At 47.0% G+C, this 106321-nt stretch overlaps 1 protein-coding gene across 3 annotated transcripts; it reads right to left on the reverse strand.

The window, feature by feature from the left end:
* Nucleotides 1-2446: 2446 nt before the first annotated feature.
* sema6a (sema domain, transmembrane domain (TM), and cytoplasmic domain, (semaphorin) 6A) lies at nucleotides 2447-98261 on the reverse strand. Of its 3 annotated transcripts, XM_040195441.2 has the most exons (20): nucleotides 97831-98261; nucleotides 55718-55880; nucleotides 54830-54947; nucleotides 45301-45361; nucleotides 43995-44057; nucleotides 43367-43468; nucleotides 37969-38059; nucleotides 36694-36813; nucleotides 36103-36191; nucleotides 33125-33342; nucleotides 31610-31741; nucleotides 29722-29877; nucleotides 27387-27560; nucleotides 25815-25955; nucleotides 25650-25727; nucleotides 21670-21728; nucleotides 20880-20900; nucleotides 20646-20666; nucleotides 17568-17747; nucleotides 2447-7059 (listed from the first exon to the last, which is right to left on the reverse strand). In XM_040195441.2, exons 2-20 carry the CDS (start codon nucleotides 55815-55817, stop codon nucleotides 5891-5893), a joined length of 3093 nt encoding a protein of 1030 aa, XP_040051375.2. In that variant the 5' UTR covers nucleotides 55818-55880; nucleotides 97831-98261; the 3' UTR covers nucleotides 2447-5890. The 3 variants fall into 3 exon arrangements, with proteins under 3 accessions (XP_040051375.2, XP_040051376.2, XP_040051377.2); XM_040195442.2 differs by lacking the exon at nucleotides 20646-20666; XM_040195443.2 differs by lacking the exons at nucleotides 17568-17747; nucleotides 20646-20666.
* Nucleotides 98262-106321: the final 8060 nt, after the last annotated feature.

Here is a 106321-nt window from a genome sequence, read left to right on the forward strand (position 1 = left end):
TGGAGGGATTTGCAGCGTACGGTGTTCCTACAGCAACTGCTAATCAAAGAGCAACTCTCCTCTAGCTTACTGGATGCATTAAGGTATTAGTGCATGAAGCCAGAAAAGCACAGCAGCAATGCAGCTGTCCCTTTTGGACAGTTGGCATCAGGCACTCCTTCACTGGCAGGTTTCTCTCTCCGGCACTCAGTTTGGACTGAGACGCTTTGCTGAATAGATATACTGCTGATCGATTCCAATACAATCCAGTTTTTGCAATGGTTATAGTTACCAGGTACGTTTAGACGTGTTGATTTCCCTTTCATGGTCATGTTAGAAGCTGTAGTTCCTGCTGCCAGATTGCATAGCGTTGTACTGTGAGGGGTTTCTCCTATTTAGTCTCACCTCATTGATATATTCAGGACATAACAATGCAACACAATGTCCTTTGGTTGTGCAACCAGGCTACACAGGATCATTTATCCCTATCAACTACGTATTTAATATACAATGGGAAACTCACATAAACGCCGGCTAAAGCAACATAAACTACATTTATGTATCCCATGATGACTGGAAACTTATTCAGTAGTGGACGTACTGAGAGTAACCTGTATTTAAATAACATAATAGTGTTCTGTACCCACACACCAAGGTTGTTCAGTACTTAAAGCAAAATGTAGAATATTAATACATTTTACTCTGTATACTAACAACTGTAAATACTTTAGAGAAACATGATATCTAGTGTCTAACTAAAGCTGAAACAATGAAACCACTCAGTTACATTACGTGAGTTTTGTGATTGGATTAGCATTGATTCGGATTAAGTTTCATGCTCTGGATAACTTGCATGTGTTTCTGCCCTGAGTGCCACGTTACCTTTATCTCTGGATCGCCCCCCCACCCTGCATGCACACAAAGAATTAAGGTTCTGATGCTTTGACCCTTAAACACCGGCGTTTGAAGCTGCACTCTGACTGACTCTGTGATTAAAACCGCCGGATAGCATTGTTCACTCGTCATGTCGGGAAAGATTTAGTGGTGAATATCTGAATCCTGATCTGTGAGTAGTACAACAACACACGGGTGCCTGAATGGAGACCGAACAATGCGGCATTGTGGGGGCAGCGACAGGCCTCGTTAGCTGCACCACATCCTGGTTATCTGATCTCCACGCGCCGTCTGACTTGTACCAACGCAACGTCTGACTCACCTCGGGGCTCAAAGGGTTGAGCTGTCAACCTACACGTCGGTGATACCAAGGCTGTGCTAACCTGTGAAACTAAAGACGTTTATTTGACCTCGGAGCTGTTCCGGTCAGGAGCGCGGATGGTGGTGTTTTTTTTAAGATCTTTATCCAGTCGTAGCGTAGCAATGTGGGACAAACAGGGATTCTTTGACATGGTCATTGTTATCACTCGCTCTGCATACCTCACTTTTAGTTTTTAGTTTTTTTTGTCATATCCCTGTTCAGTTCATGGGGGACAAATCTGATTTAAATTGGTTCAGTGACTTGAAATTGAGGTGACTGTCGGCTCAAGCGACACATGACACAGTGACGCCGGACTGAGACCTGAAAACCAGGAAATGAGTTGGCAACAAGTGCGATGTGAACTTCGCCGGCGGGGTTTGGCTTACAAAAATACTCCTGGCGACCTGTAATGATCCCTTTGCCAGAATCTCTGTGGCCGTTTAGGTGTTATAGTTTCAAAATGTTAATTGAAAGGAACTTAAGCCGGTTAAAAAGAAGTTCTACAAACAGAATTGGCATATTTTCATCCGGTAAGGAGTTAAATGTGTTGCTTGTTCACTATAAACAAACTGAAAAAAAGAACGATCAGTCATATTTTTGGAACTCTTCCTTTCATTACAATCGTCTTCACAATAGTTTATTGATTTCCTCAATGGGGTTAAATGGATTAGCTCAAACGTTCACTACACTTCTCTTAATGCCTCTGGGGAGTGTTGCGTTATAAGAGGTGATTTAGAAGGCCTCTCGTACCAGACCCCCAACAGAAAGATCTCCATCAAACTGTTTGCTCCAATTAACTGACTGGATGAGTCGTACACTGGAGGCCTCTCCTCTCCCCTCTGCTCGTATTTTCACATATTTGATGTAAAGATAAAGAAAGAATTTTCCCTTCAGTTTAAACCACTTCAATCCACTCGGACGTGGTTTTTATCAGAAGTAGAACTCCATTCTGAGGAAAAGTTTCTTGCATCTCGAGGGGTTTGCGAAGGTTCTAAAAACAAAAGAAAAGTGAACTTGAGGTAAAACATAAAGTAAAATACTTCCCGTAAATCAGCTTCTCAATTGAAAGAACCTTTCATGTCCTGTGCATAACTCAAAGTCAGTTTTCCCTAAATAGTATTGCGCAAAATTCAACAATTAAAGATGTTCCAAGTACAAAGATAACCCACCTGAGGCGGAGAAACCAGTGGAAAAAGTCAAGGACATATTACATCACGTCATGACAAGAATTTTATTTCCTTTTTTTTTTTTTTATTACATTTTGCATTAAATTAAAGAGTTTTTTTTCTTTACAACATACATTAAGCTGTGAATCAGATGTTAAGGAAGTGGAGAGAGTAGGGCAAAAAACTTTGTGACGTCACAATATCTTACAAGTTTACAAAGTTCAAAAAGGTTGAGAAAGAGAGTTGATTCGCATCTAATAGCAGTGTATTATAACAAGGGTGAAAGACAAAAAAGGCACACACCAAAGAACCTCACTGTCCACAGCAGCCGTCACACCTCGAAACCCCGATCCACTCGTAAAAAAAACGCTCCAATCCCGAACCGACGTCAAACATCCGACGATGCAGAAACTCTACCCGCAGCAGCGCGGCGCCTCGTGACCCGTCTGCGGCATGCTGGAGTGACCGTAGGGGCGGGACAGCTGTCTGAAGGGGACACCCGCCTCTCGCTTTGTCCCAAGCTGTTGCCCCCCCCCCTCGCTTTGCAACGTCAGCCGGCTCACACGTTCCCTCTCACGATCGCTGTGGATTGAGACATAGTTGGCTTTCCTCCATCGTGAAACAGAAACATCGCTTGACATCAAGAATACGGTTACCTATCTACACATACAACACTAAGGGAGTGCTCTGTTGATTTTAGAGGCGGGGGGGGGTGATGAATGAAAATCCTCAAGTAAACACAATAGGACGAGATTAGTCCGATTCTCGGGCCGTTCCAGGAGAGTCAGTGGAGCGAAATGAGAACTAAGCTTTCTTAAACTCGTCTTACAAAAAAGGGGGTTCAGAAATGGTGCGTTTCCACCGAGCGGTACGGTACGGGTCGGGTCGGTACCCTTTTATTTGTGTCTCCACTGCCGTACCATACCACTTTTTGGGTACCCTTCCGTTTGGGTACCTGGCACAGTTGTTTGGTACTAAAGGGTGGAGCTAGACTCACTGCAGAACGTTGGTTGGTTGAAAGAGTGTTGTCATTTGCGCGTGCCGCAAGTGTGTTTTTCCTTGCAGCATGTAGCCGTTGCTCAAACAAAGATTGTCGTCTCCTTGTGACAAACAGCCACATATGGAGAAGCAAGAACAGGATCGGCTGTATGTCCTCCGTTGTTTGCGGTTAGCTTTCAGTTTTCGCGCGATCGAATGACGTCAATCTACTTTCCGTCATATACCACGCCTATCAAGTGAGGTTATCACTACTTTCTGGAATACGCCACGCCTATCAAGTAAGGGTACTGTTGGCGGTGGAAACGCTCGCCAAATCATGGTTAACGGACCCAACCCGACCGCTCGGTGGAAACGCGCCATAAGGTACAATTCTTTTTAAATTGTTGATTTTGAAACGTCAACGTTCTCCACAGGAACCAGCCTGTTTGTGTGACGGCCTACAAGCGGGTGTGACGATGCACACAACCAAGCTAGTGGTGTGTTAGTCGTCCACCGGGTGCCTGTGTGTATCCCACGCGGTGTGTTTTCCTAGTGTTGCATTATGATCGCAGTGTACCAGAACTGGCCTCCTCGAGTAACATATGTTAATTGTTTGGTTAATCAGTCAATGGACCATCACTTCAAACCAACAGACAGCAAATAAAAAACTAAACAAAAATACCAGGACTTTAAAATCGTATAAAAAAAAATCAACAACACTCACAACGTCTTCATCGACACTGCCAGCACAACATAAAGGGCTGCTTTAAGCACATTAATGGCACAATCAGTAATGAACCACAAAGTTGTATGTGTGTGCGTGTGTGTTTGCGAGTGGTGTTTTGTGTGTGTGTGTGTGTGTGTGTGTGTGTGTGTTTGCGAGTGGTGTTTTGTGTGTGTGTGTGTGTTAGAGAGAGACAGAAAGAAGGAATTGAAGTCCTCCTTCCTCTCCTCCCTCCAGACTGTAAGCGTGTTATGTCTAGGGACCAGAAGTACAACAATAACACCTACATTCTTTAATTTGAAATTTGATCAAACCAGGGGAATATCGTGATGTAAGAAAAATAAAAAATAAGGGATTCTACGAGGAGACAAAGTCAACAGCTATTAAAGAAAACGTTGTCACTACTTTAGGGTGTAAGGCACAAATTTACATGTGGAAAAAGAAGCAGGCCAGTTGTTTTGTACTCTTCCTTTTCCCGCCTGCCCGTCGGCGTGGCATCGCCGAAGAAGAGGCGGCGGCGCCGACTTTCTGTACGCGTGGACACGCAGGCGCAGTTGCCGCATCTGCTTCTCTCTCGTTTAGCATCATGCGACAGCGAGCTTTAGACGGCACCGGTAAGCCAGTGACCAATCAGGACACACGTCACCGACTCACTCAAAAAACCACAGTGCTGATTAGGGGGGGGTTGCTCATTGGAGTCGTGAAAGGGTGAGATTGGGGAAGTCTTGCTATGTATTTTTTGTTCATGATTGGTCTAATACCTCTGGGATTCCGTTCCACGAAGGTAGAAGTCTGGCACAGTAAATAAATATCTCCTCCTCGTAGCAGAGGTCACATACATGTCGATCTGCAGGCCTCACTGAGCGCACAGTACGACCTAGCGGACCTTCAATCATCAACAAAGTTCTACGGGCTCCAGTTTAATGACTTTAAATACGTTGGTTGTTTTTTTCCTTTTCCATACACATGATTCATTAATATTAAAAGATCTCTTCTGTGTTCTCCCTTTCCTCTCTCGCTGAGCCTAGAAAGTTTAGTTTTTTCAAAAGCACTTAATAAAAATAAATACAACAAGCTATTAGTATTAACAGTCATGTTATTCAGTAACCAGAACAATAGACGGTCTCCCCCGGCCAAAGTGTTCATTCGAAAAACCCGGGCAGGACTTGATTGCTGTAACACTGAGAGGCTTCTTCACAGTTTGTGACACAACTCGGCAGAGACGTCTGTCCTTTTCAGTCCCAGCTCAGAGTGCTCGCTCGCTCACATTTGCCAGTCCTCAAGGTACTGTACAACTCTCCGGACCCCCCCCTCCTGCCCCAGTGCTGTCTGCTTGTGTGCTTTTTTTTTTTTTTTTTAATGTTATTTTTTTTACCATCGTGGAAGTCAAGTCCCGGCGGCCACAGACACGACAAACGAGAGAGCCACCGTCTGGGATGCTACAGGGCGCCGTCGCATGACGGGTCGTCTTCTGCTTCGGCAGCACGCACACACACACACGCGTGTGTGCTCACACAGTCAGCCAGAGCATGAGCTCTGTGATGGGAAACAAATGACGACAACCAGTTGTATAATATTTACATATTTATATAAAAAGAAAGTGTTTTTGTAAAAAAAAAGAAGAAAAAAATAACTGTGTCGCACTGTACTGTACACCAAAAACAAACAGACCAAAAGAACACTAAAAAGAGATGCAAGTTGTACAGTATTCCCTGTTTTTTTCCTCCCTCTCGTTCGAAAAAAACCTTTCCCTGCTGTTCACATTGGACCGACCAGAAGAGTGACTGACTATGTGCAGGAGTCACTGGACTTGACTTTTGTTGACAGTGAGACCGCGGAGGGTTTCGGGGGGACGTCGGGCTTGAGATATTTGAGGCCCGTTCGAGGCAGTGACCCGTAGGAGCTCATTCCGGGCTGCCGTGACAGAGACACGCCCTGTGCTGTCATTTGTATCGAGTCCACCCTCTGAGGCGCAGGGGGCGGCGTCTCCACGCGGTTGAAGCTGTGGTGCCTCGCCAAATGGGAGGAGTTGGACGAGTTGGTGTTGTGCCTCTTGAGGGCGGACGATCCGGACGATCCGGACGCGCCGGACGCCGATCCCTTCCGCAGCCCGTACACCGATGAGTGGACCTCCAGGCGCTTGCCCATCTGCGGGACGGCCGGGGGGACGGTGAGCGAGGCCTCTCGTTGGGGCACGCGCGGCGGCATCACCCCGTCCGGATCCACCATGCTGAGGCCGTGACAGGGGCCCTTGACCGTCTTGTACTCCAGGGTGGCCCCCTGGTCGTCCATGACGCCGTGGCCCATGCCGAGGTCGCTGTGGTGGGGCTGCTCCACGTACTCATGCTGGTAGGACTGCTGGTGCTGCTGCAGGTGAGGCTGGAGCTGGTGCTGATGCTGCGGCAGAGGCAGGACCACCACGCTGGGGATGTGGCCCGGCGAGGCCCTCAGGGGCAGGTCCGTGGAGATGACGGGCGAACCCATGGGCGGCATGTCCTTGGTGCAGGCGTTGATGAGGTTCTGGTTCCTTTCCCACTCGCGGCTGCCCCTGCTGGGTTTGCGACGCGGCTGCATGGGGGTGGACTCGGGCGTCGGCAGGGCAGTGAGGTCCAGGTGGTGCTGGTCGGCTTTTATCAGCATCTTCCCGTTGGCCGTCAGCCTCCCGTTGTGCATCAGAGGGGTGAGGATGGCCTCGGGGCGTCCGTCTTTGGCCTGCGTCTCGAACAGGCCCGTCAGCTTGGTCACGCTGTTCATGGAGCCCCGGCGGAGGTGGTGGTGCGTGTCCTTTGCCTTGCGGCCCGTCAGGTCGACGTCCCGCCGCCGGTGGTCGCAGACGCAGTAGACTATGATGCCGGAGAAGATGGCGCCCATGACAAAGGCGAGGATGACGGCGATGGCCAGCAAGGTCACGGGAACGAGCTGGTCACGACCCTTCTGGTAGCTCTCACGGATCACACCTGCAGAGAGACGCGGAGACGACATTGTGACTGGCGGAGATTACACTGCTGCAGTGCGTTGTGGGAAAGGATCTCTTGGAGCTGTTGGGAGAGACGCTTATTTTTAGACTAACAAAATAACATGAAACAATATTTAATTACTGTAATAAAAAATAAAAAAAGATTAGAGGTTTGAGTAATTTCATCAAAAACATGCAAATGCAGATGAGTGTATCCCATCATAAGGAATACCTTCTCAAACATTCAATATTTTGCGGAAAATCCAATTTTAGACTGAAAATGCGTTTTGGAGGGGTGATTATGTTTTACATTTTAAATCCTAGATAAAACCCTCTGCTGAAATGAAAAAAAGATGTGAGCGCTGATAAAGGGCGTCTGAAATACCCAAACCCCCTTTTCTCCTCACGGATGCAAATGGGAGACTTTTCATACATCTTGGATCCAATCTCATGAACCACAGAGAACGCATTAAAAAGCTTCTGATTAGGCATTAAATCCAATGAGCTGTATCATCAGTGTCTTGTTAAAGCGCCGCTGTCAAAAGGCACGCTGTGCTGCCGCCATATAAAAGTTAATTCAATAAATGCAGCTGCAAAGCATAGTGCTGGTGGGGGGGTCAGCATGGGGCGGGTAATAAAATGGGGTCAACAACAATCCACACACACGCGCTCACAGATGATATCGTCCACCCTGATGAATGTGGACATCTAACGCAGCACTCTGCTTGGGTTAAAGACACCGGTCCACAGCAGAGAGATCTGCAGCGTGTTCACACATGACCCGTGGTCGGCACGGATCAGTCACCGCAGACAGGGGATTAGGCAGGTGGGTTCTGTCACGTTGAAAAGCTCCCACAATGCACCGGTGTTCTCTGTGAGGTCGCTCGATTACACGTGTCTGCTCGTATGATAGCATGTATTATTCACACTACATGTGGAAGACTCCCTGGATGTGTAGAACTAAGAGCAATAATGTAGTATTCATGTGCATCAATGGTATCCAGCTTCACATACGTAGTTGTGTTGCAGTGCGTAGAATAAGCGCTGTGTGAGCGATATGAACTGTTTAACAGCTTTCAGCAATCCTTTGTATTTACCAACAGTATATCAAGCTGTCAAGGACGTATAGAACAAGAAGTATGTAGTTGTTTCACTTCATTCATGAAATTGCGTTTTAATGTCAGATTTTCACTCAAGTCACTTTTAAAAGTGAAACGGAAAAATAAATTGACCTACTGCATTGTGTAGAATATTGTTAGCTATGCAAACACAACTGCCACATGAACATTCATTGAGTTTGTTTTGTTCGCTTTTCTGACAAAAAACATGTAGCTACTCAAATCGAAACAAGCAATTGTCAACAAGGATATTGTTGCATCGGTTCTGCTTATATTAATTAATTCACTATCGTAATTCTTTTCCCAGAGAGTCAAAGAAGTGTTCCAATTTGTTCTGGAACTCCAAAAAGAAGAGGGCACAAACAAAGCGTTAGCTGCAATAAATCAGTAAAATCCTGAAGGGGAGTAATCGTGTTTAGCATTTTCATCTTCTCCGAGGACGCACTGCGATAATATCTCCTTTCTGCGTCTCCTCGGCGAGACACAACACAGACTCAGAGACAACGTGCTAATCTGTTCTCATGGAAGCAAAACCCAGACTGTCTTAAACCAACATCCATAATCCTTGCTCGCTGCAGTCATACTTCATTATGACCTAAATCGCGTAAAGCACTGAGCAATATGCCTGAGTCTCTGCTTCGACTCTGAAGCTCAACCTGGATTTAAAAAGAGAAAGAAAACTGTAACACTTCGTGTTAGTCGCTCCTCATTTATTGTTAAATACAAGCAAAACGTTCCTCTCTAGCGGAGTGCTGACAAAACGCAGCCGTAGCTCATTAAGTGTTAAACAAAAGGTTTGGGGAAAAATGTCTTTCCCGTGGCCAAATGTTCTCTTATCAAGGACGGGCCCTGCTGTGCAGATAGCGTGAGACGAGCTTTCTGCAGTGAAGCATTAAGGGTCAACCCAAACAGCCGGGCCTGTCCTGCTCCCAATCTCAAGCCTCCTGACAACCACAGAGGTACTTCTCCCGGCTGCCATCTTTCATTTTCTCTTTTCCTTTCCTTTCCTCCCGCATCTCTTCTTTGTAGAAACAACAAATCACTTCTCAGACTTTCTCCGTGTTTCTTTCTTCGCGCTGTTCGGGGCCTCCCGAGCGGCGAGCGTTCCATTCAGCGCCCAAAGGGCTTAAATTAGAACCTGGCGCCCTTTGTGAGTCGTCGTCCTTTCGCTGTGACCACACAACGCTGGCGTAGCAGCTGAGTCGGAACTGTTCGAATGTATCGCCGCTGAATGTCAGAGCTCGTCGACCGGGGATTCGTGTTTTTCATTGAATGTCGACGACGGAGGGCAGCGAGGCCGAGCGCTCGTCCGTTCCGGTGCAAAGACCGCGGCGCCACGTCTTTGTCTCGGACTACGTGTGCGGGAGCCGACGCCAAAGCCCCTTTTTTACCTGCACCGCATGGCTCTTCCTGTCTGCTTCTTAAAAAAAAACCCTCTTCCTTTCTTTTTTTTCCTCCCCTTCCATCCATCACTCACGTGCTTCTCGCTCACACACACACACACACACACTTCCGGATGGTACTTAGCCAGAGGCCTTTGGGTAAAGCGCATAAGAAAGAAAAAGAGGAAACGTTTCGTGTGTGGAGTTGTTTCTCGCATCACATCGGAGAGAATGAACGCAGCCACGGAGGACGCCTTGTTGAACCACAGCACTTCAGGCTGACACGCCGAGCTCGCGATGTTCCTGCTTTTTTCTCCGGCCCCGTCGTTGCGACCCAGGCAAAACCTCTCAACAGCGTGACCTTGGGAAGTATCAGTGTTGCTTTGACCCGCGGCCCCTCCTGCTCGGGTCCCGTCTCAGCGAGGTCCTGCAACTCTCGCCTTCAGCCCCAGAACGAATATAAATATCCCAACGCCTCGGGCCTCAGCATTCAGATACTAAACACATATCTCAGACACGCTGATTCTCCGTGTCAAAACAGTTGATTGTGAAACGGGGACATTGTAATTGCTGTGGCTGGTCTCTCTCTCTCCCCCCATACACTCGTTTTAATCTCCTCAGAAGCACCAACTGACTCGAGCCCACAGGGCCCGTCTTTGTGCTGGTGTTGGGGAATCTTCAAAGGTAGTTAAACATCACAGAGAGGTCACGGCGAGGCCCATGACCTCTGACTACAGGCCCCTGACACAAAGACACTGTCTGCGGAGCGATAGGAATCTTAATCAGACTTAACTGCGCTCACTGATGTGCCACTTGTGGAGAGTTGGAACCCTGGACCTCGACAAAGAGAGATGAAGACGTATGTGTGGCTATAGAGAGCTCTTATTTGCCTTGTTGTCATCTTTTTAAAAAAAAGGACAATTCTGTTCATTATGTTGTGTATAATCCCCGGTTGGGATATTATCCCATTAAGTCTTGTGTATGTTTACGTGTTGGGAGGCGCTCGATGTAATGGTGCTATTCAATATTAAAGCTCCTACTGATGAGCCAGTTCATTTATAATTAAAGCGCTAATTATATCATTCTGCGCCTCAGGTATTAACACCAGTGAACTAACCTATCCACCTCTCTGCATACAAACTGTAGTATTTAATGCTCAGAGGAAATAACGCTGAATTACTTGGAGCTTAATCATCAGCTGTTTGATGACCGAAGTTGACACCAGCATGGGTTTTTATTAATGGCTGATGTGAAAATTCACTGACCAGCATGAACCGCACGGCCAGAACAATTCATGCCATTATATCTGAATTCCATCCATCACGTGTCGCTGTCTCCAGCAGCTCCATGACAGCGCCGCTTTACTGCAGGCGGTCAAATCCAGACAGAAAAAAAATGTTTGTATACTTGTTCTCCTCCCTATAAAGCCCGATCCACTGTCTATGACCTATCGATGTGCACTCCATCATGCCATGACTGCTGAAAATGTGTGACAAGATTCTGCCTTCTCTGTACGACTAAAGTGAAAGGTTTTAGAATTCATCCAGTGAGAATAGATAATCACTGGTGAATGTTTTCTTATAGAAGGGGCCCTTTGTAGTCGCCCCGGAGGACAGAGGCTGCGCTGGTATCTACTTGATGAGTAGCTCACGCGCGGACGGCCGAGGACGTGACCATTTAAATTCAGTTCAAAGCAGAATAATGACAGCTGGATGTTGGTTCGACAAGCTGCAAAGGCACAAGAGGATGAGCGGTCGTGATACGAGATTCACGCAGGCCGAAGAAGACAAAGCAAAGCTTTTGTATGAACCGGCGCGAGGCGGGACGTCTTACTGAAAAGCATCATCAAAACATTCAAATGGAAAAGTGAGCAGCAAATGTGCGTGGAAAACAAAGAAAGCGGCCTGCGAGAACAATAAGCTAATCAACGGAGGAAATTATGGCTCGGAGCTTGACGTCAGTCGGGGAAGTGCGTAACGCCGGGAAAACATCCAGTCCAATGTTTCTGTAATGATTAACAATGAGCTGCAAATAATTCCTCTGCCTCACAGAGATCCATCACAATCTCTGGCCGGCATACAACAAAATCCTGCTGTTAAAACACTAATGAAGGTGTCCTACTGCCAGGATTATTTAACAAGAACACCCTGTTATTCGTTTGCTACAGTGCAGTCGTCCTACCTCACCAACTCTAGACCTAAAGCCTATCATCCTTCTTTTATGGGATTAACCTAAATCCTATCATTCTACTGCAAGGACATACGAAACTACCAACATTAAATTAACCAATGTGCCCAATCGCCCTCATAGGCCCCTAAAAAAGTGTCACCAGCCAAATGCTTCATCTGACAGTTTGTGTTAAACTAAAGCGTCTAATCTCGTCGGCTCGGTTCCATGGACGGGTAGTTTTAAAGGAGAGAAGTCTCTAATCAGACAAGCAAGAAATCCTTCCTGCAGCCTTTTTTACTCTCTAGCAGAGGAGAGAAATAAAGCTGAAAGGTAATGTATGGTATTTATATAATGACCATATTGAAGAAAAATGGCTACTAAACCAGGCGGCAACTTGCGTTTTTAAAAGTGAAGCCAAAAATAAGTGTCTCAAATTCCTGATGGGGGCGTCTCTTCTGTCTGATTGTATGTCTACGTTTAAGAGAAAATGAGCCCGCTTTCTTACTTAATTTATTACCTTAGTCAACATTATAAACATTTTTACTCGTCTCAATCTATAGTTTGAAGTCTTCAATAAGTCATGATGTACTTTTAGTAAATGATGCTCCGTTTAGACTGCTGTCAAAAGGCCGGGTTTAGGGCGTTGTCAGGTGTGGCAGTGGTCTTCGTCATTGTCTTTAACGTTAATATCAACTCCTTCGCAGTGTATTATCATGAAAGTAACTCGTGACTTTAAGTCCCCTAAAAATGTCTTATTCAGTGTTTGGTTGTACTTGGCTCCTTGTGTCACTTCTGGTAGATGGTAGAAAACAGAAAATGTCCCCAAAACTAATGATGTGACAGAAAATGGCACTGGTGTTTGCAGAGGGAAACTGGTGATTCTACAGTGGTTAGGGAGCCTAACAAACTGCCAAAGTTGACTTTTTTTAAGTGTTTGTATAATACTGGAATTATTGTCTTTGCTATTTTTCCAGTGCTAAAAGCACACTCGTTTAGGGGCATGTAGTCATGGCAACGGAGGACGAATTTCTTGCATGCGTCATATTTATACACAAGTTTGAAAGCAGAATATCAGGGCAGAAAAGGGATATTTTCTCTGCTAGTACGGGACGTATTTGACTGCCCCATAACTACAGCCAACATTCAAGATTGACATGGAGCCCCCCGATACCGATGGTGCGATGTTTCTACAATTGCCTTCCAGAAAGTGAGGTGAATCAGCATGCTGAAGCTATTACACTTTTTGGTATGAAAAAAAGAATTGCGCCGCAGCCCCGTGTGAGCGAGGTCATTCTGCCCCCCTATCACGAAAATAACCCTCGCGGAGCAGCTGGCAGAGCAGAAGCAGCAGTTGGTATTACCATGAAATCCCTGAAGAAATTCATATCTGTCAATAAACCTCAGAAGCCCTCTTCTAATGGCAAAGAAACACCATCACGACACCGTCATGTTCTGGAAACATGATGTTGGAAAAAATGGTGTTTGCCCCGATTTTCAATCAGAACTCATCAAGAGGTAAACTGCATCGTCTTCAGCTGATTGACGCTTGTCCCCCTGTGAATCCCAGTGAGCATGCCCCCAAACACAGGCCTGGACGTTTGTGTAATCCTAACGCCCCTCCACAAGTACGTTCACCTGGATTAAATCACAGGCAATGTTTCGTTAGGTTTGAGGGTTGACCGTGCATCTACAGTGCAGAGCCAACGCCTCTAAACGGCCGTCAGCACGCCACTAGCTCGCCGCTAACCGTGCTATCAGTGTTGACAGCGCTAACAGTGGTAAAAGGAAAGTTGGCGCTAAACTGACGCAAAGCGCGGTGTGGAGCCGCCGCCACGTCACAACGTCCACCAGGACCGCGCACGGACGGCCACGGCTGCTCGACAATAACTTTACTCGGCTCATAGCCGTTTGCTCAAATGTTCAGTATACATATCGTCACCCAAGATTAGTTGAGTTAGTTGACAAATGTAGTTGACAGCTGAGGGTTAAGTATGAGGACACGTGACTGAGCGGGATGATATATGATATATCTCATATTCTCTCTCATTCCCCTTTCTTCCATCTTGGTTTTTTCAATTCTGTCCTTCAGCCAGTTTGTCCACATCCTATCTCTGCACTCGCACCCTTATAACCTTCACCGCTACATTATTGTCCTGTTATGTTTAATAAATCTTTATCATGTGTGTCTCCCCTACCCTCATTTCCCGTGTCCCTTCCCCTGTTGTCTCTGGCCATCCCTCTTCTCTTTCACCTCTACCCTTTTCCTTCTTCCCTGCATTGCTGCTGTAATGAACCCATAAATTGGAGAAACACAGCGGTGGCTACAGGTCGGGTTGGGGGGGGGAGTTAAAGGGATGGGGGAGTTGATCCTGAGAGAGAGAGAGAGAGAGAGGTAGAACGAAGGGGGGGGGGGGGGGGGGGGGGTTGAGGAAGCAGAGCTAGGATTCATTCCTGCAGACAGGGGAAGATATATGACTCCAGTTGGAGAAGAGACAGACTACAAGGGGAGAGACGTAGTAGGAGGTGCAAAGATGGAGGAGGAGGAGGGAGACAGAGAGAGGAAGGGGGAAAGGGGGAGAGGCGATGGGGGAGGCTCCATGAATTGGTCTCAGGAATCAATCTGCACTAGGTAAGGTGTAGCCTTGGAACATGCCATCCCAGTCCAATGAGAGGTCCTGTGGAGGGGAGACTGATCACAATGGCGGCAGATGGTGGTAAAGTGGCAGTTCTGGGCGATGGTAGGAAAGGGGAGAGGTGTATGGTCGGGTGACACGGGTGGAGGGAAATATAACAGAGACAGATGAGGCCCAGACAGACAAACACCAAGCTCAAATGTACTGTGAAACACAAGCGGCCACCTGGCAACCACGATGGTCCCACTGAAATGTCAGATAATGATGCTGTCGGGTGCTAAATATCCTCCGCGTGTGAAGACTCATCACTTTGCAGCATTTCTAATTACTAGGGTGGTGTCGGGCTAATACATATTGGCAGCACTGTAATATTCATTAGCAGATAAGATTCCACAATGTCTCAACTGCAAATGAAAACATTTGGGGAGTCATTTTAGTTTCTTTTTTAAATCGTAAACTTGTTTGTAAATGACTGTGGATATGAGCTAATACGTTTTCACTCAAGCATACAGTTTTTTAAACTTAATTTGAAAGATTGATGGCATGGTTAAAAATGTATTCTTCTTTGCTCCTATAAAATGTGTTGCATGGATTTATCTCCATGATATTAAAATTAAGGATAAAAAACATAGCTTCTGACCCTATTATCATTTCTCATATATTGATTCCTTTTCCACTTTCACGCACGCACTTTGCTAAGTTTTCACAGTACAGTTGACACCTGAAGCCATAGAAACGGAGGCCGACAGGAAGGAAGAGGAGGCAGGATGGGTGGAGCGGGAAATGAACACTGTTCACTGTGGTGCTCGATTTGCCATGCGGAAAAGTATTAAGCTGCAGGGAGGCAAAACGGTGCTTAATACCATCAAAGCAATCAGAGGGGAGGAAAAAGGCAAATATATAAATAGCAACAAAAAAAAAGACCTCAGACCAAGCCATGCAAAATATCAAGAAACCAACACAAGAAAGAAAGGAAATCAGACAAATGTCATCACAGCTGACTTATATAATAAAGAAAGAAAAGACAGTTAAGCTGGAATTGAAATATAACTGATAAATAATAAAACAAGCTGCAAAGGTGTCGTAAAAATCATAATAATAAGCAGGAAGCATTGTTTTGAAATGTGAAGCCCTGTTGCAGTTACCTGAGCGTCCCCTGCCCCCCCCCCCCCCCCCAAAAAGAAATAAATGTAAAACCATACTGGCGTTAAATGTGAAGCTTGAGTAGTATTACACCTGCTCAGGTAAAGGCAACAAGGGCAGCGGCAGCATGTTGTGATGCTGGCTGCAGGCATGCTGTCTCTCTGCCACCATTGTGCTTTTCGTTCTTTTAGTTCTACCCAGCGGTGCCCTTCTGCTTCCAGCTCACTGACAAAAAATGGGGAAATGTTTTTGACGTTGTGCAAAGCAGTCGGCAGAATGAATGTCTGCGTGATTTAAAAGTAACGACGTAGCGCGCCCGGGCAACGTAGCAACGAGTGCACTTTATTAATTCACACTACGCCTCAAGTGTCCCCTTTGTTTGCCTGTATTCTGCCACATAACCAGTGTTGGGAGTAACGCTTTACTGTAATTAGAGTAACGCATTACTGTAATTCCACTACTTTTAGCGGTAACGAGCATGTAACAAAGTATTTTTAAAAATAAAATAACGCAGTTACAATTACTGAAATTGAAATGAGTTCGTTACTCGCGTTACTCAGAATAGTCGCCGTACGCGCACGGAAACAGCATCGCGTCGCTCATGACGAAAGAGCGCAGCCCCGCGGATGCTGCAGGCGCCGCTCCACGCAAACAACCACGGCTCCACTTTACACGGACCGCAGTGCAGCCGATAAACCGGGCAGAGCTGAGTAGATTGATTGCTCGCTATGTTGAAGATGAGATGCATCCTGTCAACTGTCGAGTCAGTTGCCTTCAGGCAAATGCCTGAAACAGTTATTTTGTATTAAGTTAAGTATTAAAAAGCACTTTTGTACTATTGCTTGATTTGAAGGGCTGTTGCCCTGTTGATTACCATTTATAGGTCTAAAAAATATGTTTATTGTGTTTGACAGTGTCAGTACTATTTATATTCATTACATTTAAAAAGCTTTCCAGAGTAACTAATTACTTTTTGATACACAGTAACTGGTAAGTAATTCAATTACCTTTAAAAGAAGTAACTAAATACTCATTTTCAGTAACTTGCCCAACACTGCACACAACCCTCTGTAACGGTCGCTTGATACACTACGTCTCTGCGTCACATGACCTGACCGATTGCTAAAACGAACCCTTGCAACAGCATCCGTGCGTCGCACAAGTGTGTGAATTCTATGTAATGTTAATAAAGGCAGAGAACGCGCAGACGGAGGCTAGTTTTGACCATGAAAAGACACATTTTACGGACATCTCTGCTCTGGTTTTTCTTTCAATGTCTTTCTTTATAGACGGTCAATAGAAAGCCGCGACTGTGAACAAATGACAATTAATAACAATTAAGAAATATCTCCTCAAGGCAACGCTGGAGCTGCCTCTAATAACGGGTTTTGTGTCTTGTGGCAGGGACGTTCTATTAAGGGACGAAACATGCTACAGTGACCTTTTTATTCCTTTTTCTCCTCCGCCCTTCAACATGTGTCGTCTCCTTGCTTCCTCTCCTTTTCCCTCTGTCTCATTTATCCCGGCGAGCCGTCCTTGCGGCGGTGCGGCACCGGGCAGGTTGTTAACGGAGGAGGAAAAGGGCGTTCAATGTCATGTCATTGTGTCGCGGAGCATGACAGAGCCGGCGGCCGGGCCGTCTTCTCGGGGAAATGAATACATCTCTGTTTTTGTCCTATTGAGAGCGTAATGGTGTGGATATTACGTCTCCTGTGGGGCATTACGGCGCCTTGATAATAAATCCATCCTGCTGAGTGCGCCTGTTTGTCCGCGTGCATGTGTCGTAATGGGTGCATATTATGTATGCGTCTGAATGGGCCACGTAGGTGGGTTTGCATACGTTTCTTTCGGGGGGGGGGCTTACGTGCACAGTGAGGCAATTTGTACCCTGGGGAGAACGCGATCCACCATTTCTAAACCTTGTCAGCTGGAAGCAGCCAGGCAGCCGTATATCTCAATTACGCAACCCCCCCACCCCTCCCCTCTCCCCACCAACCCCCCCCTTCCTTGCCACAGGTGACAATGGACCAGATTGACTGCTCGCTGTTGTGTTCCAAGGCTTACCATTGGCTTCGGGCTGGGTCTGAGAGGGCACGGCTACGTAGGGGTCCTCCCCTTTGTCTGAGCTCATTGGGGGGTCCTTCCGCTCCACCATGCGGCCCCGCCCCAGGGGGCCCTCGGCCGCCTCGGGCAGGGCCGAGGTGGGGAGGGAGAGGGTGCGGTGATGGTGGCGGTGATGGTGGCCTGCCGGACACAACACAGGTTATCCGGCGCTCGAGGCAGGCCTCAGTGCATGTGAGCACCGGCCAGCTGGGGTGCCGACACGCACTCACACACACGCAGGCGTTTCTTCCTCCTTCTAAGCGCACACACACACACACATACACAGGCGCACGCAACATCTGCTCGACTGTGCGATGCAACAAAGTGTTTCATCCCGGTGACCTCGGGGAAACTCATTAGCAAATGTGTGTGTGTGTGTGTTTCTCAGCAGAGACGTTCTTTCCCTTTCTCCTGTCACTCTCTGCCCTTCTCGCTCTCTTCCCTCCTGTTCTGACTGACGCGTCGGAGCGGCTTTGGGCCTGTCAGAGCAGAGCGGAGAGTACAATCGCGTTGCTCCACAATCACCATAGGGGGCCAATCTTTGATATGAAGGACGAGAGACAAAGTTTCTTTCCATCGCTCCTGTTGAGAAGTCTGCCTTTAACTTTTTCTTCAGCTGCGGAGCGCTTGCTCCTCCTCTTGTTAAGCGTTGCATCCTAATTATTTCAAACTTATTTAATCTAGCATGACGTCTGTTACAATTGGTTACTCTCTGATCTGAGATCTGCCGCTCCACCTCTTCTCATGTGGCAACTAAATACCATTTTGTTTTGGACTACAACCTTGCACTCTTAATAATAAGTGCCAATGAACTAAATCATTAATTGAAAAAATAATTGGCAGATTTATCTGCATCAAGAATAAATTGTAAAATGTCTCTCTCGTTCCTCCTTTTATTATGTCCTAGTTTTCCTCGTCTGTATTCTCCCCACGCTTCCCCACTTACACCCAATTTTCTTTCTATTTAAACCAAATATCCGCCCAAAAGTTTTGCATCTGCACGCCTGGTAATCTGTATTTAGCGCGGCCTTTCTGCACCAAGTCTAGATCAATCACGGGAGAAATGAGTTGTTTACAGTTAGTGAATTTCCTCTGATTGGGATCCTCCCAGTAACTACATTCCTTAGTGACTGAACCCACTGCTGGCCAACAGCGGAAGAGGGAATCACAACGCAGCCAGATAATGAGACTGTAACGAGAACATCACGCATGCAGGACGTTTCTCGACGTGCTCTAACCTCTGAGGGTGACAATTGCTCTTTTATCTGTGGGTGACGGATCATACCTTCCTCCTCCTCCTCCTCTACCTCACAATGTGTGCTTTCCTGCCTCCACCCGTCCTCCACGCTTTGTCTGACTGATTATTTCTGAACCATGCTAATCACGTTACCCTCCCACATGCTAATGCCACCCTACACAGGTTTGCACAAGCTACATATTGTATTAAACATAAGGTAAAAGAAAGCATCCCACCCTAGATGAAGACTGACAACACTTTTATCAGCAGCCTCTGTGGAGCTCTCCCTATGGAGGAGGTGACAGCAACGCGTGTGTGTGCAGATGTGCGAGCGCCTTTTCAATATGTGTTTATGCTCTTTGAAGAGGGTGGGGAGCATTTCATGGGGGCTAACGTCGGTAATGCTGCTGGTAGACTACGCACAACACCACCCGGAGCCTCTTCCTCCGTGTGCCACGGCAATCATTAAAATGATTTATTTAACTATTGGCCCAAGGCTGAGAGATTAGTGTGACAGGCCTATTTTATAATTCATTCCCCCACCGCCAGGGGAAGTGCTATTCAGGCAGATGACACACATAGAGTGAGAGCTCGGAGCCTTAAAGCTCCTCCGCGTATCAGGGAGGGTAAAAAAATAAAAGAATCCTGCCGACGGATGCACATCCTTCTCTTTCTGCAGATTAAAAGAGCGGCGAGGGCGTCTAGTCGGGGAGTGGAGGAGAAGAGGATGGAGAGGGGGCATGTATTTATCTTGAAATCCATATCAACCTCCAACAGATAGACGGAGGGGCTCGGGTAATGGCAAAGACTTTGTTTGGGGGGTTGTAAACTGCTTGGTGTGTGTGTGTGTGTGTGTGTGTGTGTGTGTGTGTGTGAGAGAGATTGCCTGGAAACACACACACACAGCCAAGCCTATGGGAGCGTGTTCAGCACTGTAGGGGTGCAGACCAACACAGAGGCCTGTTTTTTAACATGGGTTTCCAAAAGGAAGGAGGTGCACAGTGGGGGGTACAGAGAGAGAGAGAGCGAGAGATGGTCTGGGCTATGGAACGACTTTAAAATATCTATTCTTGTCCTTCTGTATGGATCTGACTGTTTGAACTGACAGCTGCAAGGGTTTGTGTGTGTGTGTGTGTGAGAGAGAGAGAGAGATTTACTGAAAACCATAAAGTAAGGTGGATGTGTGGCTCCTCCGGATAAGACCGACCTTTTCCGCTGCAGGCTAATCACGTCTGTTTATTATTCTTCAAATCGACTCGAGCTATAAGCGTCATCGCTCTGATTGTGATATTGCTGTGTGCGATTATGAGAGCAATTTGCGGGAGCAGAAAAATGGGTCTCTGCTCATTTTTGCATTAGCCTTTTTTTTCTTCTTTTTTTTTTTTAAAGCATAGAGTGGATGCCAACTACACATGCACGGTGGCAGTTGGCAGAAACGCATCAAATCTCGCCCGACTCTAAACAGGCCAGTCTAATCTACCTCTCCCTCTGTTCACACATGTCCTGCTTAATGTGCACACTGAGGCATTTGTGCACCATCAAAGCCTTAAAGCACCAACAACCAGATCCATCCAATTAGAAGCAAAGGTCAGAGCTAATCGATGATGTTGCACAGGGGGGTAAAGAGTAGTTGGAACAATTAAGGAGGGAGACGAGGTGCACTAGAATCACAATGTGAATAGAAAGGATTCTTGGATTTCTAATTCTACGTCCTTTATTCTAAACTACAAAAGGGGAATGGCGGAGGGGGGGGGGGGGCACCACGAGAAGTAAATTGCACAGACCGTGCATCGTTTCATTACCTTCGTCACCGGAAGGAACCTCTATGAAAAAGAAGGAACGAAATGAATTCCGTTAAAAGCATGAGTCATTAATAACCTGCCTTTAGGTGTGTGGGAGGAGTTTTCATTTCGTTGAGAGGGGATGATTGATTGATTAGATGAAGGGGTGTGGCCAGAGCTAAAGAGTCAGGGGACATGAAACGCAGCTCCTGTCTTTTATTTAATTGCCTCTACAGTAAAATGTGGGATACTTACCGTTCAGCGCCACAAAGGTGTCTGGAAGAAGCAGAAAGGAAACGAGGGGAAACGTGTTATTATTGGCGGCAGTAAAGGGAGCTCATGCTTTAACATGATCAAAAGGCATGACTTCTAAAGTGATTCAGAATCGACTGGCTGCTCGATACTCTCCTAACTTTAAATCAGAGTTGATGTGTTGCCTATACAGTTAATGAAGGTTCAACTTCACGGCTTCCCTTCACTGAACACGCTGGTGAATTCGAGTAAACAGATTGAGATGAAGATGATTCGTCAAAATGTTCAGAAGTTTCTCCTGAAAACTGGCTGAGTATAAATCCAAGAGAGTATCACATTCAACAAATCCAAACAGCTATTCTAGACATGAAATCCAATATACCATAAGCCTCTTTTACAATATACATTGTAAAAGCGGCTTTTCAAGACTTCGGAGGCTGACTTGTGTTTCAAACCACAAGACTCACAAGTCAGACCCCGTTGCCCCGAGCGCTTGTGTTGTGTATTTTGTAGCCAATCTTAAACAGGCGATACAGTCTTGCCCAAGTGGACACAACACTCCGTTGACCGGGAGACCAGAGAGACGGCGGGGGGGGACAGAAGAGGACGAGAGCTGAAAAGGGACAGATGGATGGAAGAGGCTGAAAGAGAGGATTGTGAGGGCGGAACAGACGGGGGAGAACAAGGTGACAGCAGCAAAGAAGGAAAGGAAAGAGGGACACTCGGTTAGCAGGGAGGAGAGGAATGGTGTAGAATGGAGGAGGAAAGATACGAGTGAAGAGGGCCTGCTTACTTTGGCAGTCTCCCAGGCCATCTGTGTTACCATGCTCCACGTCCTGCTCAAAGGCCGATCTGCGGGGAACAGAGACGTCATGGTCAGCGGCGAAAAAAAACAGGCCAGGCCACGCAGGCTCGCCGCCCCTAAAGTAACAGAGCTATAGGGCAGCGCGCTGATAGCCGCCCCGAGCACAGCGCAGCCTGGGCCTGCACACAGTGTGGGCTGCAGAAAGCGCTGTACTGGAACACAATCAAAGAAAAAGACTTGCAGGTGCCCCGAAGGCCTAAAATCAGTGGTTATGAGGAATGCTGACAGGCTGGTAAATCCATACCTGGCACAAGACTCATTGCCAGAAGTGGCGATAGAAATAGATCTGTATGTTGTTTGACTGAAGACCTGTCGTTGTGTGTTGTGTGGTCTTCAAGAAATGGAGTTTGGGGTAACGTGGCGCTTCACGTTTCTGTGTCGGTGTGATGAATCTGAAACTTAGCTTAGCTTAGCTTAGCACGAGGACTGGAAAACAGCTAGCCTGGCTGTGTCCAAAGGAAAACACAATCCACTGACTCCGCCTCGAAGATCATCAATTAAGACATTTTTATCTTGTTTCTTTAAACCAAACAAAAAATAAAAGTGTTAAAAGCAATTATGGGCTGTTTTTTCAGAGAGGTTGCCAGGCAACCAGCGGAGACGCAAACAAAGTCTCTCCTAGACAAGCTAGCTGTTGCCCCTGTTTCCAATCTTCATATCTACCATACGGACATGGAAGTAGTCTTGTGGAAATGTAAAGATAGAGAGCTACTGTTTTCATGACAATGTATTCGCTCTCCTTCTTCTCAGCAGCGGACATTATGTGTTTTGAGTAGAGATACCAGGCTCTAGTCCCAATCACATGGGCAAAGAGCAGGGCAGCGAGGGGTAACCATGCTTGGGGGGGCCATCATATGACACGCAGGGAGAGAAAGAGCGGGCAGAGCGAGAAATATTTTCTGATGCAATCTGCGCGGAGACCTGTTTTCCCCCTGAAAGACCACCAAGCAGGCAGTAAGGAGATATGTGAAACAGAGCGGACCAACTGTCAACCAGGATCGCAGTCACGCATGGCAGCTCTCCCCCTTCCTCCCACGCCTCCCGCTCCCAAGTCCAGCTCCTCCTGCCAGTCAGCCGGCCTCTCATCTTCCTCACCCTCCACTGGTCACAATTATAGCATGAAGAAGAAGCATTTTTTTTCCAAAACAGCATCACCCCCTTACCCCCCGGTCAGACTTGAAAGTTTGAATTTGACAACAACGGCATGGAGGGTTTAAGAATACACCGTTTCTATTGTTCTGTTCTGAAACCCTTCGTGTATATCCATGGTAGAGATGATTGTAAAAAGCAATCTGCTGTTCATCTTTCCCTTCAGTTTCACTGAAGCTTAATCGGGCCAGAGAAGGTACATTTTGATAACTTATAGGTCTTCAAAGGCAGCCACAATAACAGCTACACAAACAACAACAATATTTTTTCTTTTGATTCATGGGCGTACTTTAATCTGCTTATCTGTCTGTCACATAACCATCACGCTTCAGTGAAACGAAAAGAAGATCTAATATGTTTATCATCATGATCGCAGCGCAGAGTTGCACAATGAAACGTGTCTTAAGCTCAAACGTGGCCCAAAAACTCTTTCTCGTTCATGAAATGTGTAGCCTCTCTGACGGCAGCATAAAACTGGCGACCTCATGGTCATGGTTTGAATTGTTGTTACAATAACAATACAGACCGTGTTGGGATGAAGACTGCAGGGTTTCTAACTCCCATCGGCCTCGAGATGAATTAACAATGAGTCGTCGCACTGCGGATGCTGTGCACGAGCCCCACGTAACGCGTGGGAAAGTGAGTATGAACTGTAGTATGAACTCTTAGCTAAACGGTCGACGTCCCGTCGCGGCTGCATCATAGCAACAGCAATTCAGTTTGTTCAAACGTGAAACTGCAGACGGTTCAGCTCGGGGTTAACGTCCTGCTGCAACCGCACCATGCATATTTTAATCGGATTCAAGCGCCACCGTACATAACTGTAGGCGTTTTACATCGTCTTGCCTCTGATGGCATTATTATGTGAGGTTGCAACGAGGCCACAACGTGCAGGTCAGGTGTAATATCGTTGATTATTCACATCAGAAGTGAGTGGGGCACGAGGGACCTAATACATTGTACATTTACAGTGAGAAGAACGGCAAATGCCTCATCAAAGGGGCCTGTTCATTTGGATTAAAGAAAGACTATTCGCAGAGAACTCATACTAACTCATCAGGGTTTCAGTGGGTTATGTGTGCAGATTTAATTAGTGTAAGAGACCTCAGCCCTGATTCAGAGAACATTTAGTGCCGGTGGCCGTGACAATGGCTCAAATAATAAACTTGTGATTTTTAATATGCTATATGATCTGTTGTCGGTGAAACCCACTCGTACACCCGGTTTACATAGTGTTAGCCATATGGAATAATATGCTCTATATGGACAGCAGGATTGAGAGGCATAACTCCACGTGAGAACGCTGGCACACTCTGGCCGAGGCCAGATGGAAGAATAGAAGAGGGACGGAGTGCAGGGGGGAAAGAATATGTCAGAGGAAAAATGGAAGAAGAAGGACGGATAAAAATAGACGCCCGGACAGGGACAGGCAGCTTAGAGGATAGATAGACTTCTGCTTGGGCGGACAAATAGAGGAACGTTCAAGGTAACAGGACGAGGCGGTGGTTTTAGTGAGGAAAAGAAAAAGTAAGGCGGATCTCTGTTTGTGTTAGAAAAGCTTGTTATTTAACACCAAAATGCCTCTGACTTGCCTCCTTCTATCCCCCCTGTGCAGCCTGGCAAAAGAATTGCTCACCACGGACCGACAGACCCTCTCGGGCCTAATCCCCCCTTCACCGCCCCTCACTTAGAAATATTGTACAGTACAGGAGGACGGTCATTTGCCCTTTTAATGCCTCTGTGTCGGCTTGAGCTCCAAAGTGGAAACTCAATCAGGGCGCTGCAGCTTTACGGAATAATAATAGGATAGCTCTCTGTGCGTTTTGTTATGACTTCATCAGTAAAATGTTTTTCCCCCCACCACAAAACTCCGTATGCTGTTTCTTCATAATCTGCTTCTGTGTCATAACTACAGCCACAAATTATAGTCACCGAGGCTTTCCAAAACCCTGCGTACCCCTGGCCTGTGGCAAACAACACTTTCCTTCCATTCATCCTTCCAATGGCCCTTTCAGCTGGGGGGAAATTGCACTTACACACCATGAAATCAAATAGATCACAGACACGACCAATTGACAAGAGGAATGCCTCCGTGCGTGACAGAAAAGGCGCTGTACTGTTTTATAAAAGTTGCTTGCAAAAACACATGTGTGTCAGGCCGCCACAAAATCACAAGCATCACAGAGGCTGAAGCCTCCACTGCTGCTCAGAGCCCCCATGGAGCCCCCCATGGAGCCCCCCATGGAGCCCACACTGTCACTCCCCGAATGTATATTATAACATTTCAGATAGAAGAGGTCTACAATATGATTTTGACGGATAGATGCAGTATGTCAAACTCATTCGACGTTTAAGAATAGAAGCTGAAGCCTACAGATGTAAAACTACAACACGACCGGACCGGTGGAGACCGAAGGAACAACACGGTTCCTGTAAAGCGGGCAGGTCTTTATTGACTTCATTGTTTGGCTAGTCTGTGCCTGAGGGCTGCCACTACTTTTCCGATTGGTAAACAATGGCATCTTTATTGTCCCTGTGAATTCCCATGTAAACTCTCATTATTAAATACCAAATGTTAAATTGGTAAATATATAATCAATAGAGTCTACTCTGCAATTAAAACAACACTAGCTGAATGATTGAACTCAGTTTTGATTATCATTCATTTTTTTTGTTCACACCTGCACGTGCTTCAGAACGTGTCTCTGTCCGTTAAAGAAAGTCTACAGTGGAAGTGCATCAACTGACGTGTTACTTACTTTGTGTTACCAACCACCTGTCTGCAGGCTCCCTCCGACACCCAACCACAGTACGGGTCTCTGGCGGCTATGCAGGACCTTTGTAAAACAAACACACACAATCAGCCCGCCATCACATTGTTAACCAGTTAAAAGAACGCTTCGATGAGCAAACATCACACGCACTTCTTGCATCTCCCGTGTCTTTCACAGCGAGACAGCGGCACTTTCACCACGCAGGAGGTGAAGGCGACCCACAAAGCGTGACTCTTGCTGTCGATCTGCATGCCGACGATGCGCTTGTCCTCCACGCCGTCTATGCTGCACCTACGAGACGGAAGAGAGAATGGAACGTGGGTCATTGAGACTTTGCTTCACCTGTCTGGTTACCAACGAGGTAGAGGAGGAGAGGTGTGAGAGGCCAGAGCATCGGACCATTTAGAGAGATAAAAACGAGGAAGATTAGGATGCGGCAGAGAGACAAACTGTGAGGTCAGGGAGAACAGAGATACAGCTGGACCCCAGAACAACGGAGGTCAGCAGCAGAGTGGGAGATAAAGAAAGGGGGGATACAGATACAACAGCTAAACAGACAGATGGCCACTGTGAGCAGTCAGCAATAACACTGCACTTAACTGTAAACCCCCCCACACTCCACCCTTCTTCTGTCCCGGCCAGTCTTCTTTTGTCTGCTCGCCCCATCAGGGGCACAAACTCTAATCCCTCTGGGCGTGTCACGCTTTCCATCCCTTCTCTACACCCATCCCCTCGCTCCATCCCCCCCCGTCCAGCTCCTGGGATTTAATCCCCCCTCCCGCCTTTGCCGCGCTCTCGTCCCGCTATAACGCTCTCAATTGGAGGCTTTGGAGTCCACCTACACCGGGTAATGCACGACAATCGGGCAAAGTCACTTACTGTATGCGACTAAAGCCAGATGGCCGAGGAGCGCTCGGCCACAGGGACAGAAGAGGGGACACAGGGACAGAAGAGGGGACACGGGAGCTGTAGGCAGCAACGAGACAAGAGCTGTGGGAGGGGAGAGAGGGCAGGGCCCGCCCTTCATGACCTCCGTAGCGCTCGTCACACGGCCGTGGCATGTCGCGTAACGAACTGTGGCAACCTTGAAAGCTCTCTCCTGTCAAGTCCTCCTGCTCCTCGGCTGTCTCAACACAACAACGCACCGTCCGTCCGCCGCGCTTCTTTCCATCTCCCCTGTCCACCGCGGGCCTCCATCGCCTCTGTTCTCCCCTCCTCCGTCGTTCGTTCCCCCTTCATCCATTACCCCATAACTAAATATTTGTTTCGGCCAGACCCACCGTGCCCAGCTCTCTCCTTGAACAGCCGCGTAACGTATTAGCGAGAGATTCAAGGCTGCCGCTGAAGACAAACACAGGCCTCGGTGTGCGTGTGTGTGCGTTTTCTCAGACGGTTTTGAGGAGCTGGGCTCCGCTGAGGTCGGGAACCACAGCGCTGGGTTATCCAGGGTCTACGTCTTTAATTTAGTCGATGCGGTTGGGCAGAGCGTAACCTGATAAAACTCTTTTAAATGATAGAGTAGCCATCTGGCTGGCTGGCCTCACTACACAGCTCGGGTCGGGGGAGCTGACTGGTACTGATGGAGCTCGTGGGTTTGGCCAAGTCTGGTGATGGTTGGAAACAAAATCTCACACACATATGCAATAGTTGACCGTCCTTTGTATTGAGCAACAGTATCCATGTGTTCCCTCTATTTATATCCACACACACACACATACGTACTTGTCCGGGTTGTAGACGTTAAGCTCCTCCAGAAACACACTATCGTTTAGGAAGCCGCTGTTCATGTTGGCCAGGAACTTGACGATGATGCCTTTCTCTGATCCCAGGAAGACCACCGTCTGGTTACTATGGGGACCCGCTTTATTGTCCACCACGATGCGGGTCAGACGATACCTGGAAGAAACAACGCCGAGCAATCAGTCAATTGAGAAGGAACACCAGCCGGGTTTCAATGATTTGAACTCCACCAGCAGCCTGGTGCTGTTTCTTCTGGACCTCATTTGACCACTTGTGACATCAAGTCTGCGTCACTAAAAACATACTTGAGACTAAAAAAATCTTTCAGTCATTCACATCAGATGTTTTAAAGAAAATAAGGAACATCGTCTCAATATCATTGATTTTTTTTTTTATAGAAACTCAATCAAGTTGCATTTGGCACGTGAGGTCGTTCCTACAACACAAACATTACAAAAGCAACAGACGCTTTGAGCTCCATTTCCATTTTTTTTGTAAGTGACAGCTGGTGATCCAAACCAGGTGGATACAACTCAATTTTCATTTCATCATTTGTGAAAAAAAAATACAATCATAACACAGCAAGCCGATTCAAGTTAGCAAATTAGACACCTGCCAGTCAGCATGCTCTGGATCGGAGCCCTGCTGCGCTCGTGGGCGTTTTTGTGATCAGATAACAAGAACAGGGTTTGAGAAACACCTCTGGAGGCTTTTTCCTTTTTAGCTCTGATTTCATTACAACCCAGATGCCAGCATCTATTCCTCAACTAGTTTGTAGTATCTGCACATAAGTGTGTTTTATATGCAAATGCGTGTGTTGTTGATTTTGTCTTTGTTACTGAAGGAGATGCGATTTAAAGATTAAAGATGAGAGCTTATCTGAAAATCTAGAAAGGAACAATTTCAATCCCCTTAAAATAACAAGGTGAAAGAGTCCAAACTGTATTTAGAACGTGATTAGTTTAAATCAAACCTACAACAGAGCAGAACCTCTTATCCCTTCTCCCCGTCGTTTTTTTAACTTAAAATACCCGTTAAAACGGCCTTATCCAATCAGAAATAACAGCAATCTGAAGGTCTGTTGTGGTCTGGATCTATTCACCCGTAACAGAAGCTCCAAGGACTGTGCCAATGGGATTTGAGCTCAGCAAAATAATACAATCTCAAGGACTAAGCTGTCACTGACGTTCCTATTGTGGATAATAAAAATCTCAAGTGCCCCCCCTCGCCCGTTGATTCACTGTGCCCAGCCAGCTGAGGCCTTCACCGCAGCTGCAGCCAGTCTCACGACAGAGAAGCTTTTTCAAAATTGCAGCGAGGGCTCCTGGCCAGATATGGGGGTGTCCTCTTCAGGGCGTAGCAAAGATCAAACCATTTTACTGATTGTGTTTTCAGTGGACTTCAACTCAAGAATGCAAGTACGGTAGCCAGAGGCCACGACAGAGAAATATCCTCCTCCACCGCGTGTGCCTTCATAATGCTCATTGAGCTTACATAATGCTTTTAACGGCTGCCTCAGACTAGCAGGCACGGCTCTGCTCGGTCTCATCGCAAATCAAATGGAGTCGTCTAACTGTTGATTATGTAAAGACGGATACAACGTGTTATTCATAATAAGGTGGTATGGTACGGTGCACTAATGAACAGCGAGAGTTGGAGGGGATAACCTTGATGAAAGCTGTTCCTATTCTGACTACCGCCGGCGTGGTATGTAGGTCAGACCTCAGCAAACCAGCAAGCAGGATGTGATACGATGCAAATCATTTGTAAAAACCTGTGGAGAATTTCTCATGCGGCTCGTGACGCTGCAGCCGCTGAGGCCGGCAAGCAGTGCTGACCTTAAATCTGCACGCAGGTCCAAATGAAAAGCGAGATTTTTCTTTTTCTTCTTTTCACCAGTCGGCTAGTTACGCCTTGCCGATGGGATCGAGGGGGGGGCTGATGTGCCCCCTCCCACCCCTCTCCCAACAGGCTGGCTGAAATGTCTCAGCGTAGCGAGCTGTAGAAGCCAGACGGACCTTTGTGATCAAAAGGCATCAGCCGCAGTGCACTGGCTTTCCGGGAAATGGGCTCAACTCAAAAGAAAAACACAAGGAAAAAAAGTTTTCATCCTCAGAGGACTCAAGCAGGCAATTTGGAGGAAAGATTGAACAAAGCTGAAATCATCCTCCTAATAAGGGCTCACAACAGACCCGAAAACATGAGACGAACATTGATGAGAACTCAAATTGTTTACTCGGAGGGAAGGAAATAGATGAGCAGCTGGTGTGTGTTGTGGCAGTGCCAGGCCGGAGCCTTCGGGGCGCGTGAGACCTACCGGACCATGGTCTTGAGGAACCAGGGCCTGTTGGCGATGGAGGGTACTGCCTCGTCCATCAGCGGATGCATCTTGATGAAGTTGAGCGTGTCGTCTGGGAACTCGTTGGATACCTTGTACCTCTCCATGGATGCAGTGCCGGCACAGTTGCCAGGCCTACGGATGGAGAGGAGGAAGAGCAGGAGAGAGGAAGTAAGCAGCTGGAGGCAAAAGTACAACAGGAGAGACAAAACGCCGCTGTGGTGCCGTTATTGGCCGTTTATTTCTGTCTCCTCCCTTCCCGCTACCTCCACTCGCTTTTGCGAAGGTCCCGTGCTCAACGCCGACCACGACAACTATGAAATACCGAAGAGGGATTATAATGTGTGGAGCCAGGCCTTTCTTTAACGTTACATTGAATCTTTTGATTGAGCAATTTTTCAAGGCCAGATCTCATATAGAAGACAGAAAGTTCTACTTTAAAATAAAATCGCTGCCCTAAATGACTACATTTCCTCTGGACGTGCGTTAAAGCAACGAGATGTTCTATCTATCTGATCATTTCACAGGGAGTTGCTTGTAAAAGAGAAGCAGCTTTTGATAGCATATCCCCTTTGCGAGCATCTCACCTCTTGAGAGCTTGTAAAACCCCTTTACTGCGTGGTCTTTGATACCCGGCCACACCGCGTAATATCAGCCAGCTGGCCCCCGAATGTCTCACGCTGTCAACATTTCAAGGGCCGGACCTAAAATATGTAAGTGTGTGGACTCAAATGAAATATATGTTCATCATCCAATGGAAATCTTTTTCTTTTTAAGTCCTCGGGAGTAAACATGAGTATGAAGGGTATCCGGCAGTTCCTATGTCCCTCTTATGTATATAGAGGGAAAGGACAGAATCAAGCAATAAGAAGGGATTTAATTTAATTATTCAAGCTGCACTTTTATGTCCTCAAACTTTTAATTAGTGCAAGCCAGCTGATGCTGATGTTAAATCAACCACTGAATTGAATATTTTGTTTAATTAATGACAAGCAGAACCATTTATCCCTGTAAGAAAATGCTGATAATAGTACAAACTTGCTGTTGCGACAGCTACATTTATGTCAGCGTCTGTATGGAAAGCCGAATGGAAACAGACGTCTCTTAAATACAGAAAAAATCTGTAAACCATTCAGCACGAGGGTGTTACACATGGCAGACCTAGGTGGCATTGTCACAGCGCTCTGAAAGTCTGTTTACCTGCAGATAAAAAGGTCTGGACACACCAGCGGACAAGAGATGGAAATCTATCTCATCAATCGGTGGCGACATCATCGCTTCCACGCAAAGTTGACCTTGTTCAACGTGAACAGCTAATTACATGTGCGAGAGTACAGCTTGGGCTTTCTTCTGGTGGGGAACCGCCTCCTCAGCCATATGGGAACACACACACACGCGGTACCAACAATTACCGCGGCCCAGATCTTTGTAGTAAATCAGTTTTCTTTCTAGAGGATAGAAGAGCAGCTCTTAGCGCGCTAATTAGCAAGCAATAGATGGGAGATTGATCAGGCTGGTGCATTTGTGGAATTAGCCAGCCATCTGTAAAATGATCTCATGCTTCATTTGTTCATAGTGAGCCCTTCTTTGATGCCGCTGCATGTGGGGGGGGGGGATGTGAGGTAATGGGTTGTGTGTGTGTGTGAGCGTGGGGGGGAAGAGGTGATATCTGTGTGCATACGGTGTGTGACACAGGAGATGTAATCCCTCACTGAAAAAGGGATGTATTGAAAAATGACGCAACGCATGCTAAAAGTGCGGAGACATTAAGACATAATTCAACTAGCTATGCAATGATAAGGCGCCATGTAGCTCCCCAGGGGGACTTGTGTGTGTGTGTGTGTGTGTTAATTAACTGCTGTTGTACCTTGGCTTGGGAACCTTGTCTTCAGGAAACGGCGTCCAGGTGGAGTCTTGGGACTTCTGCTCTTTGAAACGCCCTGTGAACGTGTTGGCCACCTCTGCCATGTCATAGGCGCACACCGCCGAGCCTGGGATACTGCCACAACACACACACACACACACACAGAGACACACAAAAGCTCACATAAACGCTCCTCGCATCTGAACCTATCAAAGAAACACCTGGCCCAGTTTGGACCATCACCAAGTGACAGAAACGGGGATTTACGAGCCGTCTCAGAGGGTTAGATTCCCCAAGGACGGCTCGTTATAGCTGCTGTTTGTTCACGCCAGGTGATACGGCCGAGTTTGCCGTGTTGAGGTAAGCAAAAGTCCTTTATCTTCATTCCCCCCAATCATTGACAAAGCAATGCAGTTTCCTCCATTTCTTTTACCAGCATCGATTCATAGCGCTAAATATAGTAGAAGTTAGTTCCATTGATTACAGTGTCAAGGCCATTACATCATAGCTCACACTGTAGCGTTGTTGCACAGTCTATGAGCTGCAGTGTCTCTGCCCGCCAGCCTCACGAGGACACACATTCCCTAACCCGTCCCCCGAAGAATGGGTTTCCCCAAAAGCCTCCATGTATCAGAGTTCATCGTAACTCCGCTGTTGGGCAACAACTACAGACAACGGATTTTTTCATTGCTTTTCACTGCAGGGGGAAAAACGGCCAACTTGTTGGGGCAGCGTCTCCTTTCCGTCCGAGTGGAATCAATGCATAGCAGACTGCTGAGTCACTTCTCTACGTTCTATAATAATAAATCCAATTAGAATTGGAAGTAGGGAATTGTTTATTCTTTTACAAATAGCAATCTCTCCCAGTTGGCTGAACTTTTCTGGCTGTTGCATCAATGGATAAACTCGTGAAGACGTCAGGGAGGTGGAGCAGAATTATAGAGAGTAAGGTCAGCTTTTGGTTCTCGGCGTATCGGCTAAAGGACAGTGATTGTTGCAACGGGCTGCTAACGAGGCAGATGGATGGTCAGCGCAGACACTATGCAACGACTCAAACCGTGACACGTTGCCCCCAGTTCTGAATGCGCGCCCGCTAATTTCGCCCCCTGACTATGAAATGGAAAATTAACACCCACATCAAAACTGGCGCTTATAGAAATTTTCAGAGGCACTGCTTCATTGGGTTTTGATGTCCATTAACCACGCTAAATTGCATCGTCACAAGCAATTGTCTTATCGGCTAAATACCAGCCATAAAATGGGAAAATTACAATATGTGCAAGCTATCAGCCTGGCTCGGTGCCTTTGTGGTAATTTTCAATTTAGATAACAACTCCCCCTGCCTATGCATATGAAAGCAGCTCTGCATGTGGACTGTCAAAAGGGCAAAGTAAGATCTGCCTGTCAAAAAAGGGCCGATCGGGCTAACAAATGGGACGTGCAAAACAGTTGATGACAACTGTTTTAAACTCTTGTAAGACGGGAGAAAAGGAGGATAACTCGTCTGTTTCAGGGTACCTGTTGTAAGGTGTGGAGAAGGTCGCCATCACTACGTCCCTCCCATTGATGTGGATGACATCTGTCACGGCCTGCAGGATGTTAAAGTAGAAGTGCGAGTCGCCGGGGATGGAGCAGTTCAGGCGAGACTTGAGAAACGAGGTCCACTGCTTCTCCAGGACACGGGGCGAGCCGCCTCGGTCGTTCATACACACCCTGGCCACTCGGGGAAACACCACCTGACGGAGACACACATACACAGCTGAGCTCATTGCCAACCAACATTGCCTGAAGTGAGATTGACTTTTTTCGACTAGTGACAGACTCTGGTTTTATGTAATGACTTGTAAGCCTGTTAGGAACATAATTTCTCGTATTGAAAGCTTGTCACATGCACTTTAAACAGCATGTGGCTTTTGGGGGGGATTTATTTATTTGCATTCCAAACTAAGGTTTTCATTACCTTTATAGTCACCTGAAACTACCAATCGTAAGGTACTGGTTATCTTGGATTGAGCCATTTCTATCATAACAGGATGCGGTTCCTCTCTCCATGTTACACTGCCATACAGCGAGCCTGTGATTTTTAATGGCCACTGTAATTCTCCAACACAAAAGGGAAACTGCGGCGCCGTGAGCAGCAGACGGCAAACCAATGCAAACCAGGGGCATGGTTGGGCCTAATTCAGGGTGGCTAAGCCGCCCCTTTCTTTGAATCGTCGGCCATTAAAGTAGTGTACCTACTCTTTTAGAGTAAATGGAGCAGCGAGCACAGAGCTTTTCAGTCGCTTGTTATCTGCGATCTCAACACCACTGTCCTTTGACCTTTTACATCTTTCAACAACATTCCCGATATGATCAAACGCTGAATAACAGCCAACAAAACCTTTCTTCTCAACTGCCTTTATCAAAGTTAAGAATGGGCTCTGAACATCAGAGGATAAGAAACATCATTTTATTCCCAGCTTAAAACAAATCACGCCCTCTCGTCGGTTGCTTGAGTGACAGAACTCCTTGGGAGACACCGCAGTGTCTTAATCCAACATTTCATCACTTTATGGCAAATTAAAGACACGGTGGAGTAAATTGGTGTGTTTGATACGCTGTTAAAGAGTCGGCACCTGGCAACAGAAAATGTAAAATACACGGCTTCAAATAGGAGCCCGTGCTGTAATTACATATCTGTCATGAGATCACAGAGTCAGTATTGTAATTAGTTGTTGTCACACTATAATTAACAGCAATAAATCTAACTCTGAACTCAAATAGTGCGCTAGAGTAAACAGTTTGAATGGGAGCGAACATGCATTTAAACCAGATCTCTATACACACACACACACACACACACATACAGGCGACGGGTGACGACCACAAATAAACACACTCTCACCCTTGCGTGCATTACAACCAATGCAGGAGTGCATGCATAAAAAGCACAGAAAACACACACGCTCATTCATGCAAGCTGCACCCACATGGGTCCGTTCACTGGGAGACTATGGAGCTTTTAGAATAACAGAAATAGTTTGAGATAGAAAAGGAATTGTCAGTCACAAAGGTTATCAGTTAATACCATTAACTGAAACACTGAAATACTCCTTCAGCACTGTTTGTATATTAGTTTTTTCGTAGAGCACCACATAGGTTATTCCTGTAACCACAGCAATATTTTGATTAAATTTAAAAATTAATAAAAACGTCCAATATAAAACCAAAAGCCAGGGCATTAACATTTTAGTGAGAGGCACTTGGAGGAGAACGGCATGGCTGGGTCACCCGAGTAAAGGTTTACAATTAGGAGCAGTTTGTTCTTACGCCTTGTCAGTATTTAAAACACGACAGCGGTGGATAGATTGCGGTAGATTGGGTCCATTTTTCCACCAGGTTGTTTATTTTTTGGGTTCATCTGAGCAGCTGCAGCAGTCTTAGGCCCGCCCCCAATGCTCCCATTGGTTGAGACGCGTAATGATGCCCCTTCCAAGCCAATGCTGATCGCACCCTCACTGCGACCTGGCCCTATACTCAGAACCAGTGAGCATGAATGAAAAATGCACTTCCCATTAAGGCAAGCTGCTAGCTGCAGAGTAGCTAGCAAGTAGCGCCAAACGGCGTTTTCCAGAAAACAGTTTAACTATTCAACGTAGAAACTAAAGCAAACACAAACCCACCGAAGCAGATTGATCAATTTGCCGTAAAGCACAAACGACGGCTCGCTTTGTCTATTTTGCAATAATGAAGAGATATCATTCAGCGAATGTTAAATTGCTCTCTGCACCATCAGCTCTAGCAACACACGCGTAATTATACTGACACTGCTTTTCAAAACACCCAGCAGATTGAGAAGCCTGATCTGTATTCATGCACTGTATAACACATGCCTGTCACTTCTGGCGGCGAAGCCATTATTTCTCTGTTTCTCGTTACCTCCGCTGCGTTCCCTCTCTTTCTCACCCGGTCTTGTGTGTGTCCTTTAATTTATTCGAAAGAATACGTATCAAGTGATTCATTTCCATTACAAATTATCTCCTACCAGCCATCCAATTAAACTGGTTCGGGGCAAGGTCCAAAACTGAATTGAGAAGATTAATAGAAAAATGTCTGACTGCTACTGTAACACCTGAGGAAAGGCTGCCTCTTCTTCCACCTCTACGTCTCGTTTCTCAGGAGAACAATCGAGACAATGGGTCAAACGGGCGCACTGCCGGAAGGGACGTGCAATTCAAGCGGTATATTTAGACTTCAAAATAGGATCTCCAGACGTCCACGGAATTTTGTTTTTGGATCTATTTTAGGTCCTGTGTCCCGCCCAGTGTTCATACGTTTCTGCAAAAAAAAAATATTTGGCCACTTTACAGCTCCTAAAAGCATTCTTCCAGTTCCAGCTTCCAGTGTGATACAAGCATATCCTGTTTGTTTTCACAGGAACTTCTCCCGGTAAATAGGAAGTCACCTCTAATTACGGCTCAAACAATAGCGGGAGAACAGGGCAGGGATCTTACCTTCCCCATTGTGTTGTACTCCATAGCAATTTCCCGGAAGAAGAAGTAGATGAAGTCCCCGTAATTGACTGCCTGGACAAAGTAGGGCTCTGCAGGAGGAGGGGGACAGAAGATATGAGTCAAAGTGACGTTTTTACCGTGACAAAACAGTTCTGACACCATATTTCACAGTAAACAGCCAGAATATCTGTCATATTATGCAGAAAGGCACCAACTGTGAGCCTCAATCTATCATCCATCATATCGGGAAAACAATTTGCATGCAGGGAGAGAAGTATCTCTCTATTATGCTCTGACAGGCTGGACTTGTGCTCTTTCCTCCCCTGGGCAGAGCAATTTAGCGCGCTACATCAACTCTACCGAGCCAGTTTGGCAAAATGACTGCGCCAAACAGAGCATGTAGCATTAGCATAAGTTCTGCTGCTCTTCATACCTAGATTCACACACTAATCATAAATCACCAACACACAGTCAATCACGCAAACACAACTTTGTTTTCACCAGCTTTTAAAGTCGACCCGGGGCTCTCCAGCCTCAGAGACTTGTTTGTTTGTTTGTTTGCATGTATGCCTGTGTGTGTGTGTCTCTCACCTTTCAGCCACTTGGAGTCGTGCTTGACGGTGCGCAGAGTCGGGCTGTCTCCCAGGCTACGATAGATGACCGAATCGATCGCTAGGAAGTCTGTCACGGTGGCCGAGTACAGCTTGCCATCTGGAACGAGAGGCCAGAACAATGAAGAGACAACCATAAAGGACAAAAACACATGAAGCCACCCAGGACATTCCTGCTCTCTGCGGCTGGATACACAAACACGTTTCAGATGGTTTCGGACCGACAGAATGACAGAAGAGGCCCTCTGACGGACAACAAACACACACACACCGAAATGTGTGGCGCATTTGCAATCGCTCGCTCTCGCAAACGCACTTTCAAAGCTCAGACAAACACTGCCCAGCGCTCACACGCTAACAGAAACACACCCGCGTGTTGGAGCTCGCCACATGCTCCACAAACACAATCCGCCACCAGCGTGACCTCGGCCTGCCTCGGCGGTAACCGCAGTGGAAACTCAAACTACATAATTGAAAGGACGGCAGTCAGAGAAACCCTCTTGATTACTCAGTGCTTCCAGCACCCTGCGAGCGGCTCTGCCACACATTAACTGGTCAAGCTGGGCGTCGTCATTCCTCCCCGCCTTCAAACCAGGCGAGGCGACGCCTCATCAATGCCGCCACAAATCGGCTCGCGGCAAAGGCGTGCGGGGACTGGACTGGACGTCTTCAGCGGCCCGCGGGTCCTTGTTGACTCGGAACAATCCTACCCGAGCCAACGGAAAGCTGACTCATTCTGATCCCAGCGGCTCCCCACTTGGTTTTGATCGGGTGAATTTTGAGAGAAAACTAAACGGGAGGCGGAGAGGACGACAGAAACGGCGAGCTAAAGACGTCGCCACAGCACGTTCCGACAGAGAAGGAGAAATCCCTGAACGCGGCCTCCAGTTTGGCGATTTGCTCCGCTGAATGCAACGCTTTAGTTCCTGACATGTTGTCAAGAGTATTGGAAAGAACCGCAGGGTATTAGGAACAATATTAAACACAACCGCATCTAATCCACCCGCTCAAATAGACTCAATTTCCCCATCTAGCTCAAACATGTTCCAATGTTTAATACAAGCAGATAGGAGAAAATTAGGATTAATGGCTTTGCCTCATGGCAGTCATAGAGTACTATCACACACATTTCATCTATCATCACCTCGCGGAAACTTGTTTCTCATGTAGAGCCAGAGGAAAGGACTTGAGTAACATTACCGCTTCCTTGATGAATAGGTAAATCGTTAATTTGAAAGACAGTTTTTAATCTTACCAGCGAAGAGCGCCACGTTAGCGTGCTTGGCGTCATACGGGCAGCGTGCCATCCCGCTGATCTCCTCGCCCAGAGCCTCCAGGGTGTCCATCTGCAGGGGGACAAGCGAGTCGAGAGGTCAACAGTAAGTCACAGGAAACTGTGACTCCTGGGAGAAAAATAAGAACTTAAATGATGATCCATAGGACCATAATACTTAAAGTGAAAGGGAATGGTGAGTCCCAAAAAGCCTGACCTGAACTCAAACCCCTTTGATGCCACTTTGGCGTCGTCCTGAGAGCTGTCAAAGCCCTTCTGGGATTATTGGGAAAACTGTCGTGGAGGGAGATTAACAAAAAGCTGACGGATTGAACTGACTGAACAGTAATGTTGGACGTGGTTTTCTTCTGCCAATCCATTATCCTTGAACCTCTACCAGTGTTACAGAAGAACTTTGTGAGATCTTTGACCCGTACGCTGCTGTGCCCTGATTTATAAAGTTGGTGCTTTCGCTGTGAGGAGGAAATAAATGGGCAGAGGAGCTGGGTGAGAATATGGCCCTGAGCGTGTGAAATGGGAGGAATTCTTTCCAAACCACAGTGGTTTTTAAATAGCACTTCATACACTAGTCATTATTATGGTTTTCACAGCCTCAACTTTTTCTTGTGCTGAAAGCTTTTCCTTCGGCAAGGCTTGTTCCCTGACTTGTTTATTTCTAGTTTTAATTCTGCACCTCGACAATGGAAAAGCGCATTTGGCCACACTTACAATTCGCTAATTCACTCAGTTGTCCCATTTCTGTGAGCTATTCTGAGGGGCTGTCCATTGTTTAAGAGGCACCGCTGGATCGGGGCTCAGCTGAATGATCTCTGTCCATTGGAATTTAAACCAGTTTTTGTGGTTTTGCGCCAATTTTGGTTCCACTGGGCTGTCAGTGAATGGCGGAGGATCAGATGTGGGTGAAAGGTCACCAATCGTCCCTCCGTGGGGTCACGGTCCTCCCGCTCTCGCCCCGGCCAAAGAGCCGAGATGCACACAGGAGAGGAGGGAAGGAAAGCCACACTGCGCTGGTCCAGGGGCCGAGGGCAAGAAACACTACTGCCAACGGATCGTTTCCTCCATCTCTGTTTCTATCTGTCAACACCCCCTCCCACCCTCCAGCCCAGGCCCCTCCCTCTCTCCCTCTCTCTCCCTCTCGACAAAGGGGAGAGCCACGGCGGCAGACTGCTTACGCCGCCCTTTCTGCTCTCTAAACAGGTCATTTTGTTTTCTATTCCTGTCTCGGCAGTAACGGTTATCATCTGCCCACTGAAAAAAGGTCACACACACTCCGGCGCAATGCCGGAAAAGCCTGCCAGAGAAATAGTTGATGCTGATTTGGCAGGGAAAGATACAAGTGACCTTTAACAACAAACACAACACAACCACCGGCAGCGGCGCATTTCTCGATTTCTCATTCCGTCTGTTTCTTCAGAAATTACTGGAGGATAATAGACAGCGACGCGTCGGTTCGAAGATATGTATTTTATTAGACAGGGCAGACTGTAATTATAGATTAGGTTGAGTCAACCATAAGGGACGCGAGTTGTGAGGTAAATCCACTCAATCAGAGCGGCTGACTGCAGCTTGACACCGTCAGCAGCTTCTGCTTCAGCTACCTTCTCAAACAGTTCCTCCTCCTGCGACACACCCCAGACTGTGGCGTATCTCCTATCCCCCCCCCCCCGTTTCCTCAGTTGAGGCAGTGACCTCTGTCTGTTGGGCTCGGCCAGCTGTCACTGATCTATTCCTGCCTGTTTGAACAGAGGAAGACACTCCCAGCCCGGCCGCAGATACACCCACAACCCCTGTCGTCGGAACAAAACACCCCAAATCAAATCACACTTTCCTGCTGTTAGCCTCGTGCAAAGCAATATCCAATGTGAATTCAGTCTGGGTTTGAAAAAGGAAAGAAGTGCTTCGGATTTGCAGAAGCAATATTCAAAGTAATGGGGAAGGGAAGCTAGCACAGCTCTGCACACATTGTACAGTAACCTTGGCTCGGGGTGCAGTAATAGTAGATGCGTTAATTACTACGGCGGCTCAATCGTGTTTTCCATAGGCTATATGCTAATTAATTAGACAAACACAAGTAGATCCCAAACATGGCCATCAGGAGTGTTATAATTGGAACAGCACTCAGGGTGAAGGACACGTTCTGCCTCCGTGTCCCTATTGTTTTTACTCTTATACAGGCTTTATTTATTTATTTGTCATTGCTGAGGGATTTGTGAAATCTTACCGAGGACAAACTCAGCGTATCCATTGTCCCACTTGATAACTGTTGGCTTGAATGTGCTTCCTTGTTTATCGCTTTAAAAAGTGTCAATTTTCTCCGTGGGGCAAATCTCCAGTGAAATAACGGGTTTACTTGATGTTTTTTCCCCCTAATTGGTGGCGTCAGTAAAGGGAGCAGCTGACAGGTTAATCATAACGTGGATCCTGAACGGTGTCCTGGGGCTTGCAGCTCAGTTGAATCCCCGAACATTTCTTTGCCGCGCAGCCGTCTTCCCCTATTGTTTAGAAGGTCAAGTGCACAAGCGCACACCTGGACCAGGAGCGGCAGTGTGAACCAAACAAGGACGCATCTCCCTGGGGGATTAATTGTCGTGGCCCAGTTCTCTGAAACCTGGGAGGAGGAACCGCCTTTAACACAAGAGCCTGAAACCAGAGCCTGTGCAGCCGCTGACAAAAATATGTTGGGTTTTTTGGTGGGGGGCTTTTATGGGGTGCGTTGTCGTCTTTATTGTAGAAATAGGGGTGAGGCAGAAGGGTGTGACATGCAACAAAAGTGCCGGAAAAGAATTTGATCAATTTATATTTTACCCTACAACTTTCTAACAAGATTGATTTAAAAAAGATTGGAAACAAGCATTGCACAATAATCATAATGTACAAAGTGGCCAGTTTTAATATATTGTCATTCCATCAATAGAATATACATTTCTGTCAATATTCTGTAGGAGCTGTAGTAAAGAGAGGCATCTGTTTGCCTTGATCACAACTCAGACACATGTGAATTTCCCCAATCCACCACAATCAGGTCGCGTCACCTGGGACCCGATAGTACATCCCCCCCACCCTCCCCCCACCAGCCCCCACCAGCAGCACCTGGCAACAGGCAGTGAAACCAACTCCAGTCATAGATCAGCCCAGCTGGATGGGGCGTTCATTATTACAACACAGCAAGGGAGTGACGGAGGGAGAAAGCAACAGAGGGGAAAGATGGCAGAGTGGTGGGAGCGAAGGAGGAGGAGAGGGGGGGGGGGAGGGATCAAGGCTGGCAGGAGAGGACGGAGAGCGGGAGGATGAATAGAAGAAGAGAGGCACTTGGGTGCTATGTGGTGCCCAGGGGTGAAGATTGTGCCGTGGCTGCCAAGGTGTCTGTCTGGGTAGTTTGTGGGGCGGGGGGGCGTTGTGAGTGCATGCCTGAGGGTGAGGGGTGGTGTAGTGCAATGAAGCTAATGAGGAAGCCATGTTGGTAGGGTTTGTAAAAATAAAGAGGAAGGTGGGAAGGAAGGTGGTGGAGGAAAAGAAAGCGTGGGGGTTTATGTATTTATCCCCTGACACCCTCTGTCACCCCCCCCCCCCCCCCCCACACCTTTGCTCCCCCCTTCCTCCTCCCGCTCGCCCTCACAGCGCTGTTGATTAATGTGGGATGAGGCTGGACCCGAAACAGAAGCTCCTTTCAGCGATGTCACACTGGGGAGATGGAGAGGCAAACTGTAGCCAAGGTGGACTTAACCACAACACACACACACACACACACACACACACACACGCACACAGTGGGTGAGCCCAGCACCCCATCAAAGGCTTGGTATCTGCCCACAGAGCCTGCCAGCCTGCACGTTGTACAGTGTGTTTGTGTGTCTGTCTGTGTGTGTGTGTCTGATGATTTTGTAAAAATGAGTGTTGGCCTGTTTGCACAGTTGTCAGTGTTTCTGTGGGTTCATGCGCACTTGTGTTTGTGTGCATGAACCCATAGACACACACACACACACATGTGCCATTTTAATTTTAATTGACAATATTTTAAATGGCTTCAAAATTGTTTTTTGACAGCCTTAACATTTCATTTGAATTCACTCATGGCATATTGATTCAAGTTATTTCCAGACTGAAATGGCTATTTCAACCAAAAATAATTACAGTGTAGCCAGTGTGTGGGCGGGATTACTCTAAAAGAGAATGAGCAGTTGTAGGCACATTAATGACTCACTCAAATATGGGGTCTAATGGGACCGAGCCAATTCAAAAGAAAACGTTTCCTATTTCATCACAACATTATGGATATATATATATACACAGTACTCTACATTGACTTTTATGTGCGCTAATGTATTCATGGCCGTCCCACCCAGCATCGCTGCACCTTGCAGCACGTCTCTCTAACTCCACCCGAGCAGCAGACAGCTCAACACAACACAAACTTTGCAACCACAACCAGAGGGGATGCAAAAACCAACAGCGCCTGATGAATGCACGCACACAAACTCATCCTTTTCCTGCCGGGGGAGTCAGTGAAAAAATGTCCACTGTTTGTGCTTAGCATGCCAAACCACGCGGCGATGTTATCTTGTTTCTCCGGTGCATCCTACAGGACCGGACCTAATCTTTCTGTTTGTTTCTGTTTTCGGCGCATTTCAGGCACAGCTTTGGCCTCAAAGTTGAATATATAACGCTCGTCTGGGCTCGGTCCGCCCAGGCGCTGCAGCGTGTCTCGCGAACGAGAAGATTTACTCAACGCAAAGTCGATGCTGCTCACTTTTAGGCATCTGCTTTATACGTCTTTCCACCTGCCTGTAAGCCACATAATTGTCTGTATTTATTTTTATTTTGTCCATCTGCTTCACTCTATGTCAATCCCCCCCCCCCCCCATACTGCTTGACGTCAACCTGCTCTCCTTCTCGACCCAAGGTCATCACAATGCATCAACATCTTGGGTTTTGCTTCTCCTGAACTAATCTCAAAACTATTTCAGACCAATGCAGGCTTTAAACAGGGGGGGGGGGGGGTCGAATCGGATTCCACGCCTGCGCCTGCAAAGAGGGAGTGCGTGTATGCCAGACAGCGCTCCAGATAGTTGGGCTTCTAAATCAAGCGTGTCAAAGTACACCTGGAGATAAAGACATAGGAGGAGGCCTGCTGAGTTGTGAAAGTCATCCGTCCACGTCCATCGCTTCAACGCCCCCTCGACCCCCCAACTTCTACACTCTCGCATGGTTGGGGTTGCGTGTGAAACATATGGCTGTGTGTGTGTGTGACAGAGGAAGAAAAGAGACGGGACTAAATGCACACATGTGTTCCTAAAAGGTCAAAGAGCACCAAACTGCGGTTCCTGTGTGTGCGTGTCTGTGCGTGTCTGTGTGTGCGTACCTTGTAGGTCCGACAGGAGGGGTTGAAAGCATTTGTGCCACACACAAACAAAGCGTCGTCGTTTTGCTGCAGGAGAACTTTGATGAAGTTGTGACACTCATCCTTCGGGGGGGGGGGGGGGGGGGACCAGCCGGGTGAGACGGAAAAGAGACAAGTCATTAGACACCAGCGTCTAAAAGAGACACTAAAAACACATCTTGATTCATTTTTTTAAACAAGGGCCTCTTTCTTTTGAAGTACAGCAGGCGGTGCTGCGCAGACAGGTGGGAGGCCGGGGAAACAAACATCACGCGTGTAATCGTGAAATCCAACGTTCCTTACGGTGCATTAATGGGATCTTTATTTGTTTTGTCAGAGAGTACAGCAACGCAGGAGAAAACGCAATTTCACTTCTGTTTCATATGAAGATTATCGTTGGTATAAATGTCATTGGGCTGGATGGAGTGTGTTATTAAACACAAGTGTGTGTGTATGCGGGTGAAAGAAACAGGGACTGTGAGAAATGACATCTGTTACAGATTTTCTGCATTGTATAATGCGTGATTTGTTCTGGAAGAGCTTTGTAATCGTACTGGGAAACATTTGTTCTTTGAGGTGAAACGTGTGTGTGTGTGTGTGTTTTCTCTACCTTATGTTTCCCTTTCATTCTGCAAGTGTCCACATCTGCCTGTCTGGACTTCCATGTCATTTTCTGGAGAGAAAAAGTAAAAGGGAGAGTGAAAAAAACAAACAAAAGCACCACGTAGCTGAATAACCGATCCATGCTGTGATCAATGATCATCATCGGAGATTCTCCGTCATTGATTCCCCCGACGAGGCACCTGCTCTGAGGTCATCTCTGTTCCAGGCGTTGAGTGGAGATTAGCTTACTTCCTTGAACTTGTAATTCGCTAACAGTGGAAGAGGAAATACGATACTGACCCCGGATCAGAGGCGGGATCTGTCCTTGGGTCCCGCCTCTGATCTGAGAGCTCATTTGAGTGGATTGATAGGCGGGCCATCCTCGTGAGTGCACAAACACACAAACACACACACACACACTCACACTGCCTTGGCCTTTAGGTCAGCGGTAGCCAATACGTGCCAGTCACTAGAAACACACAAATGTACGCGGCCTCTTTCATTGTCACACACACTTCTCAATCAGTGCTAAGTTATATGTGACAACCCCCCCCCCCTCCGCTACCTCCCTGGGGTCAGCACCGATCTGGCGTTTCGGGCTTCCGCGTCGCACAGCGAGTTCGGAGCTCTGCCGCTGATTAAAGACCCCTCAGTCATCAATCAATCTGTGCGCCTCCCATCGGCCTTTCATCTGCAGCTCTCATTAGGACCCCCGCGCCGGGGGAGCAGTGACATTGAAGTGGGTGAGGTTGAGGGTTGGCGGGTTGTTGGCCTTGTTTGAATTCTGTTGGCGTGCATTAGGTTGAGAGGTAAAAACGAGTGGCGGGGTTGGAATGGAGAGCGGGTTATTAGCGCTCAGGGGCCTATGTAAATGTGAATAATCAGAAAACACGCATCGAGAGACCTCCTTCCTCGCCTGCATCCATCTTGTCCTCCCTAGCAGTTCATCCCGTCTAACCTTGTGCTTTTCGTGTCCCGCTCCCCTTCTCCTCCCCCACTTCTTGCTGTGTCCTCCCAGCTTCCGTTACACACCCATCAGCCTCCCTCCCACTGTCTCACGGACGAGCACCGATGACGCAGGCGGCTCGTCGGCTGATTGATTGGATAATCTTCTCAACGGGGTCAGCGCGGCGAGCCTGGCAGGCTCACGCCCGGTGAGTGGGTGAGTAGGACTGCTGGCGGTCACACACACGCACACGCACACACGCGTGTGCAGAACACACACAAAGACCTAGCGGCACCCAGGAGGCGAGTCATTAGGGGTTACGTTGCCGAGAACAACTTGTCCTCAGAGAGGCGGACGTCTCACTCACCTTACTGAAAAAGATCTCGTCACCATTGGCGGTGTCCGTGTCCACTGTGTATATGTGATCCCTGCGAGGGGGGGAGGGAGATGAGAAGATAAGAGTCAAGACAGCAGACAGCCATAGATATTCCACGAACCACAAACCCATTTCTATTTATTCCCCACTCCTTTTCCTGCCCCGCGGGCGGCAAACACCGTCTGAGAAAAGGAGGCTTTGTATAAACTTTGTTCCAAATTCAAAAAAAATGACAATAAACAAAAGGAGGCCAGAGCTATTTGCTCTGTCAGACAGAAACAGTCCACAAAGGTTTAGAGCGATGTGGCGCAGGCCCGGGGACAAAAGCCCCTTTGTCCACGGAGAAAGGGTCCTGAGAGGGGGGGGTGAAGGGTGGGGGGGGCGAGGCAGGCGGGGAAGGGTTGAGTCGGAAGGTGCCAAGTCACTCAGAGCTGTTCAGGTCAATTAAGCCACAGGAAATCTATACCAACACTCATTATGGCCCAGACAAGAAGACTTGTGTGTGAAATACACAGACTTCTCCTGTGCTACACGCATGTGGAAGACATAAAACCCACCCGGGCTAACGGCCTCGCCGACAGACGGGCCCGAGACGAATAGGCAGCACCTACTCACCGCGCAGAGAGTGTGTGTGTGTGTGTGTGTGTGTGTGTGTGGGGGGGCGGAGAGAGCGGAAGGTGCGCTCGAAGAAGGTGTGAGCGGGTCGAGAGAAAACGAAGGTTTACCCCCGTTTTTTGAAGGAGTGAACCAGAGGTGACCGCGGCAAGCGGTGTTACCGCTTTAATTTGAGGGAGATTAGCCGCTGAGCGCGTTTTTAATCAAAGCGCGCAACAGTGGCGTCGTCTGACTCGCGGCTTAATTACGTTTCCAGCTCCCTAACCTGAGCTCAGCCAGCCGGCTCCGCCTCGCTCCCTCATTAAATAAATCTAATAAAGTCTTGGGAGGAAAAGGCATCTCTGAAATGAATCCACTTATATCCCTTTCCTGGAGGCCTCCGTCATCTCCTCCAGGGTAAAAAAAATTCTACGGCGTACTGTACATTATCGGCCGCGGCGCCCAAATTGAATAATTAATCTTTGAGATTAAGCAGGTTGAGATTCTCCAGCGGGAGGGGGGACACTAGCGGCGAGGCCGGATCTGTCGGGGAAATTCATGCTTTTTTTTTTTTGTCACTTCCTTCCAGCTCTGCTTTAAAGTCCGTCTGGTCACACAACTCTCTGCTTGCTTTTTGTGAAAGATCTCTACAGAGGATGATTCACTACATGTATTTAGTATTCCATTAATCTTTTACAGAGTGTAAACCTAATTTGAGATTCCATAAAAGGGTGAATAAACGTTTTGAAACACAAAGCAAAGCCATTAATTCGTTCTAATGGTTTTTAAGGTTTTTAAAGCACAGTGTGGTTCCTTGAAAAATAGAAATAATGTTGTACGGTCCATTCAAATCTGAAAAAATTGTTCATGCAATATTAAGCATTGAAAGGATGAAAAGAAAGGAGGAGGTCAGCTTCAGATGGCTGAGATGCGTGCCACAGCCTTCCTAGATTCAACCGCTCCTCCTCAAACAAATGCCACGAGTTTCCCCGTGGAGTCTGCCGTGACTCAAAGGCGAGGGAGCTGTGCTGCAAACGCTTTTCATCAAAAATCCCTCCACCATTTCACTACTCGGGCTAATTGATCCGGATTGAATTTCCAGGATTCCTGAATGGCCCCCTGTATTTAGTGTTTCTTTCACCTTGCTGCCACGGTAACGGGAAACAGCAGCGAGTGGCGAATGCGATTATTAAAATAGCCACTGTGATTTGTCAAAGATGATATATTTTTTAAATCCACGCCATCACATTTAAGATAAGACGGACAGGACACATCTGAGCAGAACAGAACAATGATGGTTGATAAATTCACTCGATTGTTAATTGAACTTCATTCATATCTTTATATTGAAACTGACAATTTATATTATAAAAGACAAAACGGAATCAAAAGCTATTAAATCAGGGGATTACGTGGCGGATTTAGTGTAATCCCGCAGGTTATTTAACTGCCTGCAATTTAAAGGCTGCTCACGAGTAATCGGCAATACACTGGACCTTCATTTTGGAGAGTAACCTCCCCGGCTCCGCTCCCCGTCTTGTGCCTCCTCGCAGGGCCGAGGCCACGTTTTGTTTTTTTGTTTCCAGCTGAGATTAGAGCGAGCCAAGCGATGAGGCGTCCCTCAAACATCCTGACCGGACTTGGAGAAGGACAATGCAGCGCCTGTGTCTGTGTCAACAGCAGCTCTCTAAACACACACATGTGCAAGGGACCCCCCCTCGCTGCCCTTTTACCCCAACATGCTAACACAAACACTCCCATATGCACCCTTCCCTTTCTTCACCATTGCACCTGAACTCATATTACGTCACATTCGGCTGTGTGAATCACATCGTTGGGACTTCACTGTGATAAGGAGCCACTACACTGGTGCCATTGTACGTTGTAGACCATTATCTAAAAATACAGTTGAAATGACGTTATTGTGAATAGTTTTAGAATTTATTCCCTTCCTTCCAGGCAGCCGGTGGTTTCGCGTTTAAGTAATAACCAAGAAAATCAACTTGAGGGCTTGGAACCAGCCTGAAACAAGTGATCTATTCAGCTGCAATCTCAATCAGGATCATTGGGAAATACAATTTTCTTTTATTGATTAATCAGCCCATAATGGTCCTGAGGGGATTATTTAATGACTAAGTGTGAGAGTGGACGAAACAAAATATAATTCTAAAAGATGTTTTCTTATTATCCTCTCACAAGCCCCACATAAAAACAAGTTAACATTTTTGCATAATAAAAAATACTTAAATTCAAATGTAAAAGTTAATTAGTGGCTACTATATAAATTGACAGCAGATCCACATGGGTTTATGTTTCAAATCCTTTTACTCTCTGTTGCCTGAGAACCTTAACTGTTCATTTTGCTGTGCGTTAACACGAGGTTGCACAGGGTCTGAGGCCTTATGACTGGAGAGGACGGCCCACCTACTGAACTAGCAGCCTAGAGAGGAGGTCAGATTTCAAGACCGTTGTAGTTCAGACTAAACAACTGATCTTGGTGAAAGCTGCCGTCGTGTTTGGGAAAATACGGCGGCAAAGAGCAATGATCCGAACTAAATCTAGTGGGCAACAGCCTGCTTCCCTTTGTACTGAGCAGCTCGGTGTGAGTGTGGAAGCAAGTGCTCTATCGTTTATTGTTTCCTAGAGTGGAATCAATTTACATTACATATGTACATATTTACATCTCACTTGTAAAAATATTCATGAGACTGTAATGGTATTCTTCCACATTGTTTGAGGAGCTCTGGGACTAAACCAAGCATTTTAAATCAGTTAAATGCCTTTGAATAAAGTTATGTAGTAACCCGTGAAGCGCAGATCAAGATGTTACCCTCTGCTGTCCGTGCTTAATAGCAGTTATAAGTGGTAGTTCATTTATTCGTTTCCTCTTTGCCACTAGTTGAAGTCATCAGAAATGATTACAAAGGTCTTTTGTTCGTAGTCTTGAACCCATCCTCACTGCATCATAACTAATGAATAATGTTAAAATAATAACAATGTGAATAATAATAAAGCCTATTGGCTTCAAATTGAGCCACATTTTTCTAAACCTATGTTTGTTTATATCTTGACGTGATGTAATCAGGCCTTAAACTTGGCTGCTTTCCTTAAGTGACTTAATATACTGTTTCCCATCATTTATTCACTCTCAACCCTAAACTGGCCCTGAGGGAGGTCCAGTGTTTTTACCCGATACATAAGGGTCTACTGTTTGGAGGCTGTGCTGTGAAACATGGAAATAACACTGAGATACTTGGGAAAAAAAATAATCAAAGAAGCCTTTTAGGACCAACGGGCCCAGGACACTGGTCGGGCGTCGCGTTTCCCGAAACTCAGCGACAGAAATCTGTGAGTTTGGCCGAAGGTATGCGACTATCCTCTGACACAAACATGGAGTCACTGCAAAAGGATGAGCACAGGCGGGGAGGGAGGACCGGATGGTTGGAGGCAAGACAGTAGACCAACTGAGCGTGGGCGAGAGTGTGAGCTGGAGCGGCGTAGAGGGTCTCCGTCGGACGCGACATGTAGCCATGCGTGGCCGAGAGAACAACCGGGGCCTTTGTGTGCAAGACTGTCGTTTTCATAACAGCGCATTTCTTCCGCGGGGGACGGCCGGCCGGCCGGCCCGGCCGGGTCCATCTGCCGGGTGTTTGTCAAACTATCTCGTGAGAAAAGAGAAGCCATTAGCCATTCGGGCCATTAGCATGCACCCCGCACCTTCGGCCATGCACCGCCCGTCTTCCCGCAAGCTAAATGCCTGCACGTCTGCCTCCGTCTCCACCTCCCGCCACCCCTCTTCTCCCATATTCCTCTCTCTAAATAACTGGATCACGAGCTGTGTGAGGAGGGTCCATTGTGCATTGTTTCGGGGCTTTCTCCTGGTTCAATCCTCCTCACAAAGTGGATGGGAGGGAACCGGGGAAGCCAGCAGGCACCTTTGGGCTGCGTGGGGGGGGGGAGGTGGCGGTTGTGAATGGGCCGAGGGCACCGAGGGGCCCTCGCTGATGCGGTGGCATGAAATACAACAAGCCAGAGTTCATTCACCCCCCGCCAGAGCTGAGGCAGGCTGTTCTTTTCGAAGGCTGAGGTTCTCATTACGATTTTTATACATTCTCTCCACATCTCCTTTTTGTGAGTGTGTGCGTGTGCGAATGGGTGTGTGTTTTTGTGTGTGTGTCTGGGTCAGTGGGTTGACTTGCACGTTTTTTAGCTTGCACACATGTTGGGCAAGCATGCACACTATCTGCATATAAGATGTGGTTTATTTTTATTTATTGATTGAATTTTGTCCAGTGGTCTCAAAACATATTTTTCTACATACTCAGGCGAGAAAGTACGATAACAAACCATCGCTATCCAATCAACTTAAAACCATAAATTGTGCTAGTTAATTAAATACGTGTAGACCAACTGAGAGAACGTGGCCTGAAGCAATATTCCAAACATAACAACATAATGCACAGTTGTTTTTAATACACAGTAGATCCACAATTCAGATACACCGTCACTCCAGGTCACGCTGGCTAAGATAACTCATCATTAGAGAACTTGCTATTACCAGGGTTGATGTTATTTGGCCGGATGAATCGGAGAAAGGACAGCAACTCAGTTCCAACTTGTAATTCAGGTGTTGCGACCACTGGAGCCGCGATCTTTTGTTCCACAGAGTGGACGTGGCCGCATGTCGCTGGTGTTGTGTGCGCGGGGAGACGAGGCAACCGTGTAATCCCAGTCATTAGTGGGTTTTAACAGGATTTGGTGCTGCTACAATAATGGAGACTCTAGCGGCCTCCACTGCGAGACCCAAAGAGACCCAACCGGGCAGAACGGCGGCCACAGAGGCTCGACTGTTCCACAGGACGCAGCGGACGGAAGGTAATCTGGATTTTTTTTGTGCGCGAAAGTCTTTGTTGGGATGTTTGTGTCTCTTTGTGAGTGCGGCCACAAATTTTGTTTCCTCCACTCTCACACTGATCTTTCCCTGTGTCTCTCACTGTCCCGCCCTCCCACCACCACCACATTCTCCCTCCGGTTCCCATGCTGCCCGGCCTCGTAGAGGGGCGTACAGAGAGTGTGGTTGGCGTTGCCATGGTGAAAGCCGGCTGAGGGCCGGGAATGGCGACTATGCCCTGCATGTGGAGAGACCTGGGGCATGCTCGCTAGGCAGGCTCTACAGTAACGCATTCACACGCACACACAATCACATTCAATTACGCACGGAATGTCCGTCTCGTTCTCGGCTTCTCTTTTCTTCTCGTGGAAGGAAAAGTCTAGTTCCACACAACATTGGTTTGAATCCAGTCTATCGCACTTGCCGCGTAGTTTTCTTGGTAAATGAGGCAGTGCCTCTAATTTTCCAGGTGTGCTTAACTTTGGTGTTACCTGACAAATAAGTCTGTCGAGATAACTTCCTGATTACTCCGCTCGGGCCCCCTTAGGCTCTGTGTCCCCACCCATCCTACTTAATCTTAACTTGGTGAGTAGAATGTCGGCCTAGCTGAAACAAACTACAGGAACATGACCCACTTCAGAGTTGTGATCCCTTCAGTCCTTTTAAAAAGCCTAGGCTCTAATAAAAACAACTCAAAGTCATTTCTTGCCGTGGCTACAGCTGCCTACACACACACACACACACACAGCCACACTTACACAGAGATATAGGTTTTCAGAGATCACAATGATAAATGCCCCATTGCACTTTGATGAATTCCCCCTGAATGGCCAACACAGTGTATACTGACTGTGAAATATCGGCTTCTGGGGGAGAAATCCTCCTGCGTCCATCTCACGCTGCATCAAAAACTGTTTATTGCATTTTCAGAACGTGACTCCGCTGCTAAACACCTAAAAACATGCATGACGCCAGAGACCCCCATAAAGCACCGAGCTTGTGCGTGGAGAAGTTTTTATGTTCCTTGCCCGCGCTCTAATACACATCACGTCTCAGTTTGTCGTGGATAATGTACGGCTGATTGCCACCATAAAATGCATGAAGCAGCAGCTGAACACGAGCCGACTTCTGAATCTCATCTTCATCTGTGACTTCACAAACAAAACCCTTCAAAAAGTTTCTTCCCTGTGTGTGGCTGCATACGTGCAGCGAGCAATGTAACAAGGGATTCTTAATGCATCCCTCTTATTAAGTCCAGATATTTGATTTGAAATTGCCGTCCAATGCCTGCCTTGTTGAAAATGAATAAACAAGAGGTTCATTGATAAGCAATGAATAGACATATTTTTTGATGTCTGATCAGGTTGTACTGTCCCTCTGGATAATTCACCTGATCACCGGAATACGATTCAGAATATTAAAGGACTAGTCATGCACCAAATTCATAATCATCATTCAATATGTGTAAGTCTCAGAGGGCTAGTGATATTCTACACATATTGGACCAGCCATGGCCACCATTTCTCTGCAATGACTGCCCACATATAACGACTGAACACAGACAGAGAGCGTCTGATTGTGCCAGATCAATACATCCCATTCGAGGCTGCAACCCGAGGGTGAATTATCAATCGCTGCATCTGTTCCTCCCTTTGCCAAAGACTTTGCCGCTCTCCCTCTATAAAAATAAGCCACTTTTGTCTATTTACAATTTCATCAGTTGCTATGTTTGTATGCATCTCACAGCTTAAAATTCTTGTGATTGTGTTGTCGGCGCCCTAAACGGGAGCCAAAAGGGACTCAATACACTGAGCAGCCATTCAAGAAACAGGCTGAAACAGTGTTTAGCTTTGGACCGCGTTCACAGTGACCATCTGCAAGCTGCCGTGCACCAAGAACCCAGGCGCCCTGGTCTGGAGGCATGATGGCAAAGCTGTGAGAAGCTGGCCTCAGAATAAACAAGTCATTTGACTGGACAACAGTCATGAAAGCAACTATTGATACTGCCTAGTTTTTTTTTTTTTCTGCCTGCAGCATTGTCGGTTTATTTGCAGCTTGAGACTTGCCGGGGTCGACTCTTGGCTCGCTTTCACATTGATTTCTGAAGTGGTGATTGTCTCCTCTGTTTGCCTTAAACCGCTTTGTCATTAAACTTTAACATGTCTTCATCGATATCCTGTTAGCGACGATGGATCTTTGTTCGCTGGCTGTCACGTGTGCGTCCATGTCATTGACACCCGCATCCTTCTCCGTGTCCGGATCGATGGCCGATCCCCGGCTCGGTCTGATCTGGGTCAGCCGTTCCAGTTATTCGGGGGGCCACATTCCTCGGGGCCCTTTGTCAGCATTCCTGTCTGCTTTGAGCAAGTATGCGAGAGCGGGAGCGACACACCAGGTGACCTCGCACATGCACGCACAAACACACGCACAACTCACTGCACCAGCACATGCTGGAGCACCCACAGGCGCACAAACACGTGTTGGCCCCTTCCCAAAGCACCGCCACATGCACACATATCACACTCACGAAATTACTTTCAAATCCATGCGACAACTGGCCGGCATACTGAAGTGGGCAAGCCACAACCTCTCTCTCTCTCTCTCACACACACACACACACACACTAACAGTTGCTAACACACCCCTCCATTAAACCCTATGTCTCCTTTCTCTCCCATAGCCCTCAGGCCCCTGTTCACCCCATGTGGAGCAGGTGGGCGACAGGCTGACCAAAGGCTCTGGCACCCCACCCCACACACACACACACACACACACACACACACGCACACTTGTTCGCTCTGTTGCCTTTTCCACTCTCCGCACACCTCCTCTTAATGACCACAGATACGTCAAACAGCTCTGCCAGTAGAACCCTCCCTCAGCCACTTCATTTGACATGCTTGGGAGGAAAACAAAGAAAGACCCCTGTTGTGCCTTTTAACAGAATCCAATCAAGCCTGCCACTCAATTAGCCATGGATGGCACGGAAAAAACCTGATAAGGATCCATTATCTTGGCTGCTTTAGTGGTGCAGTAATGTTAGACCGCAAAAATTGAGGAGCGGCATCAAACCTGACTGTTTGAAGGCGACTGCCTGTATTGAGTATATCGCTTTTCTGTGAACATTTCTAAAATAACAATGACAAGAGAGAACACAGAATCAATAATGGTTTCCAGGTGGTGTAATTGAGCTATATTATCTCTGAAATATGAGTGCCACAAAACTAAAGAAACGCAGTGGAAAGACACATTGACGGATAGACATGAAGCGATAAAGGCAGGTGACGAACGAGGGAGGGAGAAAAACTGCCTGTCAGAGAAACTGCAATTACTTGTTGTAATCAATTTGTGAGGGTACTTAAAGGCCAACAATTAAACAGTCAGAGCCTGTGTTATATTTGTTACCATTTATTGACATCACAGAAGCTGTCCATATTCTTTTCTTTTGAGATAGGGGTTTAATTGATCTGTACTTTGGCATGTGTGTGTGTGTGTTTGTTTGTGTGAGTTAGTGTGCCCGCCTGGGTGTTAAACAAAAACATGCACCAAGTCTGCAGGGCCATCGTGAGAGGCAAAAGGGGTTCTGGCACGCGACACGCCCTGAATAGAAAACAACAAAGAGGTAATGAACGAAAAGAGACCTGGCTGCAGAGTGCACAAAGGTCGCAGCATCCTGCTCCAAACGAGTCCCTCCTGATCCCGAAAATATTCAAAAGAAAACAGCACAGCGGGGCCACAATATTCAGCTGGATAGCTCAGCTACAGCCCTCCGCCATCAGCAGATCAAAAAGCAGGATCACGTGTTCACGATCCTCAACGGGCGACAACCGATGAGAATCTTTCATGGCCGTGACTTCAATGAGCGACTCTAATATGAGAGGATTCAGTAATCCTGGTGGACCCAAACTCGCTCAGTTTAATTAATCATAATGTACATTGGCAGTCAAACTGTGTTTGGAAGGACTTCTTGAATGGATGCCCGCGTGTCTGAAAACAGCATCAGTAGCTATGATAGCTGTAGCTTTCATGACCCACCTGGCCGCGATGTACAGCGTCCTGTTCATGATCATGATGAGCTGGATGTCCAGTTTGTGCCGCTGCGTGTTGTTCCTGCCCGGTTTGTGGCCTACGAACGCCGGGTACTGCTTTGTGTCTGCAAGGAGAGGACGGAAACATTTATAACTTTGGTAACTGTAGTACAGTAATAACATTTTGCCAAGTCTTGCATGGGTTTTGGGGTCAAATGTCGACCCGCGTGTTTCAGCTTGAAAGAAATGCCACCGCAGCTGTTGGCGCAGCTTCTCCTCTGACCATAAAGTGCAGGCTGAAACTGGGCTGCACTGCACCATGCGATCCTTCTATCGTTGTTGGCTTTGGATGAGAGCGCTTGGTTTGAACAAACAATCTGACAGAGGAGAGCAGGTCTCCCGGCCGGGAGCGGAAGTTACGGCGACAGTCCCAGAGAGAGTAAAGGACAATAAAGGACACGCGGTGAAACAGAGGAGCCTGCAACGGCGTGTACGCCATCACACGCAACATTAGCAGCCCAACAGAAAAATCGAGGATTATCCTTTGATGTCGGGTGGGCTCTGTTTCAAATGCTGCTTTAAGTCCTTCCTTTTAGTGTGTGTAGAGGGCCTGTCCTTGGGCGCCAAATTATACTCCATGCCTCCAAAAGTGCGTTAAGTGCAGGGGGAGGCAGGGGGGGACATGGAGGGGGGGATCAAGGGTTGAGAGGGATGTGGAGGAGCGAAAGGGTGGAGCAAGCGAGGGAGATATCCAAGAGGGGGATTTGCGAGGTGGAAGACAAAGGGGAGAGGGAAAAGAGCGCTGGGAGAGGGCAGGGGAGGACTTTGCATCGAGAGAAAGGACGCCGCGCGAGAAAAGACTTAGAGGAATGAGAAGACGGAAAGGTAAACTTACAGTTGCCGTGTGAGATGCTGATGGGCTCGCTGTCCTCGGGGAAGCCCGCCCCGGCGATGTGCAGTAGCGTGAAGTAAAGTAACAAGGCCTCACACCTCATGGTCGCACCAACGCTGCCGCCGCTGCCGCTGCCGCTGGTCCTCTGCTACAGATCTACCTCAGCCTGCAAAGAGAGATTGGGAGTGGGGGGGGTGGCAACAAGAAAGAAGTTTGTTAACAAATCTGTGTTCACCTCCTCAATTATTTTTCCTCCGTGGGACCTGCATTGTGTGAAACAAAGAAACACGGCAGCCAGCGGGGGGGCGCTACAATCGGTCAGAGATATTTTCATACAAGCGTTTGCAAGGGAGAGCAGATTAATTGGATTGGGGGGGGGTGATGCGCGGCGTAGATCGATGTCAGGCAGAGGAGATCTCTGTGCCTCTCTCTCGCTCGGTGTGACGGCGTCTTAGTGAAGCGGGGGAGCCCTTGTTGAGATTTACCCTCCTGCATAGTGTCAGCGGTGCCTGGAGATGGGGCGGTGTGGATGGCAGGTGATTTCCCACTTGTCAGTCTCCTGGAAGGGGAGCAATCCCACATGCCAACTCCTACAGGCAGAGGAGTGGACCAGTATGCCTGGTAAACTCTCCCATTTGGTACATTCTTTTCATTTCTAATTGCACCCGGTCCCTTTAATGCCAGCCGTTGACTCCCTATTCTCACTCAATAGGAGCAAAGACGCGTGGATAAAAAAAAAAAGCCACCTGGATGTGATTGATTATTTACCTCTAAAACACTGTCCTCGACAAGCTAATCTGCTAATGTAATGTATATGAGCCAGCGGAGGTGGATTTTATTGCAGGTGCGCTACATTGGTTTGATCTAATGTCTTCATTGCACAAACCATGGCAACGGAGTTTTTCCTACTGCGGTTTGAGGCAACAAATTACACCCATAAATCAACCAAGACAATTATTGCGTCTGTAATCTAATCAACAATAAAGCATTTAATTTGCATGAAGCACTTCTTTTCTTTTTTTTCCCCCAGTTGAAGCTGCGGGGGTGAGATGTTGCCGGGTCGATAGGGTGAGGGGTGCTTCGGGTATGAGGAATTGAATAAAATAGTCGATATTATTTGCTTCGGTCTGATAAAAGTTGTTTATCCCACGCTGTATTTTCATTCGCTATTGTATGACGGAGGTGGGGAACGGACAGGGGGAATAGAGAGGTGGGGGGGGGGGAATTACTTTCTCTTCTCTTTGTCATGTCTCCCTCCCTCCCTCTCTCCCTCTCTCTCTCTCTCTCTCTCCATGCTCCTGTGAATCTCATTCAGGAGTGGAATGAAAACACTATTCACTGGGAGAATCGCTTTAACGCTGAGGAGAATACCAATACTAAGGCCTGGATACGACCTTGATCCCACAAGGCGCTCCGCTCCTCTCCCTCCTCCCTCGGCCCGCTCCCAGCCTTACAGTTTGATGTCTCGCGTTGCACTTTATATTTTATAAGAGAAAGAGTAAAGAAATAGTCTAATGGATTTTTTCCCTCACCCTTCCCCTCACCGTTATCACAAGGCGAAGGTTGACCAAGCTACGCTTGTGGCGAGAGTTCCAACTGCAAAATGTCTTTTTCCTTCACTGGGTACTTCATTAAACCTCTGTGGAGGGACTGAAATGGGTCCTCTCCTTAATTTTGAAGCCGGAAGTGCCTTTAGTAATTGACTGATTGATGAGCAGGAAGTGGCACGAGGCAGCGAGCTTAACCCCGAGGGAGCGTCCACAGGGAATGACGGATGGAGGTTGCATGGAGGCAACAGCATGTAATCTGTACTGGAGTCTAACCATTCTGTAATTTCATTTAGTGGATATGACAGGCTTACGTCAGAATCAAATGTCCAACTACAGGATGCTGTGCATGCTGCCGTATCATTGAAAGGAGCCTCGTGGCACTGATTGTGCTCCATCCTTATCCACGGGCCGTAATAGAACGCTAAGGGGTGTTAGCCGAACACCCTCTCACTGCCTCCTGTGATACACAAAGCAAATTGAGCACGAAATGACTTAAGTGCAACTCTGAAGCCTTCCAGTGGGCACTTTCGCTATTCCAGCTGCCACAGAGGAGTAACAGGAGTAAACGAGACGCCGCCTTTACCGAATGATTCTCTTATTTTGCGGAGGGTTAAATTGCTCCCTCGCGTGCGAGTGTGACTGTGTGTGTTGAATCTTGATCTAAAGTGCTACTTTTTAAACAGCACCGTGTATGCGGATGTCTAAAGGTGCACACAGCATCAGCATGCAGGGATCAAGCTCAGAAATGTTCTCAAACTTCACCATAAATGATCCGCCGCACAAAAAGGAAAGCGCACACACGCAGGTGGAACATGGTGGATTTCCTCGCTTGTAAAATGTCTTGAAAAAGGAAACCAAAGAAAAAGACATAACGAGTAACACGGATTCCTGTGCCTCCTCCTCAAGCTTTTAATAGATAACATTTTGTGAACCGTAGAGTGTGTGTGTGTGTGTGTGTGTGTGTGTGTGTGTGTGTGTGTGTGTGTGTGTGTGTGTGTGTGTGTGTGTGTGTGTGTGTGTGTGTGTCTATGTGATGTAGAAAGGGGCGAGTTAATCGAGCTGCATGCTGGCAGGAAGCCACCAGCAGGTAATAAAAACACAAAGACCCCCCAGAATCCCTGTACATACCCACAGCACCCCAATAGTAATCACACACATTCCTCAGTCACCTGCTATCCTTGCACGAAGCAACATTCACACAGCTAAGACCAGAAAACATCAGTTAAACACACATAAAGGTCGCCTGCCCTCAACAAATAGATCAGCCCCATGGGGGCGATCACCCCAAACTGCATTAGTTTGAACAATAAACACATTATGAGGCCTAATGATGTCATTACTGCTGTGGCACCAACATGTTAGCTGTGGCTGCAGGAAGCTTGAACACACACACACACACACACGCAGGCATTTGTTAAGGTCATCCGCGGTGGCCTTCACGTTAACGAGGTTTAGTCCGTCCCGTTCAGCGCGGCAGCACGTGAAGCTTCGTGATTTCAGGCGCACATAATCAAGCTGGGTTCGGGCCGATATTCCCGACATGCGCACTTGCACGCAGCTGGTTAATCTTGAGAAGGTCCCAGCCATTCGTTTCCTGAAGGCCCCCCAGCTGTGCGAGCCATCAGAGTGCGCACAATGACGTGAGAGACTGCCGTTTAATTACAGCAGGGCCGACCTGTTGATGCTTCTGCATGTGTTTAGGAGAAAAAAGCCCCACCAACAACATATGTTTGCGCTCAAGTGACAGAGCCCTGCGGCGGCCTCGTCTGTCAGGAGGGAAGTATTGTAAGGCTGTTACAGAGCCGCAAAGTCACGGGAGAAAGCTAAACTCCTCTCTGGAGCATCAACACGACCGAACCGTGACCATATCAATATTGGTGTAAGATCTGTCAATCACAAGGCTGCCTCGCCAGAAATACCTTCACGCTTTTTGTTGTATTTCACTCTAAATGACGATCATGCCACATGGAAGAAGACTTAAACTAGCGATTGAGAAGATAAGCTATACCTATACCTAATATATAGGTATATACCTATGTATACTATAATATTCACTGAAGTAGACTTCTTGTTGCAGTCAGCGAAGTTATTAGACCATTAGACTGTCAGATTAGTTCCATCTGATTCTGGAGGGCGGCTTAAAAACACATATTTCTGTGTGTTTGTCTTTGTTTGTGTTTGTGTTTGTGCTGGCTTAATCCATCTGTGTACCTGAGCTTTACGCAGCACAGTTATGTGGAATAGTTGACGTGGTGGGTAAGGACGGACATTGGTTGTATGTTCTGTCTTCAGACATTAACGCTGGACGCCGTCTCGCGTGTTTTCAGAAAAGTAGAATAGTCTTGAGGCACTGAGGTGTTTGATGGGGTTGGGTGTGGAGGAGGTGTTCCATATGAAGGTAGTAGCAGCTTCTTATACATGCTGTCAGACAGCTTGGATGAGAGCGCAGCCTGCTTGTGTATATATTTGGCAGTCTGGTTAGTGTCCACAGATTGGTGCGGAACGGATGGCGGCGAAGCCAAAGCAAAAGGGGCAGCTTATGGCAAAAGCGCTGTTAAGTGTCTGTAACTTTTATTATATCTTATAGGGATTTTTTCTTTTATTCTGAGTGCCAGAAGAGAATTTCTGTTCAAGAATTTTGTGTAGTAGCAAAATATTTGTGCGTGACCAAATGAAAAGGGAACATATTGGTTACTCATGATTCGTAGACACCACCATCAACTAAACTATTCCTTTGGTGGAAAGTAGTTCTAAAGAAAACTATTCACGCGTACAACAACAAAAACAAGAGATGATCGTAATCCTGTGAGTAATTCATCTGCAGTGTGAATGCGTGGAAGCAGTAAACTCGCTCAAAACAAACCAAACCAGAGAGGAGCCTTTGGACATGAAAAAAGCGTATCGGAGGGAGAGAGAGAGAGAGAGAGATTTTTGATTTTTTGAAAAACCTTTATTTTCTTTAAAACGCACAAACATGTCACATACACGACAACGCTGAAAAATTCAAAAGCTTGAGCTGCCCGTCGATTTGGCTGCTGGCTCCACTCCTCAGTTATTCCCCACCAGCATCTCCTCTTGCGTCAGCCGGCCAGGATCCTCCTCCACCGGATGGACGCCGCACTTAGTCCACAGAAGCACCTTCGCTTCCCCTGTTTATCTTCAGGATGATCTTCCTCATCCGGAAGACTTCCTGCTGGGTGTATCTCCCACTACCCTTTTTGCTCACACCGTTCCGAGCAGTGCGAGAGAACTTCTCTAGGTCAGAGAAATACTCCTCCATGTCCACCCCCTTCATGTTCTTTGTTACCTTCAGGAAGAGCTTCACTCTCCCCACCCCGTACCTGCTGGTCACTGTCCCACCAGAAGAGGCGCTGTCAGTGGAATCCCAGTCAGCAGAGGACCCGGGTTCACCCGCTTTCCCTCTTGTGCTCCTTCTGTTTTCTGACCCTTTCTTGGCTCGAGAGGCTCCTCCGCTGCTCCTCGTCTTCCTTCTCTTCAGGGGGGCTTTACGTTCCTCCTCCTCCCCCTCCATGTCATCGGCGCTGCTTTCAGACCGCATTTCCTCAGCACGTGTCTCTTGACTTTTTTCCAGCTTCTCCTGCCCTTCTTCACCCCCCAGAACCACCTGTTGAACCCCACTCACTCATTCTCTCTTGGCTGAGCCGTCTGACACCACCTGTCTCATCATTCACCCCCACACTCACCTGGCCCACCCGTTGGGCCTCAATCAGCCCCTCAGTCACTCTGTCGCCCCCCTGGCAGGCCGGCTGGACTCCACCACACCCTCCATCTTCTCCCCTCTCACACACCTCACTCTCCCGCTGAACTTCACTTGTCCCCTCCCCACACATTCGCCCTACCTGTTGTCCTCCACTTGTCCCTTCCTGACTCCCATCACTCGCCTCCCCACCCTGCTGGACCCCACCAGTCCCCTGCTGTCCGTTCTCAGCCGCCTGCTTGACCCCACCCGTCTCTTCCTGTGCCTCCTTTCCCTCCTGTTGTACCCCACCTGTCTTCTCCTGTCTTCCCTGACTATCCCGATCCTCCACACCTCGTTCTCCTGCACCCTCTGTAGAGTCCTTTCCCGGACATGTCCTGGCGAGATGTCCTTTCCTGCCACACCTGAAACAGTTCATATTGTCAGAAGTGGCAAACACCACATACACAAAGTCCTCCACTTCGACTCCAAACATCAGGTTGAGCTCCTTGGTCCTGTTGTTGAGGACCATGAGGAGTTGCCTTTTGTGTGAAACCACGTGTCTCAGCAGCGGGGACTTGCACCCCGAAGAGACCTTCTTTACGGGAGACACCACCTTCCCGTGCTTTGACAGCTCCTTGACCAGAGCCTCGTCCCCGATGAACGGGGGGACGTTCGACACCGTCACTCTCACCACCGGCGTGGAGAGAGGCAGAACGGGCACGAGCGCGCCGTGCACCGCGATCCCGCTGACCACCACCGCGTCCGCTTTTTCCACGCTGTCGAGGAAGATGACCACCGCGTTGTTCATGCGCGCTGCGGACTTCACGCTGCGGTGGCCCACCAGCTTCCCCACGGCCAGACTGCAGTCCTCCACCGAGTACGAGGGGCTCAGCGCGATCCTCACGCCGTGCTTCCGCGTCAGCCTGCCGAAATCCATGGCGGCGTGCAGCACGCCGTCCTGCAAACTCCAAAACGCTGCAGATACATTCAAAGTGCACATTCCCACAACGCGTACACAACGTTGACTTTAGCTGTCAATTTTTTGCGAAAAACCGACATGAAACACGCTAACGCTCTCAGCTCACCACCTGCACGCACCCTCTCAGAGAGAGAGAGAGAGAGAGAGAGAGAGAGAGAGAGAGAGAGAGAGGGAGAGAGGGAGAGAGGGAGAGGGAGAGAGGAGTGGTTGGTCTGTGTTTTTTTGCTTTTTTTGGTCGCTTTTCATGATTTCTGGAACCGAATAAAAGCCAAAGATATTTTAAAGGTGGATGAATGACAGCAGGGAATTTCCTTCCACTTCAAAAGTTACAAATCTCACATTGTTGCAGCGCAGAGACAGACGCGCAGGTCCCCGACCGCACAGTGCGCTTAAAGTGCCGAACTGTGGAACTGAACAGAGATTTAGACATGCACAGTAAAACCTGTGCAGGCTGAAAGAAAAGAGTGACATGGGAAAGGTGGTAAAGTATAAGAGAAAAAAATGTGCTTAGAAAGACAGCCAGCTGAGAATAATGCATTAATCCACCACATGAGATTAAAAAAGTGGAACACATCCAACCACCTAAGGCTCCTAAAATGGGGAAGACACTTTGGCAGGTGTTTACATTTGTCAGCCCTGCCCTGATAAATCAGAGAGACGAGACAAGTCTGCCTGAACCCAGGAGCCCGAGATAACAGGGGGAATGGAGAGGGAGGATCCTGTCTGGGTTTCTTTCTAGTCAAACTAGCACCTAATACGCTCACACGCACGCAAACTCACGTACTTGCTCCAACAAGTTGTTTTTTTTTTTCCTTTTTTTCTCCCCCATTTTAGTCCCTAAGATGTGGCTTTCAAATGCATATCTTTACGGGTGCAATCCATCATGATTTGAGTATTAACAGACAATAAAGTGGACATGAATAAGGCACCCTGTCGCTGTGGGCCCTACATTGAAACAGAAGCTCAAATGCAAGAAAGTCTCCCTTTAAAGAGGTGGCGGGTTGATCCTGGAAGCGGGCCAAAAACGACTCAAAAAGAGGAGGGGGGGGGACAAGGGACACGGAGCGGCGAGAGAACAGAGGCAAAGTGCCAACTTGTAGGAACCTCAACCAAACAAAGAGATTCACCGAGTGGAGATAAGCGGCTGTCTTTGAAACTCTGCCTCTGTGATCCAAAAGCCATTAGGCCTGGACGTGCCTCGTATTTCTTAATCATTAAAAACAATTATCTGTCACAAAGCTACGGATATCCTCTCTCAACATGCGTGGAGGACACCCTTTGTAGCAAATTACCATAGATTTTAGAAATACAGATAATACGTTAAATGGAAGTGTACAAGAAGAGTAAAAGGAAAGGAAAAGGAAGGACAGGAAGGACGGGAGAACACGAGAAGAAGGAAAGGAAAAGAAAAGATAGCCAAGCAGAGATGGGAAGAGGCCAGGAGCTTGATGGGTGTTCTCTGTTTGAAAATGAACCCAAGTAAACTGACATGGCACCAACCCTCCGCCGCCCGCTGAAATCATGCGAGCAGATAGATGAAAGGAGACTACCTCAGACTTTTAAAAGTAGGTCACTAACTTGTTAGGCTGCCGGGGCAGCTCTGCAAATGACTCTGGAAAACCTCTAACGGCTAAAAGGTTCAGCATTAGACAAGAGATACGTCTTGTGGAGTTTCTGGCCTGAGCCCGAGAGGTACACAATACATTGGAACAAAAACTGAAGGGAGATTAATACAATATTCAGGAATATTATGTTATTTGTCTCATCCATCGTTTTTCATCAGGTTTTTGATAGATTGTTATTGAATTTTGGACAATTTTTAGTCCCGAGAGGATGAACCCTACTGGCGTTGGTTAACTCCTGAGTAGCACCACGATGGGATTAACATTTGCTGTCTGTCGTGTTGGTGAAATGTTTCGACAATCGCTGAATGGGTTTCCATGGAATCTGTTCCAGACATTTGAGCTCCCCTCAGAATAATTTATTGCACCGTAACTTTCCATTCAGCGCGACAATCACGGTCAAACATCAACCTTGTAGCATTCCCATTTTGAGACCTTTTCCATGCTGCCGTTAGCATTTAGCTAAAGCTAAACCAGCACGGCTGCAGCCGGTTAACTCTCGCCAGTCCCACATGGTCATACCCGCTCTGTGTTCCCTCGCTTCCTCTCGAAGGCTTATAAAAACACCTACAGACAAAGTGCTCTTTTGCTTAGTCTGAAAAAACATTCTGAGTGAGTCAAAACAAGCTCCCACGCTGTGACATACATTCATGTCACACACACAGCTGCTGCTTAAGAGTCGGCCCCCCCCCCCTTAAAAAAAGAACAAGTTTGTGCTTTGAATATCAACACCTCTGGCGGGCCTGTCAATCATCGCTCCAGATGAAACGAGTGGGGCAACTTGATCAATCTGGACGCAGCTGATACAGAGCTGTGTGGGCAAAGCAGAGGAAATCGCCGCTGATAAAGGCATGCCTGGTACCACATGGCCTTCTCCGCCTCTCCCTTTGATGCAGTTACCGCTTTGGTCTGATGGCACAGTCCTGCCCCTGCCTCTCGTACTGTTATTCCCCCTGTTTACCCCTGAGCACTTCATGTATCTCATTACATGAGGCCAGACTTTTGTCAATCCGTCGAGGAGCTAGTACTTCTGTGCAAAGACCATATGCTCAGCGTTGAGTTTGACCACGGTCACAGAGCAGAGTTCTGCTACTGGTGGGTGCAGACTTCGGAGGAGCAGCACAGAAAACGCAGCAGTAAAAAGAAAAAGACAAAATGTCACTGAGCTAAATGCCACATTAACTCCACACAGTGCGAAAGAGAGATGGTGGGAAGACTGAAGCGGCGCCATGTGGAGCGGCAGTGGGGGTGTGTAGAAACTGTCGCACGGTGTAATGCACATTGTACTTGGAAACTCGCTTTACGGAGGGCGACCGCGGGGCCCCTTCAGGCGACTCCGCGAAAGCCACACTGCGCTCAGTCATGACACAGGCCTGGGACTCTCGGCCCGTGGGCTAATGCTGTAAATGAGGCTGCCCGCGGTTGAAAAGGTGAGACAATGTGGCTTAGAATCGCAGGAGGAACTAAACGCAGGGGCAGATCGGACTTCAAGGGGTTAAGCAGATCCTCGTCAGGCGCTCGCCCTCAGTAAACATCGGCTAAGCCATCGGCTGGGAGAAGCATAACAGAGAAATCCATTTCTGTGGTCTCTGGTTAAGTATTTCCAAATCCAAAATGCATGAGCCCTAAAATGATTTTTTATGTCATTCTAGAAGGGGGGGGGGGGGGGGGGGAGAAGAGAAAGCTTGATAGACTTGCAGCAATTCATGCATAAGTACTTTGAGTCCTAGCAGAAATTAGATTGGGTATTTAGAGGAGTATGAGAGAAGCAGCTGAGGGACATTGTGTTCCTCGGGTCGTTTTCCCACAAATAAAAGGATGCGCAATCAATAAAACAATAGCTGCCTGGCACAAGAGTTACCGATGGATACGAACCCTTTTCCTCCACAGACCCGGACTGTAAATGAGAAAAGTCTCAAAGTCAATATTAAACGGCGGCTCACTAAGTGTTTTCTACTGTGAATGTAACAGGCTCAATGAGATTTGGAGGAAATAAATGGGTTTTTACTTATTTATTTTTCATCTTTGCAAACAGCCATAAAGTTATAATCCACCCGGCATGTATGTATGAAGGCCTGTAAATCATGTGCATCAGTACTTGGACAGAGACAGAGAGACCTTGATGATGAAACAGCGTCTGTTCAACCTTGTGCTTCTGGCAAAGTATTTACTTTCCAATGACAAGAGACTATTTACATTTATAAATGCTGTACAGTTGCTTGCATGTGCTTCAACACTCAACTGATGCAGCTGTTCTTTGTGTGTTCTTTTCTTCGCAGCTAAACTAGAGAAAGCAGACACAGGATATGAGCGGGTGGCCTGCAGGGACCGAAATAAGAGGTGTGATGGTTTTCTCGCCGTATCCATCTGCTGCAGTTTTCACATCTCGCAGCCTCCTGCCTCCTCATAATAGGTGTGCTTCGGAGCTTCACAAGGTGTGATGCAATCTCTATCTATGCCTCATTGTGTGCATAATGCCATCCTCTCTGCCGCTGCTGCTGCTCACACAGCTTTCCCAGCATTTCTGTTTACAGCTCCATCAGCTGTGTAACACCACCAACAGCATGCTGGAGACGGCCGCTCTACGTCCTTGTGACCAAAGAATGGAGTAAAAAGCCATTGAAATGCCACGTTACCTCATGAATAACACATGATACGGCATCTGTTTCGGTCAAAGAACCTGCGATTTTTGCATGATTTCATTTGCCGCCGGAGTCACCATCAAAGAAACACCATTTGAACTCTGTTAATGACTTTTATTTTGTTGTTGTTGTTGAGCTGCCATGCTAAGTGATTGAGTCTGTGTCCCCGCTGATAACCGGCTAGCTGGCCTTCGCTTCTGCAGCGACGGGCCGATCGGATCTGACCGAGCAGGATGCTGATCTCCATCAAGGTAATGTGCTTCATGTGCACAGCAGGCCTTCCCTGTCCCTCTCGCTCATTCTTTGTCTCTGTTTCCTGTTCACTTCTTTGGGCATCACTTGTTCTCTTTCTCATCCTGCCCTCCCTGCACCTCTGCACCACATACGTCTTCAGAGATGGAATGAAACCACATCCTGTTTCCCTCCATTTCCCCCTATGACGGGAAATAAATGTATTCATAATGGAGGACGGAGCGAACTAAACACAATTACATTCAGTGTTGGCTCTTGATATTGCGATACTGATAACCGAGTATCTTGTCTTCCGTTCTTGCGTCATATCCAATGGCATTATGAATCATCCCCGACGCGCGAGGCCGCGGCCGCTGACTGGCGGCGCATTGCGCCCCAGCGGCTGCTGCGCTGCCAACGTAAGCAGTGAATGTGTCTGAATGTTGTTATCTCCACCGGCCACATTGTAGGAGCGATGCAGCTCGCATCCAGCTCTGGACTAATGAACGAGATGAGCACGCCCGGGCAGGCAATGTGCGAAATAAAATGCACGAAAACTGAAATGTATTACACAGTTTTGTGTTATGGCTCTTTGCGAATGGCATGTTGTCTGCAGCAGAGCGGTTATTGCCGTGACCATTACTGTAATGTCACAAGAAGAGGTACAATACGAGAAGCACAGCGATCAACGCGGGAAATACTAAATAGACTAAATTGAAAGCTGCCAGTAAATCCCGCTGCGGCGAGAAGGATGCGGAGGGGGGAGTAGTAGGCAGAGATCCTTCGGAGACACACAACAGAATTGATACAAGCATGCAATCCCTCAGGAACCCAACGTCTTCGTTTTCCAGCCCTGATTAGAGCCGAGCCAATCACTGCAATTAGACCAGTCGTGTCACTACGCCCACACGTGCACGTCTGTCGCCTGCTGGCCGTCTCAAATCAACAGGAACACGGCACCAGCTCCTGGCAGGCCCTGATCCAGTCAAGTCAAAAACACAAGTAGAAATCCTTCCACGCTGCCTGGGTTAGACTATGAAGTGAACCAATCCAACGCCACAAGTGTGTTTAAAGGCTTCAAAATGAAAAGCTGCTTCCATCTGGGAAAAGTAAAGCAATATGTGCTGTACCATCACGCAAGAAACCATAGCCATAAATAATCAGATAAAATGCAGGAACGCTGAACGCATCTACTACAAATCCTACTTAGAGCGTAGGCTAATTAGCCGAAGGCATTTTAACTACGAGCCTGCAGACAAAATCCCCTTAGGGTTGTACGTACATTGGGTGGATTATTGGTTAACCTCGGTTAACTCAAGATGCGTTCATGGGCGCAGTGCACGCAGCACTTTGGGTCCCGTACGAGCTCATTCAACAACAATCGCCATCGCGACAACAAGTTATAAATAGGACACTATGTTGTTGTTTTTTCATGTCAACGAAGTCAATTTGCATGACTCGCACCGTGAGTTGACGAACACCGAGTGCCATCTTGACGCAATGAGCTCTGCGGTACCACAAGAGAGGCACATTCTTTATAATGAGACCACAAAATCAATACGGAGAAGCAGCTCTGCAGCACCGCTGGTTCATTTATGCAGCCGTGTGCGAGACAGCCGCGGGATGAAAGTGAATGGAGTAAAATATGTTGTGCGATCAGCATAGGGGAGAGAAACACAATCCTCCCGATGTTCCTCCTGTTGCTGCCTACTGTAAGTGATGTAACGGTAATGCAAGTGCCCACAGCGCTTTAACCGCTCGGCTGGTCGGGAAGCATGAGCGGGGGGAAAAGAAATACATGCGCTAATTGCCAATGCAACAGCGTGCGACAGCTAAGATGTGGTTTTTCTTAGAGGAAAAAAATGAAGGACCGATATATAACAAGAGCAGAGCAGCTGCTGTGGAAACCAGCTGTTTGAAACTCGCGTGTTTCTCAGATGCGCAGCAATTACACTGTCAATACAGCGAAGAGTTTCAATAAACTGCGATTACGCTTCAGAGACTTGCAAAATATCCTGTGCCGTTGGAGAACAGAGGGAAATTACATCCAAATCATCTCCTTTGGATTTCACAAGTGTTAGAATGCGTGGAACATAATTGACATCGTTGCTGAAATTCATTTCAAGTGTCACACGAGCCTTTTACAAGCAAAAAAGATCCTTCTCTGCGTTGAACCTGCTCCGCTCTGCCAAGTCTCAGGAACGTGCGTGTCTCCGTCTCTTGTCTCCCGCTGCAAAGAGCCCGTGGCGTTTCTCCAATAACTAATTTTCTGCGGAGTGTCACGCGGCCTTTGTGATCGCTAACTTCTTATATCAGCCGTGTCATGCAATCTTTCTAATGGAAGTGTTACATTCATGCGGCGGCTAGTGCTATACATCATGGCAGTATCATTTCCCTTGTGGGGGTCTTACAGACCACGCTAGGCTAAACTAGGGTATCTTATAAGGTAGAAGCAACGAATACAAGGGCTCCATTGGGAGTTTTTTAACGCCAGCCTGTTCTTAATCAAGGGCGTCTAATACTGGTTACGCCCCTCTGCATCTGTCACTCTTTAATATGAGGCGGACTGGGTCAACCAATGGGTGACATCCGGCTCCAATTATATACGGCCTTAGATTTTTACTCTGACCTTGCGCTGTGCTCGCCAGCAAGGTCACGGCATCAGGATGGAACACATTGCACTCGATGAAAACTGCTATCTTCATATACCGAGAGGACAGACATAATAAAAGAAAGAACTTCTATTGCAGAATTATGCTCACAATTTCCTCCCTCACTGAGAGCAAAACACTCGACAAGACCACGGCTCTTTGCTGTGATTCCTCCGAAAGGGTGGACCGAGCTCTCTGAAGACATCAGTACCTCAGAGAACAATCACATCTTCCCCCGCAAACTAAAGACACACCTCTTCAGACTCTACCTTGTACTTATGTTGGCTTATTTGATGAAAATTGCACTTTCTTGTTTCTTTCTTCTAGGTTTGTATCCTTATGGTTGAAATGCACTTATTGCATGTCGCTTTGGATAAAAGCGTCAGCTAAATGACACGTAATGTAATGTCATTTTTTTTTTCAATTCTACAGTGAATAGAGGAACCTTTTTAACAATGCAGCTATGCTAACTGTCGTCATGTGAAAACCAAGTTGGGTAACACAATATATTAATATCATTCAATGGCGCAAAAAAAATATGCGTAATCTGGAATAACCACATGATCATCTGACAATATTAAAACAAAATGAATCATAAGAGCTAATGTCATTTCCACGGGGCAAAGGAGCAGTGAACTGAAAGAACCCCCCTGTGGTTCACGATAACTGTGCATAATAGCTGCAAAATAGCAGCAATCTGGATAGAATTATTATTATTATTATACTATCTATTTTGTTTTTCACACCACACTCACTCAAGTGTTGTTCCTCTCAAGTGATAAAAGCTCTAACAGCCTCCTATTTCACACTTACATATTTTTTTATGGAAAACTTTTTATTTCAACCACTGAACAGAGAAGAGATTTTAGCAATCAAGCACACACACACACACACACACACAGACGGCTTCTGTTAAAGAACTCAATTCGTTTGCCTTTCATCTTGAACCTTGCGACCCTCTAATCGCTTCCGTTACCCCACTCGGGCCACATCTAAGGATCTGCATTTATGACTTCCTGACCGCATCAGCACGGAGGGAAGGGAAAGAAATAAATAAGTGAAGGGAGCCAGACGGAAGGTGGCGAGAGTCTCAGCCGTGACCCTGTCGTTCTCAGTCTGAGTCATAATGAAGGACGTAAAGAGTGTAAAGAGGTGAGAGACTGCAGTGATCCGGCGTGCGGCTTCGAGCTGGAACCCTTGCAGGTGTTGTGTTACAGGGAGCGGGTCCGATGGGTGGAGGTGGGCGTGTGACTACCTGCGGCTCCCAGGCTTTGCACAGTGGAAACCCAGAGGGGAAACCGGAGCCTGTCAAGCCCACTCGCCATAATGTTAGGCTAATGGCAAGATTACTGCTTCCTTTCAATCAGAAGCATGAAAAAAAGAGACCCAGCTGTTTCCCCGTCTGCATATCTGTCTGTCGTTGTCTCCTGCTCTGTCCTGACTGGCTGCTAGACAATCGGGTTAAAAAAGTGGTTGGATAAAAGACTCCTCTTTATCTTCTCAGCTCCAGGGAAGATTTGAAGAGAAATTGGGGAAAAGGTTGCTAGAGTGTGCGAGTGTGAGGGTCGGTGGGTTCAAAAGAGAGCGAAAAAATCTAAATAAAGTTCGTCTGTCAGAACTGTTTATTCAAGGGATGAAGAGTTATTGTGTCCGTTCCACTTTTCAGGGGAATCTGATGAATCACGGGGACGGAGGCCCCCTTTTTTGTCTCGCACGCTTCGGTTTGAGTCAAAAAAGACTTTGGTATTTGAAAAGGGACAAAAGAAAAGCTGAGTGATTGAGAGGCAGAACCAGCAGGTCTGCACACCTTTATTTTGGGACGCATTCCTTATGGATGACTGATGATTTGCTTCTACTACAAAAAGTCTGTTCCAAGTTTCCTGACAATTCTTCAGACTGTTCTTTAAAACATTTCACTCAGAAATACCAATGACCCCACTTCATGGTGGCGCCATGGAAAAAGTCAGAGGTTCTTCAAAATCATTTGGAAAATCCCTGTGGGGATCATGAACGTTTGTACAAATTGTTATGGAATAACCATCTAATAGTAGAAATGTTCATCGGTTTATAAACTGCATCAGGCGGGTGAAAACATGCAGCTATTAGTTCTGACACACAGGTTACAGCGAAACTACCATCATTAGAAAGAGATGAAATGAGAGGAAACAAGAGTGCACAAAAAGATGTCGGCTCGCAAAAGTTTTCCATTGTTTTGTGATGGACGCGTCCTGAAAGTAGAAAACAGCCCACGCATGCAGCCTCGCTGTGAATATCTCCTCTCAGCGCTAGGAGCAAACACTGTCCAGACATACACACCTACCTTCTGCACAGAACAAAGAGATGCCAGGGGATCTGTGGCATCTTTACACGTGTCGACTACCTCACTGCGGTGCCATGCTTACATGAGCAAACAGCCAGCAAACAGCCAGCAAATACGACTTCCACTCGCTGCATATCCAGGCGAGTAGGTGTGCATCTGTGTGTGTGTTTGTGAGCTCTACTTAACCATCTAATCTCCACATGGACTTAGTCCGACGTGAAGGCCTCCTCTGGCACGCCTGCATTAACATTTCAGCCCGATTGTCTCCGTCCGAGTCATTCATCATCATAGACAAGACGCCGGCTGGAGCCTCCGCATCCCTCTGCGTTAGTTTCCCCTTTCTCCCCCTACTTCCATTCCTCCTTCACCACTCCGAGATCCTCTACTTCTCTTCCCTGTCCGCCAGGCTCCAGAGATAAACACAAGTGTGACTCTCCTCACGCAGAGAAGAATGTCTATAAAGATGAGGGTAATCACCATTTAGTATGACTGGTTAGTGCGACCCTCCAGCAGAACATGATCCATCCTTCGGCTGTAATTCCCTTCACCTAAATCGTAAATCGTTCCTTTTCTTTCTTAAACTCAAACCCCCTTTCTCGCAGTTTACATTGACAAGCACGATATTATTCCAGGGGGGGGGGGGAGAAATGTGATTAATGAGTTTGTCTGAATAATGTAAATGAACTGAAGATGCTAAAATGGATCTGCGGGGAGAAGCGGGAGGGCTGCTCAGGGGTCACGTATCCACTCAGCTGTAAGGCAGCAACAGTGAGAGAGAGCGAGAAAAGAAGACCGCAATGTGCTCCCTTCTTCTTGTTTCCCTCATCCTGTCTTCTTCTCGTGAGCCCCCAGGATAACCCGCCCTTCCCCTTCCGTCCGTCCATCCTGATTCCTGACACGACCCCATCCAAACAACCAGAATCCCCTCGGGCACCTCTGATCCGAGGAGGGGGCGCGTAGCACCGTGCACCTTTACGCGCACGCAATGACGGCACAATGAAATCTGTGCTCCGGTGACAAGAGTTTGGGTCTCCAAAGACATAAGAGGATCAAATTGCTCATCCGGCAACTTAAACCATTTAACTGTTTGTGCTTTTAATTTAAACAGAAAACAATCCGTAGGAGTTACGCCGTCAGACAATGCTGAGGCTTAAGACCCCGATCAGGCTTAACCAAAATACTCCTGCAGAATTTAGAGGACTACTTATGTAAAAACTGGATTTTTCTAATTTGGACTTCAAAAGCGGCGTCTTGTCCCGGAAAATGAGATTCAAGAGTACACCCTGTTATTGTGGATGCAAACTTTGTCTCTGTGTAATTGGGTTCTGAGCTAAAGAGCAGCTGTTTGGATCCCCACAGCAACTAGTCTCATTGTTTAAGGAGGATCTGTGGATTACTGTCTTTACCTTAAACCTCTGTGGTAAAAGGGGGATAACACATTAATAGGATAACTAGCAATACAACTAATGGGTTTTTGGGACTTTATCGTAAACAGCACAACACACAGTGCGCTCCCACTAATTGTAGGTGACATAGAAAATCATTTTGTGCGCGACAACGCCGACGCCTGTAGTCTGAAATGACTGCATTAAGCGTTGCTACGGGTTTTTAGCTAACTTTTTAAGTTACATCGGTGACATTGGACTTCCGTGCTATTGTTGCATTTGTTCATGTAAATATATTACCTATTTATTTGTGAGCCCAGCTGTGATCTCTACTCTACTTATTGAAATGATTTCATCGTAACAATGCTGCGTTTTACAAGAAACCCCATAAATGACTTGTGAACATTTCTATTCATTAGCCTTCCCAGGACACAATAACTATGCCAAAACTAAATCCCACAAACATGTTTTAATTGATATATTTTTCAAGTCAATAAAATAGAATAAATGAAACTGCACCAGTTCGGAAGATGAGAACCTCCGTTATTCATTAGGATGAGTAAATCCACTCATACAGTGTGCACTGCGTGTCTTTGTTTCCTTCTCAACCCTGGTTGTTAATCGGTAGTCACTTCAGTTTGGCAGTTTCTGAAAGATCAGATTCAGTGCATCATTCCAGAAGACTTTTCCATTTTTCACTGGCAAAGATAAGCCATCTGTGAAATGATGTTGTAGAGATCTAATCTCTCGTGGCATATTAATGTGATGAATTAAAATCACCTACTGACAGGTTAACTTTCTGCTGTAGCTCAAAGCCAGCCAGCTTGCTGGCATCTATCTTGGAATTAGCACTAAAAGCTTGTTCAAAGCAACTTGAAAAAAACGCTCTTCTTTAAATCCGCCTGCGTCTGACATGTTGTGCAGAAGCACACAGACATCGTCTTTGCCCTTTGACACGAGTTCTGCATCTGTCAAGTGATGCTGACAACTGAAATGCAAAGTCAGTGCACCTCCTCCAGCCTCCTCAGTGTTTGTCGACTGACTGGCTGATGACGAGGCCACGCCAGACAGGACAGGCAGCTAACCCCCCCCCCACCGTGCCGTGGCAGCAGAGTGAGGCTACCCAGCCGACCCCCTGGAGGTGAGGTCAAAGGTCGCAGGTTTTAAGCACTAACATGGACCCTACTTCCATGTTGACGGGACCTTTGCGTTCAATTGACATAGAAAAGCTATGTTTCATGGTGGCCAAGTACAATAAATCATCTTCTAAGTTAACATCTTTGTTAGTGTTTTTACTGAACGTATCAGCTGAAAGTGTTGTTGTTGTGACAACAACGTCCATTTGTTTCCCTGCTCGTGTGCAAAAGCAATTTTCCCCCGACCACTTCCTTATCACTTGTGTGCAGGATGCAAAGGTAGAACTTTGGTCACCAGGGAACATGCAGTAATCCTGGCAACAATTGCTTTGCTGTGCAAAACATAACTGAAATAAATGAATAACTATATGAAAATAATTGCTAGGAGACGGGGGTTGGTTGATGGTTCCTCCATGACAGGATCTGTTGATCGGAGTGGTCCTTGCAGCATATTTATATGGAAATGGAAGTGTATTAAAATGCATCGCATTAATCCAAATGGACAGGATAATCTATAGGGCTGCACAGACTATAATCTCTTTCAAAAACATAATATAAGTCAGTCTAGTTCATTTCATTACCTCCACGGATGTCAAAGGGGTTCAAATCACAGCATAATTGGTTGAATGCATGCTCAGGAACTATTGTGTTTATTTTACTCACTGGATGAGAACCCAAAGACTTTCACTTGACTCTGAATACTATTTGTAAAAGGGCCCTTGTGACTGATCACAATACAGGTTGTGATTTGGACTGTTTGTGACTGTTTGTTTTGATCTGTGATGCTCTTTTAAAAGCCTGAAAAAACCATGTGTGTTTTGCCCGCTCTTGGAACATCACCAGATTTATGTTTAGTTCTGTGTATGAACACTGTAGATGATTCCCCTATAATCATCTTACCCTTATTGCACTGCTTCCCCAGTAAATAAAACCGTTGCATTTGCATCTAGATCTGGTGCTGTGGAGCCGAGGAGATGCAACAACAACACAAGCTAATCCAAGCAGTGTGCCTCAGAGGGGTTTAGCTCATGGGAGGGACTTAGAAGAGAGGGGGGGCGAGCGAGGGAGAGAGAGGGGGCGAGAGAGGGAGAGAGAGGGACTTAAAGCCACCATTGTCCCTCCAGGAGGAGATTAACTATTTTAAAAGCAAAGGTGACGTCTTTCTCAGGCCGGCCAAAACTCTCTCGGAAGTCTTGAGTGAGGTGCCTCTCCTCGCTCATTTAATTGTCTGTGTCCGCAGTGCACTCTTCCCCGAGCAAACAGGTTTTTTTACTAACTCTTTATCTCCCCCCCCCCCCCCCCCCCCCTCCATCATGTGTTCATTCTGTCCTTTCTTCTAATCATTGGGCTCGCTGTGTGTGGCTCGGGGTCGGCCTGTGCAGGGAGCAGAGACCCGGGCAGTGAGGACACACAGGCAGGACGGACGATTAAAAGTTATTATGCTGCCGCGACGGCACCGTCGGATGAATGGGAGCCGCAGGGGGGGCTCCGTCCGCAGAGAGCAGCACCAATGAGGAGGAGCGAACGGGGTGGGCGGGGGCGGGGGCACTACTAAGAGTAAGTAGGACATGAGGGAATAGAGGATGGTGTGTCAATGTGAAGGGGCTGTTGTGAAAATTGGATTCCATCGGGAGGAGGAGGGGGGAGGAGGGGGGGGGGGTGAAGAGAAGGGTGAGTTGAGGAGGCGCCACAAATACTCAACGCACGGGAGTAATGAGATCGGTGCTGGGCCGGAGAGGGCGGGGCTGGTGGTGAAGGCCGGGGTGAGGAAAAGAGCAATGCGCACAGGATACACTCGTGTTTACCTAAAGGAAAGACAAAGAATGGCACGGAAAAGCATGGTGTGGAAATGCAAATAAATCCCCCCTCGCAACTAAAGTGTTTTCATTAACTCTAAGAAGCAACATGGACGATGGAGGGAGGCCGGGGGAGAAGTTAAAGAATTAATACACTCACATTTCTCCTTACTTTTCTTCCTGGATATGTAAGAGTGTGTAAACAAAGCTGCGTGCCGCAATAATTCGCCAAGGAGCCGTACTTTCCTCTCCCACTCCCCTTGCGTGGAAAACCAGTTCCTCTTGTGCGACCTGCATAATGCAGTATGTGAGTTCTGCGCGCGGATCGTCGAGGGAGAAGTTGGGCCGCGGCACCAACGATGGGAAGCGAACAGCCTTCATGTATATGTACATATATGTGCATAATACGGAGTCCTGGTGAATTATTACACTGGCCTCTCAGCGCTTATTTCCTGCAAACTGTAGGGGTCCTCTGCCTCCGATGTATGAAGACGTCCCACCTTAAGTCACTGAGAGGAAACACTCCAGCACATAGGGATGCTCTGGGAGTGAGGCCACACACACACACACACACACACACACACTGAATGAACAAACATGGAGACCGTTATGTCATCCTCGCTCTCTTTTTATTGTGCTTCTTCTTCCTCAACATACATACAAACAAACACACACACACTAAATCCAGCTCCGTCACAATGAGGCCATCGTGATGAGGGCAACACAGAGTTAACAGACAGCCATTCATAGGACACACAGCAGGGTCCTCTAAAATCTAAATCTGTCTATCTGTGTGTGTGTGTGTGTGTGTGTGTGTGTGTGTGTGTGTGTGTGTGTGTGTGTGTGTGTGTGTGTGTGTGGGTGTGGCTGCCAGGCGGGGTGGGCCTCAGTATAGAAGCCTACATGGCATGACCTCAGCAATGGACTTCTCTCTTCCAGGCCCTGGCACACGCACGCACGCACACACACGCACACACACACACACACACACACACACACACACACACACACACACACCACGCAGTGTTCCCAGCGTTCCTGGCAGCGCCGGTCAAAGCAGACTTGTCTAACGCTTCTTCGCACTCTGTGTTTCTACCGGTTACCCAATGGCTCTGTGCTTCTTCTCTCTTATATCCATATGTGTTCCACAGAGGGCCAAAGGACACTGAATACAAGCCGCAGTCACACATTCTTCACAAAGTCAGGGTAAAAAAAAACACAGTTTCTATCTATTCAACTCTTAGAAACTGTGAAAATATTCAAGGGCAGCAGCGAGAGCGGTGCCAGTTTCATTGCTCATCCCCTTCGTATCTTACTAGCGCCGCAGAAACAACAGTGCTGTTACTTGTTGTTTTGTTTTCGGGTGCCAATGACAGCAAGAGAAGCCACCTTCCTCTGTCCTCCGATGCGAACATTTTGCATTCATGCATGTGTGTTGTTTGACATATTTGACATTAGAATATTATCTCTCTCCAGCACCCAGCATCCTCACATAAACTACATAAACTTCCTCTCAGCCGCGCAGGAGGCTGAATAACAGATTTTGCAAACCGCAGCTGGCGATGCGCAGCGCCGCCCCGTACGTCGCTGCTGCATTATTCATCCACTTTATAAGGTAACACCTAAGGAAAATGAAATATTAGAGCTCTGCAAAACAAACATCCGGATTAAATTTGAATGAGAGGATTCCAATGCTAAGGGATGACTGATCTTTGTTTGTGGTTTGTGAATATTTGATGATTCGGTATATTTCTGCCTGCACGGTCCTAACAAAAAACGTCGCCTGAATCGAGGGTGAATGAGACGAGAATAGTCAGCTGAAAGAAGTTCGTGCTCGGACGAGATGTTGCATTGTCACGCTAACGAAGAGAATGAATTATATATTGAGCCTGCGTCGCCCCGCCCGACCCCTCTCTCTCTCTGTCTGTCAGAATGTGATGAGCTACGAAACCCTAGAAGCAGCTTTGGGTGTGAAACCGTCGCCCTCTCTGGGGGGCTTCAGCCATTTTGTTGAATTAGCATCTTAACAACCTTTCTGAGTAATTGAAAAAGTGGTGTCAGAGCCCAGAGTCCTGATCTCTGATATGGTAATTACCTCCCATTTACAGAAGAGACTGTCAGGGAGTCCTGAGATCCGGCGGCGGCAGCTGTCTTTGAGGAAGAAGCCGTAATGGCCTGCGTATGTCTCCCCCTCTCTCCTCGGGAGCTATCGAAACGCATTTGCCGGGGCACTTTCATTGGGGGTTGACATCTCTGATTATAAGATCCAGTGAAGTTGTCTAATCGTCCAACCGCAGCAGAGGGGAAGAGGATGAGAGGAAGGGATGGGAGAAAAAAAAAACGATAGAGGGATGGGGGTCTGAGTTGAAGGCGAGGGGCAGACCTTTCATGTGGTTTCTCCCCACGCACACACACACACACACACACACACACACACACACACACACACACACACACACACACTACAATGGGTTCCAGAAGCGGGTGTGCTGCGTACACACAGCGTCTGAGCTTTTGATGACATGCTGCTGGTGCGGTGCGGCGTGCACTGGAAGATGCATTTTGAGGAACGCTCGTCAGCGGCGAAGCCTCGCGGAGAGGCGTGTGCCGCGTAATCCTCCGTGTATAAAAACAGCTATTTAAAGTGGGAACGGGAGCCCAAAAATAGAACAAGAACTTCAATCAAACAACGTGATTGACGCCAAACCGCGTAAATCAACGCTTAGCCGTACATTCTTGTAACGCTGCAAACAATTAACTGCGACGAAGCCTTTGATACGAGACCCTTTTCTGAAGACGCCACCCAACACTTCCACGCGCAAGTATTTTCTGTCCGACATGAACGAGTGTTTGATCCCGCAGCTGTATCGGGAAAAAAAAAAACATGCCACCTGACTCGCGTCAGCCGGCTGTATGATTGTTGTTGTAACCATGGCGCTTTCATCACTCGGCGCCATCTTTCATCAACAACTGTGGACAAGCAGCTCTGCAAGAAACGTCAAAACAAACAACTCGGCGGGGGGGGGGCGGGGGACCACTCAGAGAAACAGAGATCTGTCGCCTTGGGTAAAACGTCTTATTAGGTTAGTGTGTAGAAAAGTGTGTGTGTGCAGTTTGGCAAGTAGGCAACTCTTTACGTTCATTTCACAAACTATTCCCTCGAAAGGACGGCCGCCATAGTGGTGTTGTATCATCTGCAATGTGTGGGCTGCCACGCCTTCATGTGACGCAACACTTTTTCTTTGTAATCACCACCAAAATCACTTGATTAGCTCGAGTCATTTGTCAATTATATTGCTCCCTTCGAGAGCCGGGGCGAGTCTCTAATCACGGTCAAATGGGGAGAGGGAAAAAAAGTGGTTTGCGGCGAGGAGGGGAACGAGAACGAGCTAAATGAGCCGTGATACAGTCGAAGCTGCCTGATTCATCCTCTTTATGCCTTTAAGATAAACTGTCGGTGCCAGCTTCATCAGCTGCTTTTAAGCGCGTAAAACGCCCGAATCTAGATTGAATATTGGCAAGGGCAGAGAGGCTAAAAGGCTCGTTAAAAAAAACGGATGAAATTACTGTAAGCCTTTACTTTTTTCATCTGGCTGATCGGTGCTGATGCTTCTCCACCCGTAAATGTCCTGTGAAATGTCCCCGTCGGAGTGACGCTGCTAATTACACATACGGGACATAATCCCATGGTATACATGGGAGTCTCCCCCTAAGTCCCAATCAATACAGAGTTTGTTAAAGAGCCACTAATGTCAGTCGCTCCGTGCTTGGCAGACGCTAACGACCTCGCCCTGGATCCAGATAGGACAGCTGAAGACACCCGGCAGACGCTGCGATCAATACTTTCTCAAACCGTCTCACCATCTGTCTCGCTGCCTCGCTCTTCTAAAAAGAAAATTGTATCTCCCACGCCTATCTCTCGTCTCCATTCTCCTCTCTCGTCAAAGTTCCTTATCTCTTCCCCCACTGACTCCCACCACACCCCAAGATGTAATCTCCCTCAGTCTCATTTACCCCCCAAACACTTTCCAATACCTCGTCCAATACATCACTTTAGCGATCGGTGACTCTCGGACCGTTCCTGTCCTCTCTCAATTCTTCACTCCGTCCATCTCTCTCTCTCTCTCTCTCTCTCTCTCTCCCTCCGTCTCTCCGCCCGGCCAACCGCTTCATTGTCGGTGGGTCGGGGTGAACAATGTCGGCCCACATGGGGCCCCAGTGCAGTCCCAGCCGAGAAGCCAGGGAGCACCAGAGAACACCCATAACTCAATGTTTCAACGGGGCAGCGGGATAAAGGGAAGCCTCACACATGGCTGACTATGTGGGTCAGCCTTGGATCATTTGTAGAAGAGGAGGCCAGCAACTGGCACCAGAATCCCCCATTGAGAGAGTGCATATGTGTGTGTGTGGGTGGGTGAATGTCTTGTCCCCCTGCAACCCAGTGGCCAGCCCCCCCCCCCCCCCCCCCCCCCTCGCCTCACTTTCCAGTTCATCCCAGCCAACTATTCTATGGGAAACCTGCTCTTCTCCGCTCTACGCCACTGCACCCCGACGGCTTTGTGAGCGCTGGGTACAAAACAGGGGGCTCTTAGGGGCCACCAATTAGCCCTCCCCCATGGAGCGACATGGCCGATGAATAGAGGGACCCCCAAACCGTCCACGCATATAATCTCAACCTACCCTTTGGAGGCTGCGCTGTCATAGACACACAGATTCCACCTTGTTTCTCGGGGAGGTCTCCCTCTTGATGAAGGCACACAAAAAAAAAAAAAAAACGAGCATCCGGATGCCAGCGAGTCACTTGGTCAGGAGAATGGGATGGAACTTGTTCTTCTCGCTGTGTGTTCATCCCGGAAGCCATGCAAGGGTGGCTTTGGGAGGTGGGTGTGAGGGGGGGGGGGGGGTGGAGGGAAGGTGCCTTTTTCTCATCAATCACCGTGTGACATAAACAACAATAGCAACTTGGAATCCATTACCGAAAATAAACAAAGACGTAGCAGGAGAGTCTGCAGCCAGAGGCTCAGACCGGAGGGACAGGCTATGTAAACTAAAGTGGTGACTGAGTAGGGGGGGGGGGGGGGGCTCTCGAGAGAACAACCCTGATTGCTGGTGAACTACAACACATGTCAGATTGACGAGATGTCTCAATAGGTAGTTACAGAAACTCCTGTGCCACTGTGTATCTCCGGTCAGATTTAAGGAACGGGAAGGCCAAACCAATTTACATATCAATATCAGAATTTACACAAAAGACAGATTTTTGTCCGTCTGGTTGTTACGTCTAGACTCAAACTCGATTCCTGTGTGAATGACTTGCTGCTTTTAAACATTCAAACTTCCCTTAAGTCTCCTCGACTATTTGGAACAACTCTTCTATTGACTTTTAACAAGTGAGATTAAGAGTGCAAGCTACCTGCAGACAGACAGTCTGGCACTAACCTCCTCCTGTGTACCCATACACACACACACTCTGGGGGTGGGAGTGGGGGAAGACGCATGTGGGATACTTGTGGGACCGAGTGTCCTGCAGCAGTCCCTTTTCGCCTGCTGCTTCACCTTCCTCGCTCCAATGTCACTGAGCACAGTCCCTACAAGTCAGGTGAAGCCTTCGAAATGACCTCACAGATGCTCAAATGACGATGAGAAGTCAGAGGAAATACCCCACTGTGAGGCATTGGTTTGACATTTGCAGAGAATTAGTGTGCACATTTTCAATTAGTGCGTTAAAAAGGCTGGAGTCATCTTCTTCAGTGGTTTAATGGCACACGATAGGACGTTTGCACCGGCAGCTGTTTCTCAATGCACCAACTCCTTGATAACAACCACATAAACTGCAATGGATGAAAACACACAATAATTAGCAATATTTTTGGCATTTTGTTAAAATACTGCCGTAATTTGGATGGATAACTGACTACCAGGCAAAATCTCTCGCATAATGCATGAAGTAATGGGTCATTTCCCCGTCCGATTTCCATATAAACCCCTTCAGATCCCCAGCTCTATAAAGGGTTATCCATCACAGATAATGTGCGTCGTCACTCTTCAGTTGAATGATCCACTCCAGGAAGTTGTTATATTCGAGAAAGCTGAACATCAGCGACGCAGTAAAACTGAACCAGAAAAGTGTCTCCTCTCAACGAGAGGCACATGCGCTCTTTGTTCATCCCCATCAGCAGTGGTGCTCGGCTGGAGAGTCAGGTGGCGTTTAGTCTTTGTTTCACATACATACCTAGGCAATAGTTTTTTTATTCCCTAACACTGCGCGGGTCAAAGGTCCCACAGTCTATAATTCATGAGTTATAATTCACAGCGTACCGAGTGCAGCAGGCACGAAGCACAAATGTCTCTAACAAGGGTTGGGGTGTCGTCCCGTTGGGGCCCGAGGGTGCAACTTGGAGCATGTTCTACACATTCTTCTGTCACGCTGACATTTTGTTTCTCCGCTAAATAGCCGGCACGCCATGCGAAGGTGCAAAGCTGCCGGGTAGCAATGCTTTGTGGGCTCTCACTTTGAGGCAATAGATCAATGACTTCTTGTTCCCACGGAAAGTGATAGGAAGTGTGAAAATAGCTCCACTTTAACCCAAATAATGGGGAGGCTGACCCAAGGTCTGCAGAGGTCTGTCCATTTTTGATTAGCTTGTGACCTCGGGGTAGAGTGGCGACGGGAGAGAGGTTTGTAAAAAGGAGATAAAAACAATTGGATTTGTTCTGTCTTTGTCCGTGGCCTTGATAGTTTTTTTCAAACTGTTTTAAACACTTTGGGAGACGGAAGTAGGAGCGTCTTTGGCTTCTCTGTTTAAAAGAAAGAAAAGGATCCAATCAAATGTGCGGGGCGCTCTGAGACCGGCGGCATGGAGGGAAGTCGGGCACCGTTTATCTGCATGTACATGAAGGGACGGAGGCAGATGAAAATCTGCTACGTTTTCCCTTTCATCTCCCCCTCTTCATCTAACGAAAGGTTAAGGAAGTGTGTGTGCGTGGATGTGTGTGTAGCCAACAGTCGTCTGTATCAAATGGGAAGAGTCTGGGTCCGGCAGATACTGAGTGCCAATCCAATATCGGTGTTTAATTACCTCTCTGTCGGGAGGAGACTGTGCAAGCCAACACTAGACCTGACTTAAAGCTTTCTTAACTTTAAAAAAAGAATTTATTTTTTATTTTTTATAAAATAATGGTATTCCATGACAGATTAGCACAATGTCTCGATACCCATAATAAGATATTTTAATCCGTTCCGGATATATATTCGATATCATTTTCGGTGTCCTCTAAATACTTTGTGATCTTTCGGCAAAGAAACAGCTTCAGGAATGAAAGCTTAGACAAATAAGGTATTATCGATGCCTCCTCTCACAAAGTGGCTGGCGCAGCTGAGACATTAGTATACATTAACATAAGATTAAACCTTAATCACTGGATGCAACAGTCTCAGGAACAACTTTATAATTACATAACTGTGATAAGTGAATCAGTTAAACTCGCTAGGTTAAGTTAATATCTTATGTCAGATGCGATGCGGATCTGTCTTCATCCACCACTTTGATCTGGACTGAACTATCCCCAAAAATGACTGAATGCATTGCAATGAAGTTCCATACATTCATAGACATCCATGTCATTATATAACATATACTGACAATTAACCAACACCATGACCACTGTAAACATCGTACTCCAGGTCCATGACCCCGTGTAGTTGGAGAAATCTATTACAGGCCTTTTGAAAAGCGTTTCCCACCGCTGAGCCACGGTGTCTTTGTGTCTGTAGTGAAGTTTAATGAGAAAAGACAAGACTCAGCGTTTCTCTGACCCACAAAATAGAAACGGCGGATCAGCATGCAATGAATAGGAAAACGCATAAATGGAACCGTAAATAAAAATGAAGTAACTAATTAGAAAGCTGATGGTTCTGGACATGTTGGCTCATTAGCAGAGGGGACTTCTGAGGAATCTGCGCTCCCCAATAAGACTTTCCTGTCGAGCGAACAGATAAACAGATTCCAGCGGAGAGCTGCCTCATAATGAAGCGTTCTCTCTTTTCTTTCTTCCCCCCCATCTCAGTTTGTCCCTTCCCCAACCGCTCTGCTGCAACTGACCCCCCTCCCACCCCCTACTTCACCCGTCTTTGCTCGCCTTTCTCAGGGTCAATTAGGCTACAGTAACTAAACAGCTTTACACCCTGTCACATTCCACCCAGTCCCCCCTCATTGAGGGTCTACGACTTTCCCTAAAACAAACGGGCTTTGAAGGAACCCGCTGCAGAGGCTATTACCATATGAACAACTCACTTCCTACCGCACAATTAACTACCTTGACAGACCTTCTGTGGCCTCGGGCCGCCGTCCGTGGAGCTGTGTTATTAACGGGGGATAAAGAAGGGTCTGTGTGCAGGTTGCCTGCCCTGTTTGGCCTCCACCGCTCTGGCCGAGTCCGCCCGGCTCCCGCTTTCCCAACGCTGCAATATTTACTTCATAGGGGGTCTACACCTAAGTACACAAGAGCTCACAGCGGGGTGCAGGCCGAAGCACAGGGAAAATACATGGAACAAAAACACACTCGCACACACATTTGCAGAAAACGCATGCATGCACTTTCATCTACAAGGGCACCATACTGTGCTCTTGAGAGGCCAGACTCCACCAGAGGCAGATCTATTTCTCCACATCCGTCTCCTCCCCACGGAAACTCTTTGTCTGTCAACAACTGAAATCTTTAGGAAGGACGAGAAAATGTAACCTTTTACAATTTGATTATCTGAAGACCCAATAGAAATCGCAACTTTTCTCGGGAACGTTTTACGACAACAGGTATATATGATGTCACTAAATGATCCAGTTTTGTCTTGAAAATATCTGCCGGAGCGCCAGGGCAATCTGTAAATCTGAGTAATATTTCCTGTGGTGACAAACGTGAAAGGCACACCTGTGCGGGGGGGGGGGGGGAGTGGGGGGGTGATCTCTTCACCTGATACTTTCTTCTGCATCTTTTTCCCTTAAAGGCTACAAGAGGGTCCGCTGCATTCAAAAAATGGCAGAATCGACTGAAAGGGATACAATGGGGGGAAATATCATGTGTTTGTGTGCGTAATCTATACATTGAGTTGTCGTTGAATGGCTCTTGTCTGTGATCGACCACCACGGCTTACATCCTCGGGCCCGCGCGGTGGGGCGGGGCAGCCGCACCGTCAGTCTTAGCGCGCAAAGAAGTTTGTTCTTCTCCTTTTGAACATAAAAAACATCCCATCTACAGCATGGTTGCACACAGGAAACACACCCTGCAATCAGATCTACATCGAAACAGAGAGGGAGAGACCCTACATTCACCACGCTGCCAAAATGTGTAATTAAAGAAGAAGGCACACTGTTGGAAACCATGACACAGTGTTCTTAGTTTGGCGCTCACTCTGGTGTTCAAATTCCGGAACATATTGTTATTGAAAGAAATGTGAAACAACAGATGGTGTGGGAAAGTGTTTATATTGTGCAGCAGTACTGTGTCATACCTTGATGTAGTGCTGAGTTAGAAGGAGAAAACAATCTCATGTTTGTGTTGAGATTGTTTACATACCAACGATGCAAGTGGGTGAGCTATGTAGAGAAAATGTTATTTTAGATGAAATAATAATATGATTGCATTATGCATATTCAGTCCGGCGTCCGCAGTGTGGCTGCAAGTATTACATTATCAATTAATCATTATTTGAATGACCTATTTTTCATTTGTCTACTGAAAAACCGCCACTACCGTCTCGAACAGTCCAAAACCCAAATATATTCGGTTCATTGTCACATATGAAAAAGAAAAAACATCCACCTATAAATTAAAAGGGTAGAACAAGTGCATTTCTCTTGAACAATTCATTGAATCAAAATACATCCAAATATTTCCCTGTGTTTCCCAGTGGTCTGTACACCTGGCTGACCCGATACTTCCATCATTTAATTGTGTTCTCCGGCAGGCATCTGAAGTCTGAGTCAGAGAATCCGGCTTCTCACGGAATCAGATCTTCATCTGACGGCAGTCATCCGACTCCCGGCACATGTCCGACCGACCGACACCGGATACACAGAGCCCAGCCCAAACGCCCGATAGTGGATACAAGAGAGGGACACACTCTTTGCCCTTAAGGCGATATGTGCCGCCGTGTGGCTCTGGATGCATATGTGTGACATTGAGAGGCTGTATCTATGACATATAATTGCTTGTGTGCACATGCCTGCAGCCCTGAGTGTGTGTGTGTGTACCTCTGAATGTACGTGTGAGTGCCCATCATCCAGAATTCCCGGCTCTCCGTCAGAATGCCATAAAAAGCCCCTTCAAAGGCGGTTATCTTTGAAACGTACTTGTTCATCAAACCCCCTGTTAGAGGCGGATAAAGTTCCATCATCCGCCAGGTAATAATACACACTGTTTGTCCTCTCGCACAAATGGCTGCAATGCAGGTGCGCGCCCCTCTCTCTGTCTATTTGAGAGATAGCTATCAGTTAAAAGGGTAACCAAAGCCTCCTCGCTCCTTGCCGGGTTTCCCCCCCTGCCCTCTTCATTCGGATAACTTCTCCTTTTAGCTTTTGTTTACTCGGGGCATATGGCGGATCGAGTGCAATCAGCAAGCTGTTACCCATGACTAACCTTTCCCCGCAGTGTTTTCGTTGTTAATGCAATCTTATGACCACATCATACGATGGCGGAAGAGGAGGGCAGTCTGAGGAGGAGCACGGACACACATAAGCAGGACCAGTCTTAATGCTCCTATTGATTACACCCCCCTTACACCCTCCTTAGATGTAACCCAATGCGTCCTGGGGAATGAATTACTATTGCTAATGGATATAAAAAGCTCCTGAGAATCGGCCACCATTCTGGCCATCAAAATCAATACCTCCCCCCCAACCACAATCTTTATTTAATCTCAATACAGTGGCACAAAGAATTACCTGTGAAAAGCGGATGAGGAATTGTTCTGTCAGAACAGAACGGGAGACTTTGCTCCTTATGCGTTGTCCCAAAATATCTACTTCATCCCACTGAAAGTTCGCACATGACAGCATGCTAAGCGGCTCCGAATGATCAGGCCAAGCTAAAAATCCACTCTGTTGCTCTCCGAGAGTAGAAAAATAGCGGCACTCTCCCTCCGTTTCCTAAGTGTCCGACTCACTCATATCATTCGCAGGGGATCGCAAATAACAATCGATTAATTAAATGCATCTCCCCGGCGCTCACGCTTTCCATTCGGTTGCGGCTGTAGTCACAACCCAGGCAGTATTTACTGTAGCAATTAGCCCAGTGTTACAAGCATGGAAATCACCGTGATGAAGGAGTCACTATCTGACTGCCTCCAGGGGGGGGACGGGAAATGTGAGCGCTGAAACAGACAGTCACGCCTTATTATGCGAGCGCTGGAGGTAAGAGTGAGCACTGCCTCCGTGAGGTAATCGGGGCCGCGTAGGCCGCTTGCATGCAGACAATCGCCCCGAACAGGACTGAGGCGCTGGTGTGCGGAGTGGGAATGAAAATAGCTGGAAGCCCACAGTTTCTTCTACTCAACAATCAGCTCATCTCACGGCTCAGGATGGAATATGAACTATTGAAATATTAAAAAGGGCATGGGGAATTGTGTGAAAATTCTAATATGAATAACAATTCAAATTCTAAAGGGCATTAAATGGCTTTTCTCATTCTATCTCGACTAAGGGGCACCACATATATCATACATCGTTATGGTCAAGTTGTGCCAACAAAAGCACATAAAAGCACGGTCACCGTAAAAAGAAGAAGGAATCGAACGGATAGGTACTAAATTCTACCCCAGGACATATTTCAAAGTTGTCATTTAATTGCTCGGCTGTCACTGGTTTATTGGCTGTAGGTCCTGCTTTATTGAGCTCACGTGTTTATGTTCATGCTGCGTCTGAGGGCATGCAGGCATGCGCGCAGGAGCTGTGCAGACCCTGCGTCTGTCTGTGTCATCTGCCATTTAAACAATTTGATTATTTGTAATTGCATTCTCATTCCAAGCCGCATTGTAATGACGGCAAATGTCTCGGCTGTGCTATCCGTGAGCAATTATTTACAAAAGTCTGGGTCAACCAGAGTTAGACTCTGTGACTAACACAAGAGCACACATGCAAACAAACACTGAAGTCCTTCACCTGTTAATGTGTGATACAAATGCTCTACTACTATACTGCTCCGGCGCCATGTCCCCTCTCATCAGCCGTCTGCGAGGGAAACTATTTGTTCTGGAGGAAATATAGTTGACCACCGGATCACAAGACCAAACGGAGACGCGAATGCGCCACACGAGGGGAAGTCAGGTACCGAGCGCGGGCCGAAGCCACAGCATCGACGCTGAGCTCCAAACTCCCAGTGTTATCTAGGTCAGAGCGGCACCTGCGTAGACTACCACCTCCTCTCCGTGCTGTCTGATTTCTTTGTTGTCATGTGGGGTGATGTAACCTACTGTAACAGGTAGTGGCGCTGTGAAAATAAGGCTACAACACGACTCTCTCTCATAACAGAATTTTTGAGGAGGAACGGTGAAAAATAATGCTTATTGATAGATTGTGGTGTTCTAATTTGCAATGCGACCCAAATAACCCGTAAATAAAGGTTTCAAAGTAACCGTTCTGGCCTGGTTGACGGCGCTGCTTTTATACGGACACAAATGATAAATAAATCATCACTTTGGAGAAAAAGAAATCCATTTGGCAAAATTGTAAAAAGAGCCATGTTAGGTAGACGGAGCTGCGCCACTTAAATGATTAACGCATAGCAGGTCTTGGGTCAGATAGCCCAATTTTCCTATCTTGTTACCAAGCTAGCATTACTAGACTACCAAGCATTAGTAGAGCTCGTGCACCCAGCGTTAGCTCACATGTGCCCTGACACAGGGAAGAGATAAGACGATAGGGAGGAGGAAAGGAACTGAAGACAAGGGGACTAGTTTATTTAATGTCATTGTTTTTCCGGTTCCTTCTAGACAGCATTGGTTTAAAGCCTCTATCCAAACAGGATTCAAACACACACACAGTCTCATAATCTCTTCCAAAACCTGATAATAATTCTCTTTGATGGTGTCGGACCAATTTTGACTCATCAAACTCTCTTCAGAGGAGCCTTGCGCTTTGCCATGCCTCCTCACTTTGGCTCCAAACGCCAATCAAATAACACCGGGTTCAAACCCTGTGTGATAGCACAATCGATAAACGGAGGATTTGTTGGTTATTTAGATGAAATGAAACAGATCCCACAAGAAACAAATACTGAGAACTGGTCAGCCAGACCGATGAGACGGCCCTGGAGTAATTAAGGAGGGGAGTGGATCAAAAGACGGGCCGCTTCAGTGCGCAGCTTCTGCGCTGCCCAATCAAAGTACTCAGGAGAGCAGAACAGGCCTCAGACAGACCAGAATCCTCAGTCAGACCAACGCAAATGAGGCTCCGAAACATGCACATGGCCTCAAACACCTTCACAAACCTCATGAATAATCCTGTAAAGGCACAAATCAAAACCTGGTTTAGAAAAGCCGAGAGGCTTTTTTTAAACAAATAACACACACATTGGAAAAAAGGCCCCAGTGAGACTGTGATGAATGCATCAAGACGAGCATGCTGTGAACATTATCAGAGTGGGGGGATGAATGAATACATTATCATGCCAGGCACAGCTTGTCTGTCTGCCTGTCAACGCGTTTGCCTGATTACCTGTCCGCCTACGGCACCGAGCACCTTTTGTCCGGATTAAAGGGGCAAGGTTGAATATTATTTATTTTCGTTTAAATGCAAAAGTTTTGGGAAGGAGACGTGTTTACTTCCTTTTTCTCTGCGTGCCATCTTCCTGGCTGCATCTGCAGGGGACGGATCCATATCATTCCTTGGCAACGAAAAAGTGATGAAAGAAATGGACATTTTGGGTAAATACAGTCCGTCGATGAGAAGATCAATACCTCTTTAAAGTCTGTGCTCCTGGTGACCATATTTCCAAACCAGGACCGTTTGCCGTAGCACATTCACACATACATGCAGGTGCGCATGTATGTGGTTATGCACGCAGTAATGCCGTTTTTATCAGGATGGGGTCATTTCATCTATTAGCAAATGAAGAGATTGATCCCCTAAAATCCCCCAAAACATAGTTTATTGAATGCTCTTCGGTTCTGGTGCAACTTACTTTAGGAGCCTTTATCTGTTGTGCTCCCAAGTCACGCCTTCTGCTGCCTGTGGCTCATCGCAGGACATAAACGCATTACTTGAGATCCTGCGATTTTAACGTGATCTTGTGACGATACAAGAATCCAGGTCTGTGCACGGTCCTACGCCTCTAGGGTCTTGTTGGGGGGGAGAAATGTAAAATGTATAAAACATTTTATGGATATATTTATTTCAGGACTGCGTGACACCGGGAAAAAAGTATGTGGGGTAGATATGAAACTATAGCCAGCAGGCGATTAGCTTAGCACGAGGACTGGCTCTGTGCAAAATCTAGCTAACACCTCAGAAAGCTCACTTGTTTCTTTGAAACAAAAACTGAGGTGTGAAAATGACACCTTGACGTTTTTACAAGGTGTTTCGTGAAAGCCAAAAGAAACTTCCTGAAAGCCCGACTTCAAGAAGTTTGCCCTAACAGCAGTGAAACAAAATCCCCATAAAACCACAGGATGCCGTTTTATACGATTTCTGGGTTTTGTGCTAATTAAGCACTTTAGATAGAGCCAGGCTAACTGTTGTTTCAGTTGCGCAAAGCTAAGCTAACCAACTGTCCCTTTAACGTTAATGATTTTCTTGAGGCAGCACAAAGGACATGCTTAATCGTTGACATCCTAACTAGACCAAAGCCACGGTGTTTTCTTGGTTTTGCATGTTTAACCAATCCCTGTGTCCTCTGTAGGGGAATTAGAAATGAGAAACAGTGAAACGTTTTCCATTGGAGACATGGTTCCCTCCTCCACCTGCCTGCTGGTCTTCATCCTGCACCGTCCCCTACTTTACTCCCAGTGTTGGCTACGTCTGCTGTCACACCGTATATCTAATCAGTCCAGTGGACCCGTCTATAACCAGCTGTCACCCTGTGCTGACCGTGTCTGTCTGTGTGTGTGTGTGTGTGTGTGTGCGCGTGTGTGTGATGTGAGTAGGCCATTGTGAGGCCGCCACTCAGCAGAGTGATGATAAGTACTCCCAGCCCAGCGCTCCGCATGAGCTGATGGACGGACAGGCCAAGAACACTGGGGGCCTTGTGGTTAGCCATGTGTGTGTGTGTGCGTGTGTGTGTCTTGTGGTGAAAAAAGGGAAAGGACTACAGTGACTGGGGAGTGTGTGTGTGTGTGTGTGTGTGTGTGTGTGTGTGTGTGTGTGTGTGTGTGTGTGTGTGTGTGTGAGAGAATGTGTGTTTGTGGTGTGTGAGCCTGAGTGCATTTCTTTTTTTCCTCTTTTTTTTCACCAGCCACCAGGCCATGCCACATGGCTTCAATTTGTTCATTAGCTATGTAATAAATGTGCACACACACACACACAGAGGTAATATTGTTCCGAGTCCTGGCTGATTGGATTCTGAAATCGAGGGCCCTCAGGGGAATTACTTGTAGTCTGCCAGCCACTGTGACCAGGAGAGGACTAATTTCCTAACAAGGTTTGAGACCAACCCCGAGGAGAAGACTGTATTTTTCTATTTGCTGTAAGGACCACTTCGACTGTAAACTAAAACAACGATTTCTTACTATGGTTTCAGACATTAGCAGCAGATAAGCCATACCTGGATTGTTTTGACTGTGTCCCAGCGGCCGAACGTGAAAGTCTGTCCTTAATTATGTCTTGTGTTTGTGTGTCGGGTCATTTTGAAGATTTACCAGTCACCTGGAAATAATTAATATTCACCCAGGGGCCCATTACATCCAATCTATCATCATCATCAGCGTGTCAGACGAGCGAGGGATGCTTGTTACAAATTACCTGCTGTCCAGGATTTCCGTTGATGCTTGCTTGAGCTGAGCTCATCTCTGGCAGCTTTAGTCGGCCTGATAAATGTTTGCATCGCGACATCCCCGCCGACCAATCATGCGAACACAATTTATTTTTCGTCGGCGTGAAGCAAATCCAGAAAAACATGGATAATGGACTAAATCTGTACGGCTGTGTTTGGCCTATACGCGTGAAAACCAGCAGTGGGTCTGTGGACATAAACATAAAAAAGACATAAAAGAAGAAGCTGCTTGTTTCGGCATTCAGTGGAGCTTATAACTTCTGGGAGAGAATGACTGCTGCTCTGCCGTGAGCATACAGATCACCTTACAAACTGGCTTTTCCTCTGCTTTGATGACTGATCCGCGCACACACACACAGCCATGAACGCCCCCCTGGTTCCCCAGATACTCAGGAGCATTAACTAGCCAGATTTGCACACACACACACACACACACACACCTTTTCCTCATCCCCCACCTGGATTCATTCACCTGCACCACCTGAGAATGCGACCCCTATGATGTCACTTGCAGGCCATCACTTCAAAGCACCCCGGTGCCAACGGCGCAGAAGAAAAGAAAGAAGCAGACGCACCCTATCACCTCCTCCTTTGTCCTCTGTCTCCTAATGGTACTTCACCCGCAGAAAGTCCGTGCAGGGTGAAGGCAGAATTACACAGTGTGCTCCACAATCAGGTACTCTTGGGTTTCTGCCCATTGGCACTCGCCGTGCACCAGTCCTACAATGACAAGCTCTCTTTATTCCTCTGACATGAAAGAAACTTCCCCGGCGCGGGAATCTGCCTGCACTTACACGCGCCTTTTGTGTGTGTATGAGCGAGTTTATGTGTAATTGTGTGCACACGCGCTACGGGGAAAGCAGTCTGTGTGCCCTGAGAATCCCCTGATTTACAGCGCTGCCGGTTGCCTGCTCTCTCCGAAAGCTCCCGTCGGTAATGCTCACAAGCAGGGTGCGATGTGATGAGACAAGGCGATAGTAGAAACCACTGCATTAGTGCATGGTTAGCCATTAAGAGCCCCAAATGAGATTATGAGGTCATATGGGAGGCACAAAGCCTGCAGCCGAAACAACAAGCGCCTTCTCTGAAAGTAGCGGCGTGTGTTCAGTATTCCCCTCTGCACACAGAGAGGGAGAGGGGGTCTAAATGTGGAGAGAGGGGGAAGATAACAGGTCAGGGCAGAGAACACAGACTGGCAGATAAACACAGGGAGACAGAGGGGCTTGATGGAAAAAAAGGTATTCCATGACTTGAAAATGTCCACAGCGGTTCATCTCCACATAATTCCATTATTGAATAACACATGAATTCAGCACAATTTGCCATCAACACATCCAACTGAGCATGAAGCTGGAGGGCCTGGCCCATCTTCCCCCTGCGCTCAGTGGAGGCCTTTCCCACTGTAAAGGAAGATGCACCGGCCCCCACGAGCTCTCTCCGTTCACAAGCTGCTGCCCACTGAGAAAAACGTGCTTCTTCTCTCTTTGGCCAAGGAAAGAGGGGCTGAGTGGGACCTCATCTAAATGTGTGTTGCGCGGGGCAAAGATGCACGCACGGACGGAGATGGAGGAGTTTGCTGCTGAGATAAAAATGGAATCCATTTTGGTTCTTTAAGCGCGCTCATCCACGGTGTGAGGACCTGCTCGCTGCGTCGCTCTCTCGATCCCATCTTCTCTCCTCTGCTCTGTTGCAATTGTTCTGCCTTCCCCTCGTTACTCTGTATGATTTCCTCCTCTCCTCCAAAGTCACACCTCTTTCCTTTCCGCTCCCTTCCCTATTCTCCTCCTCCTCCTCTTCTTCCTCTCACTTCTCTGCTCTCCAGGCAGCCAGGCACCCCAACACCGTCTCAGGTCCTGAAACTATGGCAACGGAATGGGAGAGCAAGCGCTCTCTATGATTAATAGATGAGAGATGCGGTGCCAATCGCAGGGGCCCGGGGAGGAGGGACAGATGCACTTGAACAACGCCGCGCAAACACGCACGCGTGCTCACGGGGAGAGCGCACACATTCAAAGAGCCCCCACCTCCACCGCCGCCGGCATTAGCCGCCCTCCCTGCTTTGTGGTACAGTTATATATATGTGTGCAGAAAATGGGGGAGGAGGGGGGGGGCACAAGGTGGGGCTAAAAGGGGATGAGAATAAGCAGGAGAGTTTATCTCACATCCAACAAGCAAACCGAGCACAGAAATAACCGCGGCCTCGGCGGGCGGATGTGCAGCCTTAATGAGTCTTAACAGACTGTGTGCTCTCTTCGTGACTCGCAGCTGGCCGCTGTCTCTCTGTGAAAGCTTGACAGCAGGACAGCAGCCAGGACATAATACTTTTAATGCCCGTGTGCCGCGATTGACATCATCTGATCTGTGTGGCAAAAGACTCTCGGTTCTTTTCGAGGTCGGCCATTCATCCATCTCTCAGGCAATCGCGCTGCTTTCGGATTATCCCCCGCAAATGCTTTTCCTCTCCAATCCATTTGAGTAATGACGGGCAACTGCAGCTGTGACAAAGGTATTACTGCGTGTTACGGACGCATGTACTGAGTATTTAAAATGTAAATCAAATTCCACGAGGGGAAACCTGATGTTGTGAGGGGATTTCGAATGTTGCTTGTTGCTGCTTTTGGCAAGCGGGTGATCCTCCAACGATCTTCTTCTAGCTGGCTATCACGCTCCGATTCACTTCTAACAACAGAGATGTGCCAAGGACCAACAGCCAAAAAAACCACCAACAGACACTCCTGCCAATTCAACCGCTGACTAACAGCGCCAGGCCCCCCCAAAAATAAGCCTTTTGCCTGGTTTATGGCCTCCAGCTTCCTCGCCGTAGACAACACACCCAATCAATTATGGTAATGTGACGAGTATCAGGACTGTTTAACACATGGGCCGTTAATCCAAACGGATGCACCGCGGAGTCATTTACTGGGAGCCGGAAGGGGTTAAGGCTAAGTGCGTGGTGTGGGGGACGGGCAGTTAGTAACGACCCAGGGAAACTCAGAAAACATCCATCGGCAACTGATCAGCGAGTGATTACGTTTTCAATGAGCCATGCTGTGAATGAATGGAGCACCCTGGACCAAACTAGGCGGAGAGATGTATTAGATCTCTACAGGACCGTGAATAGAATTTATCACCACCTGTAAACAGTGGCGATATGTTCCAACTTAACCAGAGAGGATGGCGGATAGTCGACAAAATATGCTGCAGGCTCGCATGCATGCACAAAGCAGAAAGGAGCCTAGGCACAGGTCCACCATGTCCTGCGGGCCTCTATGGCATCATTACGGTAGTTTTCTTAGATAAAACAAGAGGCATTTATCAACTAATGAGGTCAGCTTCAGACGGTCGGTAGAGAAAATCATCACCAAGACCGAGAGGGAGAGCGAGAGCGAGAGGGAGAGGGAGCAGCAAAAGGTTAGGTTAAATGGAGAGGGGGGTTGCATAATTTGTTACAGCACGTCGGATTGTCTCCACTGTTTCTTTTTTGAACCTCCTGAATCACAACTGACTCCTACTGGAGCTGGAGAGAGACAACTTCAGCGCAGCTAAAATCCGCAACTGCGTCACGTAACATTTGTGATGGACAGCTGCATTAGAATGCGTCTGTGATTGCAGTGACCCGCCAACAGCTAAATGTGCTAAAACACATACGCACGCTCGTGAATGTCTTTTCAAAATGTTTTTTTTTTTATCGTTCCACGACCAGAGCACCTTTGTCATTTACGCAGTGAGGCTCTGCAATTGGTGCCGCTGCAATTTAGAAAAGATGTGAGGAATCAGGGAAAATGGGTTAAGGGTCCATAAATCACATCCGGATGAGTGCGAGGGGGTGTGATGCTTTCTCGCACTGCAATCGTTGGTATAGAAAAGGAACTTGAAAAACACACCATCCCACACACCAAGGATGCGCATCCATAAAACATGGCTTTTTGTCATAAAATATGCATAAATACGCACTATTGAATGCTGGGTGATGACACTGACTGAATGAAGACCTGTGGTTAACAGCAGCTGACCGCTCTCATTGTTTATAATAGAGAGCCAATTCATTTATCAATTATTCAAACCTACTGTACTCTTGCTGGATCTGTCCTCAGCTGGCAAACTGCCTCTGCCCCCCCCCCCCCCCCCCCCCCCGCACCCTCCTCCTCTCTCTCTCACACACACACACACACACACGGGGTGACAAATCCACATCAGTCACACACTATGCCAACCCCATCGCTATTGTTAGGGGATCGGCGGATCAAATGCTCCACGGAGCATTGCTCCAAATACAAGCAACAACAGTGGTGGCTCTGATCTATTCTGCCTCTCCAGGAGCAGAGCGGACGGGCTGCTGTGTGACAAAGGTAATCACGCTGTAACGCATGTATCAGCACCGCAACACGGCCACGTATATCGTGAGTTAATAGCAGGATTAGCACTTGGGTTTGGGGCTCTGGAGCCTCTTGTAAAACACCCTGGTAGGATTTGCAGCCGGTGCAAACATCTTGAAAAAAAACGTGCCTGCAGGACATTTGAATGCCTTGAGGCTAATGTTGTAGGATGAGGCAAAATGTTCAAACATTCTACTATTTCACGTTTGAGATCTCAGTGTAATAGCCATTGCCAGCATGCAGCTATGCTGACTGCGAAAAAAATATATGTGAGGTCATAAAAGAAAAGAAATATGCAACACACAGGAGCACCAATATTCCCAGTGATGTGAGTAAAAAGCAGAGATCAGCCTTTCCTCTGAGCGCTTCTCCAACCCTTTTTTATTATTATTTATATTATTAAAGGCTGATACGAGCATCATGCGCTGCCGCTGAAAATCAGCTGCCAAGAGAAGCCATTAAATACTCCTTAGATTCACCCATTTATACCATAACCCTCGCACACTTGATCATCTCTAACCTACGTACAGTTGCCGAATCCCTTTTACCACCAGTGGGGAGGTTCTTTCATGCGATGAGGGGAGAGGGGAGGAAGAGAGAGGAGAGGGGAGACCACTGGGAGGGACATGGGTGTTGGCTGTCGGGCTACAGGAGGTGGTTTGTGAGGCCTCTGTCTCCCCTCCCAGCTCGTTAAAGAAATAATGTGCAGCAGCACTTCATTTAATGACAAATCCACTTCTAAGAATGCTGCAGTTTGGCTGCTGTTCGGACCTGGACAAACATCCAATTGATCTTTTAGCACCAGAGTAATAGAGGCCACTCCGCCTCTTGGTAGCTCCAAATCCCTGGAACAACACCCAAGAAAGGGTGTGCGTGTGTGCGTGTGTTGGACAAAAAAAAAACAGCTAAAGTATCATAGTCCAGAACAACTTAGCATCAAATGAATAAAAAAAATGAAAATAATTAATTAACCTCAAATATCTGCGACTATGATTATTTTTGGATTGGAGAGCACAAAACTGAAAAAAAGGTACAAACGTCAATTGCCGCTCTCATTCTAAATGTCCAATGATGAAATTGCAAAATAAATGGCTAATGAAAATCCCGGCATGTCCTGTAATAATATTGGAGCAAGCTTTTTTTCATACGAATCTAAAATCGAAATACGGTAATTCTTCATTTATATTTTTCCGTCCATAACTATTAGTCTCGTGGCTGTTTTATTGAACCGTTACGGTGCGATGTTGAGGTGCGTTGAAGCACCGAGGACCTGGTCGCTCCGAGTCCCGCAAGTTCACAAGAGCGCATTTCTCCTATTGCCCTACATGTTCCTGCTATATACCATATAGCATCATACTGACATGTTTTTTGCTTGGATTTGGACTCGACGAGATCCACAATAGGTCCTCTGGGACTGACACTTCTCTATTTAACGACCGGTAAACAGCATAAGAGGGATTACGCACCAAATTGTGGTCTGTTTACACGAGCAGGGTGTGTGTTTTCTTGTTGCGTTAAAGCACTACAGCACTGGGAAACACTCACTTAATATTGTCCTAACAATGCTATAATGACCACGGGAAAATCACCCTAAGTTAATAAAGTAGCGCTGGGAAAGCCGCGGTGCACTTGTCTCGCGGGCAGCCTGGCCGCCCAGGCGACGAGCCGCCCGGCGGGGCTGCGAGGGACACGGGCGCAGGCTAACCACGCGCACCTAAAGTTTTGAAATAAAGAGAGGAACCCTTACCTGCAGCTCATGAATGGATGCGCCCCGGAGTTGTTTCGCGGCTCGGCCCGTTAGTAATCCATGAGACGGGGCTCTCACGGGCAGTTCAGACGCGTCTCGCTTCGGAATAACAACACGAGCGCTACTTTTTCCTCGTGCGCTCCTTTTTGTTACATGCCGCGCGCGCTCGAATCGCACCTCTTCAAATCGGAATATCCATCGGAAATCCACACTAGAAAGAAGAAGGGGGAAGAAGCGTCTTGTGTTTTTATTAAGTGCCCCTTGGTGGACTGAATAAACCAGTGGTCCCAGAACTAGCTACGGATCTGAATTCGGTCCTTTCCACAAAAGCCGACGCTCATCCTATTTGGAGATGAAGCTTCTTACCACAGACTGGAGCGCAGCGCAGCGATCCCAGCTGTCACCCACCCGCTACACACACACACACACACACATAGGGAGGAGCTTGGAACGGGAGCTATTGTGTCAATGGGTACCAGTTATGGACAACTGTCTTTTCTATTTTTACGCGGCGGCATTTCACGAGAATGCGCGTTGGAGAAGGACAAATCCCGGCAGTTGAGACGCGGGATTAAAAAAAAAAAAGTATAATGTTGTTAAGGTTAGTTGGAAATTAAAATGAGGTTAACTGGCGCGTGGTAGTCGTGCGTGCTGGTCTGATGGCTCTGTGCCACATGCGGACTGTCAACGGTGATTTTGAAAGAACAATGAACAATAAAGATGTGTTGTTGGGGTTTTTTTTTTCGTGCGCCGGCGTTGGGAATCGGGATGCGATCAGGTTCAAAGCCTCTCTTGTCTGTTCTCTCTCTGCCTGCTGGAAGGTTCTTTTCTTCCCTGGTGGTCTTTCCTGGTCCCAGGCTGTCGCGCGCGTGCACACACAAAGGAACGCGTGCTTTTCAGTATCAAATGGGCCTTTACTTTATTTGGCCCAGATTCCAGATGAAGTCTGAAAACAACTGCAAAGTTCAAAAAAGTTGTTCCTTGAATTTATGGTACATTTAGGCTACAATCTGATGGATGGCCAGCTCTGTGCACACACAGGTAGAGGAACACACACACGCACACACCGCCACACACTCTTGAGACTTAATCAACATCCATTTGCTAGATTGAAAACTGCAAGCCCGAAAAACACAACTACTTTGCTAAAGCGCTCAGACGCACAAACATCAGATTATGGTGCAGACATCTAGATCATTCAAATGTGCTACAGAAGAACAAGGCTGTGTGTGTGTGTGTGAGGCTTTGGGCTTATCATCATATAATAGCAGGCCACCTGTGTGTGTGTGTGTGTGTGTGTGTAACGTGTGTAATTGCGCTGCTGAGTTGTGGCCTGTCAGGCTCTATTGCTGTCTTGTTACTGTAACTGCTCCGTGCAGCGCTGCCTCCACAGGCCCAGTGCCAAACACTATACTGCTCTTCTGTAACGTACACTCATGTGCTCCCGCCTGCCAACCCCTTCTTTTCATCTGATACCGTTTCATTTGCTTTCAAAAAGGCGAAATCCACTCACGGCCGTGCAACTGAACCAGCGCGCCGCGCACGCCGCGGAGAAGACGTAATCTCTCCTGTGCTCTCCGGGCTGATTTGCATTCTGTTTGTGTGGTTTGTTTAAGAAATACCTCATTATAAACAGACCAGATCAAATTAGGCGGAGGCATATGCAAAAAAACAAACACTTCTCGGGCAATTAAGTTCATTCACATATCATACATCTCATTTGACTGTTTAATGTGCAGCAGGCTTCCTTCAAGTTCATTCACATTCTGTGTTGGCGGCGTGCAGGTTTACTGTGTGCTGACGACACACGCAGGTGTACATGGAACTGGATGGGGGGTGGAGGACGGGGGGTAATTTTGATCTGCTGTGACTTCAATGCAAATCCTGCAAACAAAACAGTTCACACAATCTATTACTCTCCAATCTGTATGTCTCCCGGTCTCTCTCTCTCTCTCTCTCTCTCCTTCTCACACACACACACACTTTGAAGTGGGAGACTTGCTGTGGGAGGCGGACCTTGTATAATTCGAGCTCAATAATGTCAGGATACACACACCAGTTAGTTTGAACTCTGGGAAATATGCTTGTGTCAGAGCTTATCGCGCTTATCTTGCTAAAGTCGTCCCGGGCGAATTAGGACTGTGTGTGTGTGTGTGGAGGAGACTAAGCAGTTGAAATGGAGCAGCCATCACATCCAGGATTGGGACAGACGGTAGCGGGTGCGTCTGCAGGGACCCGGCTCATCCACTAGCAGGCGTTTTTAGCTGTTGTTTTTTTTCCCATCACAATAGACTGTCGCTCTCTTCTTCCCTCTAATGGCTTGAACTCGATCTCATCGGTGGTTTCGCGGTGTGATACACACATTCTGCCCATTTTACTCGCCAACAGCACTTCCCACATCTAATTCACATCTTCGCTCTGCCCCGAGGGTGAACTAAACGCTGCGCCGTCCTTCCTTTAGACACTATCGAGGGGCATGGACATTTTGCAGGTCTCTGGCTCGTCCGTCTGCTCCGAAAAGACCAAATAAGTGTGTATTTTTGCAAATAGAAGGTAAATAATAATACTGGCTTCATTAATAACCCTTGTTGGATGTTTTCAGATGTTGTAACCATGTGGGTCAGAGTAAACAACACAATCGTACATTTCTAGAGTGAGTACCTCAGTTGCAGCCCCAAAACAAGCAAACCGTATCATCTGAGCATTACCCAAGTTCACACTGGGGCTAAGAAAGTGAAGCAAGCTTCAGAGTTTGACAGGTTTTAGTCAAGGAATGTAACGTAGATACCAGGTACCATCTGTTCTCCTGTGATTGTAAAAGTAATTTATTTAATGTACATGACACTGTAGGTATTAATCCCCTCTAAATGCAACCTTTTTTGTTGTTGCTTTGTTTAAAAAAATGGTCAATAGTATTTACATCTTCCTATTTAAAGAAAACCATCCATTGGTTCATGGGGATTGAAACTGGGCCGTATCAAAGCACTATGCCTGTGGATTTAATAACGATCCGAGATTCATCCAGCATTGGGTGGAAGGAAACAAAGGCCTTAGAAATGTGTTCGCCAGCCTCCTTGGCTGCTGGAGGAGCAGGTGTTTTGCTTCAACATCACAATGTGATGAAGGTAATAGGATGTTCATCGCCCACTGAGCTGGATCAATGCAGGAGCATCATCTGTGCCGCTGCTGCCGGAGTCCTAATGGCCGTCGCTCACCTGTGGATCAGAAAGGGACAGAGCTCACTTACAGCGGTCACTGCCGTGTAGCAGGCTCATCCCTGGAGCTCCAGCCCTCGGCTCAGTATTTTAATGTGCACTGCAGGCCGTTTACTTTCCCCCAGAGGTTTAAAGTGGGAAAGTGTAAGTACGTTCTGAAAATTGTGGGTAACATACTGCTGATGGCGAAACCTTTTCCATATACGACGAGCATAGACTGTTTATGTCAACTCATTCGTTGATACCAGCTTGTGTTTCGTGGCTCGTGTTGAAAGTGGCAATTATTAAGATCTAGTCGAACAAAGGCACAGATGTGATACTGTGGGGTTTTGGGAAACATTTTTCATTTCCAGTGCACTTCATGAGTCTGCAGCACTCATGCAGTGCACTCATGAAATGATTTTGTCTATTAAGCATTGTTGTTTTCACTAGTTGGTTATTTAAGTCACAGGTACAGACAAAGGCCCAACACATTAAAATGCTCTTAGATTTTAGGTTCATGTGTATTTCTAAAAGGACAAACTATGTACATGACCAAATAATCAAGAGAGGAGTGTGGGATGATATAAGACAGGTGGACGGTTAACAAAACCATTCTGCTTAGACACAATATGCCACAAAAGACCGCTTTGGAGGAAAATAGAAATCTTTGCAGTGAATCGAATGATATCCAAAAAGCTTACAAATGCAAAAACACCTTTTTCACACAAAAGATATTCCTAAGACATCTTAGAAGTCATTATATATGAGCTGATTTTAACTCCAGGGGGTTAAATGGAGTACATGTCATGAACAAAAAAGAGGTGCATTCACTAGAGTTTAAGAGTCAATGTGCTACAATAAGGTCAAAAGGAATATGATTACAGGGTTTGATTCAGAAGTATTGCAGCCTGGCACTCACTTTTTCATCAGAGGAAACCTGATATGAAAAAGTAGAGCCCAGAAAAGGTTTAAATGAACAATTCTGCAAACTGCGCTGAGCCCGGGAAAAGGAAGCGCAGAGTTCGGTGTTTGGCTCAGCGGTCCGCAGAGGTGTCCCAGCTGTATTTAAGGCCCTTATGCTCGTAAGAGGGAATTCATTTAGCTGTTGCCACTGTATGTTTTTCACTCCGAAGCCCTTGAGTCAGATTGTCGCAGAGGCTCATCAACTGAACTGAACTCCGGAAATTATACAATATGAATCCATCGGTGTATTTAAACAGAAGGGACCATTTGCACAAGGGTCAAAAATGGAAGAGCATCAAAAGCTATGACAACACCAGGTAATGGCAATGAATATATCAGACGCCCGACCACACAGGTAAAACAGTGGACGCTACCCACATCTGTGTGCATACTTCACACTGGTGTTCCCCGTCTTTCCTTGGACTGAAATCGTACCCAAAAAACGTGGGCTACATTAATTTGCTGTTACATTTTCTTTATATTCATCAGTTTTTCTAGCATGCATGTATTTTTTTCAATTATTCAACAGATCCTGCACAACAGAGTGTCAGTCAATATGGGGATCTACGTTTTTCAAATATCTGCACAGCAAAAAAAAAAAGAAAATCCAAGATTCTGTTGCCCCTCAGCCTCTGTATAATGATCAGTAGTTATCTCAAGCAGGGAGATGTCACTCACACATGCACTCATAGTCATGGATGTGTGCACATTGACACTAATTAACACACACACACACAAACACACACATGCATGCATACAGAACTTGCAGCTGTGAGCAGAGCTTGGAATATATCATTAGAACACCCAGTAGAAAGTGACAGTCAGATGCCCTAGTTATGAAATCAACGTTGTAAAGATTCCTCGCCCACACACACATACACATGCATTTGTGCATACATAAAAAACACACAACCGGTTTCAGAGTGTATATATATCATATATATCAGTAGACAGTGGTAATTATTACTTCTATTAACTGTGACCCACCAGCGTCACAGGAAGAGCTTCGATTTTTTTTTATCACCACGTCACTCATAAAGTAAGACTTTTCACACTATTTTTATTTTTTACAATTTTAATGATATCTTTATTGTCGTCATATGTCATAGTTCTCCTGCCAACATCAGTATTAAGCTGCTATATCACATTTTGTTCAATAACACGCTCCTGATTATCTTGGCACTTTTGAATCTAAAGAGCTGCCATTATCTAGAGGCCATGCTCTGCACCTAATGTGCTGGAACCTGAAAAAATGATGGGATAATACGTGGAAAAAATGGATCCTCCCAGACTCAATGTGTAAATGATTGCCATCCTGTCAGTGCAAATTCAACCGTTGCCAAAAATATTATTAGCTTCATTAGAAATGGGCTCCGGGTGTAAGCCAGAAGCATTTACGTCAGCACAAACAGTATATTCTGAGTGTGTGCGTGTGTGATTGTCTGACCTGTAATGACAAAATGATGTAAAGCACGGCTGAGGAAGGTCCGGTGCGCACAGCACCGCAAGACGGACCAAACACACACACACACACACACACACAAGCAGCGGCCCGGGCCTCGCCCCAGCCAGCTTCAGTTTCCTCTGCGCATCCAACTTTGCATGAAAGCCATGAATAAGTCAGCATTTCTGCATGATAGGTCTGTAAGTAGGAGTGACAGTTAGAGAGCATAGGCTTCAGAATCTCAGATGGGACTCAGTGTGTTTTTTGTGTCGTTGTTTTTTGTGCGTGTTGTGGTGCTGGTAGGGGCTGAGTGCTTGTGCATGTGTGCCTGTGTTTTTCCTCCCTTTTTTTCATCTACCTCACAAATGGACGTCAAGCTGCTGATGAAAAGAGGAGAGCGAGAGAGCGAGTTTGGTGGAGCTGGAAGGTGAAGAGGGAATACCACCGAAGGGGTTCGGATAAACAAACTGGGTCATTGGATAAACAAACGGCATTATTGGCGGATTGTTTTTTGGATCCCTGACAAAAAAATCCTAATGTAGTCCCATTTTCAGTACAAACAGACTTTTCCTCCTCATTGATTTAAAGTTTTTGGTCAGCTTGTTTTTTATTCATGCGTGATATTTTAGTACATATTTACTGTTGTTGGTGTTTATAGAGTGCATGTTTTAGCTAAAAGGTTCTCTATAAGGAATTCAATGGACTTTGTTCCGCAGCTCTCAACATGCAAGCGGCTGAGCCGGCGGCTCGCAAGCATCGGTAGCGGTGCACGAATCACTAGCAGTGCACGAAGATGGGACGTTGTTGACGTTATTAGCACAGTGCAAAGTGGCGTAAACCGCACCGAGACTCACACAGCCGTCCCAGCTATGTAAACAGCACAGAGAAGCTCGGATTACAACGCGCACAGAGGGAGAGGGACTTCATTGTCTGCTCCGGTAAACATTACTTGCACTACATGTGTACGTAGCCAATGTTTGCTGAATCCCCTGCATGGAAACTTTGACTTCTGTATAGTCTCACTTCAGATGGATTTTAGATATGTTTGCCTTGAGTCATTGTAATATCCAGGATAGTGTTTCAAACAGTCACCATTGCTGCCCGCCGGGGGGACGTGTTGTCAGGCCATTGCAAAAGATGCTCTGATATACAAGAACCAGCCATCGGAATGTGCCAAGTGCAAAATCTGAAAAAGTTTGCCCAATCTATCGTGTACTTTCTCCGGGAAGCATTACCTGACTTTTATCTCCTCGCTCCTGCAAAACAAAAATATTGTAGTGTACCTTCCCTCACCTTGTTGCACCTACAGCGGCATTTCAGGTGTTGAGTAGGTTTGTTTTATTTTAGGAGGAAATGATGCACAGAGCACAGTAAAGCTCGGGAGGACTACAATGGCATACAAAGTGGAACCGGATGTTCCCCTGACATTGCCTATTGTTATTCCCATCTTTAGTCCCTTTCGTCCCTCAATCCAGACTTTAATCCAGATCCAGATTCAACCTTTGGTGTCTCAATTCTCCACCTAAACTCGAGCTTTAACTCCACCTGGACAGCTGGAGGTGGGTGGCTGATTTAATGACATTTACACACTGAATAAGTCATCGGGCCTCTGCTTACGCATCTGAAGTGCTCATCTATTTTTCAGTCCGGGACGTTTCACTGTCTTTTCTTCTCACCCCCATTGTGTGTCTCCTGTCTCTGGCCCTAGCTGTTGGCAAACAGTAGTTTCAATACTTTAACATGTAATGTCCGTCAAAAGAGTGATTTGTGTGGCATGATCTCTACAAAGTGGTTGCGTGTGGCAGCATGGCGGTGAATGAATAAGCAGTCTGTATTATATATATTATTATTATATTTTGAATTGGACGTTAATGAGCATCAGGGTTTGCGTTTACTCTCGACCTTCATAACAGCACTGAAGACACTGCTTCCCGTTTATCAACTCTTGGTTGTATTGTAGTCTGCGTTCCATTTTTTTGGTCCACGCCGATAAAGTGACGCAACCTTTACGCGCATAATACTGCATATTTTTTTCACAGTGTCTTTGGAGAATTAATGCTATTATGATTCAGCCCTCTGCGTTCCCCCACAGACAGTCTTTGCTTTGAACTGCTAAATGATTGATGGTCGGGATGAAAGAGAATGTAGGTCACCGTGGGTGAGGATCCACAGAAGCAGTATAAATCAAGAGAGGCATAATGACCAGATATCATGGTGCATAATGGCCCAACGAGAGCCATTACAGGTATATTCAACATTCATCACACCAAATGCTGGATTGCACATTTCCCCCACGGACAGACTATTTGAAGTGTTCGGGAATGTTGACGTGTAATCCTTGATTTGAGGTCGTCTAGAGTGGATTCTGTTAATATGACATCCATATACATTGTGGATCCTTTAAGTGAAGGTAATACAAACAGTATACTTGGACAATATTCCTACTTGAGTGTAGTTTCTTCTGATAGAAGATGCAGACGATTCCTCATCTGTATCTTATTTATGATCAAATGGGGGTTGTTTGAGCGGGATGCAGCTCTGTGATCTCTCCTTAAATCATGGGGAAATATTCTTGTCTCCTCATTAAGCAAGTTACCTGCGCATTCCTTGAGACGGGAGGCGGCAGCCAGACACAGAGTGATGCCGAAGCATCTGATGATGAAGAGAGCTGAGCTCGAACAAAGTCGAAAAAACATCCAGGCGGTGCTGCTTAAAAAAACAAATGAACCCTGCTGAAAAACAAGAAGGGATCCACAGTACAGAAATATGCACACGTTTGTGAATTTGAATATCTGATAAGATGCAATAGCTAACCTGTAGTTTTTAGTGCGATATGCCTTTGTTTCAAATTGCTCGGTTTTCCGGCGGCCGTCGACGGCTCAAAGGT

Source organism: Gasterosteus aculeatus, chromosome 13 (assembly GCF_964276395.1).
Source record: "Gasterosteus aculeatus chromosome 13, fGasAcu3.hap1.1, whole genome shotgun sequence".
Taxonomy (NCBI): domain Eukaryota; kingdom Metazoa; phylum Chordata; class Actinopteri; order Perciformes; family Gasterosteidae; genus Gasterosteus; species Gasterosteus aculeatus.

Bases quoted from the DNA above. Each gene is read 5' to 3' on its own strand.
- sema6a (XM_040195441.2), bottom strand. From the start codon at position 55,817: ATGAGGTGTGAGGCCTTGTTACTTTACTTCACGCTACTGCACATCGCC. The intron at 54,948-55,717 runs GTAAGTTTACCT...CTCTCCTTGCAG, and splicing joins CAGCATCTCACACGGCAACT to ACACAAAGCAGTACCCGGCG. The intron at 21,729-25,649 runs GTAAGTAACACG...TGTTCCCCGCAG, and splicing joins CAGGTGGTTGGTAACACAAA to ATCGGCCTTTGAGCAGGACG.